Source organism: Mchenga conophoros, linkage group LG20 (genome assembly GCF_057382185.1).
Source record: "Mchenga conophoros isolate Kocher_MC1m ecotype Shallow Benthic linkage group LG20, M_conophoros_male_GT1.1, whole genome shotgun sequence".
Classification (NCBI taxonomy): domain Eukaryota; kingdom Metazoa; phylum Chordata; class Actinopteri; order Cichliformes; family Cichlidae; genus Mchenga; species Mchenga conophoros.
The window spans coordinates 2,731,468-2,852,251 of record NC_140545.1 but is presented as its reverse complement, the minus strand read 5'-3'; the positions used below and the strand labels follow the sequence as shown (position 1 = coordinate 2,852,251).

The 120,784-nt window shown below is 40.9% G+C and overlaps 6 protein-coding genes and 1 pseudogene across 12 annotated transcripts in view; 4 read left to right on the top strand and 3 right to left on the bottom strand.

The window, feature by feature from the left end:
* The window catches only part of LOC146550063 (myosin light polypeptide 6), an 8,546-nt gene extending 6,282 nt beyond the window's left edge, over positions 1-2,264 (bottom strand). For both annotated transcript variants that reach the window (XM_085258805.1, XM_085258806.1), the window contains exon 1: positions 2,079-2,264. In XM_085258805.1, coding sequence (XP_085114931.1) covers positions 2,079-2,249 — 171 coding nt within the window. In that variant the 5' untranslated portion in view covers positions 2,250-2,264. The remainder of the gene's footprint in view (positions 1-2,078) is intronic.
* A 7,475-nt stretch (positions 2,265-9,739) lies between these two features.
* neurod4 (neuronal differentiation 4) lies at positions 9,740-12,624 on the top strand. Its single transcript, XM_085260667.1, has 2 exons — positions 9,740-9,900; positions 10,844-12,624. The coding sequence occupies exon 2, from the start codon at positions 10,850-10,852 to the stop codon at positions 11,906-11,908; it is 1,059 nt and encodes a 352-aa protein (XP_085116793.1). The 5' UTR covers positions 9,740-9,900; positions 10,844-10,849; the 3' UTR covers positions 11,909-12,624.
* A 4,751-nt stretch (positions 12,625-17,375) lies between these two features.
* Positions 17,376-19,717, bottom strand: birc5b (baculoviral IAP repeat containing 5b). The gene is made up of 4 exons (XM_085259434.1): positions 19,562-19,717; positions 18,792-18,901; positions 18,483-18,597; positions 17,376-18,386 (listed from the first exon to the last, which is right to left on the bottom strand). The coding sequence occupies exons 1-4, from the start codon at positions 19,685-19,687 to the stop codon at positions 18,303-18,305; spliced, it is 435 nt and encodes a 144-aa protein (XP_085115560.1). The 5' UTR covers positions 19,688-19,717; the 3' UTR covers positions 17,376-18,302.
* A 1,564-nt stretch (positions 19,718-21,281) lies between these two features.
* On the top strand, positions 21,282-76,964 carry znf385a (zinc finger protein 385A). 4 transcript variants are annotated; one of them, XM_085259702.1, is made up of 8 exons: positions 21,282-21,443; positions 54,660-54,811; positions 60,222-60,332; positions 65,817-65,991; positions 72,159-72,518; positions 75,770-75,954; positions 76,217-76,309; positions 76,619-76,964. In XM_085259702.1, exons 1-8 carry the CDS (start codon positions 21,431-21,433, stop codon positions 76,865-76,867), a joined length of 1,338 nt encoding a protein of 445 aa, XP_085115828.1. In that variant the 5' UTR covers positions 21,282-21,430; the 3' UTR covers positions 76,868-76,964. The 4 variants fall into 4 exon arrangements, with proteins under 4 accessions (XP_085115828.1, XP_085115829.1, XP_085115831.1 ...); XM_085259703.1 differs by lacking the exon at positions 21,282-21,443 and adding an exon at positions 27,161-27,784; XM_085259705.1 differs by lacking the exon at positions 21,282-21,443 and adding an exon at positions 30,900-31,004.
* A 20,947-nt stretch (positions 76,965-97,911) lies between these two features.
* On the top strand, positions 97,912-100,130 carry tac3a (tachykinin precursor 3a). 2 transcript variants are annotated; one of them, XM_085260132.1, is made up of 7 exons: positions 97,912-98,088; positions 98,425-98,540; positions 98,795-98,891; positions 99,153-99,182; positions 99,266-99,319; positions 99,404-99,470; positions 99,736-100,130. In XM_085260132.1, the coding sequence occupies exons 2-7, from the start codon at positions 98,439-98,441 to the stop codon at positions 99,752-99,754; spliced, it is 369 nt and encodes a 122-aa protein (XP_085116258.1). In that variant the 5' UTR covers positions 97,912-98,088; positions 98,425-98,438; the 3' UTR covers positions 99,755-100,130. The 2 variants fall into 2 exon arrangements, with proteins under 2 accessions (XP_085116258.1, XP_085116257.1); XM_085260131.1 differs by having other exon boundaries at positions 97,915-98,088; positions 98,792-98,891.
* A 37-nt stretch (positions 100,131-100,167) lies between these two features.
* c1galt1la (core 1 synthase, glycoprotein-N-acetylgalactosamine 3-beta-galactosyltransferase 1, like a) lies at positions 100,168-107,380 on the bottom strand. 2 transcript variants are annotated; one of them, XM_085260130.1, is made up of 4 exons: positions 107,175-107,380; positions 105,819-106,073; positions 104,740-105,404; positions 100,168-101,072 (listed from the first exon to the last, which is right to left on the bottom strand). In XM_085260130.1, the coding sequence occupies exons 2-4, from the start codon at positions 106,027-106,029 to the stop codon at positions 100,737-100,739; spliced, it is 1,212 nt and encodes a 403-aa protein (XP_085116256.1). In that variant the 5' UTR covers positions 106,030-106,073; positions 107,175-107,380; the 3' UTR covers positions 100,168-100,736. The 2 variants fall into 2 exon arrangements, with proteins under 2 accessions (XP_085116256.1, XP_085116255.1); XM_085260129.1 differs by lacking the exon at positions 107,175-107,380 and adding an exon at positions 106,944-107,168.
* Positions 107,381-117,230: 9,850 nt separating this feature from the next.
* Positions 117,231-118,165, top strand: LOC146550057 (uncharacterized; annotated as a pseudogene).
* Positions 118,166-120,784: the final 2,619 nt, after the last annotated feature.

The following is a 120,784-nucleotide window of genomic DNA, read 5'->3' as shown; positions in this document are numbered from 1 at the left end:
CTTAAAGCATATGAGGATGGCAGCAAAAGCTGGGGCACAAACCAAGCTAAGCTATATTACTGCACATATAAATACATTTTTTAAATTAAGAATGATTGCCTATTCCTGCTTTTAACCTTTTAACATTACAAGCCCACATGATTTTGATTCAAATGTTTTTAACAAGTGGTCGAGGTTAACTAAATTCCTATATCCACTGAGGTTTTTATATCAGCGCGCCCCTGAAAGGACTAAAATCCCCATAAAGCAATGACATTCAAAAGTATTCAAACATCCTGCTGCAATACTGGTTTATATTTGTTTAACACATGCAAACCTTTTTAACATTAATCTTGTAATGCCAGAAGGACACAACTGGTGGCTGGGTATTTTACAGCTGACAGTTAAAGTGTAGTGTTAAACACACACTGCAGCTGGTATACACTCACTGGCCGCTTTATTTGATACATCTTACAAGTCCTGGGTTAGACCCTCCTTTTTCTTCAGAGCAGCCTTAATTCTTTGTGACATAAATTCAGAAATGTGCTGGAAACATTCCTCATTTTGACACGTCAGCAGGCATTTGCTGGAAATTTATCAGCTTCACATCCATGATGCAAATTTTCCATTTTGCTACTTACCAAAGGTACTCTGTTAGAATGATATCTGGTGACAGTGGAGGCCATTTGAGTGCAGTAAACTCACTGCCATGTCATGTCATCACTGTCTGAGATGTTCTGAGCTTTGTGATATAGTGTGTTATTCTGTTGGAATCAGCCATCAGAAGATGGATACCCTAAATAAAGGCATGATCATCTGTAATACTCAGGTAGGCTGTGGGATCCAGATTGCCAAGAAAATATCCCCCACACCATTATACCACCACCACCAGCAGCCTGAACTGTTGCTACAAAGCAGGACGGATCAGTGCTTTCACGTTATTCTGACCCTTACTGTTCAAATGTTGAGGCAGAAATCAAGACTCATCATACCAGGTGTAGTTTTTCCAATCTTGTGTTATCCAATGTTGGTGAGCCTGTGTGAATGGTAACCTCAGTTCCCTGTTCTTCTCTGGTAGGAGTGGCCCTCGGTGCGGTCTTCTGCTGCTGTGGTGATCTACATCAGGGTTCCATAGCTTTTGCATTCAGAGATGCTGTTCTACGTGCCTCGGTTGTAACAAAGGTTTGGGTAACAACCAGTCTTGCCATCCTATTGCCTCAAAGCACATTAAAAGTCTATATACTAATACTAATCACCTTGAAATTCAGCAGGTTGTGCTGACGATGTCTATAAGCCTAAATGCCTTTAGTTGCTGCCATGTGCTTGCTGATTACACATTAGCAAATAATAAATCAATAAAGTGCTCAGTGAGTGTATGCCACTGTGCCAGAATAGTGGATGCAGATAATTGTGAACAATGAAATTAATGCAAAGTAAAATAATGTCACTTTCTAAATGATCTCATGATCTTTTGACAGAAGAACTTATTGCCTTATTTAACTTTTGAGGGTAAGCTATGAAGTAAATGTTTAAAGATCTTTGGATACAATAACTGCAAAACATCAGAGAAGTATGAGAAGGTCTATTCTTTTGTTTTAATCTCATTACTTTATCTAGAAAAAAAATAAGAGTTTGCTCACTTTGAATTTCAATGGTCTTAACTTTCTTTTTGTAGAAATCACTCTTGTGTGGGTTTTGAGATACAGGCAACGAATTTGAATTATCCTTCTGATGACAGAAATAGCACATGCTGTGACAGGAAACTGTCTCTAAGGGGGCCACTCACTGACTGACAACCAGTGCTGCTGTTACTGTCCCATTTCTTTGATTAACTTAGATTCTCTCTTGGTCTTTTTAATTAGCTGCACAATTAAAAGAAGCTACTTTGCAAATAATTAGAGATATTATTTGGAATAAATTTCATAAGAGACCACTATTATGTATCTTTCACTGAGCTTTAATCTGTTTTCTAAGAGGCATTAATGACATACTGGGTGTAAAACTAGACTGGCTAGATGCGACTCATACTTTAGTCATACTTTATGAATGCCCCACATAAGCTCTGTTACAAAAATATGTACTGCAGACGACCCACTCACCTCCAAAGTACTGGGATCAAAAGGTGAATCAGAGGGACGGAGCATCCTAGGCTTTTGCTCCGGTTTTGGAGTTGCAGGAGCTGAAGGCATGCAGGGATACGGAGGACCGAGTCTGGGTTGGGTCACTGATGAGGGAGACTTCTTAATGGAGGGTTCTCTTTTTGGAGACATTCCTGATGTCCTGGTAGAGTTACACTGAGTGTCAGATCTCTGCACTAGCAGCCAGTATGGCGCTGAGAGAAAAAATTTCAAGCTATGAAGTAAGTTGGGTGTATCCTGTTGAGGAGAGGGGGGAGGAGATCAGATTTATGATGCTGATGATGCTCAGGGACTGGCAGGTGGATGAGGCAGAGGTGAATTAGTGAAGCAAAGCGTAGGAGGAGTGGAGATGAAAGTGAGGGTGTAAAATAAAGAAGGGCCAAATATAGAAATCACCATCCTCCTCTGACTTCATTTATTTGGGTCAGAAGAGTGTGTGTGTGTGAGAGGGAGAGAAGAGAGAGAGGATTGGGTGCTAGTTTGTGCTATAAATGCCTAGAAACAGATGCAAAGCATTAAAAAGCTTACATTTCCTGAACCAAGAGTCTAGAATATGCATAGTTCAGTGAATTCTGACAAGTGCATAAGGTACTATGAATAGTCATTGATTGGGCTGTAGGGGTACTGAAGTATCTCCCAGACAGGCTGTACACCAGACAGATCACCAGTGTATCACGGGTCCAGCACAGGAAGACACACACATTCACAGCCACAGCATTGTCTTTGGATTCTGGAGTTCCTGCAGGAAATTCACGCAGGTACAGCGAGAAGATGTAAACTTTACAAAGAAAGGCCCCAGCTGGCAGGTCACCTTCTGGCTGTATCATTGTACCGCTGTGCTGCCCAAGATTGTAACATTCATTCTAATTTTATGCTACGGATCACTCGAGGTTGCTAAATTTATTCTATCTTTTCATTTTAATATACATTTGGGGTTAATTCACAATAATATTCACTTAGTTGTATCTATTTTTAAGTGTAAATACCTTGTCTCGTGTCCAAAAACAGTTTTCTAGTGCAGACTCTGCCTATAAAATAACATTAAAGAATATCTAAAAGCACTCCTAAATCAAACATGCAACATACAACTTGCTTCCCCTTGTGACAAAGAATCAGCTAGAAGTAGCTTTATTTTTACATTCTGATGTTGTGGTTGTAACTCCTATAATATTACATGCACTACTGTATGTGTAAGCCTCTATAGTAAAGTGTTATAGCAAGCCATCATCAAACCTCAGACCACCATGGTCCAGTTTGAAATGTGACAATGTTCAGTAGTCAAGACAACCCTTTAATCACAGCTCTGATCATCACACAAGCAGAAATGTTTTAATTTATTTCCTTTGTGTTTTCTGTGTTTTCATCAATTAATCATCTGCTGATGATTTACTGGTTGAGGCTTATTTTCAGTCAATAGCTTTGTTTTCAGATTAAGTTCCCCCCCCCTAAATAACAAGATATGAGTGTGTTTAGGATCAAAACGAGATCTGTGGTTTCATTAGTTCAGTTTCTTCTTAAAATGAAACTATTTCATTGTCATTTTAAAAAAATTACAGAAGCTGATTTGAAAAAGATTTTAGGATTTGATTTTTGGAACCAACCCCCCAAAATTTTACTTATACAATTAAACCAAATGATTATTATTTGATTCACCACATTTAAGTGCACATTATAAGTTTTTCCCACGGAATAAAGTTGCATAAAAATGTAAAAGATGTGGCCTTTTATCGTAATACACTACTATCTATTCAAATTTAAATTTCAATCTTGAGAGAATTAAGAATTTCAGTTGAGAAACAAATAAGTAAACCCGATGTAAACGACCTCCTGCGGCTGCCCTGCAGTACCTTCACGGCCCACCAGTAGGGCGCAATCCATACATTGGGAATCACTGAACAAACCCATCAGCCGTGAGGCGCTCTCAAAATATTTCACTAGATGTCACAATTGCACCACAGCACCATACGTACTCGACCCCATTAAACATTTGCCCTTAAATGATGATGAATGAATACAATACATCCGCTCACGCGTTTTAATGGACCTTTATGAGTGAAGTTTTTATAATAAATTATCGAACTTTCAGCTGTCAGTGTCGAAATGTTTTACAACTTCTGGTTTCGCTCTTTGCGCTCATCCAACAGTTTTTGCTCTCCGCTAGTCAGTCACATTTGGGGACAATCCATCGCACGCTCAATAGGCCTTGAAATCATCATTTATGTGTCCAGTGCGTCTAAACAATAGCGACATAAGACCCTTGCTGTGCGCCCAACGGCACTTCTGGTGCTTTATAATAGCCGATCGAACATGCAAAACTAGGGTACGAAGGAACAAAATTATCAGCCCATTATCAAAATAAAACGAAACAAGAGAAAATATAAACAAGGGAAATATTCAGATTTTTTTAAATTCACATTTTTTTTTTATATTCATTAGTTTATTTTTCAGCGTTAATCCTATTAATGCTTTCAGGATGCAGACCATTCACTTGCCAGCTGATTGCTGATGAGTCTGCCGAGCAGACAGCTCAGCGTCAAATAGTTTAAGAAGATTACCAGGGCTTCACGTTTTCCTCATCATTTCCAACAATAATCCACCGCAAGAGGCTAATAACTCTGAGAATACCCTATACATCTGCTTTGAAATAGATTATCAACCATATATGCTGTAATTAGCAAATTGAAATATTGTCCTTTTGTGTTTTGCAGGTGTGTATACTTATGAAATTAATTTTCTAAATAAAAAAAAAAAACTACCATCAGCGGTTCCTTTATTTTCCACTTTGTGTTGATTGTTGTGAAAGCAGATTCAATTACTTCAACTTAAAGGAAATGTTTCAACAGATCCTCTGAGCTGCCCCAATTGACTAATGAAATTATGGCACTTCTACCTAATGTCATTCAAAGTCCCCCGCCTGCTACAGCAAATCTCCACACCACCTGATTTATTTTTAATGATATTACACCCCTCGGTCGCCTGTGTCATGGTAATAATCGGGGCTGCCCCAGCTGCCTCTAGATCACATTAGCCAGGCTTAATATTGACAGTGCCGGGCCCACTGAACAATGAAGCTATGGGGATAGAGGGAGCTTAGAGGCTGCCTAGCCAGTGGGTATTCTGCAGGAGGTAGTGGAGATGCAGGCCAGGATGCTCCAGTTCCCTATGCCCCGGAGGACTGGCACCATCATTAGGCAGCATCTTCTATAGTCCTGTGGAGATTTAAACCCACCACTACCAAATCCAGACCCCACCCAGGCCCAAGACATCAAAACCATACTGACAGGGAACAATGAAACTAGTGGCAACTTGATTCCCTGCTATTTCTTCACTGGAAGGAGAGACCTGCCAGGACAGCAGCTCAGCAGCTGCACCTTGTAGGTTCCTGCTGTGACAGAGTATTTGGATAAGGTTCAAGGAGAAGCGATCTGCAGGGCTCACCTTATAACATCATAAAATAGGCTGTTAGAAGTTCACTCTAATGGACATACAAACCTTTTTTTATCTAAAAAAGAAGAAGAAGAAGTATAAATAATTACATAATATCATGGCTAATGCATATATATTATTTTGATTTATTAACTGATTTTTCTCTTTTTTTAACCAAATGTATTATAAGAAAAAGAAAAACCTTTTGCATCCAGATCTGATTAGAAAAGTGCTTTTATCCGTTAGACAAATTTATGTTGTAGGCTCGTCTAGTTGCTGTATTTGCATAATGGTCACACTGGGATTTCAGACTAGGCCACTTGTGGGACACTTGCACCTGATCACAGAGACACTATGGCTCTTTGCCAATCACACCTTCGCAGTTGATTCTCCCAATTAAAAAATCACCTGAATTTGTCATCACGTTTATCAGGTTGTTCAATGTCAGTTGAATGTCTGTATACTCAGATTTTATCGTCTATCCTAAATTGTTGTTTGGATCGAAAGGGGATTTTGTATTGGGGGCCCACAGATTACTGCCGTTGATTAGTGGTTGGGTGTAATCCTTTCAGACCCTCTCTCTCCAAAACACCCCTGGGATATGCCCATCTCCCAGAGGACCGGCAGCATGGCAGATGGACCCCCCCCTCCCTCCCTTCGGCCCCCTCTAACAGCACAACGAAAAACACTGTTGATGTCCTGGGACGGAGGTTGTAAAGTATCCTGAATATGAAACCACAGGCACCTTTGTTTAATGGCTCTCTCCCCACTTAGTGAGAATTGCCCTCAGGCCCGATTCCCATTCTGTAGGCACATTTCTGCTCGATTGGAATGTTTTCCAAATCCATTAGCCCAAAGGAAGAGGAATAAGCTGCAAACAATCTACTCATATTTTGGAGATGAAATGCTGCCTGATCTTATCTAAATGCCCTTTGTGATCCAGGAGACTCTAATTTATTGGCACCATATGGATATAACAAGGGATTTTCCAGAAAAAAAAGGTATCAAGTTGAACATGGAATTATGTTCAGACACAACAGGATAAATAAACCGTACACTTTTCTGTGGAGCATGGCTGCACACACACCTTTATTCAGTCTGCCATGCTGAATGTCAGCAGTAGGACGTTCATGTAAATGGGCCGCAGTTGCAAAAGTGTGAAAACTTACAACTGAGCTCTGAGCTCTTTACATTTAGTTTGCACAATTTAATTTGGGAGAAACACTTCATTTAAAGATCTTTCCAAGTCTACAATAAAAAATTCAGAGAAGTCTGCTTTGTAATTGTATTCAGCCACAATGAACAGCAAATGGAAGGAAGACTAAGACGTCTTAACACGCAACATAAAATAACTTGAAATCAGATGCTGCCAGTCGTAGAGAGAAAACTGCATCATACATAGTACAAATGGGCTCAGGACACTAAACTCTGAACAGTGAAGTTGCATCTCTCTCTAGCCTAACCGCCCTGTGCCACATCACCCCAACTAGCATGCCAGCTCCTCTCACAAATCCAAGCTTGCTGCATCTTTTATGCGTACAAGGGGGCTCAGCTTTCAGGAGCGAGCCAGGGAGCATGTGGAGCTTTAATTCCTATTGTATTCGTGCAGTCTTGGTGTGTGTGAGTGTGTCTGTGTTTTAGCAAAAGAGGGAGCGGGAGATAGAGATGAAGAAAAAGACGGAACAAGGACCCATCTGTCAGCACAGTGCACCAATCCCTCCCATTCCACTCGGAGTCCCAGGGGACTAGAGCGCGAGACAACTCACTTGTGGCAGTGGTTTTTTGTACGGAATGGGGTTGCCCCCATTAATACCAACAACAGCACTTAAAAGGCTAAAGTGGGGCTGGTACTCTTTTAGTCGTGAACATAAACTTGTCTTGGACAGCTCATGCCAAAGCTGACAATGCATTTCTTTTTGGCCAATCAATCAAATCAAAGCATACATTAAAATCTGATTTATGTTCACAAAATCTTCATTATTAAAATGCATCTCTTTGAAACACAGTACGTCAGTTCAGTAGACTGTGTAACTTTACTTGTCTACTTTAACTTTACTTGTTGCAAAGATAAATATGTAGAACTATCCCAAGTTCAAATCATGCAAACTCATCAAAAGTTGGTTCAGATCATCTGTGTTCATCATGACCTCTTCCGGAAGGTTGGCTTTCTATGTTATTGCTTAAATGGGAGCAGGGCAATTCCCTTTCCCTTAGTCAGTCAGTCATTTGGGAAACCGATGGGGATTGTCGGAGACTGCTAGGCTCCAATTCCCCATGCAGGCTGCAGGTGTGGCGTGGCCATACTCACACTCCTGGGACAGAAGGAGAGTGTATGTATTTGGGGGTGTAGAAGTGCATCCACCAGGGGAGCTTTGGGCACATCATATTAGCCACATACACAAAGGACAAGGCTTATCTTCCTGTCCACATACCTTTATGGCCAGTGCACTGACCAGGAGTGATTAGAGAGGTAGATAAATACTGTTTCAAGCACAAGACATCTACTCGCGAGTGACGCCTCAGCATCCAAGCAACAGATGCCCCCACCCCCCAGTTGCTCCCATATTCAGCCATCTGTTAGCTTGTGTCTAATAAATCGTTTGATAAGTGCCTGTTTTCAAGCGCTTCTTGTCAATTAATCGCGTGATTATATCTTTCCCCCCGGAAATACTGCTCTTAAAAACAAGGAAACTTCACCGGATAGTCGAAAAGGTTCAGTCACGAGCACAGCTGTGCGCAATCGCGCGCACAATTGGGATCAATGCGGGGGCACGTGCGACTCGCGAGACCCCGTCTGTCAGTGGCCGGTTGTAACAATAGACCCCCACTGAGATGCGGCTCGCCACGCACGACGACTGGCGGGCGTATCTCGTGCTTTGGCATTTGTAGTTAAAAGTGTGCAAAATGACCAATATTTACATAAGATTTGTGAAGCCTAATAAAAGACGTAAACTCACGTCACGTGGACTACGCGTTTGATTCAAAGAGTCTACTGAAAAGTTAGGTTGTACGTGTTTAAAGTTTAAACAAAAGACAAACAAACAAACAAACAAAAAACGACATAGAAAGCAAAGCATAAAAGCAATTAGTCATAAGCCAAATGTATCATTGATAATCCAGTAACTAGACGGTGTAGCTGATTACATTTCCAAATGGATTCTCATAAGCATAGCTGATCTAAATGTGTCTCGATCGCAGGACCAATCGACTCAGTAATCAGATTGCCAACTCCTTGGGGCCAAATATGACGCTAAAAATTGAAGGAAACAATTGAATGAGTGGTTGAACAGCGCACACACCTGCTCTCCGCACACCACGCTGTCAAAATCACTTAAATACGCACATAAGGAAGAGCGTCTCTTAACTCATTGAAGATCAAGCCCACACTGCGTTTAATGAAGTGGAAAATGTATAATCCAACCGACTAATGAAGAGATAGACAATCGATTACGATGGTTAACACACTCGCGCAGCAGCAAACAGTCCAGTGGATTTTACGATTTCTGTGTTTTCAGATTTGAGGGCAACAACAAGAGATCTTCATTCAAGTCAGATGTGATTGGAAATCTAACAGCAAACTCCTGCGTAATACTGAAATCTGTGATGGGAAATTATTGAGTTTATTATTGAGTTTGAGTTATTCTTTCTTCTTTTATTAAAAATAGCTTTAACATATATTTCAATTTGCGCGCAATCGTGGTACTTGTAGACCTATAGCGGCAATAATTTTGCAACACAACTTAAAATTAGAAAAAAAAGTAGGATAAAGCGGGATTAGCAGAAGATTGGAAAATGATTAGTTTTGTTTTAGACATAAACATATTTTTAGATAGTGGTATAAGCAAAGTCACATTTGGGGAAAGAGTCTTATGAAAGGCTGTAAGATGCTAAATAACACTGCATGTGCTCCTTAAACTGCTACCAAGTGTTTTCAAGTTCCTCTTTGTTGGCCGCTGTGCATTTCTGACGTCCTATACACCCATCCTTTCGTAGTTCACGGACTTCATGATTAAAAAAAATGTTATGCATGTACCCTGTCTCACTCTCTCGCTCGCTGCACATTTGCCAAAACTTCTGGTCACGAGCACGCCACGCGCGTTTGGATAAGTTGACGGTGGGTGGGGCGGCAGAGGGAGGGACTTGCCGGTTAAAGGCAAAAAGAATATCAGCCCGATCGTGTCATTTGGAGATGAAAGTTCCAAGCGTACTCATGGCCATCTGAGGGAGCAGAAGATTAAGGGACACTGGCCGGTGCGCGAAGAAAGAAACACAGCAGTTGTGGACTTATCACTCTTTTATTAGTCTGTTTAACATTTAAAAATCTGTTGTGAACGAAGCGAAAACGGATCCCAAACAGGTGAGTTGACATTTTATGTCCAAGTCTTGTGAAAGAAATAGAAAAAAACCCATATGGCTCACATTAGAGCTAATAAATTTAACACATGAAATTTTTGCAGAAAAAAACTCTTAAGCTTATTTACAGCTGTGAAAACCTTTCAAATCACCCAAGCATCATCCTATTATTTACAGTTCTATCTTTTTTATGTTCAGTGGGATGTACAGTAAAGACAGAATTACGAGCCCAAAGTTCGCTCTACAAGTTACTTTAAATTACTTTAAAAATCACAAAGTAGGACTTTTTTGCACAACAATAACAAATATTCTTCGTTTCGCTTAACATTAAAGTACAAAATAACATTTAAAATGTGATTTTGGGGCGATATAGATTGCTCTGCAAAAAGTATAATAATAATAATAATAATAATAATAATAATAATAATAATAATAATAATAATAATAATAATAATGAAGGTATTCTAACAGAGAAATGTGTGTGTGTGTGTGTGTGTGTGTTGGGGGGTTACATGTTTGTTGATTTGTATGTTGCCTGTTTAATCTTTGAGCTTTATATACTGAGTAAATCCCGTGGTGTCCCAGATTGACAGCGTCTCTGAAAGACTGGAGAATAACAGCAGGGAACCACTCATCCATCTCATTCTGAAAACAGCCATTTATTCATTAATATCCAAATTTCACAGTGAGATTGATTTGAAATAATTACTGGATTTATTTCAGAACTGTTATGCGACAGAGGTGCTTGCACTTCATATAAGTGATCTGTCCATACTGCCCTGCTGAAATGAGAGCGCTCTCAGTCAGTGTGTGCTTCTTCTGGTACCCATCAGTTATAAATAATAATACAATTTTATCACGTTATGGGGAAATAGCCTCAAGGATTTACATTCACAGACACTGAATCCCAAAGTACTGAATTTGTTGTGTGGGCTCTTTTTCTTTAGATCAAAATGATGACCAAATCATTTGGGAAAAGTGGGGATGTGAGTGAGCTGGTGAGCTCCCTCAGCTGGCTCGATGATGACGGCAGCTCACAGGATGGAGATGAAAGCCCAGAATTGACGGGGCGCCATGGCCTGACTGTAGGGGGTCGCCTCCGCTCCTGCACAGAACTGGGTAGTGAGGATATGGAAGAAGAGGAGGAAGAGGAAGAGGATGAAGAGGATGGACCAAATGGAGAAAATGCTCCCAAAAGGAGAGGCCCTAAAAAGAAGAAGATGACCAAAGCTAGACAGGAGAGGTTTCGTGCACGGCGAATAAAGGCCAATGCCAGAGAACGTTCTCGTATGCATGGGCTAAATGATGCTCTGGATACTCTGCGCAGAGTGATGCCTTGCTACTCTAAGACACAAAAGCTGTCGAAGATTGAGACTCTGCGGCTGGCCCGCAATTACATCTGGGCTCTGTCGGAGGTGCTGGAAAGTGGCCAGTCCCCAGAGAGTCATGGATTTGTGGAGATGCTGTGTAAAGGTTTGTCCCAGCCTACCAGCAACCTTGTGGCTGGCTGCCTGCAGCTGGGACCCAGTCCGATGATTCTTAATAAGCTGGAAGACAAGTGTGGAGGTCCAGGAATGGGTAGTATGGTGGCTGGCCATCCCCTCAGCTACCCATCCCCAGGCCTTCCCAGCCCACCCTACGGCTCCCTCGAGGCATCGCACCTCCTCCAAATGAAAGGATTCAAGGGGCCTGTATATGACAACCCCTCCCCTAACGAGTGCAGCAGCAGCACTCCTCCATACGATGGGCCCCTCACTCCCCCACTCAGCATCAGTGGCAACTTTGCCCTGAAGCAGGAGCCATCTCCGCATGAGTCAGAGAGGAACTACACACCCCACCATGCTCACTACCTCTCATCCCACCATTACCCCACGTCCACGACAGGCAGCCTACCAGGGGGGCCTCAGGCCCACCCACTCTTACAGGCTTCTCGCTATGAGTTGCCCCTGGATGTGGCCTTTGACTCCTTTGCTCCCCCTCACCTCATCACCTCTCACATGGGTACCATCTGAAATGTGATAGTACCAGTGAATGAGTGACTGTTATGAATAGCCAGAGTAGAAGCACTGCTCCTGTATAAACTGCTGTAAAAAAAGGATGACTGTGGTACTGAGTGTATAGAGAAAAATGTTTGCTTTTATGTTGTCTAGTACTCTGGGAGAGCACTGAATGCTCAGAGAGAAGACTCATCACCTCAACTCAATCTACCTGAAACATGCACCCATAACATTTATTATTGTATTTATTTCACTTTTGTTTATATGTTAATCTTCTTTTGAACACATTGCTCCGTCAGTTTTTAAAGAGTTGAAGTAAAAATTAGTTTACCAAATCAGATGTCCTTGCTGAAGCATTATTCAGATGCTTATGTTTGAACAAATACTTTATTATTTACACGTCTACGTATAAAAAGAAATTGATCAAAAAGTCCCCCATTGTGCACTGAGGCCTACAGCCAGTTTCCTTCTGAATTTAAGAAAAGCAATGCATTTATTTATACCTGTATTTAATATTTATTTTGATAATGTCTTGTCTGTTTTATATTTTTCTCAGCACAGTTTCTGTTTCACTGTCTTGGGTTGATGCCAGCCACTGGTAGCTGTACTGTATTTAATTTATTTATTTTAAGTCTTTCAGGTACTTGTTCATTTGGTGTCACAATTTTTGTCATACTGTACTGTTAATATTTTGCTGTTTCGCACTTAATTAAATAAATATTCTTATATTATATGCTATTTCCATAGTAACACGTGTGCCATGTCTTTTTGTGATGTTATGCTCTCATCCATTTCTTACATTTTAGTTTAACAGAAAGACAAACGCATGCACTAACTGGCTGTAAACACAAGCTTGGTACAGTGATGTTTTCATTCATTTAGATTTCTTTTTGCGTTTTAGTATTACACTTATATATAAAGCACAGTAGATAATACAGAGATGACTCTTTTTGCTAAGCCCTCACATCAGAGGACAAATTATTTTCATCAACTCGATTACAATTTCAGTTAAATTACAAGTTCTGGTTTTAAAAAATAAATAAATGTGAGTCAGCGACAGCTGTTACATCGCTCTCACTAGCTTTGTGCATCGTTTTAGATGCATCATTTTCAGAATATCCCTGTAATCTGGTCACGATTACCAGCAGGTGCAGTATTGGGCATTTTTCTATACTCATAAATGCATTTTTACATGCAAAATAAATATTACACAAACAACACAGATAGCTAATTAGTATATTTAGATTTCTGTGGCTCTAAATCATTTTACAATAGAAGAGTGTGCCAACTAAAAAAAAAAAGGGGAAATCAGCAAGACTGGATGAAGGAGTACTTTGTGGCTGGGAAATAGAGATCTGTTGCATGATATGAGTGTGTGCATGTGTGTGTGAGAGAGAAAGAGTCTGTGCATGATGTCATTCAAAGGCTTGCTCCGGGGTTTCTATCAGGTCAGGCGGGAGGCTGTTGTGGGCCATGGGAAAACTGCTCCGGGGAACAGGTGAACCTGTCACAGCTCTGAGCCTCTATCGTTGGCTTTCTCTCCCATGTGTCCCATTTTCCCATGTAGCTCATGCCAAAACACTGAAGGGCAAGAACTCATTTTCCAATAATTCATCCAGTTTTACTGAATGGTAAACTAGCCTGGCATTTCTTTGAGACACAGCACATGTGTAAGAAGGATGCTATATAGTAGCTAAGAAGATTAGCTTTTATGAATATTAAAATAATGCAGTCTCTACATACTAATGCCATAAATGGGTAAAAAGTTCAGCAAAGCAGAAATAAGGATACATCAATCCAGAGATAATGTAAAGCTGGCAAAGTTCCTAAAACATTTATATCACTCAACTAATGACCGGAGTATCAGTTTTGACTTTCATGATTGTGCTGAGGGACATGATGACTCTTGAAATAAACAAAGAACAGGGCGGCAGAGTGCAAAGATGAAGTGCATGAGTGTATTTATCCTTGTGGTCTTTTGGCCAATTGTTAAAAAAAAAAAGAAAAGGGGGAAGGTGCTTTTGGATGCTGTTCTCTAAGAGGACTCCCCCTTCGTTTCCTTCAGCTACCCCTCCAGAGATTTGTCATTTCCAGTCCTGGCAACAGTGGAGAAGGGCTGGAAAAGAAAAGGGAATGATTGTTTTAGTGGGCGCCACTGGTCTATTGTGAACGCAGCCTGTTCTTTCTCTTGACCTGTGACCTGTATTGTTGTTGGGCTCCTCGTTTGGGGAGGTCAGACAGCTGGGGGAACGGTGGGGGGCTGATGGACAGCTGGGCCAATTTGGGGAGAAAGAGAGAAAGAGCAGAGAGTGAGAGCATAAAAGAGAGAAATGGGAGAGGCAAAGGGAAGTAAGTGTGTTGTGGAAGAGTGGAGAAGTGGAGAGAGGAGCAGAGGGCAGCAGAGGTGACCGAGGTCCTTGATCCTCAATTGCAAGTTTGTCCCCTCTGCTGCTGTGTGTCAGCCGTGATGAAGGAATGACACATAGCTCTACACACAGGCAGACAGTGTGAGAAAGTACTCGTAGAGTAGCTGATGCATGCTCTTTGTGTCCTTGCTATTCGGCTACAGCAAAAACAGTGTGTGCGTGTGAGAGAGAGAATGTAGTGGTTATTTTTTTTTTGGTGGTGGTGGTGGTGTTGGGGGGGCTGTTACGACTTATCCTCCATAGTCCAAATAATACATGAGTGGGTGGATATGGACATAATCCCTATAAATTGACTTTGGATACAAGATTAGAAAACACAGGACAGTCTTGCGCGAGGAGCATGGCGGAGATTTTCATGCAGCAATTTCAGAAATATATACGTGCCATAAGCTTTTAAAATGTAATTTTTTCTTGCTAATTTGTGCAAAAAACCCAAATTATTTTAAAATGGAAAAAAACCCCAATAATTATTGTAATAAAATACTTAAAAATAGTAGAAAGGTTCATAACTTTACAGTACCATATATCACAGGCGTCACACACACATCAAGTGGCTCTTGTCTATAATAAGGGCATGATGATGAGGGTCTAGTAATGGGAAGGGAACACATGCTCTGTGATGCCATCTTGGCTGAGGCGACAGGCAAGGGAACACAACCTGTAGCTCAATCCCCTGGGAGAGTGAGGTCATGTCAGATATCAGCACACAGGGGTTATGGGTCCCATGCTTCAGCTAATGATTTCTCAACTTTAGTACTTTTTATTGATATATGAATATAGCCCAGTAGTTGCTGACAGCATGAGCCCATGTATAGCTTTATGTCTATATAAAGCACAATTTTTCCTCTAATTCACTTCTCTGCTTATATTTTCTTGTTTTCGTGTACAGCATGCCTAATCCGCTAGCTAAACAAGAGTAGCTCACAGTAAAATGAAAAGGTCCTGATCCATAGGAGGTAGATGGAGGGATAAAGCATTGTGATTAAGACTGTATTAATGGGGCCATAGGACGTTGGAAGGCTTTAATCAGTGTCTGTGTGCCGATAATCCCTCTGCCTTTAAGCTGAGGGTGAACACAGTGATTCTCCCTCCTCTTGGGCCTCAGCGCACATGCATAAACACACATGCTTGCTTCTGTGGGGTGCATAAGGCAATGGGTGGCTTGGTTGAGATGTGGAGCACCCCCAAAACAGAAACACCCTACACTCAGGAGCAGCTAGGATGACCAAGATGATGGCTGGAAAAAAAAGGTATGGGCAAAGACAGAAAGAGAAAATGGAGCACGGTCTGACTGAGTAAAATAATTTTTTAAAAATGTACTGAGCCAGAGGTTTAACTTCATTTATTAACTAAATTCTAAGTAAGGTGTTGTTAAAATGACAGCTTTCAGTCATAAATAGTCAATGATGTTTTTTTCCCTCTGATAAAACACTAAAACATCAACTGAAAGTTTAAATATTTATATTAATGTCAGGAAAAAATAATAAAATAGAATTTAAGGGCTCTTTTTAAAATATGAAACATGAACTCAGAAATGGAGGGGGAGGAGGAGAGGAGGAGGAGAAGAAAGAGGGTAGCTCCCAGGTTCATTACCTATGGAAGTGGGTGTAAAGGTGACATTGTGTGCAAGTGGATGAGGGGTGGACCTTCCCCTCCCAGACTTCTCTCCGAGCATTAGGGTGTTAGAGTTAAAGAGCTTCTAATGGGATCTGGATGCTGTCGTGTTTACCCTGGCCCCCCTGCACACGCCCACTACATTGTGGAAGTTTCTGGGCTTAGGGACACCACAATGGGCTGAGTGTAGGGACAGATGGAGGTCCCTTTGGAACAGGGCACAAAACACAGCCAAGGTAGACGGGCTGCGGTGTCTTAGAGGAGAAGCAGCCAGAAATGAGAGAATATTTGATGAAAAATGAAAATGAAGTGAATGTTTATCTCCCCCCCCTTTGTAATACAATGAACAGTGCAACTCATTGTCCTTAATCTGGCCGTCTATCAGCAAATTCATCATTTAAACACTCACAGACTGTGGTCCACAATCACAATGGCGTCTAAGCTTCTGTGTCAGCTGGCTTCTTTACATGCCAGTCATTTATCCTTTTTATAATATTCCCATCAGAACTTTTCAGACGGAGACAAGAGCGTGAGACTTTAAAAGTTACATTAACATCATCCTGCCTTTCTCAGTGTATCCATTGCGCTCATGACATCTTTTAATTTGCCCTTTGTTTATGAGGGGTTAAACCGGGTCATATGAGGGGGTAAATGCTGATGTCATTCATTTTGGGCACTATGGAGAATGAGAGGAGAAGATTCAGTGATAGATGCTGATGAGAAACGTTGGAGGAGGGTAGAGGGAGGCACTGGTTGCAGGAGCAACAGATGGGGCCGGATTGGAAAGCCCAGGTTGTAAAGTTTCTGTTAGTAACATCTGTCAATTTGTCCATCTGCTACACTTGCCGCTTACAGTTTATTAAAGAGAAACCTATTTCATGACCAATCCTTTCTCACAGTCATTAATAAGCTTAGAATTAGATCTGCATGTGTCATAGTGCTCTGTGGACTCCTGTTATTTTAAAGTGTGATTTGTTAGGTTTATTCAGGTCTTAAATAACAGGATGAGAAAAGGTGAAAGGGCATCTTCCCAGCTTAGTTATGATGCAGTAATTTAAAATATTTTACTCCATTCCCACAGATAAGCTCATCTGTTACATCTGTGCCACTTGAGGACAGAAGTCATACCAAGCTATTCTCTTTGTTCATTTTCTGGAGCACACATAAATAAGTGGATTGACACAGGATGTGGGTATAAGCCCCGATTAGAGTTACATTAGCAATTACTGCACACATCCCCCTTATGATCCATGTATTCACGCAAAACCACACCACTTACCCAAACACCTCATCAGTAAAAAGCTTGGATCTTTCCCCATACTAACTCAACATACACCTTCATATCCTTTAACTTTTTTAAATGAATGCATTTAGCTTAAAGAACAAAATATAGTTTGAGGAAATATTTTACAACAGCACTGCAAGAAAGAGACCAGAGGAAATTATAAAAGCAGAACAGTTTATTAAAAATGTTACATCACCTATGAGCATTTTACTTTAGTTTTGTCTAAAAATATTCTCTTCAATTTGCTCTGCAGTGAGCAGATAAGAGAGAATTAAGCAGCTGATCTGGGCTCAGTGGCCAGAGTGTTACATTAGACATTAATCCAGAACAGTGGAAGGTTGGGGAAGGGATAGCATCTCTTAATCCTTCACGTCATCCAACCAAGCCTTCCACAAAACACAGTGAGAAACAAACAGAGCCCTGCATCAGTTTCTCTTGCATAAAGACAGGAGAAAAATTAAAATGATTTTCAGAGTTAAACCGTTGTTCTTTAAGTGCAAAACAAACCCAGTCAAGTGCTTATCATGCAACCATCGTTCCCACGCCTTCTACTGTCAGCTGCAGCATCTCTTGAATTTCAGTCCCCCTCAGAGTTAAAGTATCCTGGCAAGCCCTCGGTGCACTGTCCCCCTATATGTAACAGATGTTACTGGGGCAACAGTTGGTATTGAAAAGGAGGGGCTTCAGGCCATCTGTCCAGGGTCAAGGTTTGAAAAGGGGTGGTAGGGATGGTGGCACGTTCAGGGAGATGATAAGTAAGTGTTTGAAAAAAAGAGAATATAGCCCGCATTGTAATCCAGCTCAATGTGCGCTTTCATTTCAGAGTGAGGTGCATTTGTTAAGGTTTTGATGAGAGATTGGGAATTTCAGAAAGTGTATCAGCGTTATAGCAAAACTGCAGCTTTAATGCAAAAGCACCATCTTGTGGTCAAAGACGGTACTGTAAAGAAAGTGTCGCATTCGCCTAAGGCTGAATTTTATGAACTGCTATCCAATCCGACCAGTGAGTCAGGCTGCGGGTTCTTGTTTAACACTCAAGACTGGTATTGAAATAAAATAAGATGCAATGAATAAATGCATAGAATCAGTCCAGCTTAGATTTAAGCTCCGCAACTGTATGGTCTATGGCATCCCTCAAAAAAGCCATCTTCTTGTGCCAGACCTTTTTCTAAAGGGAGAATGTTGGAAAAGGGGGAAAAAAAAAAAAAGTAAGAATTGAGGAAGAGTTAGTGTCTTTGCACACAGCCAACTGATGGGCACTTACGTAGTAAATCTTTAGCCTTTTGTTTTCCAGGTGACAGAATTCAGCCATTGTTAGCTTGGTGAAGTCTTTCTCCATGGTTAAGAAGTCACATTTAGAGCGCCTCTCATGTTCAGACCTTGTCAGATGTACATAATAAGCAAAAACACAATTAAAAACAAAAACATAATGCTGATTAGGCAATAATCAGGAGCCATGACTTATCAACTTCATGTAGCAGTCGGTCTTCTGCATATAGGAAACACGTTTGAGTAATGTAGATACAAATTAAATGTTTAACTGCTGCACCCCAGGTAGCATATTTTTTCTTACCAGGGATCATCATCTGGTTCCCAGCCCTCGAGCTCGAGCAGACAGAAGAAGCAGCAGGCAACATCTGGCTCATTCTCACTGGGGCAGTGGACAAACCCAGCTTTGGCCATCTGCAAATGTAAAAAGCAAGCGAGACCATATTGTCTGAACCCTTTTGTTGCCAGGCAGGCCAAGAATTAAGAAGTTTTTTTGCAAAGGAATAAGTTTCATTGAAAATGAAACCTGACGATGGTCTCCTTTTGACTTCAGAGGGTAACATGGCACATGTTGTTGCTCATAAAGCAAGATGTCAGCAGCCTGTTTATCATGACAAGACTAGAAGGTACCGGGACAAACCTGTGCACTGGACACTTGAAACTGAATCTGGCACCTCCCTAACCATAAATTGCACACTGCCAGGCTTTCATAAAAGTATGTAGTGGAATACCAATGATCATCATCAGTTACAATTATGATTCATGGAGATGAGTGTAAATACTCCTGTGTACAGTTTGAACCACCTACACTTAAACTTAATTACATATTACCTTTAAATACTTGGTGTCAATACAAAATGTTAAGTCATATTTAGAAAGCAGTTCAACTATTTAAATAAAAATATTTTCCCAAGAAGTCCCAGTTAAACCAACCTGTTAGAAAATAGATTTGACCAAAGGTAACCGCTGTGTAAATCCATAACATATTGTAGATACAACAAATATGATGGAAACAAGCTAGCTAATCATGTTCCAAAGCATCAAGATTTCAGTTACTTGCAATGGGCGTCATACCTTTTCAGGCGTGCAGTTGCAGTCCTCTCTAAACGGCCAGTCTACAAAACTTTGCTCACGTAAATCATGACTGTACATTTTGCCAAATGAGTAAAACCTTTTTGCCAGCACATCAACGCTCGCCATAATGTCACCAAGGATGGACTCAGCCTGACATGTGCTTAAATCACTGCCATGCACACTTCTGCAGCTGTTTTCACTTTTCACTGATTAAATCCTCCCCAGGTTCAAGGCCGCGAGGATCTGTTTAGACTTGCTTTTGTTCTTATGTTCTACAGTTTTTTGTTGTGAATATCTTTATTATATTAAGATTGAAAGTTGTTATACAAGTAAAACTTTACTAACTTACAACTGTGGGCAAAATTAGGCCCTGCTAGTAAAGAAGAAGAAGAACCACTGCAGATATACATTGAGGGGAAAGCAGTGAATGGGAATGAGTCAAAAGTTCAATTAAAAATCATTTAGGTAAAGAAAACAAACAAACAAAACAAAGCAAAAATTTAACTTGTGAAGTGAGGTTTTCCACACAGACATCTGTTTGTCTTTATTGTTGAAATAAAATTGGCAACCTAACCCGCCTTGCCTTCTCTCCTTCCCTCTGGCTTTGAACCAGCTTACAGTATTAACCACAAATACGATCCAGCATTCTTACTGAGAAATTATTAATACGCTTGAGTTTTTTTCCCCTACATGTGTATGTGTCAGAAACCTAACAGTAAATAGAGACACTATAGCCATTAATGGTTTTTGGTGCTACTTTTAATGGCATGTTTATTGCTGAGAGAGACGGGGGCAGTTTTTTGTCCGCAGTGAGTCTCTGTTACTCTGTAACGCTACCCCGAGGCCCCTGGGTGCTAAAAAATGCTTACATCTATAAACTGCTGTCCTTTCCCCTTCTAACCTTATCTTTCTGCAGAATGCATGGGGAGGTGGGGGTTGCAGTACCTGCTTATTAGGATGTGAGTGTGTGACTCTGTGTATACACACACTCGCACACTAATCACTGGAGGCACTCTAGGAAGTGATGCTGTGTAAGGACATATCAAACAGTAGGCTTTGAATGAGTTGGACATTCACTGTACAGCTGATGTCACATTAAAGCTAGCTCCAGTTGGCCTATGTGGTGGATGACTGCTTACTGCAGAATAGAATTTACCTTTAAATTTCTTCGTGTGTTATGCCGTCACTCTGCTTTTATTTATATCTGAATTTTTGCTTTTTTCATCAGATTTTATTAAACACTGCTGTTGGTTTGAGGTACAGCAGCTGTGCTGTGATCCAGTGGGACCACAGGGTTTATTTAGAGGTTGAAGAATTTGCAGATGTAGAAAGGCTTGTGTGCTTAAGAGTGTTTTGCAAATGTTGGAGAATTCAATCCACATGCTGTACCAAAAATCCTTTCACGGGTGGGTAATTCTCATCTGTTGGTATTGGATCTGACTTCCTCACGCCTTCACTGACATTTGGCTCACCTTTCTGCCCTCTTTGCTGCTGATGAGTCCCCGCTACAGCATTCGGCAAACGGCTCGCTCCTTCCCCTGACACGACTGCTCTCACCAGGTCTGTCAGTAAGAGGGAGGGAGGAGGTATGATGCAGAGAGGTGGAGGGGAGGTGACAGAGGCAACGTGTATGTATGCGGTCTCTATGTCCACATGTCCTTCATATTACTCAAGTATATGCTGTTTCCTTTCACTGATCGTGGGAATCTTTTCAAAATAATGAGAATTTAATTGTTTTTCTTCTACTTGCAAAAAGCCAGATCAGTTTAATTGTACAAGGATTCAACAAAGGAAATAGTTGTTTCTCATTTTACCTAGCTAGTGTTAGAGACTGGACCCGGTCATTAAGAGCAGGAGTAGCTGAAGTCAATGTGGAGCACAGGTAAGAACTGAACCTAATATCATATCATCGTCTTCTGCAATGTGTCTTCTTCCGTATAATGGCAGAGTATGCATGACTTCTATTTTTCTTCAATATTGCAGCTGTGTGGTGCAGTTTTTGGGTTTATAAATATGCCTTGGTTACCTCAAATTAGATTATATTTGACAAATATGTGAACAGGTGTGCTTGAAGGTCACTGCTTGAAGGTCTTTCCTTTTCTCAAGTATACATCTGTGGAGATGAGCGCTGTCCTGACAGCTCCACCTGTTTCCTGCTGCTCTCACATCCAGACTGAGCTCCACACGAGTTTGCTCAAATTTCACACAAACATTATTCAAGGAATACATATTTGAGTGAAACTTGTCCCCGTTAACGAGTACACCACTTGTGTTTAACTGTTAGAAAAAAGCTAAATAAAGAATACTTTGCACACTTTCTTGATGATGATAGATTAGATGCTAGATTTTAGATGTTATCTGGTTGACCCATGTTGAGGTTTAATAATAGAGGACTGGCTGGAGAGATGATAATTAGTCTAAATAAAAATACACTGCTTATAATGTGTTGGCTTAGAGCAGAATAATGCAAATCATCATAGTAAAATTTCAGGAAAAAAGGAGTTGTGATGCAAGTGTGTGATCTGAATATGGCCGGAAAGAGAGGCGCCCTGTGCTCCTGTGGTGCTGGTGTAAAAGTGTCAGGAAAGTGTGAGAGTGTGACAGTCAACAGCGACATTCTCCACCTCCGCAGGCAAGTGTGGATTCACAGGACAGGCACACCCACCTGTGTACACACATCCACATACAGTGTTCTCACAGACTCTCTCTTTCTCTTTCTGTAGGAGACAGTCATTGAAACTTTATTAACTTTCTTTCTGAAAAGAAATCATAACAATCATCTTGATAGTTTGATCAAAACATGTTGCTGAAAGGTAAAGAAATAAAGCTTTTAAAAACATGGCTACACGGTGAATTATTAAAATTAAAACAAGCTTAAAACATTTTTATATTTATAGAAATACTCTAAAACACTTCATAGTTTAATTCAAAATTAAGGGAGAAAATCTGTACACAAGGGCACATTGAGTGCTTCTCTAATAGTGTGTCTCATCAACTGTTGGAGTAATGGGGAAAAAATGGATTTCATGCTGGTAAGTTATTTTTGTCGTACTGTATCTGGAATGACAGGAAAACATTTTTCTGTTCGTCTGTGTTTTCTGAAGTGGGACAAAGAATTCAAGCAACATGTTATATGGCTGGCCACATTTCCTGCACACATCCACACCTGATCAATAGTCTAAATTTAGTGGGATGATTATCCCTCACATTTGGAAAGTGATATGCCTGTCAGACTTGCAGGCTCAGGCCGATTCAAGGGGAAAGCAGAGGTCCTTGTGCTCCTGCTCAGCTCCACTTACTCACCAGACAGATTGGGTCCTATGACAAACTCATTATTTGGTTAAAAAGAGAAAGATTGCTGTTTTCCTTTGACATGGTGACTTATTTGTCACATTCTAAGGCAAAGCCAAAGTACGCTGATGGCACCTGCCTGGCCGGCTCACTTTTGACTTTCATAGCCAGTCTCTAAATTCACCACCACAGTGACGAGAGGCACCCAAAGCCCAATATGTGAGCGAGGTTGGGCCTGTACATCAGCATCACCATGCAAAAAAACAGACTTTAGAAGAAGAAAAGAGAAAACTAACACGTCTGGAGAGTCACATACTGTAGTGCCTGCAGGACTCGGAGATGAACTATGACTTGAATTTATGATCAAAAGAAGCTGCATTTTGACTGCGCTCGAGCTCTTGAAGAGAAGTGAGTTACAGTCACCATTGCAAATTTCAGTGAGCGTAGATTTATTGTGTGTTCCCCCAGTAGGATAGCAAGAGGAAGACTTATCTTGGCATTATTTGAAGGGTTGAGTTAGATGTGCACGCTCTTCCTCGGGTTTGATATACAGTATTTCTCACAGTCTGTTGCTGAACATCATTGGATGAGTATTTATAAGCCTTTCATACTCAGCAGTCATTCCTTTTGTATCTGACACTGGCCTCAACAGCTTTGTCTGTTCAACAAATCTGTTGTATATATTTTTCCACTTGAGTGAGGTGTATCTGTCTCAGTCTGACAGGCTTTAAGGCCATAACCAGTTGTGTCAGCTTTCTCTTTGGTTCCCTTATTTACTTCTATGTGTGGTGATGTGGCTCTGAGAACATATTAGCCTTTCAGTTTACATGAGATCATTTTACATTTTGGAAGTTTTCCAAATGCTTGTCTAGTACCAGAGCAGATATTCTGTTTATGCTCAAACAGAAGCAAGGCACCCTGTATTAACAGGCTTACACCAATAGAGGGTAGCATAGATTAAACATTAGCTGGAATCCAGAATTACTTCTGCATACTTTGGCACCTTCAGACTCACTTAAAAGTGATGATAAAGTTCAGTATTAGTCTGTTCTGTGTTAGCACTTTAAAAAAAGACTTACCACTTAAAAAAAATAGAGATTTATATACAAAAGTCAAAGTTAGCGTAAGCCTACTTTAGATTCAACACAGTGTCCTCAGAGGTAAGTGAAAGCTCGCTGATAGAAACGGCTCAAGAAACAGAGTAAAAGCGAAGTATGTTAAAAATTTTGTAAACAAGTTGCAGGATTGTTGACATCATCCTTCAAAACATGGTATATCAAAGTAAATGTTCAGTAATCATAACAAATATCAAGAGTAATAAAAATAATCTTAAGAAGAATTTCTATATTACATTAACCGTCTTCGAGACTACTTAAATTATTGTACTCTTCTTTAATCCTGCCTTATCTCAGCTATTGCACTGACCTATGGGGTAAATCATACAAAATTCAACATAAGACACATAACATATGTCTTATTATTATTTTGCATTACCTTATTATAAATTATTAGTTTGTACAAAAGGCGGGTGTACGACCTTTTAGTTCCCTTTGACCTATGTGTGAAAGTCATTGTGATTTTATAACTTTTGAAATAAAATCAGAAATAATGATAATTATTTTTTTTAATCATTGAAGGTACAGATGCAGTTTTTACACTTACATTTTACACTTTCTTGCAATACTTGCAATACTCTATGTAGTGTGACCTAAAGGTTTGTAGCAGTAAAGCACAACTTTCAAACTTGGGAAATCTGACAGTCTCAGGGACACATTTGAATGCAAACAAATTCCTTTAAATGCTTGCTAAAGTGACTAAGCACTTTAAAGTTGAAAAACAAAAGCAGTATCTAGCAGTTAATACCCTGCCAATTAAATCTCTATAATTAATTGCTTGTGTAGCGAACAGATGTTTCAGCTGAATGCAACATTGTGTCTGTTTATATACACGGAGCTAATTTTTAGGAAATTCCCCTCCTCTACGATTAGTTTCTGTAATCGGATCACATCGTTCGTGGAAACATTTTTAGAAAATAGTTTTGTAACTATAGACATGCAAATTAAATATGACCATACTTGTTATTTCCTCCACTGATTGTGAAGCAACATTAGAAACACAAGTGGATGGGAGGTGAAATGATGTCAGTTCATTATTCATTATTATCATTCATTATAACAGGTCCCTGGTGGCATAAGTGTCTCTCTCATCGAGAGGTGACAGAGATTAGCTTTAGAAGGCTCTATGAACAAACAGAGGAACCAATCGTAGTAGAGCAGCTTCCTCCCTTCTTGCTCTCTTTACACAGTGTTTCTCTACATCACCTTTCTCCAAACATACCAGTCCAATAATACCATCTGTCCTCTCCCCAGTGGCCTTCACCTTATCCCTGAGCTTCTTACCCCTGTCCCCCTCTCCTGCCGTCTGCTTTGCCCTCCCTTCTTCTTCTTCTTCTTCTTGTCTTTGGACGATACAGGATCTCCATGCTCCAATTTCACCCTCTCATCATGACATCCATTAAAGTGGCGCTGGGCCCTGGGCCCCTGTTGGTCCGACAGCACATTAGCTCTCGGCCCATTGAACAACAACAAGGACCGGCTCTGAATTATTGATACCAACACAACTAATGAGGAAACACTATCTCAGCTCTTTTGCTGACACACAAACACACACACACAAATGTTGACGGAACAACTTGCAAGCACAACTATATTAATAACAACTATTGTTCCAGCTGCTAGTGCCACATTTTCAAAAACGAATATTTTCTGTACTCAGTCCATTTCCTGCAGACGTAATGTATGTCTGCGTGGTTTGTCCAAGGAGCCAGAGGCTAAAATTCTTCTTCTAACCTGTCTGTTCCTTTGCACTTAAAAAAAAAGCTTGTTCCACATCAGTAAAGTCCATTATTTTCTCTGCTGGATGTGTCAGATCTTGCTTGCAGTTGTGAAATTTTCTGTGTGTCTTTAAGAGCTACCATATGTTCCATAATACCATCAGTTTTTAGTCATTGGATTTTATCCAAACGTAAGAGTCTGTAAGAATTTGAGTGGGTGTTTGTGGCACCTAAGACTGCCAGTGTTTACATACAGTAGCCTAAACGTATGCAGTGGAGCTGCTGTAAAGAGAGGTATTGGAGGTGTCAGCCAGCCTCCTTAGTATTCACTCCAACACCCTGTGACTCACAGCCTCAGCCTGAGAGAGTGAGAAGGGTAGTGGTGGAGCTAGAGATAGAAGAGAAAGAGGGAAAGAGAGAGCAGGACAAGAGGAGGCACAATGAACATCAGGCAGCATTTTCTGTAGCCCCAGGCTCACGTGTTTATATCTGTATGTGTTTGCAAGCATGCCCGCCCAAGGGGATTAATTTTTTGACAGCTTTGTTAAGCCTTCTCTTAAGCGCTGAGCTTCTCAATAACATCGTGGCTGTGTGATTTTCCGAATGTCTCTCTGTGATTTCTCTTCACAAGGGAAGCTGGAGAGAGAGACAGAAAGAGAGAGGCAAAGACTAGTGCTCAACATGACAGCAGGCATTCTTTGAGTGGCTCCTCGGTGTGGAGGAAGTGGACCATAAGAAGCTGGCTGTGAAGCTCCTCTTCATTCACTGACTGCATTGCATTGGTCGATAGTTAAATTTTTCCGCAGCCCATTTTCTGCGTCCGACTCTGTCTGTCTTTGTCTCAATATTCAATCCTTCTGGTTGTCTCTTCTTGTCACTCAATGTCTCTTCATTCCTCTGTCAGTTTGTATTTAGTTTAATCTCTGCCCCTCCTTCTTCTGCTTCCTCCGCTCTGTCGCTTTCTATTTCATCTCTCCTTTTTGCTTGCTCCCCCCCAGTCCCACTCCCAGTCTCAAGTCTATCCCCTTTGATGAAACCACAGATGTTGATAAGAATGTGTAACTTTGTCTGGGTAGGTTGAAAAGATGGAGGGAGGAAAGGGAGAGAAGCACAAACGCGCACAGCGTTAAGGTTAATCCCTTTACAAGTCCACACACACATGGAGTCAAAGGGTAGCGAGGCGGAGGTAATAAACAGCGAATGCAACAGACAGAAAACCAGGCTCACTGTGAGGGGGAGATGGGTGAGGAGAGTGTGGCAAATAAAAGTGAGAAATTGGTTTTGGGAGACAGCATTTTCAGTCAAGCTCTGTCTCCCCTTCATGACTTCCACTCTGCATGATGACAAGTGCCTGCTGCTGTTCCCATTGGTCGAACCTGCCACCAATCAGAGCAGAGGCATGTAAGGTGCCTTTAGGTTATATCCAATCCCTAAAAAACAAGGAGCAGAGAGAGGGAGAGAAAGCCAGAATGGGAAAGGGAGTTGTGTGCTTCATAGAGAGAGACCAAAGCAGATGTTGACTTTAAAGTAGATCGAACTGCTTTCCTTTTGAAGTGATACAGTAGACAGGAAACTGATTGTCAGCTGTTTGTTGGAGACCACACCACAATTCCTCCTGGCTGCTGTGGAGAAGAAGATCTTGGCTCTGTAGTCTCCCCCCTGCCAGCGTGATTGGCTGTCACACTTTAGGCTCCCCCTTCTCTCTTTTTCTTCTTCACTCTCTCTCTCTCTCTCTCTCTCTCTCTCTCTGTCTCCTCTGTGCTGTCCTGAGGCTTACCTGAGCCACCACTGCAGAAACAGAGGACCCCCCTCCTCACACACACACACACACACACACACTCGTGCTGTTTCTTTCTCACACTCAGTTTTTCACCTGGATAGGGCAGGCGCAAGGGACGGCATGTGCAGCAGCAGCAGCAGTCTCTCCTCACATCTAGCGCTACCTCTCTGAGTTGCCTCTTTCTGGAGAGTGGAGAGCAACTCTGAAAAAGACATTTTGGAGCCATTGTACACTTGGAGAAAACAGGAGAGACGGGGGGCAGTGAGGGAACACTTGTCAACCCAGGGACACCAAAGGCAACGCACAGCAATGATTTTGGGTGAGTTGTTGCTTTTTGGTGCATCGGATTTTAGAAGACATCAGTCAGGCTGTTGAATCACTAATCCCTACTTAAACTTGGCCACCAGCAGCTCTGTTTTATTTATTTTTTTAGTAGTCTGCTTGGTTTTGATTGCACAGAGACATCTGTCAATACCAAGCGCCTGGGTCAACCTCTAAATTACAGATAGTGTTTGTAATTACGCTAATAGTGTGCCATTTATGTGGCAGGTGTGAGTGATGACATAGAAGGTCAAAGCATTTGCGCTGGACTGTATCATTATGGTCTGTTTGGTCACATGACCAGACTCCACCACTCTCATGTTCTGTCAGAAGGGGCTAAGTGACAAAGATGGTTTCAGCTGAACTTGGTGATAACTGATGTCATGCGGTTTTATACAAACAGTCAGTGCAGAATTCGTGACTTTCTTCTGATGATTTGTTACTGTGGCACTCAATTTCTCCTCAACCTTGCATTGCTGCCATCCTGATTAATGATAAGCGTCCAAGTCATCAAACACATTTTAAAAAGAAGATTCATTCCTTAGCATGCAGGAGAGTATAGATTCCAGTTACTAGACATTGTTGTGAGTCAGCCAGCACTTTCTTCTTTAGTATGCTGGTCTCATAGTGGCCATGTCTAGGAGAGGGGATTCTGTGTGGTCTGTGTGCGCTTTGCATTCGGCTTGTAGATTCATACAGAGGTTTTAAAAGGAAATTCGCTTGTAAAAATGTTCTAGAGTCTTCTTATTTGCACATGGCCATGACTGTGAAGCCGTGTGTGCTTACTGCCCATGTATTACTTCGAAATGTGTGTGTGCGTTGATGCACGCTCTCCCGGAGAGGCCACTTTGTTTTAACGCATGCCTGGGCTGATTCAGGCGCAGTTCTGCTTCTCTGCTCTCCCGGCAGGCATGTTTTTCAAGCAGATAACTTTAATGATTATGGGGAGTCATGCAGTCTGAGGTGTGGGAGCTCAAAGTGTGTGTGTACCTGTGAGCTAAAGGTTTTCAACCAGTCACTAAACTTTTTTAGAACAGCCATCAAAGAGATAACTTTTTCACTTTGGGAAGGTTTTTAATTTTTGTTAAATAACATTAAAATGTATCTCTATTTTAAGGGTTATATTTTGCACTTCTGAAGCTGGTTAAAAATGAACAATTCCTCGACTTGAGCCTCATGTAACAGACAAGTACTGTCTTGATCAGGTTGCAGGTGGTAGCAGCTCCCGTAAATGATATTTGGGTAGGATATCTTAACACCAACACCCCCCCCCCCCCCCCCCCCCCCAACTACAACTCTGCTGGTTGAGGTTAAACTTTAGCGTAGTCATTGGAGTGTGTGTATTTGAATTTTGATGGAAGCAATATCACACGGAACGTAACTTCTGTTGTGCAGTAACATAAATTTGGCCTCTGCATAAAGACTGATGTCAGTGTTAACTGGTTACGCCACAGATCTTTTTTCTATTTTACAGAAACGGTGATAATGAACTGTGGCTCTAACGTTCAAAATCTGTGTGTTTCTCATTGCATCTAATGATTTGTCAAACCTTTCCACTTCACACCTGCCGAAAAAGCTGACCCAAGGCTTCTGCTTATTAAGTTGTCACTCAGATAGGCATCTTTCATTATTTCTGTCTGAACACTGAGATTTTCTCGTGCCTAACATTCTGCTCCATTTGCATGATGATGTGGCTACTGAGTGATTTGACATTTCTAGCTTTCTTCTTCTGAAAAGGGTAATGTCATTGTAATGACCTTTACAATTCTGGCACTGGTTGATGTCGACCTCCAATCAGCAAATTTCCTGATTAAGCTCCCTGATATAAATCTGCAACGTTGTGATAACATATCTCAATTGGAAATGTGTGTCGTTATAAAAATGCAGTTAAAGAAAGAAATGTGTTTTTGAGTATGCCTGCGAGAACCACATGCTCCAGCGATTGTGTCTGCATGGCTACTGGTGTTTTTCTCTTTCCACTGTTTTCTGTGACCTTGAGCAAACAACCTTTACCAGTGCGGCTCTGTCCCTGATGCTGTACACAATTCTATTGTCATTAGCTTTGTCGGCATTCTGGAGGCCTGACAGAGGCTTTTGGCTGCTGTAATAGTAATGACAATTCTGAAGTTGATCATTGCAATGGCAGTGTGCTTATATACAAAGCTGCAGGCAGCCAGCATAGCTGTCTGTCTGCTGTCTGTCTGTCTGTCTGGCATGGGCTCTGCACCGAGGTATTGGTATGAGACTGCTGCTGGTCAGTACATGCGTGTGCGCGCATGTGTGTGCGCGTGCGTGTGTGCATGTCTGTGCACGTGTGCATGTGTGTGTTTGTGGATAAAAAAGAGAGAGAAACAGCAAGAGAACAATGGCGACCTAATAACGAACATGATCGCTGGGCTCCTGTTAGTGTAGAGCTTCTCAGTTGACTGTGGAGTCATGGTGATCAGCCGCCATGATGTCTAGCACAAACCATCTACGCCTGCAGTGAGTTCCTGGTGTGGAGTCCACATTTAGACAGGAACTGTCTGTATTGCCCTCTTACTGTCACCAGATATTGCATGGTGACTATCTGACAAGCATTCCTGGTAAAATCTACTTTGTTAGCATCATTGCAAAGTTTTTGGGGAAGGACCTGTCATGTCATGAGCAGTTCATGTTTAAACGTTGCTTCATGTCTCATCTGTCTTGTCTGTTTGAGTCAGATCTGACCTCCCGAGCTCAGGGCCATGCAGCCGATCTGTCTCTTTGTTTTTGTGTTTGAGCGTCCACTCCTACCTCATCTGTCTCCATAAAGTTTATCTTTCTGTTCCTGTCTGCATAGCTATTGCTTATTCCATTCACCGAGCTCTGCAACCCCCTTCTTTTAATTGACTGCACACACCTGGTTCCAGAGGTCAAGTCAAAGACATCATAAAAAAATGTGTTTGAGCAGATCAGCAATGCCCCCCATCCCCATTTTCTTCATGACTGTGCTGCTCTCTTTGTTTATGTCAAAGTGACATAGTAATTATAACTCATTAATGAGCCAGATATTTGGTATTCATGCCCCAGTATTTTTCCTCTATGCTTCTTTGCATATCCAAGACATAAGGGGAATACTTGAGAGCTGCTGGAACTGCAGGAATTCTGCAACCCCATTTTCTACCTTTCTGCAAAGTGGACCTCTGGTTTCACCAGTTTGTGTTGTAGAATATCATGATGCCATTCAGCAGGAAGAGGTAAGACTATGGCATTGTGCTGTGTGATCTGTGTGATGAGTAGCTCAGTGTGCTTGACCCACTTCACCTTTATAGCTGCTCTGCATACCAAGGCACAGAATAAAAAAGACTTATTCCCATGACAGTAATTACAATATGCCACAAAGGTCAGGGCTGACCTGGCATGTAAGATAAATGTGGCACTCATTTGTAGGGGGACTGTATAATGTGTGTGCAAGGGATATTAGGTGGATATATGTGTGAGCAGGAGCAAGTAGCAGGCTTGCCACTTCTTTCTTTAAGTCTAGCTCACCCCTGGTTTGTGGAGATCCCTCTTCCATCAAAAAGCTGCTAGGTCTCATCCCCTCCCTGCCTGGCTTTTCTCTGTTGCTCCATTTGTTTATGCTGGAGTGACTGTGTGTCAGCAGGTTGTCAATACTGTCTGTAAGAGACTCTAATGAATAGGCCTGTTATTGGACTGGTGGGATGGAAACCCATTGTGTTTGTTTGTGTGTGCGTGTGTGTGTGTGCACGTGTGTGTGTGGCACACTGCGGAGCAGCAAAAGGTAAAGGTGTGTGATTTCCTGACTCCCATGTTTCCACTGGTCTCCCCGCAGTGCCCTGTATTAAAGGTTTTTTTTAGTGAAAATTAGAATGATCCTGGAGTAAACATAGTATTTTTTTGTGAGTTATAGTCATAAAGTAAAAAAGCAAACAGTGAAAATAAAACCGATTTGTGCCGTTTATGAAGCACCCACTAGGGCCCACGGCACCTGCCACCACCACCAAAAAAACCTGGCGCTTTGCTGCTGCGCTGTGAAGCACAGAAATGCACCTGTGCGTGATTATGGTGTCACATTAGTGCATTCACCAAGGCAAGCTGGCTGACTACTTACTGGGAATCCTGGGGCTACAAGACACCTGGGAGTTGAAGCCTGGAAAATGTTCTGTATGCTTCAACAGTCTGTCTGATCACAAAGTGGAAAGAGGCACAGATGATTCTTCACACTGCAGCTCTCTAGTGTTTTCAAAGAGACAGTGTTGCCTTTATCATGTAGAGGTGTAATATTTTTTGTCATCTATTTTCCTGATGTCTTTGCTTAATTGTGCTCTTTTTTTTTCATGACAAAGCTTACTAATAACTTGATTGCCTTTTATTTTATGTTCATGAACTGTGACTTTCTTTTCTTTAGGGTTTCCTGTGTGCAACAAAAAATTGTTAATATGTTTATTTACATTCCCTATGCAAGGTGGCTTAACATTGCACAGGTGTTCTCTTTTGCCCATACTGGTATTGAATCACCTTGTGTCATACAGCTGCTTTGATGAAAGACTGGAGATCAAAAGCTTTGCTTCCTTTTTAACACTGCACTGCCACTGGTTAAATATTTAAGTAATCAGTGTTTTTACATTACATGAAAATATAAAAAATCACATTTCAGCTCTCTCTTCAGTACTCTCTCTCTCACTATAAGGGTTAGTGAATCATAACTGAGTTCAGAACAACTCCTGTGAAAATGCTGAGCACTTACATGGCATTCTGTTATGCAATGGTTTATTTTATTCATCTCTAACATAATTTGAAATACTTGGACTATTAGGACAGTGCAGTGACATAAATCTATAATAAGACCATTTTTATATTCACTGCTTGTTGAATTTTTGATTTAATTGCACACAAATTCTGCAAATTAAATTGAAGAGATTTGAGTATTCAGTGTATACTGTTATTATCTGATTCAGCAGTTTGTATGTCATATATGAAATCGTGAAATAATTCCTATACTCAAATGTTTATTTGATCTCTTATTCCTTTTGTTATCTCCTTACTGATCACACTCATGTATAGAAAGAATCAAGCATTTGTGATGATGTAATGATCTGATAATTCACTTGCAGTTTTGTAAGGTTCAAACGGCAGCCAAGTGTAAAAAGGTTGAGCAAAGCTAACGTTTGGCTGCGAAAGATGTTGCATTAATCATGCCTGTTCTATTTCTGTGTGCTCAAACGAGAAGAGAGTAGAAGTGGAGGGGGAAGAGAACGAGGAAAGCAGATAGATAAAATGGAGTGAAAAGTGTCCTCATGAAAGAGAATTAGCTCTTTCCAGCTCTGGGGGGGAAGAGGAAATTCCTCTGAGTGCTGTTGAGATAGGGTTTCACACAAAGACAGAAGAGAAATCAATTGAGTTGCAGCAAGGTCATTTCATAGGAGCATGGCTAGCAAGGAGGAAGCTAAAGGGTAGAAGGAGGATCTCCATGAAGCACAGAATGAGAAGCGGGATTGAGTGAGTAGTGTAGGAGGACTGGGACCTAAGCGATAAAGAAGGAAATGAGAAAACAGTGAGATGAGGAACGCTGGATGTGGGGTGGAGTGACAATTCTTTGGTTACAGCTAGGCTAAAGGGTGAAATCCATGCTTCCTTGTGACAGCAAACATGGAGCACTTCTGTCTCTGTATCATCTGACTCATACCAAGAGGAAATATGAGCAGTATATCTAACATACTGCTGTCCTAAAGCTCTGGCTGAACTTCACTTATAACCACAAGGACATGTCCTCACTATGGTACCTCAGTCATCTAAACAAATCTCACTTTGCTCAACTACATACTGCTGGGCACACAGACTGAATGAATGCTACCAGCGTTTGGTTCCAAGAAGCCTTAAGCTAGCTTTTAATCCTTAATGTTACATGAACAGCTCAAAATAGCTTAAATCTCCACCCCTAACGCCTTCCCTCTGCCAACTAAATCTCTTCCAGCATGTTTAAATGTATGTATGATGCTTGATCATGAGTAGCAGAAAGGCTGGGTGACAAAAAGGCGTCAGTAGGTTGAGCTCCGACCTGCCCTCTGTGGAGTCTTGCCCATTGACAGCTAGTGTAGCTAGAGCTATCAGAAGGGTTTAGCGCAGTCTTGGATGAGTGCCGGGGAAGCCTCACTAGCAGGTAGTTATGGAAACCGCATGGCGTAGGTCTTAACACAGGCGTCTGGTATGCACACCTGTCTTTGAACAAGTTCTCCCCTGAACATGCGGCCCTACCCCTAAGTAGGAAAGCGGGAGGGATGATAAGGGACTCTGCCGGGACCTGCACCACAGCTCCCTGCCTTGGGGGTGCACAGGGAAGGTAAAGAGAGGTGTGGATTAGAAGGCTGTAAGGGACGCAGGGGTGAAGAGGTACCTGAGGTCATTCATGTGAGTCGTGTATCTCATTGAAAAAAACACCTTTTTGCATTTATGCATGTAAAGATTTTCCACTGGGCAGCTTTGCCTAATGCAGCAGCAGCAGCAGCAGACACTGTTGTGGGACGCACAGATGGAGGAATGGTTGCTTATATATTTAACATAACTTTCAGCTAACATGCAGTGGCAGTAAATGTAGTTCAAAAGAGAATTGATAAAATGTAACAAATGGAACCGAAGAGGAAGGATGGAAACAAACATTTCCATAAAATTAGCATAGTCAGGATTGGTGCACTTGTCCCAGTGAGACAGGAATTACCGCATGAACATAAGCGACTTCACATTACATTTGTCAAATCTGAATAATGGTGGTTAATGTTTGGGCTTGTAGTGGTTTTGCTTATTAACTGTAGCATGAGACGTTTGACAGCACAGCAAAGCAAAACATTTGCCAGCCCATACGCTATAAAAGTAACATTTCTGCCTCCAGCCTAAGTTTTCTCATTTTCACCTGCAACCGTTTGTGTAAATGCGAGGTTTTATTTACAGTAGCGAGAAGATGGCTTTTGTGTTTGTTCTAGGCCAATAATCACCAAGCAGCCACTGCCACAAATCTTCATTAGAAGATTAGCCTGCAGAGAGACAGCTTGTGTGTATTGTTTATTTATTTTGGGGAGTTTTGCTGTTATTAGTGCTGCTGCATACACCAACATCAGCCTTGGTTTCAGACTGCTGCCAGTTAGAATTTGTGAATATGAGCAAAATTCACCTGAGACTCGCAGTCTTCAAAACACATGCACACCAACAGTCTGTCCTTGTGGTGTTTTATTTTTCAAATCCTTACCCCCCTCCTCTGTCTGTCTGCATCTTTCCCATGCATATGCTCAAAACAATATATATATATATATATATATATATATATATATATATATATATATATATATATATACATATAATGCTGTCAGCTTGCTCTCTTAAGGTGCATCAGCTGCCCAGCAGGTACTCATACTCAAGACAGAACAAATTAAGGTCACAGCAGGGAGAGGACAATGCCATGTGTGTCTGTGTGTGGGTATATATGTATATTTTTTATATATATATTTTTTTCCTTTTCTGACCTCCAAACAGTGGCATGACTCCAGAGAGTGGTGTTGTCAAATGGCTCCTGTCCCACTCAGAGGACACTGACCCTCACTGCACCATTTTGCAGGATAAAAGGTGCCATCCCCCACATTTGACTTCAAACTAGGAAACAGAGTGACGACTGAAGACCGTGGTATTAAATTTCCCTTTTGTGCCTGCGATTGTTGTTTCTCATCCTCAGCTTTTAGTTTCATTGTACCTCTACTAAGAAAACCTATTGTGTTTAATGTTTAAATTTAATAACACTTTCAAAGCGGTGCCAGTTTCAGCAGCACCTGCTAAAAACAGAAAAATAAAATCTTTTCTTGAAATTGCCTTTTTTTTCTTAATTCACACACCATACTAGATAAATAAAAAAGGTAAGAAAGAAGTAACAGAAGGACAAGCTGGAAACTGAAGCATCTTCTATCATCTGCAATCAGCAGTGTTGGGAAGGTTACTTTTAAAATGTATTCCACTACAGATTACAGATTACATGCCCCAAAATGTATTTTGTAACGTATTCTGTTACGTTACTCAATGAGGGTAACGTATTCTGAATACTTTGGATTATATAATCATGCTTTTTACAACTACATGAATGTACTATTGCTGTGTGAATTATTACTTTTACTGAAGGTTACTCGCCATAAGCTCGTCAGGCACTCTTTTTGGCTGCAGTGGTTATTATTATATTTACATGCTTCCAGCTCCCGTTTCTGCTCGGTGACAAATCGTACTTTTCCACTCTCCTTTCCCCCCCTCCCTCGCTCACAGAGTTGCAGTCCATTCTCCCTGCAGCACGGACTACACTGCCCATGAGGCTACATGCTATGCCTGTAACACTCTGCCTATTGCCTTCATATTAAATCATTTTTGTGAATATTTTTTTTAAATATTGCTTCACATCATTATGGGCGGCGAGATTGAGACACGGGCATTAGAGCCTCCTAATGCGTGTTTTGTTTGGGGCGTGGAAACCAGAAATAGAGAGGGCATAGCTGAACATATGAAACAGGAAAATACCGCCGTGTAATCCATTTATTTCAGCAAAGTAACTGTATTCTGAATACCACCTTTTTAAACAGTAACTGTAACGGAATACAGTTACTCATATTTTGTATTTTAAATACGTAACGGCGGTACATGTATTCCATTAGTCCCCAACACTGACAATCAGTTTTATTCTCCTTCACTAAAAAAATTTGTCATATTGTCCATATATGTGTGGGTCCTAACTACCACATTGTGGACCTTGACCCGTAGCTGCTAACTGGCTTAGTTTAAGTGTTTTCACATCACACAGCTGAACGCTAAAATTATGACACTTTAACAACTAAGTTCCTCTCTAAAAATATTTTTAAAAACCCTTTTGATTCCACTGTTTTATCCTTTATCCACTGGCAGTTTTTCACCCGGCCCTAAGCATGAAATACTTGACCCATTTCACTAGAAACCAAAGATGACTATTGATTTTAATCCTTTTAGACCAGCCTTGTATTCTTCAGAGCGCTGAAACAGGGCTGGTCAAAGTAACTAATGACCTTAACAACAGCCAACTGTTCGCTGCTAATTTTCCTCAATTTTCGCCCAGTCTTCAGTCAGTCGGAATCATGCAGATTTATTGGACAGTCTTTTTTTTATTTATCATTTATCATTTGTTAATGATAAATGTTTTTTTCTTCACCTATGCCGCCCACGTGATATGTTCCAAAAGCCTCTATCCATAGCCATTTCCCCCCCTCTGTCTATATGCTTCCACTGGAGCATATTATTAGAAAGCACAGTATTGATTTTTCTTTTCTATTTATATTTGCTGCATCTTCTACTGTAGCTTCCATTTAAAATGACTATACAAAGCAACCAAAAACACCAAATCTGTCATCTTGTCTCTCTGATTACTGCCGTTCTGCACACTAGCTGGACTATTCAGCTTTATTGCTCCATTGTTCTTCTTCATGCTGATCTTCAAAAGGTCTTAGTTGCTTCTTTAAATTGTCACATCTAGAATATTGCAACTCATTATATTGGATTGTAAGATTTTGATTTTGTTTGTAAAGCTGCAGCTTTACAACCATGTGTGAATCCTGAACTCCTCAGCTAGGGGTTTTATTTCTATCCATACCTGTTTGCTTCTTTTCTTATTAATATTTTAAGTAGCTTCTATTCTTTTGTGTAATGGTGAGTTTAATGCAAAATCATTATTATTCCTACAGTATTTGTATATATAGTTGTATATTTATTTAATTCTTTCCCACCTCTGAATGGATGAATGTATGAAGTGATAGATTTCTTGTGGTTTTATTCTATTTATTTTGCTCCTTTCCATCCACCTACCAACTCTTGACATGAGGTTGCTTGGTTATCACACTGGCTGGTCCTGGTGGGTCCATAAGTTCCAGAGGCCTTGTCTCTGCCAACCAAAGCCTCAGACCTCTCCTCAAGGGCAGTATCGTATTCTGCCTGACTGTGCGTGCCTGTGTAATCCATAGCTGCAGGGAGAGTGACCTTCACAGCAGGCAGCCTCGCAGCAGGTTGCGTCGCATGGGCTCAGGAAAGAGGACAGGCTGGACAAAAATGGTGCTGAGGGCAGGACACAGCAGTTCTTAGATAATTAGTCTTTCTTGTTACATTTTTCTACATGTTGGTTCTTCTTTTCCTAAAGGAGCAGATATATATTTTAGAACATTACATTTCTGTGGGACATGTTTCGGTGTTTCCTTTAAATACATTCCCTTTAATTGCTCTAAATTACAGTGAGTGCCACTTGCTTTCGGCCCTTTAAAAAAACTTTTGTATCATTCACTTTGTGCCGCAGATATTAGGTCCCATGGCTTTAAATGGTGGAATGCCCAATCTTGAACATTATGAGGAAATAGATTCATCACCACCTAGTCTGTCTTAAAACTTTCTGCAGTTTGCTGTCTCTAGGACAAAATGCTATTTATGATGTAAATTTGCTGTCTGCGTCCAGTGCACACTCCTGAAGTAAAGGTGAAGCCACAGCCGGGAAAAAGTTATTGACAGTTATGGGAGGAGATGACGCAGCCAAATAAGTCTTTGCTCATGAATGATGCATGTCCTCACTGGCCTGACGGAGAAAGAGAGTGAAGCTGGATGACAGCTGGGGTGCTGTGTGTGCATGGTGCAGAACAAGGTGAGACTCTTTACTGTACAGCCCAGCGCCCTCCCTTCCTGTCTGTTCCCTCTTTCCTTCCTTTAGTTTCTCTTATCCAACTACACACAAATATACACAAAATTGGGAGGCGGAGCTGTTACTCTCCACAGTCTTCGGTGTTCCTGTATAACCAAACACTGACCTTTACAATGCTCTGATTTCCTGCGTTCTCCTACCCTTTGCTCTGTCACTCTTAGAGACCCGCTCTCTTTTCTCTCCCTCTCACGGAGCCCCTCTTGTTCATCAGAAACAATCATTGTGTTTTTCATCTCACTGCCCTGCTCTGCCGCAGTCTGAGCCTCCAATAGCAGGATGGAGAGAGATGAGAGTAAAGGGGGTGGGTGTGGGAGGTATGCAGCATGCAGGGCACAAACGGGAAAGTCTACATAATGGTTTGTTGTCGTCATCACTGTAGCGTCACAGCTGTCTATCCCTTTAGCAGCAGCTAGAACACAAACGCGCAGTCTGCATCATCGGCGTGCCATGGAAACTCAGTATAAGAACAGAAACAGACATGATTTAAGAACTGTGGTCAAACCTTTAGAAACTACAATAGCAGCCTTCGATAGACACATGATTTTTGGTCAGAGCACGTTTGCATAAAATGGGGAATCAAATAGAACTGAAGAGAGTTGTGTCATCTGGTTCTCTTGGTCTCCTTCTTTAGATAAATGCACCTGCATACATATGTCAGCATTGACCTTAGGGGAATCTGAAAATCTCACGTGTCCTGTTTGCTATGTTTGAGATAGTTGAGAAAGGGTATAACTTGGAGGATAATTGCTGGTGACAAACTACCTCTTCAGACATGGCTACATTGACTTGGATAGAGTATTTGTCCAAGGGAACCTAACAGTGATAGATCTAAATACTTTACGAACGGACCCAGCGAGCATCTGAATAAAACATTGTGCACGGGAACCACATCACTGGGGAAAGCCATTAATTCTCAGATTAGTAGCAAGTGGCTAATGTAGTCCATCACTGTGTAAAGCCGCGTAGCCCTGCACCACCCAAACAAACACATCAATCTGACTAACAGTGTGTGTCAACATGCTCCTTGATTACCATGCTAAACCCAGAGCAACCCACAGGAGCCCAAAGGAGATCATTAAAATCTAACATGCACACTTGAATATAGCTTCAACTCAAAATTCATTTTTTACACACACACACACACACACACACACACACACACACACACACACACACACACACACACACACACACACACACACACACACACACACTTTCTCTAATATTCGAAGTTTACAGGCCAGTGGTGTGCAACGCTCCTGTTGTGCGTTGCTATTGCACAGATTCCTCCGTACACAGAAACAAATGATGCATCTCAACAGTTGATATTCAGGCACAGATTTTATAGCACTTCAGCAGTAATGTCATGTAAATGTGTTGTGAGTGTCAGAGATTTCGTGTTGTGTTAGTGGAGCAGAGTATGCCTGGAGGGTGCAGCAGGATGAGGGTGTGCGAATGTGTGCGCACGATTGAGTGTCTCTGTAGAGTGCTTAGTCTTTAGGTGTTCTGTGTTTTAGGCTCGAGTTAAGATCATTTAGAAAATGTAAAGTTTTAGGATAATAAATAGCCGAAATGTTGGTTTCATATATAACAAGAAAAAGGGAGGCACGTATAGGTATTTGACCTGGTTCAAAATACTATTTAATATCAAACCACAGTGTTCCTGTGAAATAATGTTGCAACTTAGCTTTCCTACCTGATAAAAAAACACGTTCTGTCAAGAGCAATGTGTTTTTATTGGAGGAATGCAGACCCTGTCTGTGCTCTGTATTCCCTGTCTCCTAAAAAGTTTTCATATAACTAAAGAAACTAAAGTTCTCAATTAACTTGGAAGAAACACTATTTTTATCTAGACCTACATTTGTAATCAACACATCTTTTCCATTTATGGTCTTGTTTTCCTGCAGCTGCTGCTGCTCCTTTTTTATACGACTAAACATACGTCAAATGGAGCTGCATTCTTGTCTCACATAACTCAGAAAATGGAGGAAAAGCTTCAAATGTGAGTAGCTTTATAAATAGCTCCATTTTATTATCTTTTACTAAGCTAACCCAACTAGTTTCCGTGCCTAAGTCTAACCGAAGAGTGTGTGAAAATAAAACTTGAAAGTATTTATGAGGACCCAAAAGGATTGGTGAAATAGATTATTGTTATCTATAGTAAATATACCAGAATCGCAATGGGATGTGATGAGGAAAGCAATGTTGCAATGTTGTGCACTTTTGTGTTGTGCATCCTCCTTTGCTTGTGAGACATCTTTCATTGTCACCTCGCTTCCTTAGGATGTGCCACTGCACATGGTAATCTCACACATACACACACATGCACACTCGCTCACCATGGTACCATTGGGCTGTCTTCCAACGTTAATACACAGGGCTGACGATGTTGTGGGACTGCGTGCACGTCACACTGTCACAGCATAGCAAAGGAATAGAGAGCGAGGGAGAAATGGAAGGAGGAGGATTAATTTTGGATGCATGGCATGTGGAGTTAAGATAACCATCTTTTTCTGCGGCTCTTCTCCACCACATGGTTTGTTCAATTACCATTTACTGCAGAGACAGAGAAGGGCAGATAGAAAGAGAGGGAGAGAGGGGAACAGTGAAAGGGAATAGCGGGAGCCATGGAGGAGGTGGAGGGGAGGCGCTCAGTGATGGAGGGGATGAGGAAGTAGACGTGAAAGAGTTGGAGAGAAGGGAGTGAGTGCAAAAATAGAGGAAGACAATAAAACCATTCTGTAAAGGGGTAAGGAGAGAGCATAGGACACGGAGAGGGACGTGTGGTGCGCACAAACGCGTCAGAGTGTCACGTCCTTACCTGACACGACAGCGACAAACATAACATTTCTGGTTTGATTGTGTAACAGCTTCGTAAAAGCAGGGCTTCTGTTACGAAACGCTGCCACTGTTTTTGCTTTGATAAGTGTCAAAAGCTGCGAGTGTAGCTTAAAAAAAATTACTTATTCAAACAGACTATTCCCACTTCTCTGCATGGGGTACCAACTGTACCAAATTGAGATATTCTGAGATGGAGCTCGATCCACCAGCCCCTCTCATCTCCCCCTTCTTTCCAGCATCCCCACTTTTAAATCCTAATCCCTCCCTCCTTATGTTTCTTCAACCCTCCCCCCCACAACTATTTTCTCCCTCTCTGTCTCTCTTTCTCTCTGTGTCTCTGGCTTTCTCTGGGTCCAGTATATGGAGCAATTACAGAGATGATATCCACTGTCAGTCAGCGGCTCACAGATGAAGCTGGGCCTCTTTAACATGCTAATGGAACGCCAGATTCAATCAGGGCTTTGTGTGGCAGAGGGGAGGGCAGTGCCGCTCATTAAAAAATAAATCATAATAACAAAGAGGCCCGGGCAGCACAGGCAAGCAGCACCTACACTGCAGCATCGGACTTGGTTTTCCTCTCTGCTTTCTCAGAGCCCTCTCCTTGACTACTGTCCCTCTCTTTATGAGATTATGTCAAATCAGCACTTTGTCCTATCAGGCTTTGTTAATCTTTCCCCCGCTCTTGTCACTGTCGGATATGTAAATTTTGGAAAATTTTACAGAGAGAAGCTGACATCTCTTCCTCCCGTTTCCAGTCTTTGTGATAAGATGAGCAAAACTGGAGCTTCTCCATATGGAAAAGAAATTGAAAGAAGAAGAAAGTAGTTTATTATTTATATGTATTTTATCTCTGAATATCTCTTTGGCTATATACCACAGTTAGCTCAGGAATGTGGCTCCTTTTGTCATTTTGCACATACAACATTAACTTTGGTTTCTTTTTTAGTTAAACCTTTTGGATGAGTTGGACTCCCATTTGCCTTCAGAACTGCCTAAATTCTTTGTGGCTTAGATTCAACAAAGTGCTGGAAACATTTCCCAGAGATTTTGGTCCATATCGACATGAAAGCATCACACAGTTACTGCAGAGTTGTAGACTGCACATCCATGATTTAAATTATCCACACACATTTTAAAGGCGCTCGAAATCCAATGACTGTGGAGGCCATTTGTGTGCAGCCAACTCATTGTCATGTCCGCAAAATCAGTTTGAGATGATTTAAGCTTTGTGACATGATGTGTTATCCTGCTGGAAGCAGCTGTCAGAAGACGGGTACACTGTGATCATAAAGGAATAGACACGGTCAGCAACAATACTTAGGTAAGCTGTGGCATTTAAATGATGCTCAGTTGGCTGACGGGCTCAAATGGTTAACATTTCATCTAATGTTCTGTTTTAACTTTAGTGAGCCTGTGCAGACTGTGCCTAAATGGACAGTTAGTGTCATGTGATTTCCTGATTAGAGTAAATATATGCATCAATGAGCAGTTGAACAGGTGTACCTAATGATGTGGTTAGTGAATGTATTGATAAGCATGAGCTTAAAATAAATAACTTGAAAAAAGAAGGAGGGGCCACATGTATAAGTCATACCGGACATGCAAGCCTTACATGAAACATAAGCATTTACTGTTAGACAGCATGATAAATGCTTTTTATTTCTATTTCTTTTGCATATTGATAAAGACCTTTATTTATTGACCTTTTTGGATAGCTCTCTCCTGAAAAGCAAAAAGGTGAACTTTTCTGCTTGATAAATTGATGTGTATGTTGACAAAAATACAATTCTACCAAACTGAAGGTAAAACCTCTTAAGCGCCTCACAAAGGCAAAGAGGATATTGTACAACTGATGAGCAAATTGATTCAGATACATATGCCTTGCCAGGTTACCCTTTAATCTTATGGCTCTCCAATTGGAAGCCAGTGTTGCTCATCTCCAGGTGTCCCTGCTACCCTGTTGTAGATTATGATTGAACACAGCTACAGTAAGGTGTCGTCACATGTCAGCGTGAATGTTTGCTTCACAAGTCTTTTGCTTCACAGGGACGAAGCTCTGATGTAATTCAGCTGTCACATTTAACAAGCATATTGCACCACATTCAGTGTCTGATATCCTCATTACTCTCATTACCATACTGCTTTGGATTGCTTCTCAAAAGCCAAGCGCTCCTTTTATCCATAATGCGCTTTGTTTAAGATCTCTCCATGGAGGTGTGATTCATGGATGCTCAGTTCCTCTTTATTCATCATGCATCAACACTAAAAGAAGAGAGGCAAGTTTGTGTGTGTGCCTTTTGTGCTTCACATTTCTATAGACCAAAGATTTATTATAGCTAAGATCAACCTGAGCTCACTGAATAATGCATCACCTGCTATCATGGAAAAATATGCTGAATATGTCTCAGCTGAGCTTAAAGGTGTGGAAGTGGGTATGAGAAGTGTAAAGCTCGCTCTCGACTTAGCTCGTAAGTACGAGACAACCAAAGGAAAGCATTCCTCTCAGCTTTGACAAACGAGCTGGGGTCTGGTTCACAGAGGTTTCCCTTTTTCATAAAGTGAGCACTGCCATGGGAATTAGCATCCATGCGGGGTGTTTTTGTGTGGCCAAATTTATATTAAAAATCTCTTCAAGAACTTTTTCAGCTCAGCTTTTTGAATTTCAGAATTTCAATTTTATGCCTAAAATTGCTTTGTGGCTTGCCTTCCATATCTGACTGTAGTTGTGGGGTGATGAGTTCTGATTTAAACAAAATTGTCATTTCTCGACCTCAATGACAAATGACATTACAGCAGAGACCCCAGAGCACTTAAAGAGATTGAGCCGTGGTAGGATTGCTCAGAACTGGACAGAGAGCCGCGTGTTAGAGGACATGCTCGTTAGTTATCATATTCATAGAAATGACACTGCAGGCCTGAAATGAAAGCAGCGCTTGTCAACCTCATAAAGTATCCTCCCCCTCTCTATTAGGCTGATAGCATATTGCCCTCCATCCTCCTTGGGGAATGGAAGTCGTTGAAATAGAGTGGCAAACACAAGCAGGGGCACATTATGGTTGCTGCTCCTCAAACACTGCGGCTATATAGTGTTTAACTCCCAGCCTCCTCCTTCCTCCAAGCCATCATGCCTCCTTCCTTTCTCTTCCTTTGGGGTGGGGGTCTAATCTCAGAGAGAATCTCGTGCTTTTGTCGATCTCCTCCGAAGTGTATTTGGGTTGATCCACCTGTTTATTGTTGAGTGATAGAATTCCATACCTGAGGGCACTAGTCTCTGAGCGGTGCATGGGAATGAAGTCACAGGCTATTGTTCCACCTGGGTGTGTGACTTGAGCCCTGAACAAGGGAAGAAAGGGAGGAGATGGGGTGGGGGTTGGGTGGGGGCTGGGTGCCATGGAATAAATGGGAAAATGGGAGCAAGGAGGAAAACAACAAACAGCCAAAGACAGGTGGAGAGAAGGGAGATAGAGGAGGTTCATGCTCCAGTGTGCTTCCTTCCCAGAAGAACGCCATCTTGTCATCCTGCCTTCTGTCCCTCCTCTCCCCTTTCTGCATAGGTGTAAGCGGCTGTTAAAACAGTAAATTAGTCTTTTTCAAGAGACACAACAAAGCAATGCCCCCCTCTCCCCCTCATCATCCAGCATTCCAACAGTCCATCCATCACTGACTCAGACTCTGCCTGCAGCTAGTGATACTCAGATGCATCTCTTCTGGACAGCAACTGTGATCATCTTACTAGCCTGACTTTTGGCAAGGGAGGAGCATTCATTACAAAAGAAAACTATATGAAAAAGATAGAAACCTGAGAAAGAATGAGAACAGACAGCAGAGAACTTGAAGGGAAGCATGGAGGAATATAGAATCTCAGAATGTTCTCTTAGCTTTTATAAAAGTGTTGAACCTGTTAAGGTTTGATCTAATTGCTCACATTCATGTCACAGTTGTCAGTTACAACTGACCAAATACAAAATGCAACTGTACAGTATTTTTCTTTGTCTAATATCTTTTGATGATCAAACATGACTCTGAAAGGATTGTCACCAGCTTCAAACGATGGCAGCTTATAACATCAGTATAAATTCACAACAGCTGCAGTGTATAATGGAGGGTTCTCAAATAGTGAAAACCCCTTAGAAGCTTCATATAGTCCATATAAAACAGCATCTTTGTAAAGCTAATGTTCATGTATACAGGCAGAAATTATTTAAGACTGACATTTGGTGGCTTTTTATGAGAGATCCAGCAACATAAAATATTTTTGGCTTATTTGTAGAAGCCTAAGTTCTACAAAAAAGACTGAAATTAATGGAAGCAAACTGCTGTGCTTTGCATTTGCCATTAAAGGTGCTTAAGCATTTAGAGTTTAGTTTAACTGCCCTTATTTGCATCAACACAGGTGATTTTATACTTTTATACAAACTTCCCAATCATTACTCACAATTAAGTGATGATACTTTCATTTTAAGTGAGGCTGCAAAATATTGCACCAAGCATGTATTGTATGTTTTTGTGCCCTTGTTGAACTGGGCCTATGGCTTAAAGTTAGAAAATAAATTCAAACTGATTCCCTGACGAGGGCAGCCACACAGAGTGTGTGTTTGCACATAGAGTGTTTGTGTGTTTGCTTTATGCTCCCATTTTGACCCTGTGTGCCTTGTCTCTAGCTTCTGCCTGTGTTGAATTGCACAGCAGTGTTCGCTCTGTGTTCTCATCATCCCTGGCTGTCCCCTCCCATTAACCCTGACAGCTATTCGTCTGTCATTATTGACCTCAAAACAGCACAAACCCTCACTGTCATCGCAGACACTCGCATACACGCACACATAGACAGACATGCACAGACTACACACTTGCTATGCCTTGCCCTGAAAAATCATTTTACGCTTGTGCTATAGTTCAAGTTAAATTACATAGCCCTTTTTATGACTGTTGAGATAAATATCACACTGGAATGCAATGAGTCTCAGGCCAATTCAGACTTATTTTCATTAAATCAGTTCCTCCTCCTGCCCTGAATGGTTTGGTGCAGGTTGTAACATGAGAACCAGCAAGTGGCTACCCCACCAAAGTGTTTCATTTTAAGTGCCATCATTGATTTAAGGTGGAACCACACAAAAACTGTATATTAATCATGTCAAGTAACAGAGAAACATTTTATTGGACCACCTTTACTGGGAAATGTTTTGGGAGATTTGACTTTCTAAAGCTGATGAAAGCCCTAAAATATATACACTTAAAGTCCGTGTAGATAGATAGACCATCCCACTTGATATTTGTTCACGCATGTCTATATCAGTGTGTGAGTGCCTCTATCTACACATACCCTGCAAATAAACAAAACCCAGTAGCCTCCAAAAGTTCAGTTTCCAGCAGGAGATTTATCTGAAGCTGGCAACTGTCCTCCTCATTGCCCAGAGGGAACAGAGACATAAGAACTTATATATAAGATCAAACAAGGGTGTTGTTACACCCCGGCCTAGGCAACCGGCGTGCAACGTATGAAAATAAAAATAAGAAAAAAAAAAAAAAAAAACACACGAGAAACAAACTAAAGCTCTCCACCAAAATCCCAAAATGAAGGTGTCTCAAACGAAAATATTAACAAACCCATTCACAGCTATTTACAACAGACTATTTATTTACAACAAAACACCAAACTATTTACAACACAGGGGGAGATCACGACCATGACCAACTGACACACAGGGCTTAAATACATAGAAGGAGCAATCAGGGAATGGACCACAGGAGGGAAACACAGCTGGGGCAAATTAGACCTGACGAGACAAGGAAACGTAAACTGAACACACTAAGATAACAACAGACCTTCAAAATAAAACAGGAAACACATGACAGTCACGCAAAAACAAAACACTGACAACACCGAAACGTAACAGGTGTGCATCTGCTTCTGTGGATCAAGCACGTGCACTGGCCCTTGTACGCATTCTGGGCAATTCTGGACACTGGGTAACACTGAGTTGTAGATTGGTAGCTAGAGGTAGGTAGGGATCTCAGATGCAGGCTGTCTTCACCTCATTCCATGCCATTATTTTTGCATTATACCTCCTCCCCTAGTGCCCATCTTTCTTCTCTCCATGACTCTTGGAATCCCCAGTCAGCTCCTCTGCGTCTAACGAAGAGACAGACTAGCAATTAAATCCTCCCAGCCTTGATTCAGCTACTTAGAAGAGATCAACGTGGGATCTTTTGGGGGGCTTTTTAAGGCCTGCCACTGTCATATTATCTCAATAGGGTGTCATTACCGTCCCATCCAGGCTATCATTAAGCACAATATTCCCCTCTGGGAGAGCCGGAAGGTTTACCTAGCTGTATATCAAGTATGTCTAGTGCATGTGGGATTTTTTTTTCTGAGGAGAAAATATGTGCCCGATTTTATTTGTAATATTTTAAAGGAAAGCTTGGCTTTCAATAGATCTTGAGTTCAGTTCCCTGATCAGATTGGAAAAGACAAGGCTTTCTGTGTGCATTTGTGTGCTCAGGATGTGGATGATGATTTCCTGTTTGTTTGTACAGTGACCTAAAACTGCATGTAAAGCATGGATCACTCAGTGGAAGCTAGTTTAACTTTGTTTGACCTTCAAGTTGCTGGCATTTTTTTTTATTTGAGCCACTCAAAATAAAACCATGCATGCTGCAGCATGTACTTTTCTTGTACTTTGCAGTGCAATTACAGTAAAAATGTGAAACAGCTCTTCTCCAAATTGGTAGGTTTGGTTAAAAAAATCTAACAGACCTACAATTAGCAGAGAAAATTTAAGCTTCTGCCACCAATGCAGAAAAATGTACACAAATATGCTTGAGTGACTGTTTGTGTGTGTGTGTGTGTGTGTGTGTGTGTGTGTGTGTGTGTGCGTGCTCATAACTCTCTTTCCAGTGTATTTTGTATTCAAGACTGAGGCATGTCCTAACTGATACCTAACATTAAAGACTTGGAGAGCAACCACTGTATCCCTTTTGCAGAAACTAATGACTCAAATTGTTTTTTTACGACCTAACAGGGAACACATCTCTCTTGTCAAAGACAAACACACACAAACATACCTTACATGCAACGTGAACACAAACAGAGAAACCTACTCTTATTTGTGGCAGTGAAACAAGTTTCAGCTTCCCCCGCTTTCCCCCTGCATAATCCTCCTATTAAAGCGTAGCATAACACCAGCAGTTCCAGGCAGCAAATCAAACAGATCTTAATCTCCGTCCACCTATCTTGTGTGAATGTATTAACCTTCACAGGAAGCTAGAAATTAGCAGAGGCTTGATGTGACTTTGAAATATTCCGATGCACTCAGCAGCACACTCTGGTGGTTGCTTGCTATCAAAACTGCTTGTGTTTTCCAAGATTTTGCATTGTGACATGCGGACCCCTATACGAGCCTTGCTGCATTCGGTGCAGTGTCCAATGAACCACATTGCTACCTGTCATTCACACTGTGCGAATCCATAATTCATTCCTAGCGCCAGCTGTGGCAGCTATCTGAAGGACGGATTCTGCTGGCACAGCTGTCTGTGAAGAGAGCATCGACAGGTAGACAGAACAGGATACAGTCTGTAGCAAGTCTCTTGGGGCTAATGAACTGTACAGTGCTGCAAAGATTTTGAGGTGACAGTTGACATATCAGGACAAACCTGTGTTACAGGTTGCAGAAACATTGCCTGTTTGTGTGTGTATGTGGACATAAAGGTTTCCTTCTCTATGAAGGACACCGCTTTAAACTCATGGACACAGGTGACTCAAGGGGAATTATGCCCTTCATGAACCAAACAGGACATTCTTGTGTAAAAGTGGGTGTTAGACAAAAACTACATTCAGTCTTTTAGAAAACTGTATGTGCGCATGTACTTGTTTCTTTGATGTGCATTGGTTTGTCTCCTGTGTGTGTATGAATCAGCCATCTGTAGAGTGCGAGTGACTTTTTTTTTCTTTGCATTTGTTCAGGGCTTTTGGCCAAGCCTGTGATCCTGTTGATTGCGCTTATGGTCAAGTGAAAGCCAGCCACAGTGTCCTGTTGGGACTGAAACTGGAACAGGAATGGATAAGGGTCAAAATTTCATTCTTTCTCCCCTTCTTATACCCCGTGCCCACTCTCTATCATGCTCCCTCCATGGCCTGTAATGAATTGGCTATTCTTCCAGACCTGGGCTCAGCTGTGTACAGCACAAAATTCACACTGAGCTGATCATAAGGCAAACAAGGAAGGAATAAGAGTAAGAAATTTAGAAAACAAATGGAGACAGATGAGCAGCTGCTGGTTGCACGCTTTAGCCCGTATGGGATATGGAATTGTAAACTAGCCTTGATCCCACATTAGCTTCACAAATAGTTAAATAATAATAAGATTGTTATTAAGGTCACTACACTCTCCTCTTTACTGGTTGTGAAGACAGTTGTCCATCTGCAGTAAATAAATCTGCTGTGAATTTGTCCATTTTCAGGCAGAAATCATCTTCTGATTCAGTCAGACTGGACTGACGAGCATTTATGGTCTGTGGTAAACTCAGAATCAGAATGTTTTATTAATCCCTGATGAAATTTTGTGGCCACAGTTGCTCCAAGACAATAAGAACAGTTACTGACCAAACTTAATCGAATAATACAGTATATTACAAGGTTACAAAATATAATAAAATAGCTCAATTATAAATATCCCAGTATATAGCACAAATTAAATATATATGGTTGAAGCCGAGTTGCCCCTCTTATCAAACTTTTGGAGCTCTGGTCTCTTGTATTCATGTCGCTGAATCAGAGTTCTTTAATCTGAGAGCTTAATGCGCTACATGCATACGATAGGTAAATAAAATCACAGTTCATTACTGAATTTACTTTTTCACATAAAATGTTGAAATCCCAAATTATTTTTCGTAGTTGTCATGGCATGACATTGATTTCAGGCAGCTGCTATGCATCCAGACTTACCAACACATCTGTTGGTTATATTCCTGCATCAAACATATCTGCGGCACTGATTATAATCAGTGCCGCAGATATGTTTGATCTTATATATAAGTTCTTATGTCTCTGTTCCCTCAGGGCAATGAGGAGGACAGGTGCCAGCTTCAGATCCCCGCAGAAGGGCAAGTTGGCATCCTCACTGTTTCCACCTCCTTCTCCCTGCCCCCACTGCCAACAACCCTGGCACATCTGTGGCCGTCCAGCATGGCTGTTGCCAACTACCCTGTGCCCATTGTTCTCCCCTGAATGCATCCAACGCCCATGGGAAAGAAGGCTGAACACAGCGTGGCGCAATCTACACGGCCTGTTAGATAATCTCAAGACATGAAAAGATTCTCTTAGCCTAGATTCTAGAAACAGCTCTTTGTCTAGCAGAACGGGGGAAGGAAAACACACGATGGTGTTTTCTCCAAAGATTCTTACCAAATCAGCTCTATTTCTTTTCTCTTTTTTTCACATGCGTTGGAGTAAACAAAGCTTTGTATGAGCTTAGTATCACATTTTATGTTCGCATTTTACTTTTATTATATGTAAAACGCTGGTTATCGTATGAAAATCATCACCCTTAAGCATGTTTTCCTTTTTGATTCACCGATTGCTCGAACTGATTTTGAAATAGCTTCTGTTCTTTTCACTATCTTTACATTAGTGTACGGTATCATCATTTTGGGTGGGGGAGGCAGGATCAGGAAATACAAAAGAAAGGCAGTAACCACATTAATTTGCTCTGATCAACCATCAGTTATGTGTACTTGTATTTTCAGTTTTGCCTCCACTTGTTCAACCCCAAACAGAAACAGCTTTAGGGATTAAATGTGTCACATGGTGAAGCAGGAATGAGGGTCATTTATTAGTGCGTATGCATAAACAGACTGGTATTTACATAGCACCTTTCTGCTCTAACTGAGCACTCAAAGCATTTTCTTTTGCTACAAGCCACATTGACCCATTCATACAAACATTCATCTAATGCTTTTTTCTATGCATTTAAGCATTTCTCTAACTAGCATGCATAAACTCACATCTGATGTATGAATGGGGGGCAGTTCAATATCTTGCCCAAGAACACTGCCATTCAGCTACAGGAGGAGTCGGCGTTACCTGCTGTTGTATTTATACAGTGTAAGCATGGGTTTGTGGCCATTTTTAGTATTGGCACATATAACTACTTGGAGTGGTGCTTATTTTCGTGCTGTCTCTTGCCCTCAGTACTGTTCATAACCTAGACCTAACTCGACATTCTAATCAAGGTACAAAACTCGTGATGGTCCTCACAACAAGTGAATAATAAAGGCTCATATGAAGACAAACTCTTCAAAAAAGCCTGCAAATCCAAGCCTTCTGGCAGCGTCCCACAGGCTGTTTATGAGCTCTGATTATGGCCCCTGTTAGCCTGGTAGGATTCCTGGCATGTCAGAGGGTTTAACAACATCCAAATCACTGTCTGAGTTCTCTCAGCTCTTCCAGGCAGCCCTGTCTGTCAATTTCTACCACACATACACTCACACAGAACAGGCTCCAACAGCCACAAGGGAGTACTGAGGAAGGGAATATCAGACTACAGTGAGCAAAGATCCTGTTTTGTCATCACTTACTTTTGCATGCTGTAATTAGTTTTACTAATAACAGTACACATAACAGTTCTTTGATGAACTGTGAAGGCCTTTTGCGATTTAAAGTAAATTGATTTGTTTTTCTTTTAGTCATTTAAAGGGTAGAAAACGCTGTAAAATGCCAGTCACAGACAGCCAAGTTGCTTACTCTGTTTGTCCTCCTGTCTACAACAAAAAAAAATTATATATGTGTAGTATTTGCATAGAAGCCATTAGAGGAGACTTCTTGTTATTACTCATTTACAATTTATTGTTTTATCAGCTCTGACTTCATTGAAGTCTGGTCCGTAAAAGCCAAGTGGGAGCACTTAAACACATGCACTTGTTTACACACTGCACATAAAATGCCCATATGTTTGCGAAAATGCATTTGTGCACTTGCCATACTCCTGCACCATATAACAATTTGTTCAGTTAACATTGTAAGGAGATCCCCAGAGAGAGATTAAATTAATGGGATAAATATATGGTGCAGCCACATTTATGCACGCTGACAAAACACACATATGTCTTGGGCTCAAGGGCCAACTGCTCTTCTTGCTCATGTCTGGTCCACAGCTCCATTCACTTCCTTGGATTTCAGCTCCTTGTGCTGCTGCAGAGACGCGTTTTGCCCTCCACTCAGCCAATCTCTCTGTAAGCCTGCCAGACACTGCCTGACCCGCTGCCAGTAACGGTCTCAGTGTTCAAGGACAGACTCGCTGGGGAGCTGCAAACATTACTGCTGTGCAATTTCAGCTAACAGAGTCTCACTCCATACAAGCAAAACACACATTCACACATGAACTTGTACAAAGATGCTAAAGGAGACGATGTATTGAGACACGGCACGACGCCATGATAAATGCAGTGAAGAATCATTGTATTAGTGATGCAGCCCTGATAGGGGACAAACTGGCTTCATCAGTTACTTCTAATCCTCTTTCATCAGAAGAAGCTACATTCACGAGGAGTTTAGATTAAAGGGTGAACTCTGCATGTTTGCAAGTGTACATATTTAATTAGGAAAACTAAAAAACCTGTCAGTTTTTTTAAACCTAATGTAAAATGAAAGAGTTTAAGATTGCTGAGTCAGACTGCACCAGCTGGAAAACCAGCAGGCAAGAAGCCTCAAACTTGTTTCACATGTTGTAAGAATAATTGTGTGGTTTTGTGCTTTCATACACGTGTTTGCATGTGTATATGTTTGGTTTGTTTAGACTAGAAAATTTAAATGCTTAACTAGAGGTAATGATGCAGTCCTCTGCACCTCGAGGCCTACAGATGCGTAGCAGAAGGCAGCTGAGACAGCACTTTCACTCCAGCCCGACAAAGTCAATCCCCCCCGCTCTCTCTTTCTTATCCCTTTCTCTCCCACTCACTCTAATCCAAACTTCAGCGACTCCATCTGGTAACATAGTCTTCAAAGCAGCAGTCATAATATTTTCTCTGTTTACATTCAGTTGACATAAAGCTTGATGAAATCGCAGAGGTGTCAAATAATGCCCAAATTAGCATGTGGAAGTGTGGAGGAAGGTAGAAAAGCACTGCTGTGGAAACCACGGTGAGGGATGGCAAGTAACAGAGCAAAAAAAGTAGCTTAGAGCAATCCCGAAAAGGAGAGCGGCAGAGCTTTAAGTCTCGGAGGAATTTGAAAGCCATAGAAATCCAGTTGCGGATATTAAGAGGCTTAATCTAAGAGCTTGCTGAGGCTGAGTTTTGCTGTTTGGGCCCCATCACTATCATCCTTGACAGAGGTTAGAGAGGAGACGAGAGGGAATAAGGAGGAAAAGGAAGAGAAGCCAGATGGGAGCAATGGGGAGAATAGGAAACTGCATATCATTAAGGCAGCCTCACATGTTTCTTATAGGCGAATTAAATATTGCGTGTGTGTGTGTGTGCGCGTGTGCATGTGTATCTCTCTGTGTGCAAGGGTACCCTTGCAGTAGTTTTCTTAAGTGACTGCGTTTTTCGATTTCTTTAGAAATCCAGCCAAATGAAGTATGTGGTACTTCTTCTTTCATTCATACTATAATTAGACTCAACTAAGTGATCCAGCTGTAGTGCACAACACAGGATGACATAAAGCAGCGCTGCCTGAGATGGAACTCATTATCATCTAGCTGCAGATGTCTCCCAGGAGAGGAGAGAAGAAGAGAGCACACTGGCAGACAGGTGGATAAGAGGAATCCCCTCTGCCTCTGTGGCATCCTTTTCTTCCTTATGGCATTCCTGTTTCGGGGATGTGAATCATTCAGTCCACAAAACCCTCAACATCATTCCATATGTATTAAAGCAATGTCACACTTTGTAGATTCAGTCTTGCCAACACGTCTGGAAAACCAGAAGATCTGTGCAGCAATCAATGAAAAGCCCTTAACTGACCAAATGCATCTTTTTTCCTCACTGTGTAGAAACTGTATGCTTCTATGGGGCGTCACATAGCTTTGTTCTGTCCACAGAGAGATAATTGCTTTTGCAGTGAAATTATACATTATTGTGCATTTTGGAATTCACCTGCACCTTCCAGGAAACAACTGTACACAGCCTGTTATAAAAAGCACATGTTTTTGTTGTTTTTTCCCTTCCTCTCTCTGTCTCTTGCTTTAATTTGTATTCTTTATATCACCTAAAGACACTGTTTAAATTCTCTGTCACACATTTGAGTAAACACACCCCGGAGCCTGGGCTCATGAATGCTGGAAAATACCGTGCATACTTATGTATCTCTGTCTCTTTCTGTGTTTAGGAGGCATCAATCGAGCTGGGGCAGCAGTGCCGACATTCTTACGGACCCCCACAGTGATCCAACCCCACTTGGACATGAAGCCCTTCCTGCAGTTCCCAGTGGAGACCCCCCCTCCTCCACACAGCATGAGCCTCTTCCACAACTTCAATACGGTAAGAGTTGCTGCAGACAACAAGCACAAACACTGCAGCCTTTTAAGTCATCGACTCCAGCGAGAAAAACGCGCGACGCAAAATTGTAAATGTTGTGCTGGGTGCTGGAGGTTACCGCCGTTATGCTTTAACTTGCACTCTTCTCTACGTACAGTTTTGAATGCAATAGTCAGCTTTAAGATATGCTGGAAACAGGACTATTTTCAAAGCCGTAAAATCGTAGCCATATAATTAAAGAACAGTTTTAAGGCCATCCCTATAACTAACAACATCAAACGCCGCAGTTTGTTTGATGTAATATTTTTTTTCTTTTAAAGGAGAGGAGGCTTCCTGTTCCTTCTACCTCAGGCATTTAGATTAGACCATAGAGACATTTACCATTTCACCAACTCAGCATAATGTGGCACCTGCTCCTCCAGACTCCGCTGAAAAATGTCAACACATTTCTCATCAGCAATATGCAAATTCACTGAACTGTATATGTACTCTACTGGGGCAATGCTATTTGCGGACCATGGCTTCAACAGGGTTAAGTGTCACCCTGGTATATTTAGCTGCAGTCTGCAACAAGACAACATAATAACCTTTCACTAATTGGAAATATCTGGCATGAGCTTTGACTATGCATGGCCCTACAGGGATTGTAACAGGAGTCCAGACACTCTTAAACACATTTTAACAATATAGTCATTTTAATAGGCCTCACCATGACATAAGTGGAAGCATTTTCACTACCAAACTGCACTACACCCAGCAGACATGCATTAATTGAGATACTGAGATTATGCAGGCACTCGGTTTCCATTCTGGCCTCTGTTAGCGTAGCCCTAAAATCATTCTTGCTTGATTTTATTTCCTGTCTTGCTGCCTCTGCAACACTCCCTCTGGACTTCCTCTCACCTATTCTGTAACGTCCATCCGCTCACCATCCTCCTTATCAACGAGTCAACTAGGTAGGAAGGCCCACAGGGACACTGTGAATGTTAATAGGTGTTCCTGCTGATGACTGCGAGGTAACCGTTAGTGCTGTTTTACAGCTCTGTGGCCAGGAGATGGGGCCATAAGAGAAGCTGTAAGGGCATTCTGACCTTACAGCGTACTCATAGTACATTCAAAAGCATGAAGAAATGACTCACTAATATATCACTGTTGGTGTTTGCAAGGAGAGCTTCTGTTGCCTGAAGTGTATGACATAATCTCACATTTTATTAGATATGCGGCATGTATGTGGTGTAAATATGCTGCAGATATGAAAACCGCTTTGTTTGCCCCTATATGAGGCTCTGTTTTAACGTTTTGCTGGGATATCCTAGCTTTACACTTTCCCAGAGTTTATTATGTTCAATGTAGTGCTGTGAAGATGAGTAAATTTATACAGGAAGATCTAGAATAAGAGAGTAAGTGTCCACAGCTCCATTTAGATCTTATACTGTTTTGTTTTGGAGGTTTTTATATGGATTGTTAGGCTGAACTGGGGCTATTTCACATAACATTTCAAGTGCTTTTGATGTTTCCTGGCGCTTTTCTGCACCATTGCACAGTAACACATTATGATCCACAAAATATCTCAATGAAGGTACAGCACTGCAGTGAGCTGACAGCTAGTTGTTCCATCATTCTGCCTTAATAAGTGATCTGTACTTCACATTGAGGGTTATTAGCCCCATAGCGGAGGAATGGCCTCTCCTAAAGCCATATACAGCTTTTAATAGTCCTTTAATGTGATTTGTCCTCCACCTGCCTGTCTCGTGCAATATGCCTGTAGACAATGATGAGGCTGAATTATTTATCTGCATCAGCTGGTACTGATACAGACATAAAACTGCTCATAAAACTCTGAGTAAAACTCAGAGTTGTGTTGCCTGCACTGTTTGCTGAAGCTACACAATCACAAGACTTCTTGGTCCAGTATAATCATGTGCAGTTGTTGAATCTTAACTACTATATATATCTTTTCTCACTCTCCCCCTAACAAAAATAATTGTAGTACAGCAAGACATGACTAATAGCTCATTATCTAAACAGTACACATTTATGTTTTGTCCAGCACCACATGTGGCCCTGTCATCACTTTGGTGTGAATATGTCACATCCAATAAATATTTGTCTAGCTAGAGTTTCATGCAAGTGTGAGTTCTGGGTTTGTGGGGGAGATGCCGGCTACAGTGGTGGATGACGACATTCGATGGATGGTGTGAATTAAAGATGGGAATTGCTCTGCCTCCTCCAGTTCATCAGGACTGTAGGCCTTCCACTTTATCATTTCCTTTTATCAGTGCTCGCATGTTTTTCTAGCAGCTTGAAAGGACACGGCTGTGGCGCTCTTGTACACCTGAGTCACATGTGAACCTCAGCTCTGGCTCATAGGTAGTAAAAACAAAACTGAACTTACACTGAAAACCTAAAGGAAGCCTAAACAGCAAAGTCAGGAATCAAGAAGTTGATTAGCTAAGAACCTGACCTATGAGCATAATTGATAAAAAAAACTGTTATCAGTAAATTATTATCAATATCCATACCAAGGCTATTCAGCACTCCTAGAAGAGTGAGAGTTTGGCAGGAGGAGAGTAGGATACATAATCCTGGGTGCACATGGGCAGACTGACAGACCATGGGGAAGAGAGGGAGAGGGAGAGAGGGAGGAGAAAACTGGAAAGCAGAGAAGGAAGTGCATTAAAGTGGAGTGTGAGGCAGAGAGGGAATGTAGTTAAGAATAGAGGAGGAGGAGACTGAAAAAAGGGACAGGCACTTGTTAGGTCATGTGTTGAAAAAAGAAGTAAGGGAGAGATTTCTCTTAAAGCATCTCAAAAGAGAAGCAGACGGTGTGCTGAAAGGAAATAAAGATATCGCAGCTACCAATGCTTCACTAGGCATAAGCTCAGTTTTTGTGAGCTAGTCTGTATTCAGCGTTGACCACCTACCAAACAGGCTGAATGAGTAAGGATAGTGCACCACAAGCTCTGAGCCTTGCACATGCTGAGACCCAAACACATACCTCGGCCAGCAGTACACACACAGGAGGACCAATGCAGCTCCAAGCTTCTACAGACAAAGAGGAGATGAAGGTAAGTACCTAAAATTCAAAGAGCTTGTCACATTTTTGTCGGTCCAACTGTGTCTTAAACTGGGCCAGCTTAAACGTAATGCTGAATTTGTGCTTCAAAGGCTGTTTTCGTCTGGCACAGTGTGGACCTTACTGTGACTGTCACAATGGCTCTACTGAGAGTCATGCTGTAGTGCACTCTCCCCTGGTGGGTTTTAGCTGATCAAACGAACTAAAGAAAGACTAACTAAGACCGAATGGAAACACAGTAAAGAATGGGAAGAAAATCAGAACTGTAGAAAATGAAAGATGAAAAGAAACTCTAGAACAGAGGATGTTGGTGAGTTAGGACGTGTGTCATTGTGCAGTGTTGGATGATGCTTGGGTGATATTTGAGTGTTTGGAGTTTTAAGGCTGCATGGAGCTGTTGACATGACTGCCGAGTGATGCTAAAGTCAGCGGTCTGCGGTCTGTGTGCTTTGCTTACCTCACCACATTCACACAGCTCCACAATAACATGAAGTTTCCATTATTTTCCCAGATAAATGTAAACTTTGTAATATGTTTGATTTCTATTTTTTTATGAGAATGTACAGTTACAGTTATGGATGTTCACAAAATTATACGAGCGAGTTTTGGAAAATCCCTCTGCAGTTACATCATAGTGCTCTCCTCCTATTTCATGAGAACATGTTTTGGAGAGCGTTTGGAGAAGAGGCCATGCGAGCAACATTCCAAAGACATTTGCTGGCAGCTGGACTGTGTTTTCAACAGCTGAATTAACTGGATGGGTCATAACTGACCCACACCCAGACTGGTGGAATGACTGCGGAGAAGCCCATGATTCATGCGGTTACGCCACCAGGCAGGTTCAAATTCTTGCTAAACTCTATCTAGTCTGGGTCACATTATGGACACTGAGAGAAAGAAATTTTTCTACACTTTGGAAAGATTTGATAAAACACAGTGTCACTTTTTAAAAATTAATAGGAAGCTTAATGCAGTCCTGGTGTGGAAGTTTGTGCTGGCTAAAGCTTAGTTCTTGTTGTTTAGATGTTCACACAGTAAACATTTGTAATTGTTCAATATATCTTCCACCCCCACCCCAGCCCTCCCCATTAATCTGTCCTCACAGCCAGAGCAGCAGAGCTTTCTTTATACAGTTTCTTGGGAGAGAAACAGAGACAGTGTTGGAACGTGGAAAAGAGATAAGCATGCTTGATGTGAGGATGTCCAACTTGGGCCTCTTTCTCTTTCCCTCCAACTCTCTACTCTTCTTTTTTTCATTCGCTCACTCATTCTCTCCTCCAGATGGTATGTTTCTGTGCCTTCCGGCCACAGCTGGGTGGCTGAAATGTCTTGAGGCTCCTCCCCTTGATCTTTTATTTTTCTTTATTTTTGCTTCTTTTTGTTGGGAGTTGCCAAGCAACGAGCACTGTGCAAAAAAAACCAAACTTATTTGAGTCTAAGTAACAACAATATTTGTTTAAGCCCCTTCTATCCTGTCCTTCACTCCTCGGGATGTTGGATGAGACTGTGCCTCTCAGTGTAACAAGGCTTAAAGAAAAGCTTAGTAAATAGTCCAAAATACAGTAATGAATCAAAAGTGAGTTATTTTGCATCTGCCTGGCACTGCATTATGCTTTCATTACTCTTGGTGGACACACTTGAACGTTTCCTCGCTGTCTTTTGAATTCAAAATACAAAGTTTTGTATCCTTTTGTTCTTCAGGCCACGGATTTTTTTGCTTCATTCTTCTTGCATACCCGCGCCGCGCACTGCTACATCAGTCTTTGTTTATGATTGTTGCTTACTTTAGCTGTAGACAGTTGTCTGAGGCTGAAATATAAGCCAGCCACTGAATCCAGAGTAATGCTAAGGTCAACCAACAGTGATTGCTTGATAAATTCGGCTTCAAACACAAACAGTCCAGTACGGGCCGGGTCTTTTGTGTCTGGGACAGAATTTATACGGGCAGCTTAACTACTGAGGGCTGCTAAGCAAGTTAGTTAAATTTATACAAGGTGCTTAACACCACAGAGATGATGGATGTCCCAGCTGAAGCAATTAGCACAGGGACAGTATTATACTACAATGTAGTGAGGATCCAGAACCATCAGATTCCTAATCGTGGGGATGCAACAGGTGTCTCGGTTGTAGCAACAAACTGTCAACACTGCTGACCACTGTTTGCTGAAGTGAATTACAGATATCATCGAACAGACTCTGTAACCGCTCTTTAACTGTGAACCTTATGCATTCTGCATGTGGTCATTTTGGTTTAGTCTATTGCACGTTATGACAGCTTGGCCCATTGAGCTGTGGCACCAGTGTGAATTATAGCTGCTCTCTGTCTTTCACTCGCAGATGGACCCGGTGCAAAAGGCTGTGATCAACCACACATTTGGAGTTCCTCTGATCAAGACCAAGCGACCAGTCATCTCCTGTAACGTCTGCCAGATCCGCTTCAACTCAGAGGTAAATAAATAAATGACGACACACACACACACAACATCACTGCCTCTCATCTTGTTTTCATTTTCTTTATGGCACTGAAAATATTTTATTTTTCTCCAAGTAAGAATCAACCTTTTATTTGTTTCGGAGGACTGTTTGTCCTGGTTTGCTCCCCCTGGAAGCTGGAACTAACAAAGCGGATGTGGTGCGTTTGTTTGGGTTATGTGTTGGCCGTTGCGACCTGACTGGAATTTAATTTGTTTTAAGGCAGCAGTAGTGCACTGCAGCACAGAGGCTTAAGCGGTCCTGACGAATGTGTGAACGAGGAATAAAATTCTGTTGTTCATCAGTACTGATAAGTTTGATCTTAAAGTTGTAGATTTCCATTTCTCTCTATAGAAAATATTAAACTTTAAAAAGCTTAATTAATTGGGAACTCCTAATTGGAATTTATTTGCACGTTATACCCTCGGGCAATTCGCAGACACAACTGATGACAAATTAATGAAAGCAAAAAATCATATGGAAGTATTTTATGAGTTGTGATGCCAAATATTTTTTCTGTTTTTTCCTTTTTTGTGTCAACAAATAGGATAGACTCATGACAAAACCAGTACCAAATGTCATATGTGTAGTGTATAATTTGGCTGCAATACTCCCTATTCAGTGTTGCAGACTTCAGGGCCAGGGCGTTCAACCATCCACAATACACAACATTAAGGAGTGGGTCAGGGCTATATATACACATCAGATCTACAATCATGGTTTCCGTGTGGTCAGGGAGCTGCAAGGCTGTAATCATGAAGCTTCTCTTAGCCAGGATCTGTCCTGTATATCTTCACAAGAAACAGGAAACAGTTAACTCGAGATGTTTATATAATGGAATACTTTAAGACCCAAGGATTGAGAGCCAATACTGACTTTTAGTTAAGATGTGTTCTTTTGTATGAAGTTACAATCAATAAAGAATCTGAAGACTTTGAATATTAGATTTTATATTTAAAATATTGCCTAAAGAACAAGAAGGTACTTGCTGTGAAGAACCTAACCTGCTGTCCCCTGAAATCATATGAAGGTTAAAATTTAACCAAAGCAAGCGCAATTATTTAGAAGTATGCAGGGAGCATTTCTGCTTGGAAGCCATGTTCATGTGTGAATGATCTTTACACCAGCACCCTGCAGAGATTAATTTCTTCTCTTTGTCATTCACTGACGTCAGCTTGAGAGTGGTATCTGGCGTGATCTTCTCTGCTCAGGGAAAGGTGACTCTTTTTCCCTTAGTACTATATCAGTGTTTAGTGCAGTGGTGTGCGTTGCAAAGTTTGGGAGATATCAGGCTGTAGAGATGTCTGCTTTCTCTTGAATCTAATAAAACAGATGAGCATTTGGTGGTCAGAGAATCAAAGAAATACTTTTCTTTTCAAATCCAGCATCAGTATTTTTCTCATTCTGGGTAGGTGGATGCAGGGCCTGTGTGGTGGCTGTAGTTTGGAAAAACACAACAAAGTTTATTTGATGGCTACTAGAAAAAGATGTTGTTACTGTCAAAAATATGCAAAGCAACTAACATTGCCAAAACTCAGCCGCTCACCCCAAAATAACGTAAATGGATAAACAACACTACAAGCCAAGTAAAATATGTGTTACGACCGATTCAAAAGCCACAACATAAAGTAAAAACTGACAGAGATTGTAGAGCTATTGTTTAAAAATGACATAAAAATCTCAGCTAAAGCTTACAGCCCACAATGAGAAAAAAAAAGTCTAGTCCAAGTGGACCTTGGGGATGCCTATGTCCACACCTCATCAAATATACAATAAGCAATAAGCAATTAAGCCCTCTGGCAGTATTACTGCAAGGAGAGTAGATAGCAGGGGGATATATCATGTAAATTTAATTCGGCTATATACTGTCCCTTTAATCGAGTAAAAGTCTTGTTAATAAGTTAGTGTTTTTCCAGATCAGCTTTAACTCCCATTACCTGGACAGGTAAAAACATACTGCAGTACATCATCAATGTCAGACTTGCAGTCTTGCCCTAGGTGTGACTCCCCATCCACACTTTTTGCATCTCAGGCGTACAAGGCTGATGGGGTGGGTGGGCGAGTGGGCAGCGTGGACAAGTTATTGAATGCGATCACTTGAGAATGAGGCAATGTAGGAGCTTTAAATTGAAAGCATAGGTGTATCTACTAAAATCTCAGGCGAGTTTGAATCACAGCGATCTCGTCCCCAAGGTCAAAGTTTCCTTAAATTCTTGTGAATGGGATAAGTCCAGAATGTGGCTATTTAGAACTTTTAAATTGATACCATTTATGTATCTACTGGGAGAATGAGAGGAATACAGGCAGATGCCAGTATTTTTGTTTTTATTTGGAGATTATGTATTCTCCAAACACGCTCCTTCCGGTTGTCATCTATATAGGTTCCTCCAGTTCTGCAAGCTGTTCATTCTCGTTTACGTGCCCCACCCTTCCTCCCTCCTTGTTCTCAATTCTTTGACTTCTTCATTTCTATTTAGTGCGTGGGGATCTGCCGGGCCCGGGAGCCATTGCCAGTCCCCTTCGAGGCCTTTCACCAAACCGCAGCTCGATTCATGTCAAAGCATTCACTTACCTACTAAAACGCTGTCAAACCTAAAATGAGGACGTGGGCCTCTGAGCTAGTGAAATCAAATTCAAATGAATATATGATGGATGAAGATAATGCAGTGAGAAATACTTCAGGAGAATCTGATGTTGCATTCTCAGCTTCATTTTCAAGCTCGGGCACTGTCCTTGATGTAGACATTCTTTTCCTTTATCTGCCACATGTGAGCTGAAAACATTTTGGGTCAAAGAAGAAAGCGAGTGGGCTTTTTATGGAATGTCATGGCTACTGTATTTGTCTTGCTTTACCTCCTGTCTCCCACCCACGTTCTCTTCATTTCCCACATCATTTTGCCATCATTTCTTTCATCCCATATGATCATTCTCTACTGTCTCTCTCTCTTCTTTTGCCTGTCTCTCTCTCTCCAAAGAACCTTTTCCCCTTCTTGCTGGCTGTCTCCCTCTCTCATGCTGCATTATTTACTGTGTGGAAATGCCCAAAATTGCCTGCCACTACTTATTATAAGATGCATTCGTCAAGGGCATGGATTAGTGTCTGGCTCTGACAGCCCCAGTGCATGTTGGGAAAGTGGTAGAGAGGAGACTTGAAGGGGAGGGGCAGGAGGAAAGGATAAGGGGGGAGACAGTTTGTGCCCCATTGTCTCTGCATTGTGTGTGTCCGTGTAAAGAACTTAATGGTGGTTTATGCAGAATAACCTTGATGCCACGCTGCATTAGTGACATCACAGGCTCTGTGGAGCTGCATTGACCAGCGTCACAACTGCTGCAGTATGCTGATATGCATCTCTTATTTTCATCCGCTTCCTCCCTGCTCACGTCACGTTTATCTTTTCTCCTCCAACCATATTCACTTCGCTTCTTGCTTGCTTTTTGTCTCTCTTTTCTTTTTCTCCCTCTCTTCCTATTTCTTCCTTTAGAAATGCAGCTCTGCAGTAGCTCTGCTTTAATAACACAACTCCCCCCTCAGAGTGATGATCATGTAGGAAAGCAGTTGTTCACTTCAAACTCTCTGCATAATGAAACACATGCATCACAAACTGGCGTGGTGCAGTTTTTATTCTCTCTGAGATTTGTGTCTCTTTATATCCTTTCCATTCTGAGAGCAGCTTTTTTTGCGTTTACCTTCTCTGACTTTCAGTTTCCTGTGCTTCCTTTTCCCTTCATTCTCCCTCCCTCCTCTCCGCCCAGGACCTCATAGTGACACTCAGCTGCTTGGTAGTTGATCCCTTTGACTTGCTGGGAGAAGTCAAGAAAACCTCTGTGCCCGCTTTGCCACGCACTGCCATATACCTTTTAATCTTCCCACATTCCCCTCTTCATCATGAGAGATTACTTCTCTTTCAGCAGTCTACACCTCCACCCCTTTCTGCCTGCATGCAGCTCTCTCCACCTTGATCTGTAGGCTTTGCAAGTGCAGGTCCTTAAGACCCCTTTGACAGGGTACAGTTACAGCCTGATGTGTCATCCTGGTTTAAAAGAAACATGTGATCTTCTTACTTGCTTCAACCAGTGCTCAGTGTTTGCCATGCCAGCTCGTTTGATAGATGCTGCCAGGCACAGGCACACACTCCCACAGACACACACAAAGCAAATATAGACAACAGGGTTCGGTAACATTACTCATCACCCCCTGCCTGTTTTGCCGAGCCAGTCTATCGCCACACTTGAGCCTCTGGTCAGCACGATGTCCTAAGTGTCAGTCAAATTCCTGAGGCAGCTGTCAATGACTCATCCCTGGTAACCAACTGTAATCCTGCTACTTAATAAATATCTTCATCATTGGTCCCTTGATGCAATCGTTTGGCCGACACAGCACGTGCCATGGCACATCAGTTCACTTCACTTACAAGTGCAGTACTGACTGAATATGTCTGTATCAGCAAGTAGCTACTTATTTTTTCATAGTTGGACACATACTGTGAGAGAGGGGTGATGAAAAAATAATCCTATATTTGTGTGAGTGTGAGTGTGAGTGTGTGAGAGGGAGTCAGTGAGCCAATGAAATAACGTGTGTTTCTGTTTTATAGTCACCATACTGTGAAGCCAGACAGCTATGTATAGCAACCCCGCATCACATACGCCGCATTTTACCCGACTTCCAAACATCTGTGCAGTAACACAGAGGCTAGAAACAGACTCCCATAATGTCCCATATTCTCTTCACAAATAACTCGGTTGTTTACTCAGTGAGCAAACACATTAGGCAGTAGAGAGCATGTCATCAGGAGATTGGACACAGTGACTTCCATAATAAATCTCTGCAGCATTTTTTGTCTTTGCTGGAATGCCGGCTGAGCGTGCAGATCCTTATTTTATATTTCCTGCCAGATATTAAAGACAACAGCATTGATGCCGTGTAGTAAGATGATGTATATTAAGATAAGATAAGATAAGATAACCTTTATTAGTCCCACACGTGGGAAATTTGTTTTGTTTTTTTTCTCCAAGACTGTGCAAATTCTATAAGAAAGGGAAGAAAGGGAAGGCTTAGAAATGGACTAATGCGCCCTCTGGGCTTATATGGCAGTTTCCTGATCCTTTAGTTAGCAGGCATGGCAACTTCAGCCAATCCTCCACATAACCTATACTGTTAATGTTTCAACACACACCTTCATAATTTGTTCTTAATTCAAATAAGGGGACAAAGAGGGCAGGCAGTCACTTCATCATTGCATCTCTCTTAATATCTTGCATGTAATCTATCTCTCTGTTCACTGCCTGCTGCTCATCATGACTTTAGTCCCCAGAGTATATTAAATATCGTGCTGTCATAATGGCATGCATGCATGCCAGGTGCCACACCGAGTCTAATTCCACCCTGTTATATACCTGGGCATCTTGGCATCGGTGTTCACTGATGAAATAACTTGTTTTCCTTTCCATGCTCTTCTTTAGAGCCAGGCAGAAGCCCACTACAAAGGGAACCGCCATGCCAGGAGAGTCAAAGGCATCGAGACCTCTAAGAGTCGTCCTCAAGAAGGAGACAAACCTCACACCCTGCCCCCCACCTCCTCCCCATCTCCGCCTGGAGCTCCTGGCGCAGCCCCAGACAGTGAGCCCAGCAAAGCAGGTGAGAGAACAGAAAACTACTGCCACAAGCAAAAACTGGGAAAAGGCTCGGGAGGAACCTTGTTGAAATAATCATTTCAGTCCACGCAGGATGTTCGGCAGCTTATGGTCTTTGTCAGAAAATGAATGGAAAAATATGCAAGAATAACAAAAGTGTCTAATCACAGTGGCTCCGCAGCGTATTGCTGTTTTTATGAGCATCTCGTCTCTATTTGTCGTCGGATTTAGCCGCAGCACATCTTATAGTAGACAGTGCGGTTCCACAAACTGCTGAGACTGATAATGACTGTCCCACCTAAAATCTAAAAAATAAACATTTAATTTGGAAGATTAATAGCTGAACACATTTTTTAGTTGCCAGTATTGGGGGAGTCTTTTAAGTATAATTGTAATGAGAGTTCAGATGAAAATGTTGAAATTCAGAATATCGGGAAAGTTGCTTTGACCTTTAGGAGTTGGAAATAGCTGAAGCAATAAGTTCAAATTGCCTTTACTGCCTAGTCACAAAAACATATATTATTAAACCTAATTGAGCCTTCAAGCTCAAGTAGGCAGAATTATACAAAAGGAAAACAACCCCAACAAAATTTGAAAATAGACTGCCCTCCTCCTGCAGCTCTCCACTCTCTTTCTCAATACCCCGCCTAATAAAAGTATGTCCAGTCTGATAAAAGACAGACTTTTGGCTTCATGTGGGATTCAAGCTCTGCTTTTCCTCACCTGATCAGGTCTGAATTTAATTGGCCAGAGTCTTTCATAATGGATTAGTTTTTTCAGACAAGAGGATATTCAGGAGTCTATTTCCCATTCAAAACAATTACAATATGCCACAAAGTTTGTATGAATTTTCTTTTTTCCACTGACATCCAGACTATTTTGGCTTTTCCCAACTATGCTTCAAAACTTTTGGTCATTTAAAAAAATCCTTTTCAGTCACAGTAGGGTGTAGTAGAAGTAGACCTCTTACACTGAAATCAAACATGACATGAAAGGCTGATCGAATCATCATTACTGTGCCAGAGTTAATCTTCTGTGTTAGTCAAGATAAACAGCAAGACTTTATTTAGTTGTTCAATCTAAATCTGGTTTGTGTCAGTCCATTTAGTCTATGAGCAGGAGAACATGGTATGGCAACATGGCAGTTTCTCTGCATCAACCGCTCTGTGGTGTGTGGTGTGTCTTTGTACAGTAGTAAGCTACTGGGAGGTACCACACCATGTATACCACATTCAACATAGACTACGTTGCCTGACCATCCACTTGTCAGTAAAGAGTCCTAAGACTGATTAAGACAAATGAATAAACGAAAATCTCATCCAGCCTTTAAAAGGACAGAAACAGCAGCTGATCTGACTTTAATGAAAAGTAATTAACTGTAAGCAGATTAATTTATTAGTTAATATGATGCAAGGCGTGATCAAAGCAGTGCAAGATCTTTCTTTAGCAAAGGATCTTTAACTTTGTTCCCGTTGTCTTAGTCTTTCCTTTATCCCTCTGGTTCATCTTTGCATTTCACAGTATAATTTAGAGGCTGGGTTCTGTGCGCGTCTGCCATTCTTCTCTGTGCACCAAACATTTCCATTCCCTTAGTGCCACCACTCTGGTCTCGGATCAAACGCCAGCCAATGAACAGACCAGTCGTGTTTTGGTGACATTTACAAAGGTTTCTGTAGCCTACTGTTTACCAGACATTTCCACCTTATTGATGGGAGGGCACAGAGCAAACACGATAAATTAAAAGATGAAACTCAGGTCCAGAAAAAGCCTCAATACAGCATGCCAGAGCGAAGAAGCAAAGGTTTTCACATTTCAGTGTCTCTTTCTGTCCATGAACATAACACTTAAGGTTTTCTTATAGTTAGTCTCAGGCAAGTACCAAGGCCAGTCCTTTGTGCTGTCTTCCCTCATAGGGGATCTAAGGTCAGCTAAGATAAGTCCTCATTAGTGAAGCTTCCTGCAGTGAACTCCTAGATCATGAGAAGCCGAACAAGCTTGCAATGATCGAGCTCTGAAAGTAGCAACATGTGAAAAATGCCTTTTTCCAACCAAGGGTCTTTCTTGTGACCTTGGAACCTTGCCTCTTCCTGATTTTTTTGCATGCTTGTTTGTGTGTATATATGTTCGTGTATGCATGCCCTGAGTGTGATCTCAGTGGTTGGGTGGGGGGGGGGGGGGGGGGGGGGGGGTCTCTCGGAGGAGAGCCAGATGTCCATTTCAAAACTGGGAAACTACTGTCTGGGGAACAGACATTTTTTTGGGCTGTGGAGTTTTGGTGGAATTCACCTCATAACATAGAGCAGTATTTGTCTTTGATGCTGAGCAACATTTCTTATCAACAGCTTCTTTGTTGCTCTCAGATTTCATACAATATCAATGTCATTTTAGACATTCAGATAGTCTGGGCTACTATCAGATATATCGTTTGTGAAAAAGAATTCACCATAATTTGTGATTAACATATCAAAAACAGAGTACATATACAAACTTGCTGAGGGCCGAAACAGTGATAGGTTATTCAATATTGTTTAAAGAGTGCTTCTTGAACCTTACAGATTTTCAGAGCAGGTCGTGAGTTTTACACCAGTCAAAGGATATGTGGTTAGCGTTGTCCCCAAAAAAGGAGGCACTTGGCTCTGAGAAATTTGGACTGGTGAGCTGAGGTTTGGCTGAGCCTGCAAGTGATGGAGAGCCAGCTGTTGTACTGGAGAGAAACTCTGGTCTTCCCTCCTTCCTTCCTTTCCTCTTTCTCCCTCTGCCGTCTGACACTCCCATCCTAATGAGGGGCTCTGTTAAAACCACCCTGATATTATAGCACTCTTTGGTCCACACAAACATTCACAGGCGCACACACCCAAGGTCAATTAAACAGATGACTTTCATGTGAGGGTTCAAATTGCATGGCTATGAGGTGACTGTAGTATTGAGTTACACTGAGCTAATGTTTGCTCCATCCTCTGTCTGTTTATTGTTAGCATTTGAGTCTAATTGAGGAAATCTGGGAATTCACAAGCTTTTTACCTCCTTTGTGAATTATTTGATGAAACTGCCTGAAATAACAGTACCTGATATGGGATGACTGTGTGGGTGTGTTTATGTGTGTGTCCGTGTGTGTATGACTCAGGGTTCGGATGCAGGCCAGACAGGGAAAAGGCACCCAAATGCATTATGAATGTGGCTCAACTCTTGTAAGGCCAGCATTGAGTTTCGTAGCTCGTTAATCATTGAGAATGGGCATGATGGGGGCAGTGGTGACACTCAGAGTCATCCTGCTTATGGCACACATGTAACACACACACAAAGAGACAAACCGCTCACACTTAAAGTCAGTACACTAGTCCTGCCGTAAACCTCCTGGCAGTTTTGCCTGACAAGTAAGATGATGACTTATAACTCTAAATACTGCAAGCATCTTTTTATGGGGGTGGGGGAACATTGGATCCATGAGGGGGGAGGGTGGGGATTATATTACATTAGTTTCTTTTGGCATTTAAAGTAAACAAAGCAAAAGTATCCCTGTGTAATTTTCCACCTACACACAACAGAATCATACCAACAATAACTCTCTTGTTTCAGTAAATAGACTGGTTTTTATATAACGCTTTTCTACTCTAAGTCAAACACTTTTTTACAGCTTGGCTCATTTACCCATTCACACCCATTTAAACAAGCACTTTTTCCTCTGCTTTTCCTATGCAAGTGCTATCTATCATTAACACATATTCATATGGGTTAGTTTCATGCCCAAAGATACAGTCTGGAGACTGTGCCAGGGCTCGAACCACAGACCACCAACCACCAACCTTCCGATTAGTAGGTGACCTGCACTACCTCCCAAGCCACAGCCACATACATGCAGTTTATGTGCTTTATATATGGTGTGTAAACATCACGCTGTATCAAATAATATTATATCAGACAAAATAAATGTTCACACTTCAGGAATAGGGATTAAGGATATGGATTGAAGAAAACACTGTATTAAATCCTGCAGCTTAAACAACAAAACTTTTCCACATGGACAGCATACCATACCAGCTTTAATTTCCTGAAGTGGATCAAGGCAATACAGGCATAGCAGGCCATAGTGTAAAGCATCTGGATTGAGTTATCCTTCTGTTGACCTCTCCCCATGAATAACACTGTCTTCTGTTGTAATTTGAGGTCAGCTAGCAGAGAGAATGGTCAGTTAGCCAATAGAGAGCCAAGTCTCATTAGAGAGTATCCTGTACTCTTAAACAATGGAGTAACTGACAGTGGGAATCTTGGGGTAAGAAAAAATAGCGCTTTGTATTGCTACCCTGAGAGGATGTTTCATGATTTAAATTTTAGTCAGTAAAAATGACATAAAAATATTTAATATAATGAAATATGATTTTCAGTGGATTGTGAATTGTTTTGGCCTGGAAGCCTAAAGGGGGAAAAGTGCATGACACATTTACCGTAGTGCTGTGTAAGGTGCAATAGTGACTGGATGTTGGTTTGGTGTGGCAGAACTCCAGGCCATCATGGATCATGAAGTCCCTCATTACTATTTGGCCAGCCAACACCATTCCCACTTGATTTTAACCAAAACCAAATGTTATAGATGTGGATTTGGGGTTTGTTTCTTAACATTTCTTTGCACAGACACGTGCCTAAGTGTGCATAAAGCTCATAACAGTGCGGATAACTACTTTGGTTTTTCTGTTATGCTGCCTTTTTGCACTTACAGGTACAAGCTCTTAACTCAGCTTAACATGTTCAGTCAGTGCTGTGAAAAAGTGGGCATATTATGAGTCATAAACCTCAAACAGCACTTTGATCCAGGACTGCTTTATGGGATCCTCAATGCCACATAGAGCTAGAGATAGTCCTTTTTTTCTTCTTTTTAACGGAACATCTGTTTGAGAAATGCTCTGTGCAGCCAGCAGCTCTGCAGCTGGAAACTTCCAATCTGGAAAGAGAGGGAATTCTAATCTTGGAAAGTAGTGGAATGGAAAGCACTTACAATGGCATCTTCATGAGAGATGATGCAATGGGGTAGCCAGGCCAGAATATACCAAACAATATAAAGTCATAAGACTAAAAGTGGAACAATAGATAAACATATCATGGTCTCTGTCATGTGAAAAAATCACATGCTCTGTGAACGCATGATAGAATCTATAAAAGGAAGTTAAGCAATTAGAGTGAATTTTTGTTTTCTTCCCAGAAAATATCATATATCATCCCTTTAGTACCCTAATCCATAGAGACCTGGTTTTGACGCTGTATCCTGTGGAGTGGAGTTTGGAGAAAGACCTTATAGTCCCTGCTAATGAGGGTAGCTCTGAATACTCCATCCAAATTTAGATGTCTTTCTTCAGCTAACACTGAGTGCTTAGTGAATGCCGAAAGCTCAAAGGTATGTGGGTGGCTAGTCCGAAACGTATACTGTATATAAACATGAACATGTGCAGTGAGGAAGCTATAGAAAGAAAATCAGAGGGCATGGAAAAGAAAAAGTGAGAGGAGCGCTCACTTAAAGATATTTTCTTTGGATTGCATGTATTGCTCGTTGACAAAGCAAATGCCATTATTACTTCTATCCCAGCCAAAAATAACGGGGGTGGGACAGAGGGGAAAAGCCAAAACATGCTCAGGTTCAATTATCTGCTTCCTTGGAAACATTTCAATAAGATGAGCCCACAGCACTGACAAATTGACTTGAAAACTTCAAAAAGCTTGGAAACATTAAACGCTTGCCCATCCGTTCTTATATTTGGGTCATATGGTTTCCTCCTCTGATCTACTTTATGTGTAACTCAAATTAAAAGGAACTCTTTTGACCAATTATGGGTTGCAGTATAGGAAATAAAAAGCACTTCTAAATGTGCTTTATGCGCTTTATGTTGGTTGTTCTGATCTATAGAGCAGACTTTGGCTTCCATATTTAATTGGGAGTGGTAGGGATGTGGTTACACAGAGTTTCCATGTTTTTTTTATTGCTGTTTGACTTGTGAACTCTTTGTTCTTCGTAATCATCTTTATTTAGTTATTTAGTTTTACATTTAATGTGTTACTTTCAAGCTGGGGTAGGCTCCAGCTATGGTAAGGATTAGCAGAAGACAATGGATGGATGGATGTGACTTTCATTATAATTTCCTTTGTTTTTCTGTTTTGTTTTTGTTTGGGTTTTTTTTTTTTTAGATGAAACACGACCTATGTCACGGATAAATGGACCCTTACTGGCACCGGGGCCCCTTCCACCTCTTCAAACCCCACCTACCCCACCCATGGACTCCCCTGTGCCATCAGTGTGCCCTCTCATTCCCACCCCTACTCCTCCACTGGTCCCCCCGACCTCTTCTTCCCCAGGCTGCGGGAGCAGCTTCACCAACTCAGAGCAGGTTGGATCAGGAACCCCGGTTTCAGGAGCCGTTGGCATTTCGGCTTCAAACAGCCCATCCAACCCAGAGACCGAGGAGGACAAGGCCAAGAAGCTGTTGTACTGCGCACTGTGCAAGGTGGCTGTGAATTCCTTGTCACAACTGGAGGCGCACAACAAAGGTCAGTAATCTCTGAGCAATGATATGCTGAAATAGTTGAGCTTTCCTGAATTTAGCGGGAAATACAGTCATCTGGAATTAACTGTGGCGCCTTTCTTGTTCTGATGAAGTTTGGCTTGGATTCCTCTCTGTTTGCACAAGCCACAGTGTTTTTGATGGAAACAAAATGTATCACATCCTGCCTGGACTTTAGCCAAGAAATACACATGCAAACACTTGCAGAGATGTTGTTTGGAATTCCTAAGGAAGAAATTAAAAATCACAAAAAGTAGCAAGTCTAAACAATTTGTTTTTATTTTTCTTTTTTTTTGCATTTCCAGATAATCAACTGAAAGAATTGCTCAGTTTGTTGAAAGCCCAGTTTGAATTTCACTGAGGCTGTTGTGCACTTGAATTGGCAGCTATAGTTTTGTATATTTTACAGTGTGTAAGAGTTGTCTTTTAAACAACTCCCAAAGTATCTACTGAGTTCCTGGAATTATCGCAGTAGCCCTAATGCAAATTCAGTAATAATGAGAATGATGATTAAAAACACATTACTGAGTTGTTGTAGCATCTCATAGGTACTAAAACAGAAGGTGTTATGTGAAAAAAATTTAATTTTTGAAGACTTTATGTTATAAATTTACACTCGGTTTTATCAAACCTTAACATATTTAGTGTATTTAAAAATGGCACTGGTAAGTTTCTTTGCTTTTGTTAATTTAGTAGAGAGCATTAAAAGTATACTAATTAGCAGATGAATCACTTTAATATTGACATGCAAGGATTGCTTGTTTTCAAGGGTCATCTGTACCTCACCTGTGTCAGTCCAGTCTTTAATACTGGAATCCCAGCCATTGTCAAGCCTACGTTCTTATTTTACTCTTGGCACAATTAGTGTAAATATACCTTCCCCGCTGAAAGATTCGATTTTAGCAGCGGGGAGCATCCAGAAGAAATGTGATGTTTAAGGTGTTAAAACCACAGCATGAATGAGAAAATAAAAGGAAATGTTGGTTATTGTGTGGGTGAGCTCACCATAATATGGGTTTAAATATTCTGTCAGACGGCTTTCACACGACAACACTTTCATGGTTACATATACCTCGAGGAACTGGCTGCATCCTATAATCCTTTCTGCACTGCATACTTGGATAGCTGCTGCATGTCTCACAGGACAATATGTATGTGCTGGGCTTTCTATCTGTCTTATGGGAGTATAGTATATGCACATGCACATGCATGAAGTACACTTAAACTTCACCACAGACAGAGGCCCCAAATAAACCTTATAAAGGACTGACTCCTCTCTGCTTAGAGTACTCTCAGCCTGAGCCGGCTGAGTCAGACATGAAAGCAGGTGATAAATGCTGCACTTATAATATTGCCATAGCATTCACTAATATGTATATATTACCTTTTGTATATTTTGGAAATTCATATTTTTTGACCCTCTGATTACTAGTTTATCAATTTCCCAAAAACACATCAGTATTTTTGTGTTGTATCTGTCTGCAAGAAAACATTTGCACATTTACTGTGTTTATAGTATTAAAAAAGATCATAGACAGCTTAAACATGATCCTGGGTCAAAGCCTGCTGGCACCCAGTGGGCTCCAGAGTTCAAACCCTGAATGACTAAAAGTTGAAATAGCTAAAACTGCATGAGGAAAGCCATCTGGAAACAATCAAGTTCACTCATTCTAAAAATCAGAGCTGTGTGTATTAGCAGGGTTCAAAAATGGAAGCATATGTCACACAGACACCCAGACATGAACAGTGTGCGTGGCACACCATGACCTGCCCAAAACCATGAAAACAGGAATAAAGATTTGTAAGTCATGTTACTTCATGTAACATTCATGCAACAATGTTGTCCCCTTTTGTTTGGTTTACACCCTGAGTCAACTTTGCAAAGACAAAAAAAAATTCCACTGGGCCAGCCATTGCCAGACCAAAATAGAACAAAAGCAAAAACAGGCACCCAAGAGCACATTTTTGGCCACAAGCAAACCTTTCTCCACACTGAAGCCCACAGCCTCCATGCTCCCCACTTCCACCCCACCCAGATGACTTGTCCAACTTCTGTAACCTTAACACTGTTCAAAGGGAATTTAGGGAGTGGGGCAAATTAGTATTTCAAAGTCAGAGCCAAAGACAGTTGAATGCTGTTTTTCAGTGTAGTGGAGCATTGCAGTAAAATGGAGTGGGAGGTTTCATCCAAGTACAAAATGTGTGATTATTTAATGAGAGACTATTTTAGCACACACAATAATATGCAGTATGCAAAAACATATTTCTCTATGATGTCCTTTTTGCAGCTGCAGCTAGTCGAGGACTTGTCCAAATGAAGAACATATTGTTAATAGGAAATTAGCTTTTTATTTATTCATTTTCATTTTTTGACTCATGACTGAGTAGATAACGTCATGCCAAATGGGCTCTGTCGAGCAAACATCTAAAGGGGCTAATCTGTTTTTATGTCAAACGGCTTCATTTCCGAGAAACGGCTCTAGGAGCTTCAGTAATATATGTCTGGTTGCTACAATCTGCTATGTAACCTGCCCTGTTTCTTTGCTCAGCAGTGTTAATGTTTGGAATAATACTGATCTCTTCAAACGGTACAAAGCAGGGTGCCATGCTCTTACAGCATAACGAATGCCTGATTGAAGAGCCATTTAAAGAGCAGACCAAGCCTGCATCTCATAAAAATGTGCTCCTAAATTTCCAAACACTGACATTTATTGTCAGTATTTTTTAATGTTCTATTAAAGGCTCAGTGATTCACGTTTTCATTGATAATGCCAGATGTGGATCATGGATAATGGATGTAATATTGTACAGTACACACTATTTGGCCTTATCCTACGCGCTCCACTGAGTTAAACATCATGAATCACTTATATTATTAGGTTATTATTAGAAAGGCTTTGAGTTGACCTTCCCGATCACTAACTGCACAGATGGGTGACTGCTGCCCTCCTGTGGGGAAAGCTTTGCTCTACAACTTCAGGCAGAATTCATTCTTTCTGTTGTGCTGTGCTATGTGGTTATTCAAGCCAGTGGATTGTAGTTGTGGTTGTTTCTTTTTTTCTGCCATGATGTGACACTTTTCACTGTCTTTGTTCTGCAATGTTAACTACAGAGAAATTCTGTCCAGTCTCATTTTACTTCAGACAGGTGGAAGCAGTATGTTACAATTAATGTTTCGCTGGCACCTTATTATTTCATTTTATTATATTAGCTTTTAAATTCTTTCTTTCTGTGCAGGTACGAAACACAAAACTATCCTGGAGGCACGGAGCGGGCTGGGCCCTATAAAGGCATATCCTCGCCTGGGCCCCAAGCCCAGTGGAGAGCAGGGAGGAGGGCCGGTGGACCCCAACACTCAGGAACGAACCTTCCACTGTGAGATCTGCAATGTGCGGGTCAACTCTGAACTGCAACTAAAACAGGTAAGGTAGCAGTGGATATATTTCTGTACCTAAAATCTAAAGATTAGACAGGCATTTAGATTTGATTTTTTTTGTTAAGCACAAGATCAATTCAGTGGTCAATATTCTAAATTTTACATTATGTTGTTTTATTCATGTTTATTCAAGTTAAACAATTGTGTAATTACATAGCTGTATTTTTTCATTATGTTTTCTCCAGTCAGTGTCCATGGTGTAAGGCAATAGGAAAAGTAATGCAGTTTGCTGTGATCTTTATTTTTAGCACATATCAAGTCGAAGGCACCGGGATGGTATGGCGGGCAAGCCTAACCCTCTCCTCAGCCGACACAAGAAGCACAGGGGAGCTGATCTAACGGTAACATTTTACTGCTGATTTTTAGCTCCTATGACAAAGCACACCTGAACTCCAGAGATCAGATAGCCAGTGATACTTAAGGACATTAAGGTTGTGAAGCTTTGGAGTTGGTTTGATCTCCACAAAAGCCCATCAGGTGTTCTGTCTTCATCCTCCTACCTCAACCTAACTGAACTTTCTGAATTACAAAAGTGCATGGTGTACAGTTGTTTCACTTGCATGTGTTGACCTTCTGAAACTAATCAATGTTACCCCCCCCCCCCCCCTCCTTTCTCTCTTGTCTTGTACTGTTATTGATTCTGTTTTTAGTCTTCTTTGACCTTCTCCAAGGATCTCACCAAAGCTTTGGGTGCCGGGCTGCTGCCCAACCCTTTGGCGGTTGCGGCAGCAATGGCCGCCGCAGCGTCCTCAAACCCACTGGCTCTCCGCGCGGCTGCTCCCGCACACCATCCACCTCATCACATTTTGCAAGGCCCGCCTCTCAGCCACGCAATCCTGAGACCTGCCCCGGGGCCCATCCGCACCACTCACGGGCCAATCCTCTTCTCTCCTTACTGACACATAACCATCTGACTTCAGCCAGTCAGGAACATCCACTCCAAAAGCACACTGTGAAGCTACAAACATGATCAACTAACAGCAATTGATAAGGGGGGAGGGGGGGGGGAATCTGATAATATAAATATCTGACTGAGAGAATAGCAAGGGAACAGTGGAAAGGAGTACAAGTCTCTATTTTTCCCTTTACCTGAAACTCTCCATTCACTCTCCCTCCATTTCAAAAGACTTTTTGAGTGATCTGCAGATGGAATTATCAGAGATTGATAGTCATTATGCATCAAACTCCCTTGTACATTTCTCACCTCCTGGTCCCTCCCTTGCACTGTGGCCCTCTTGTGGCCACCTCAATAGCTACAGAAGAAACACATGCAGACCTTTCTAGAAACGTTCAACCACGTGTAGTGTTACATAATTATTCCGGGACAGGTTGTTTTTTCCACCTGTCACCATGGCTAAATGTGTTCTTCTCATCCTATGCACCTCAAAAACAAAGACAATAATGTTATGTCAGTAGGGTAGCTGCTTCCATCAGTCTTTGCTGTGTGCGCCACATGTAGCTGTACAGGCTTCAACGGCACTGTACATGTCCTGCTCCGTGCCGGAGGTCAGCAGCTCTCCAATTTGTGACATTAGGTCTCCGCTAGATACAACATGACTTTGGCTGACAGGCAGGTGGTAGCCACATCCGAACACGTCTGATGGTTGGGGGGATGAGTGGAGCAGAAAAGTGACTGTGGGGGGTTGTTCTTTGCTGTCATTTCCTGAGAGGGTGAGGTGAGAGGAAGGCTGGCACGGGTCACTGGATGGATTCACCACAGGCAACTTGCAGACATACACAGGCCTGGACAAATATGTTTTAAAATAGATTGTACCAACAAAAATTGCTACAGGCCACATCTGCCAACCTCCATAACAGTCAGAGAATAGGCTCACCAAAGGGGAGAGGAGATGAAAGAAGCAGCAGAAATCACACATTAATACATATTGTACTGCCGGGTTTAAATACTCGATCACCATCTTTAGCTTTGATTGCATTTTATGGAAAGAATTCTGCAGTTTTACAAACAGCAGTTTGAAATAAAGTACTTGGGAGAGAGAAAGAGAGAATAGGTGTTATGCTTCAGCTTGGATTATTTCAAAGCCAATCATCATCCTCACATCTCCCTGGTCTTCATTCGCAGGCTGACTGTGTAGGTGGGCAAGTATGACTTGTGTACCACCCTTTGTCCTAATTTCTTCTCCATGCCACCTCACAACAGGATGCTACACAGCGTTCTGCATCACTGGGTTGACCTCTCCCAATTCCTGCACTATCCTTCTCCTCAGCTCCCTATTATCCAAAGGTTCATATGAGTCTATTGTGGGAGACACATCAACACTGGCAACCACGATGCTGAAAGGCAACAAATTAAATAGAGGAAGTTGAAAGCCAAATACATTCTTTGACAAATGATCTTGAGCTGAAGCGACAACCAAGCCAGAAGCCCAGAGAAGCCGCCCGGAGCAGGAGCCGAGACGTCCAGCCCAAGGCATCTATTGATACTTCCTGTCTTACAACTGAAAGCCATGAAACACACCATGATTTGTTTTCTTTTACAAAGACTGGTGAGCACTTTGTTTTTCTTGTTTGGTTTGGACTGTTGGTTTACATTTATATCACACATTTTAAAAAAAGAGCAAAATAGAAAACATGATAAAAAAAATATTTTTGTAGGTAGGAAATGTTATTAACGTCATCAAGGGAAACAAGGAAAAGGGTGAAATTATCAGAGAGTGAATTATATAAGGGACTCAGCCAGAATGATATAAACAGGCAGATCGACTGACTCGGTGGGGAGCCACAAACACTAGCTAAGCAGCAGCAGACTTATCTTGCCTGACAGCTTGAAACTAACACCCTTTTCTGAACGAGATGTACACTGTGCCCTTTCATTGAGAAGCAATGAGCTCTAATGTCTTACCTTTGTCTGAATATTGCAATGCAATGAGCAATTTTTATCAGAGTGACTTGTTATCATTGTGACATGTTGTGACATATTGTCTGGAGTCATGTGTAAAGTGGGAGCACGCCAGCTGACTGACTTTTCTGTTCTTCCATGGGGAGTGCAACTTCTTGAGGGGATTGAGGTGGGGACGGAGAGACAGAGGTGTAGCTAGAGATAGGGACTGACCCTTCATATTAAAGGGCCTTTTTACTATGGTAATCTCTGCTTGGGGAACAGGGTACAACACCAGGTATCAAGGGATTAAAGCTAGATCTGTTCAACGGGTTTTTTGTTTTATTTGGACTTAACGAATTGCATTTTGTTGTTGTTTTTGTTTTTTGTTTTCTGTGTGTGAGAAATATGTCTAAGTGAAAACCTAAAGGAACATTATCAATGCCATTACTTAAAAAGAGAAGCTGGCTCTGTGTCAGCTTCCACCATTGTGTTCTTTTTGTTGCTGAACTTAATCTTCAAGTTCATTTTGTGAGTGAAATGCTATTCCAGCATCCTTGCTTTTCTTCCTGTTGGTGTGTGTACTATAAGTATTCTAGTGTGTGTTGGGACCTGCTCTGTCCCCACTCCCCACCAATCAGAGACAGAGGCAGCCTGGATCTATAGAGTGGCCTAACACAACTATGGGGACAAAAACCTGCGTGTGTTTGGTACAGTGAGATTCATCAGTCGTTCTGGATTCAAGTCACAGAGTTGACCAATAACCGAGCCTTATCAAAGTACTGCAAAGATGTCCCTGGTAGGTCAGTCAAGTAGCACCACTTGTCCTTGATATGTTCATAAAGTGGTAAACACCAGAGAGTCATTTTCATCATTCACATGTGGGAAATAAATGGTATTCCTATTTTCTGGGCAGGTATTTCATGTTAGCTGTGTTTAGGCTACTAGCCTTAGCCTTATTCTGCCCTCGGTCTTTCTCAGAGCAGAGAGAGAGAGATGGAGAGGCTATGGTGTAATTTTGTCTTGCCAATAAATTTATTTTTGAATTTCATTATTAGAGGGACAAAGACTTTGTATGGCGAATTGTAGCAATACCTGACTCATTCTGGCTACTCTTGTTTATTGCAATAAGAAAATTAAACAATAAATGTGTATGTGAGTAAAACATTATAAATGTAATTTAAATGAAAAAGAAACTTTATGGTAAGTACTACTGGTATCAAGAGAAACCATGGTGGAAAAAAGTAAATGTCAATAAATCATTAAATGATACTGTCTGTGGAGTTTTTATGAATCAAACAGTGTGGTGCTTTCTAATGCCAGCCATCCAACTGCATGACCCTAGCTGGGAGTGTCCAGTCACAGAGCTGGAATTAAAATGAGTGAACTGCTTTAAATCATGGGTGGAGACTCCAGGCCTTAACGGCCAGTGTCCTGCAGGTTTCAGATATCACCCTATCAACAAACCTGAATCAAATGATTAGCTCATTACCAGGACTCTTACTCTGGAGAACTTTAAGACAAGTCGAGGAGGTAATTTAGCCATTGTTGGATCAAGGACATCTAAAACTTGCAGGACACCAGCCCTTGAGGCCTGGAGTTCCCCGTCCTCTAATCAGTCAATCACACTTAATATATTTAGGCATGTACACATGGTCAAGCCAACCTTCTGAAGTTCAAACCAGGCATCAGAATGTCGAAGAAAAGCAATTTAACAGACTTGAAACGTGGCATGGTTGTTGGTGCCAGCTGGGCTGGTCTAAGAAGCTGCTGAACTACTGGGATTTTTCCACACAACCACGTCTAGGGTTGAATATAACTATCCAAATTAAAGATTGCATCCTGTTTGCAGCAGTTCTCTGGGTGAAAATGTGCTGTTTTCAGAGGTCAAAGGAAAATACCCAATTGCTTCAGGCTGAAAGGAAAGCATCAGTAAACTGAACAGCCACTTGATACAACCAAAGTATGCAGAAGAGTACTTCTGCAGGTACAACAGCAGAGGGGCCGTAGCAGCAGAAGACCACACGAGGTACCACTCCAGTAAGCTATGAGGAAAACTGAGGCTACAATTTGTACCCACTCACCTAAACTGGACGACAGAAAATAACATAGCAACATAGAAAATAACTGTTCCAACAGTCACAAGAACACAAAGAGAACAGTAAAGACAATAAATGGCTCTGTGACACAAATTCTGTTTGTCTTTCTTTTCTATTAGGAAAGGTGATTATTATGAAACATATGAATCTATTAAAAAAGAGCTCATGTCTCACTGTTATGTCGAACCTGTCAGAAAAATCACAAAGTGACTTATTTTAAATAGGTCACAAGTAAAAATGGCTGCAAATCCCTGCATGAAGGTGTAATTTAGCTAGACAAATAAAACAGTTTTTAAAAAATAGCCCACCAACTCTATGAGCTCAGTGGTCAAATATATATTAAAAGATAGCTGAGGTCATGAAATGAACATTTTAGTCATAGGAAAACTAGACAGTGGGAGGACAGTTGGTGGCACTGGTGTTTGTTAAAGCTTTGGGACCTTAATAAAAAAAATCTAAGGGTTGAAGATGTGTTCCACAAGAGCATATAGAAGAACAATATCTTTTGTGACAGCAGATGCAACTATGAGAAGGAGTAGCTGACTGGTCCTGCATTGCATCTTCAAATGAAAAGCAGCATTGTACTGCCTGGAGACTATTGCTGATTTCTTGTGATACACAGCCCTCAAGCTGTTCCCACGAGACTTCTTTTGAGCATTACCAAACAGATCGACTGCTTGGCAGTAGCTGTGTGATTCTTATATCAATACACAATTTGGCCACTAGATGGTCCTGCTGTGATTACCGAGAAGCAAGTCTCACAATGCAAGCACGTCAGACTTGTGTAACACTGCAGTTCTTCAGTTAAAATTATGAAGACTGATAATCACGTACATTCAGTATTGAATGTACACCACGTATAAATATCTATTGTTTGACTGCCTGTCGGCAACGTACAGATGCAATGCATTGCCATATGGCAGAGACAGGATAGGGAAATTGTACAGATGGCCTCTATGCTACTGTCTTTAGTTTCAAAGGAGAATTTTACAAGTTTGGGTCCTTCCATGTTGTTATTTTATGTGCTGAAGCCTCGTAAGAAGTACCAGTGTGGGAATAAAAAACACTAATAAAAATAAAAGTTTTTTAAGATATTTATTTGATTATTGCATTTTAAGGAAAATATATTGGTTTAAAATTAGAGTGCCACGACTTCTTCTTTTTGTTTTTTTTTTGCCTATAAGAGGCAGACATGACAAGTTCTTTCTCGAGAGGTCCATGCATTGAGACGTGGAAATAAAACAGTGAGGTGGTCAGAAAGAGGTTTTCAAATGGAATCTGAAGAGGCAGAGATGCACTTTTCTCTTAATGGAAGTCTGCTTTTGAGTGGAGAGGGTGTGTTTCAGGTCTACTTTTCTTTCTTCCTGACACTCTTCTTATTTCTAAGAGGGTTTTTTCTTTTAATAGTTTTGTATCATACATGTTGCAGGAAAAAGAAAGATATGTAGGGAGCCCTCCTGGTGGCATAGTTGGAAAAAGTATAAGATATTGTTGCATCCCATGAGACGGGATGATGGGACGATGTATACCCATCAGTAACTCATAGTTTCAAGTTATCAATATGCTATTAGTTAAAAATACAGACTGTGACAATGTGATAAATGCATTACAGTCATATTGGCACACTAAGTGGGGGTATTATCACTTATAAAGCAGGTTTATATTGATTCTAACATTTCACCTTATCATACCATCCCAAATAAGATATGTTGATATAACTCACATCCTGTCTGTGTAAATAAGGAGGCATACAACATACAGAGTTTGCTGTTTCAGTTTATGTGTTCATGAAGTCACGCAATGCAATAAAGTGCAGAGTACCTGGAGCACTTTGGGCAATGGGTGCAGCTGTTCAAGCAGCAACAACCAAAATCTACCATCAAAAACAAAAGCGTTCAAATAAATATTCACAAAAGTCACTCAACAAAAATATTGCATATAAAGAGCTCCTTCTATGTAATTGTAGATGGAGCCGTTTTACATTTGTGCTAACGGGGGGAAAAAAAAAAAAATCAGAGAAAGGTGATTTCTACACCTGTTTTTAGTCCTAAACATACACGCATGAGACACACATCTTCTCTTTAGCAGGTTTCGCTGCATAATTTGCCATACAGGTGTCTACTTCAGCACTTCAGCAGGTTTAAACTCTATAAAGTCATCTGGGCCAGTTTAGTGCATGACAAATAAATAATCGTTGCATGCCGTGCGATCTTCTTCCAACTTAAACATCTTTTTAAGTTGGAATTTAAAAAAGAAAAAATAGAAGAAAGGCATTTTGTGGAAGAACCTTTTCAAAATCTGTAGAAATACAAAGAAATTTTTACACAGTGACTCTAAAAGTGTTATACAGTAGAGAAAATATGAAGTCTAAATATATCACCAATGGAAAATTCTTGGAGGAAAAACAAATTGTAACATGCACAAAAAAAGTCATCAATTTGACATATTCTGAGTATTAATCCACTTTCTGTATGCAAGAAATGAAAGCAGATATTAGTATAAACTGTAAAGGTTTCTGAATTATTGAAAGTCATGGGAGCCCACTGAGATATTTTTTGAGCAAATAGTTGCCAGTGCAGCGACTCGGTGTGTTACAAAGCCCGTTGTTGCATTTCAACTAGAGAATGACCAAGCTGAGTCGCAAATCAAATCGTAATTACAATTCAAACCCCACGGATAATTAATATCATATCAGACACAGAGCTAATGGATCACCAGCATGAAAAGACATCCCTCTCTCACTCTTACGGCTAAGGTTAATTTAACTGCATGCTGCCTCCACCAACATGACATGGCAGGGTCAGGTACATCAGAACAGATAATTAGAGCAGACTCTGCAGATAGCCTGGAAGGAGACAGAGAAGACGCAATGGAGCAAATGATTCCATAATGCAATTTCTTTAACTAGTTGCAATATTGTGTTGATGCCAAATGTAGCTCTTTCTTTTTTCAGTTCAACTTGTCATCTTCTTTTTTCAAATGTTGAATGTCTTTCTGTTCTGTGCAGTGTTTGTGCAACTTCGTTTACCAGAATTACAGTATAGCATAGGCTCCTCATTTCAGATAAAACGACTTCCTTCCTTCATTTGAAACATGTCTCTCATTTGTTTCATTCATGTTCTTTCTATTTTTCTTAACTACAAAGAACAATCTTAATAAAAATTAAGAAACCTTTAGACACCCAACAGGCATCCGAGGAAAACGTGAAATTAAGCGATCAATCCTCTGACTAATATGTTGTTCTCCTTTGGGAAATTAAGTCAGTCCTCAACAATAGCCAAACTGCAGCTCGGGGTCACTCACAAGAAAACGGTCCCAGAGGAAATGTGTGGATACAAAGAGCCCATGTAATATAACAATAATGTAAGTGCATTGCAGCAGACCTTGAGTCTACTATGCTGGTCATTATGAACTCTTGAGAGACAGTTGCCAAATATGCTTTCATGTAGCATCTCTGCAGTTTCAAGGCTGCGCTGTTGGTGTCGGGATCTCATAACACAAATGTGAAAGAATGATCTTCAGTCCTTCGTGCAGGAGTAGGCGGGCCAGTCGAATTGGCCTTCTGCTCTATCACAGCATGGGTCACGGAAGGAGTGAATTGAATTAACTATTACGAAGAAGTGATTTGAAACCCATGAATAAAATCCACTTTTTGTCCTTGTGACAAATGTGATAGAAAAAAAATGCACAGTGCATTTAAATAAAATATATTAAATATCTTTTAAATGCTTGAGAATTTGAGGCCTCTGCCTATTTATTTTCCCACAATGCACTGAGCATTTCTTCTTCACTCACCTCTTTTTGCCCTCTACAGTGCATCTGGAAAGTATTCACAGCACTTCACTTGTTTCAGATTATGTCATGTTACAGCTTGTTAGCAAAATACATTTTCACCTGTAAATTCTACACACAATACCCCAAAATGACAAAGTTTGTTCACAGCCTTTGCTCAATACTTTGTTGAAAAATCTTTGGCAGCAATTACAGCCTCAAGTCTTTTTAAGTATTAAGTTACAAGCTAGAAACACCTATTTTTCTTTGCGGAACCTCTCGAGCTCCATCGGGTTGGATGGGAAGCATTGATGCACGGGTATTTTAAGATCTCTCCAGAGTTGTTCAATCAGGTTCAAGTCTGGGCTCTGGCTGGCCCACTCAAGTATATTCACAGAGTGGGCGCAAAGCCACTTCTTTCTTATCCTGGCTGTGTGCTTAGGGTTATTGTGCTGTTAAAAGATGAACCTTTGCCTCTTGTCTCCAAGCATATCTCATTGCTGCATTCAGCAGTTTCCCTTAACCCTGGACAGCCTTCCAGTTCTTGCTGCAGAAAAAAATCCCCATAGCATGATGTTTCCACCACCGTGCTTCACTGTTGGCAAAGGTATGGTATGGGCCAGGTGATGTGTGGTCCCTGGTTTCTTGCAGACATGATGCTTGACTTCAGGCCAAAGAGTTCAATCTTCCATCAAGTTTCATCAGACTAGAGAATTTTGTTTCTCATGATCTGCAGTTTCATCTTTTGAAAAACTACAGCAGGGGTGTCATGTGCCTTTTATTGAGGAGTGACGTCTGTCTAGCCACTCTACTATAAAGGCCTGAATGGTTGACTGCTGCAGAGATCCTTCTGGACGGTTCTCTGCTCTCAGAGTGACCATCAGGTCCTTGGTCACCTCTTTGACTAAGGCCCTTCTTCCTCAATCACATAGAATTTCCCAGTCGACCAGCTCCAGAAAGAGTTCTGGTGGTAACAAACCATCCATTTAGAGATGATGGAGGTGCTCATTGGGACCCCCAATGCTGCAGATGTTTTTCTGAACCTTTTCCCAGATCTGTGGCTCGATATTTAGTCTTCCGGCAATGACAGAAGTTCATGCACCATATAGCAGCATATGGACATCTACACTGAAATAAAAAATTTAAAAAGCAGAATTTGTAACAGAACCTTAATTTTCTTAAGTGCATCCATTACAGCACTGTGTAGAAAACATAACAGAGAAGCAGCTGCAACTCCAAAAGTAACTTTACTAGTATTCATTTTTAAAATATTTGTGATTACTTCTTCAAGGTTAAAAAGACAATATGACCGTAATAGTATCATTTTAACATACTGCCCCTGGAGTATTTAGCAGCAAATATACTACTGTCAGTACTGTACACCTTGCTGTTGTGATTAGCCAAAAGCCACAGGGAGACACAGATGTTTTTCCAAGAATTTTCTATTTAAAGCTTCCATAATGCATGAGCGTACACCCTGAAGCGTTTCAGGAAATGATGGTGATGAAAACTATGGTGGGGAGAGCAGCGGATGAGAGAAATGGTGACACTGAAGCTTGATGGTCAGACACTGGATGCAATGTGAAAGATAGGGTGCCACTTTTAATTAGAAGATGAGTTACTGACGAGAGGAAACAAATAATGTTGTCATTCAGCTGTATCCTGTTGTGACAGCCACTCACTAATTATCTTTCTGTCCTGTCATGCATCTGTTTTCCTTTTCTTAGCTGTTAAAGCCAAATATCATTAATGTGTCTTGGTGTTTAGTGTAGCATCTAAATAAAGAACCGGATGATTAATAAATGATGATTAATAAATCCTGCTAAAAACTGTCAGAGGAAAAATGTATAGCTTTTTGATATAAAGCCACAACAGCTGCAACCTAAACATCTAGAAGTTAGTTTCCTGATTGTTCACATGAATTGCTACATCCTGTATAATCCACTGTATATTACAGACTGACATGACTCTGAAAAGTGCCATAAATGTGGATTCTTTCAATTTGACAACTGCCAGCAAGGGGCAACTCCTACTGTGAAGTTTCTGGAAATGCCCACCTCTGACGAATGACCATTGAGCAGTTAGGCTACAATGACTGCAGGCAGATGTAAGATATGGTGCAAACCTACTTTTGTTATTTTTTATTTATCAACCATTTATTTAAAACTGCACCTCTGGTGAGCACTTGTGGCCTCTACAAGCAGCAACCCCTGATTGCGTGGGCAGCTACTGATGAGCTACACTTAGCTCTGAGGTGTCAGCAGGGTTCCCATGCTTCCCAAAAGGCAAATGAGCCATGTAACAATTTTTGTATATTATAGCCTTTAATAAAAACTATCACCAACAGCACCCACAAATACTTTATTATTACATTACATTAAAAATGACCTAAAACCCCCAATCAGCTTCCCTACTTTAATCTCAGTCTTGATTTCTTTGTGAATCTTTAAATTATGCTCAAACTCGTGGAGAAGCTTTGCCTGAACAACATGGAGAGAACAAACAGTTGACTGAAATCAGCACTGGTAGCACTGTTTACAATAATTACACAAATACATGGGCTCAGATAGTGATCAGTTAAATTTGGGGCTAATATTATCTTTTTATCTTGCAGCATCTTATCATACGCAAAGTAGCTGCTCAAGAGCCTTGAAGCCAGAATCACAAAAATCATCAAAAATATTTAAGAGTTCTCATTTGCAGGTTGTAAATGTTTTTCCTAAATTGCAGAGTACTAGAAAATTTTCCACTATTACCTGAAACAGCCTTGAGACAACAGTGGTTGTGATTTGGCACTATTTTAGTAAAACTGAATTGAATGAAGTTGCTCTGAACCAGTAACTTGACTAATAACATCAATAAAAGCTCAGTTTCAAGTTTAATTTAGGATAACATAATGATTTTCTAAATTATATCCATATTTATATAAAATTAAGGATAAATCGTGGTTGTCTCATGATTCAAAAGTCAACACCATGAGTGCACAGAGTTTCTCAGTCAGAACCAAAACCTAACATCAAAGAATTGAAGCTGACTTCACTAAATCAACATGTCAGTTAAATAAATCACAAATTCCACATTAAAGGCAGATGTCGTCCTTCTTTCCATTTTGTTCCAGCATCCTTCCCACACGGGTGTTTAAAGTTATTCTGGATGACTGGGCCACTTTTCAGACTGGTTGGCCAATGTTTTCATTGAAAATACTTTTTCACAGCAATTTGATATTTGATGGAAAATGATGTTTAACACATTAAAATATACATCTGTGTCATGACTTCGTATTTATCTCTCACACTCATGAATGTGGTGGGTGGGGGGGGGGGGGGGGGGGGGGTTGGTTGCCTCAGGACTGGATACAGACGCCCCAGGCGGGAATTGATCTGGCAACCCTCCTCTCCACTACGCTACCCAGCTGCTAGAAACTTGACCAATACCAAGGGCTCAGAGAAGAGCAGGTGAAGGTAACAGTGGTCCCAGGGGTGATCGGAGCACTCGGTGCGGTGACTGCCAAGCTAGGCGAGTGGCTCCAGCAGATCCCAGGAACAACATCGGAGATCTCTGTCCAGAATAGCGCCGTCCTAGGAACAGCTAAGAAACTGTGCAGGACCCTCAAGTTCCCAGGCCTCTGGTAGAGGACCTGAGCTTGAAGGATAGACCGCCCTCAGGGGCAAGACAATCAGAATCAGAAAGATTCTGATTCTATTTATCCCCAAGGGGCAATTAAGATATATATATATAGAGAGAGAGAGATAGATAGATATATAGATATATTCCATTAACTGTCCCACATACTGACAATGGGTGTACCAGGATTTAGGATTTATTTGTATACTTCATAACTTTTATCTAGTGCTGCATAACAGTGAAATCAAACAAACAAATAAAAAAGATTTAAGAACAAAGAATATTGACCTGACAACAGCAAAGAAACTTTATATTCGGGTTCTTATACGTCAACAACCAATAAATAAATATATATCTACAAATTACAATTTAAAATACATGTTTACATGTTTCCTTTGACTAATTTCCCAATGAATATTAATATGCAATTTAAAATATAACCTTATCAGCTGTTGTTTTGTTTTTTTGTGCTTGTGGTTTGAGCATTTAGTATTTGAATGAAAACAATCAGCTATCAGATTCTTTAATGTCTTTTTATTTCAGGAAATAAAGATTTGGAAAAACATTTTTGTCATTTGCTTTATCATGTTGGCTCTTTTAGATCGCTTATGGATCTGTTTCACTTGTGAAGTGTTATATTACACCAATAATATTTATTTCCCTTTTTTATATGTTGCAAAATTGCTAACTAGCATTTAAGTGTTGCTTTGTTCACTTGCCTTTGACCATGTATTTATGGACAGTGTATTATCATAAGCAAACCACACTACAATCATTCTAATCAGAAGATGAAACTGACAGATAAAAGTCACATTATGTAGTGCTGCCATATTTAATGCATGTGAGTATCAGATAGTGATGCCTAATGAGTTTTTAATGTGCACTCCATGCTCACGATAGACTCGAAGTCTCCTCCTCCTAGCATATTATCAGGTTTTATCATACTTGGCTGTCTCTGACATCCTCTCGTTTAAACAGTCAGCTTCTCCAGTAAGTGAGGTGGAATAAAGGTGTAGTCCATCTGCCATGTCAATGACAACCCTCTCTTAAGACGAACCTAAAACACAATCAGTAATTCTACATGGACTGAGCGATTTGCTCTCATGTCTAGCCTGACAGACGTGGTGCCAGCTGTGTTTACCAGGACATTGTGTGTTATGAACATAATCACTTTACCAACCCCTGCCTACCCGTTATGGATGGCACTTGTCATTTACAGAGGAGAGCCCTGGGCCATCAGTCATCGCTATGTGTGAGTGTGTTCCTGCACAAGTGTTTCATTGTGTTTCGTGAGGGTGGGGCTGGTTGGGCTTTTTTGTACATTCTGTCCGTCTGTGGAAAGCAACAAAACAAGATTTACTCAAATACAATCACTGAACAGAAACATTTAAATGCAGTACTGTGAGCATTCAACAATTACACTTGCAAGCTCACATAGCTAATCGGCCATTACATTCAGAGCAGACACTGGGCATTTATAACTCAGTCCTGCTGCCAGAATATTAGTCACCATGTAACAGCCATGCCATTTTGTAAACTGTGGTATGACTTTATTTAGAACTCCACTTGCCCACCAGCTGTTTTGATTCTCTTCATTGCAACGACATTAAAAGTCTATTCACTTGTATTCACTTTTTTTAAAGATATTAAAAATAACATTAGAACACACACATTGTACATATGTTTTAGACACGTTTGAAGGAGGAAAGCAACATAATACTGTGAATAATTCAGTTATTCAAAGTATAAACAAAATTTAGAAATGAGTGGACTAAAAGCAAAAGGCGCCCTTTCGATGTACACAGAGGTCAAACGTGCTGTGTGCTCTAAACTGGCAGTTTCAGTTCTAATCTTTATACAAAGTGCCAACCTAATTATATTACAATTATTTTCCAGTACCAGTACAGCATAAGCTAATACTTCATACTGCAGCAATTTGATTGTAGAGATGCTGATTTGACGATCAAAAACACAGACTGTTTTTTGGGGGTTGCCAAAAGGATTACATTTATACTACTGATACTGGGTGATGAGCTCACAAGTGAGTCGAGCCACAATAGCATCTACCCAGCAATCTTAAAACTTACTTTATTGAGTTTTAATCTGCAGGTTTCTATCCAGCATTCTGAAATTGGTCGATTTAGAGTAAATTTAGAGTAAAATCGACAATATTGTTTTCACTAATCAGATGATAAGAGCACATTTTTATTATTGAGCTTATGTAAGGAAATATATAAGGAAGAAGAGATGATTCACTGAGAGTGTCAGGTCAGCATTTGCAATATGGCATCCAGATAAATAGGAAAAGTTTTATGTAAAACTTTTTATATATCCAGAATTTGGTCCCACAGTGCTATTATTATTAGTAGTAGTAGTAATAATAATAATAATAATAATAATAATAATAATAATAATGATGATGATGATGATGATACATTATATTACATATTATTTATAGGTGCCTTTCAAGGTACTCAAGAACACCTTAAATACCAAAATCACTGTATGTATATGCAAAGAATTTAATAGTTCAACACAAAGAATTAAATAGTTCAACCAATACAGAATCAAACAGAACAAAGAAGCTTGAACAGATGTGTTTTAAGACTGGCATTAAAATAGAGAGGGAATCAATATTGCAAGTGCGGTGCAGGAAAGAGTTGGAAAGAAGAAGGACAACTTAGATGAAAGCCCTAATATCCATGGTGGTCAGTCGATCAGGTGGTATAATGAAAGTAACAGCGCAGGATGATCTCAGAGTATGGGAAGGAGTGGCAATGTGCAGAATATCAAAGAAATGTGGAGCTTTATAGGGATACTTGAAAGTAAGATGCCGAAACTTAAAATTGATGTGATATTTTACAGTCAGCCAATAAGGCTATTGGAGGACAGGAGTAATATCTTCTACAGATGGGGTTCTTGTAATGACAAGAACAGCCCCATTATGAACCAGTTGAAGGCTGTGGAAAATTTTGTTTGATAAGTCAGAGAGGATAGTATTACAATAATCAATACGAGATGGAACCAGAGCATGTACAAGTATAGCAGTACTGTTAGCTGTAAAGGCTTCTGGAATTACGTAGAGACAGCTGCTGATGAGTATTACTAACCTTAGTATTGAAAAAGGCCAGAAAAGTATTACACTGCTCATTGCAGTAAAACTGTATTCCATATTCTTTGATTGCAGTTTTAAGTTGGTGTGATTCCAGGGTGAAACAGGGAGCAGAGTGAATGAGAAAGTCTGAGTTCTCAAAGCAACAAAAGTATTCAGAAAACTGTGTAGTGCATAATTGTATAAAAAAAACACTTGTTCATCAGGAGAAGATAAGATGTTCTACGGTTCTGCGGAACAACACCAACAGATAATATCAAGAATATAGCCCTCAGAGTGAGTTGGAAAATCAATAAATTAGTAGTTACAAAAAGACCAAATGAGAAGGCACTTATAAGAGGATTAGTGACGGTGTTCATATGTATATTATAATCACCGGATAAAATAGCATTAGAGGATATGAAACAAACTAAATTTGCAAAGTAATTTACAAAGACCTCATTTAGCTTGGGCGTTCAGTACACTGTAGTAAGTGTATACTGGGAGTAGGCCCGCTGATTTGTAAGACAATAGCCTCAAATGAGGGATAATGAGGAATAGTTTTAGAGGATACTTTCCACTTCTTGTTGTAGAATGAGATCCCAGGAGAAATACCTCGATTTAGCTGTCCAAAATTATTGTCAAGTAAAACTCACAGCACTCAGCAAATCACAAAATAGAGGAGATGGTGAGTGACTGAATGTTAAATAGCCAGAACGACAGTTTGTTCATCTCAACTGTGGCATTAGTCAACCTTGACAGGTTAGCCAGCAAGCTGTGGTCAACAGTCCATCCAGATCGCTGTGGAGGTAGAGTGTAGACTAGAATGATAACACTTGATTTTGATCATGACAGTTGAAGTTCTGTTAAGAGCCACAATTTCTTTTGTATTTTTGATGAAAATGACAGAAAATATCCAGGTGATGATACAGTGGTGGCTCAGAAGAATGAAGTCAAAGCTGAAGAAGCTCGGCTTTAATGAAATGCATCACAGCGGTGTTTTTAGTTTGCAGGTCATCAGTCATCTGACCTGCAGATGACCATAGATGGTACAAAATAACATTATCAAAGTCAGAGTTGTTCCTGACCTAGTTTGTCACTACAACATTCACATTAGTTGATCAATTGTTAATATTAAATTAAATTAAATTAAATTAAATTAAATTAAATTAAATTAAATTAAATTAAATTAAATTAAATTAAATATTAATTAGTGCATCTTAAATCATCATAAGTGCATCATAAATGTATCTAATCTATATTTTATTGTTAGTTATTATTACTTTATAAAATAAATAGCAATTACTACCACCTTATATCAATCCAACAGAGCCAGGAGAATTCTCTTTGGGTTCACAACATGAGCAAACACAAAAAATTGCCAATAGCTGCTACAGGTTTCCTTTCAAGTGAAACACCGCTATCCTGCTGTGTCAGTTTGATCAATAGCTGACCCTCACACCATAAAAGCAATAACAGCTGTTTCTTGCAGATAACACAGGAGCAACATATTAAGAGTGTTCCATGAATAATGTGTTTCATTGACTTGGTCTCCTGTGAAGAGACCACATGAAACAAACAATTGCCAGAGGTTTGTTCATAGGCAAGTGATTTTATTGTCTGAAGTTACTGCTGTGCAGGATTCATGTTTGGTCTAGACTTGTCATTCCTTGACTTTTGAATTTCAGGTGAATTTCAGATTTTGAATTTTGGCAAGCATGGTCAAAGCAGCCATCGGTCTGCAGAGGATCACACACCTCAAAGCTTTTTATGCATCTTATTTGGAAGCAGCTGACCCCATAAGCAAATTAAGAACAAAGGACTAATTCGGGAAATGACTGTGGTGATTGCTGTGGTGATTGCTACAGAAAAGAGCTGAGATCAATGAGTCCAGATTATTTCCGACACTCTCCTGGGAAATTTCCCAGTGTCTCATGAGTTTCTGTCAAATCCCAAGTGAAAAAAAAGGGCAGTTTATTTGCTAATTGTGCATTCATACATTTAAACATTTATGCTGCCATTACTCCAAATATGGACATAAAACTTTGCTCAAATAGATAAACAAACATCCACCATCAATAAAACACTTAATAACAAAATTTCTGAATCAGAGGGTGAATAATGCATGAACTGCTTCATGATTTCCAATTTCTGCCTCAGTCAGTATGTTGCTCGCTTGATCTTGTATTTCCGTAATTGCTCTTGACACAATTTTATGAGCAGGCCACGGACAAAATAAAATAAGCTCCAGAGAGAGGCCACATCAAAACACACTCACTCACTTTTATACGCAGGTGTGATGGAAGCTCTGTTGCATTGTGGGTGCTCAGAGACATCATGGTAATGACCTGTGAACTATATTTTACATCACCATCATCTACCCACATGCCCAAAAAGACACACCTCCCAGTCCAAAATAGTGGTTTAAGAGCCTGTTCTCTTAACCTCTTCATTGGTTGGTTTGGCCGGTCTGAACACTGAATAGAGGCTGCATGGAGTGAGATACAGATGAAAACAGAAAAAACAGAATGGTAAAACAGAGGTGGGCATTAAAAGTTGTGTTTCAATCAAATTGTTTGGTTCAGCTTAAAGATTTTAATAAAAAAGATGATCTTTAGCACATGACATTACTTCAAGTTATTGCTTCTTCAACCTGGTTTCAAGCTTATATACGGTAATAGGTATAAAGTCAGCTTTAAAGTTAAGGTTAACAGAATGAATGGTGACTTCAGTCACCACTGGGTGGGTGTTGTATGCGTAAAGTGCTCAGATCTTCAGAGACAGTTCTGTCTTTGTGTCAAACAATACACATGTAATTGAGGTCTAAGTGAATATTCAGTCAGCTAGGTTTCTTACTTGTTGTAGCTCTTTGCTGTTATTACAGTAAATATAGCCTCGCTCTTTTGCACTTTCTTTACCCAATAACACAAAAGCCAAATGTAAAAAAAAAGGGGGGGGGAAGAAAAGAGAATTTGTGAGTGGTAACAGGAGCAGTTAAAAGGTTTGGGAAGTTGGCAGCGGTACAATTCATAAAGCAAAAACATCTAACCCTAACAGAGGAAGAGAGGCATTCATCACGGCGCTGAAAATGAAAAATCATCCTAGTTTTGATAAGACTGTGCTTGATAATACACTGTAAGTTTAAAAAGTAAACCCCCTTTGGCAAAAAACAAACTGCATCATCAATAACAAACTTTCTATGTTCCCGGTGTGTTTGATTTAAAACTTCTGATGTCACACATTTTATTAACTAAAAAAAAGGTGGTAGGCATGAGACGTGAGAGACGGCGATTGTGTCTGTGATGAACAGGATGTGAATGTGTCTTTGAGACTATTCTCACTCCATGATCAATACAAAATACTGTTTTGAGTCAGAAGGAAAAGTTCACCAATCTGAAAAAGAGTGATTCAAGAGGCTCAACAGCACCAGAGCATCTTATTTTCTCCCGAAGGCCAGTGCCAACCGCTGTCACTGAAAGAAGATTAAAGAGGACAAAGAGAAAAAACCTGTTGACAAGTAGACAGCAGAAAAACACTTTTGGAAAACACTGAGAAAAACAAAAAGGATTTTGGTTTCGAGACACCGCAGCTCACAATCTCACATACCCAGTATGGTCTTATGCTAATAGTATTTCAAGACATATCAACATCCATGTCAGTTTTAAAGAAGCAGCCTTCAAATTAACATTTAGATGGAAGTGACACTTCAGGACCTCGCGAGTCAGAGATCAGGAAAGAGTGGGTTCAAAAAAAACGGGTCCATCAAAATCATTTTACACGCCTCAAGGAGATGTATAAAGTGGAGTCTGAGTTAAAATCACCCACTGGATTAAAAGCCTATTAAGTCAATTACTGACAGGTGTGTCTTATGATCTACCGTGGAGAAGAGACTAGATCTGCTTATTTTCGTCTATACGTCGCCACAAGCAACAGTGATCAGCAGGAACTGCCGCTGAGTGTGTGAAGGCGTTCACACTTGTAGAATACCCTTTGGACTCAATGGACGGAGACTCTCATCTGTAAGTCCGGCAGCATACACGCAGTCATTTGTAGCTAAATGTACACCATGCAATTTCTCACACTTACAGTCTCACTCCTTCTTCTCAGCCTCACACAATAAGCTCCTCTGTACCCATCTGATCCTGTATTTCTTCATACCATCACTCCCATATAAGGACTGTGGCGTCACTGTGAACCTCTTCCCTCCTTCCCACAAACAGATGATTGGCAGCTCCATTAAAGAGAAAGGCGAGCAAAAGGATTATGACTGTACTCCATGCTCTGTCCTCTGCCAAGTACGCAGCTACACAGATGTATGAATCTCTATCCTCATGTCCTTACGTGGACCTCCAAATAAACTGAGCTGCCAAACATGTTGGAAATTTGAACCAAAGAAACCCACACAAAGTAACACACACGGAAATTATTATCCTTTCTCTGTCTGCGCATGTTTTAAACATTTTTCCTTCTCTCATTCTCTTTTTCTATGGGTTCCACAGCAAGGTTACCTCTATCTATTCAGCCTGTTAATTCAATAAGCATTGCAGAAAAAGCAGGATCAATTGGCAATTTTTTTTTAAATTATCAAACAGGTTGAAACCCGAGGATATTTTATGTGGACAAGGATGTCCCACTCTTTATACTCAGATGAATATCTGTGAGATATAGAAGAACGTGATTACATGAGAGGTTTAAACTTTAACAACACTTAACTGCTGCAAACAAAGATTGAGATTAATTTAGTTGGCCAAAGGATTAGTCACTATAATAAAAACAGAAATTTGGCTTGCATGGAAACACTGTTTCAAATTCATTCGCATAGAATGATCTCATCATGGTGTTGGTCTGTGTTTTTGTTTTTGTTTTATATACTGCTTCACCTATAGCCACCATGGTCTACCTGCTGTTACTGAGCCAGCTGTGAAGGTCCAGCTGACCTGTCAGGACTAGAGATTATCCAGCTGTCTGCAGCTCTGAGGGAAGCGCATACATAATGACAGTTCAACAGGTTTGGTACTGAGTAGGATGGCAGGATTGGATGACTTCCAAATGTTGTAAAGCAGAAAGATACAAGACATTATTGTTCAGCACTATGCAAGATATGTGCCTGTAATGTCGTCTGTAGCAGGATGTCAATGTTGGCTAACATAATCGATACAATATATCTACTCACCTTGTCATTAAATGAGAAGCTTTCCCTGCAATTGCATGCTGTGGAAAAACAGCCACTGGCACTCTTTCCTTGTGTTACTGGGTTGCTTTGATTACCAGGGGAGATAAGAAAGAAACACTCATCAATAATGCAAAAACGCAATTAATGACTTCCCCACTTCTGACGGATCTCCCATCCCGGACCCCTGCACTGCTGCAATCCCCACCCTGACCCATCCCCGCACGATTACAGACAGGAACAAGACAAATATGGAAATGGGAAGCCATTTCTTAACATGTGAAAGGCACAATTTGGATTCCGGCTTAATGCTTTGTTGTCAGTGTCACACCCTCTCACATCGGTCCTAAATCTCCAGACCACAGTAATTGATGTGCATTACTTCCCTTTGCCTGCACTACAATTTGAATCTCAAACTTTGCTTTACTGAAGAATTATGCTTGTTTGCATTCTGAATGCGTAAACAAACACCAACACAACTCTAATTGCTTGTGTAATTGCAAGAAAAATTATAGGTTTGGTACTTGCACTAAATTTGAGCCATTTTCAGAGGCTGGTGAAAACATGTTTAAACACGTTTAAACACGTTTCAGGATTTCTGTGAATACTGACAGTATATACTAAATTTCCAGGCTATGCTGAATTAATTTGAAAAAGTAGCAGTTCTTGAGCATTTTACCCATGCAGTTTTTCACTCACAAAAAATGTATAAAAAGTCCCTCAGTGGTTGACAGGTGATGACATTTCATCTCACCACCTGTCGCACACCATTTAACAGAGAATTTAGCAAGCATGAAAACAATTTCAAATGATGTCTGAATAACATGTTACTCATTGTGTCAGGACTGGTATGAAGATGTGTCTATCCAAGCTCAGCTCACCGCGTATAGGCTCTAAAAATGGTTGTGCTGATAATATTTCTACCCAGTGATATTAAACATATTTAAATCTTGCTTTCAAACCAGCAGAGATCAATTATATATGGTATATTTTATATTCTGTCTCCTAAAAAAATTCCATGTTGATGTAAAATTAAAAGCCATTAAAATGGTCAGATTAATTGACTTCTATATCCTTTCTTCCCCAAACTAACTGCAGATATAGCCTTATCTTTTTCCAAATATGTTCAGTGGTGTGCTTCAGTCCACGAAAACAAACATGTATCCTCGTCACGAATCCTAAACTTTTCTCTATTTTCTTTTCTTTTTAAAAGGGTGTGTGCGTGTTTTGTGTGCAGTGAGGAGTTGCGGGGGGAGGGGAGGGGCAGACGCTCTCATCATCATCATCATCATGACCATCAATGAGTAGGCTCTGTAGCCTTCAGTGCAACGTGATAAAAGAGTACTCCACCTACGCTGCTGATTGGCGTTACGCAGGTATCCAGCTATTATTTATTACCCCAAAGCCCAGACGCTTCATTCATCCGGACTGGCTCTCACAGCGGGATCTAGCCGATTCCACTCTACTTTGCACTTGGGCGCACTCAGCTGACTTGCCAACCGCATTATCTGCTCGACAGAAAACAGGTAAAAGCTAAAAAAAATGTCTTAATGCTTAAAAATGATCTTTAAAATAACATTTAAACTGTTATCTTGTTGTGAAAGAAGATAGTTTAAGGTTTACTTTAACTCTTTGGTAACGGAACAGAAAGAAACACTGCGTAAAACTACTGTCTTTGATCAATATGAATCTGTTATTTACTGATTTTGAAAAATTCTCTTCAATCTAACTTTGCGAACAGTAAATTGTGCGTTTTTACGCACCGATTGCATCGTCCCTTGTGCGCAGTGGGTTTCTTAATGAAAATGCAATGAATTTCCCCATTACGAAAACACCTTATAAAACGAATTGTTTTTGCACAGGCGACACCAACAAGATGAGAAGAGGTTTGCTACTGGTGACTTTTTTCCTCGTCATGGAATTTCGCTACAGCCGGTGCAGATGCGACGAGCCCGGATCGCGCAGATCAACTTCAGATGTAGGTTCCCGGGCACGTAATAATAATAATAATAATGATTGCATTTATATGGCGCTTTTCGGGGCCCTCAAGGCGCTGTACAATTCCACTATTCATTCACTCTCACATTCACACTTTGGTGGAGGCAGCTACAGTTGTAGCCGCAGCTGCCCTGGGGCATACTGACAGAAGCGAGGCTGCCACATCGCGCCAGAGTCTGAGAACATATTTTAGAATAATCAGATTTTGTTTTATTCTTCTCATTATTGCAGCAGACCATAGGCTTAGAGAACTTTAAGCGGAACATCCTGAAGAGATATAATGACTTGGATTATGACAGCTTTGTGGGTCTGATGGGCAGAAGAAGTGCAGGTTAGTGTTTTCGACGGGCGAACATGACCAGTTTAAAAAAAAAAAAAAAAAAAATATATATATATATATATATATATATATATATATATATGTGTGTGTGTGTGTGTGTGTGTGTGTGTGTGTGTGTGTGTGTGTGTGTGTGTGTGTGTGTGATGTATGATGACAGTAATGCTGAAGCTATAAACTGAAGAATAAAATATTTGCTGCAATGTTTCTGAAAATCTCGCCGGTCTTCTGTTTTTGTTTTATTTTCTTCATCAGAGGCTGACGCTGAACAACCATCCCAAAAAAGTAAGATTTTGTAATTTACTTATGGCGTAAAACGACCGTTTAAAATTGTCATGAAATATTGCATTTTGCTTTTTATATATAAGGGGAGATGGATGACATTTTTATTGGACTTATGGGACGGAGAAACGCAGAGACTGGTGAGTGTATGGCAGGTGTCTAATATCCATGTCCTTTTAGCTTTGTCGCCTTTCATATTCATGTTTTCTATGTATATGTTACAGATAATGGTGCCTGGAGGAGAGAGTATCCAGAGAGGAGAGGCATTTTTCTCAACAAGTGCAGGCTGAGGTGAGTGCTTCTTCCTTATTCTTAAACAGACATCACCAAATGTCAGCTGTTTAGAAAAAATAAGTTAATGATCATCCTGCATAATTAAGGATAAAACCGATTTCAGACATAGAACTTCGGAAGATTTGGGGTGTTTTAAAAGGGACTGGTTTATGCAAACCATCTGCATGCTTTTCATTTCTTAAAGTAAATCTCTACTTGTAGTTCTCACAGTGGATTTTTAGGGTACTTATGTCCATGTATGTGTTTTGTTTTTTTCCTGCAGGTTACTTCAGGGACTGTAGACACTGAGAGTTACTTTCATTTGGCTACAATGACAGAATGTCACCGAGAGCATCAACAGCAAACCAAATGTCTGATAGAAACAAAAAAAAAAAACATGATTCCCACTGTACCTGGCTTATGAAAGTGACAATGTACCAAGCATAATGTACGGTTTTATTTGGAGACAAAGCATAATTAGAAGTAATAAATTCTATTTCTTTATCATGTCATTCTTTTTCTTAAAGTTCAAAATAAATGTAATTTTTATACATAATTCATTCATTTAAATGTCGGTGCAGTTTCCCTTGTTGTTTAAGTGATTCTTCAAGCTGTTGTCTCATGTTGAGACAATACTGTTCAATCACAGTGTTGGGTTAAATAAAATCAGGTGCTCAAACGGTTCAACGGGGGGTTTCAAATATACTCTGAAAGGTGAAAAGAAAACACTTTATTTTGCATTTCTGAAACAAACATCATATCAAACATCCTGGCTCTGGTTTTAAAGCGTGTGTTAATTAGATTGAGTTACAAACGAAATTTAAACAAAATTAATTTATTAACTTGAAGCATTTTATGCCAAATTACTTAATTACTCACAATTAATAATAAATGTCATACATCTATTGCTTTTTCCTACATAACTCCAAGCACATTGGCTGTGACAATAAATTCAAACACTGATGATGTCAAATATAATTAAGGCTAAACCAGATGTTCATATTGTTTGAACACAGCTGAGACACATGTAGCCTCCACTCAAACATCTCTTATCTTTAACAACTCACTCATGTTGTCATACTCAGCAGAAAAGAGTTGTTAGTGCGCAGTAAAAGGGTTATCTGAAAAAGTCATACTTTTCACCACAGTTCTTCTTGACTAATCACAGAAGGAAAGTAGCCACAGGTGCTCCTGATGTAGTTTCTGATGGCGATCAGACACACTGCAGTTAAAACACATTCAGTACCATCTAAAAACACAACACAGCTAATACAATACAGCGTTTTATTCGACTGCAGTCCTGTTCACAGTGAGATGGGAGTTTAAATTCTCAGTCTCCTTTTCCTCTGTCACCGTATCCTCTTTGGTTTGGTTTCCATTGAGAGAAAAGGCAACAGTTGTGCGATTCTTTCCGTCCTTCACCCCTCGAACTGCTTTAAGTCCCGCTGTTACAGCCGTCTGCGAGTGTGGGCTGACATTCAAACCATGACGTAAAGAGGGCTGGTAGCGTGGAATATAACCATACGCTCTTAGGTGGTAGGTGTAGTACTCCATCACGTACATCAGCTCTGCTTCGATATAATGAAACGATACAGCCAGGTCTGAGCAGCACTGCGGACCCTAAGGAAGAATAACACGTAGGTTAAAAACATAAACCACACACAGAACAATAAAAAGCAACTCACTCAAAATATGTTAACACTGAAGTATTCATATTTTTACTACATGAGTAGCAGTCACCGTCCATAATCACATTGATAGTCATTGCTATTGTAAACCACTGAGTTTTGCTTTAATGCCCACACCTGAGAACATGATCAGTAATCGTCCTTGTACAAAGTGTACACTGCTCTCTGCTTTCAATCTCTGAACTGAAATGTAATTTTCAACAAAATATTGGATTTAATAAAGACAAATAACCACATACGGTCCAAAGAAAAGAGAGTGCTGCACATTAGGGCTGCCACTAACGATTATTTTGATAGTCGACTATCAGATCATCATCCATTGGACGTAAAACGTACAGCTTACTGCACCAGCAGCATCTGCTCTTATATAACTATCATTAGCTTACAGCTTTAAGTGTTTAAGGTCTGTGCTAACTAAAAATAAAGACAAGATGATAGTTTATTAAATTTTAATGAAATTTGCAGATTGTTTCAGTGAAGTTTAATAAACTCCTTGCTATCTAAACTATAACAGGACACCGGAGTATATTCTCCAGCATCTCATACTTCTGATGATCAGCTGTCTGGTTGACGTTTATTCAGCTGTGTAAAAACTATAACTTTAATCTCAGCCAAAGCGATTTACTCAGGAACAAATAAAATACTAAAAAAAGCCAAACAATAACATTTTTAAGTTATCTAAGTGACTCATATATATTTAACCTGAGTAGCGAAAGACGGTGGTGGGTTTGAACACGATTTGCCGGGAGTCCGGTGTTCTCACGGCTCTAGTGAGCCTTGTCCCTGGGTAGCTATCGAGCTAGTGGGTAACAGACGTCTCCGAAAACGTGGAGCGCTTTTGAAAATATGTGGTGTCCTGATAAACTGAGCAGATATTTGAGGTTTACACAGCTACATTCTCACCTGAAAATATGTTAAATGTTTATTTTGTGACCCAGAAAGAATAATAAGAGTAATATTAAAACTAACTACTGTTTCATAAACGGACACATGTTGTCACAGTTTTTCCTTTTCATTGTCTGAGGAAAAAATAATAATAATTGTGGCTTAAAAATATTAAAAGTACATTTATGTTCTTATTACCCTTTAAAAAATAAAAATAAAGCAGCTCCATACTCAGGCAGACAGCACTTGACAGCATCAGTAATGAACCTGCCTCATTTTAATTGCAAAGTACAATAGATTAGTTGCATCATCAGCAACAAATTGACCAATTTTCCCCTCATTCGACAGCACATTGTCTGTGCTGCAATCGTCTACTTTAAAATGAACACTTTCTTTTTTCCAATTCAATTATTGTTTGCAAGGGTCAGGCACACAACTTGAATGTGTTAGATACTCACATATTCATTTATTTTAGTCAGTACTCTTCTGATGATTCATTTAAATCAATGCCTATGTTTCTAATTCAAAGTAAAATATACAAAACATCAGGCAACAGTTTTTAAATGTGATTCTAAATAATTAAATAAATAAAGAGATATAAATTGGTCAGAATTATTGATTATTCCTTCACATGTTCAGAGACCCTGCTCGGTGCGATTAAATCTGTTACTTGGTTAACTGACTAATCCTGCTTCGGGTGATAACCGTAGATGAACTGTAGGTTTGGAAAGGCTTACGTTTCACTCAGACATTTGGTCTGGAAATCAAAGCAAACGTTCCACTGAATAGCTGGATAATTTATTTACTTATTTATCAGTTTATTTAAGTATCACTTATGAACAAGTGGTCACGTTTTGCAACACTCTTTGAGCCAAGTAGTTTTAACCACTTTATCCTTTAATTTATCATATTAGATTTGTGTCAAGCATACCTTTTCTTTATTCAACCTTTTGAAGCATGGTGTCACCTGTAATTTGTAAAACTGTGCTTTCAAAGAAGTTTCCTCAACCCTTGATTACTTGGATTACTGTGAAGGTAGCATTAATGCTCAACAATATACATCCATTAGCCACTTCATTAGATTTTCCTTGCTAGTGGCATTTAGATCTGCCTTAATACTGGCATATATTCAACGAGGTGCTGGAAACATTCCTCAGAGATTTTTCTCAATATGAACCTGACAGCATCATGCATTTGCTGCAGATTCATGGGCTCCGCATCCATGATTCTCATGTTTCACCACAGTGTTCTGTTGATTTGACAGATGGCTGCTAGAAGCAGCCATCAGAAGATAAATACACTGTGGTGATAAAGGGATGCAAATGGTCAAAAATAATAGTAATGTAGGCTCTGGCATTTAAACAATGCTCAGTTGGTGCTGTGCCAAGTGTGCCAGGAGAATATTCCTGCGATACAGGCAGGATGGGACCATACCTTCATGTTGCTATGGCAATTTCTGACCGGCCCATCCGATTGTCTTAATGAGCCTGTGCGAGACTGTTTTCTGTTCTTAGCTGACAGTAGTGGCAACCAGTGTGGTTTTCTACTGCTCTGGTACATCTGCTTCAAGGCTCAAGATGTTGTGCGCTGAGAGATGTTCTTCTCCATATCTTGGTTATAACAAGTGCTATTTGAGTTACTATCTGGCTATTCTCCGTTGACTTCTGCATCAACAAGGCATTTTCACCCAGTGAACTGCCTCCCACTAGATATTTTCTCCTTTCTATGTGAACTGTACAGATGTTTATGAAGGAAAATTCCAGTAGGGCAACAGTTTCTGAAACACTTAGGCCAGCCCATCTGAAACTGTCTTCCCCATTCTGATAGTCAGTTTGAAAGTCTCTAGGTCATCATGATCAGGTCCTCATACCTACATTCACTGAGTTTCTGCCATGTGATTGGCTAATTGACTGCTACAGTATGTGTGGCCAAACATATTTTGGAGCAAATTATGTTGCCATCCAAAGGAAGGCCTTTTTTGGTTTTTAAAGAAAACACCTTCCTGGTTTCAGTCAGAATATTGTCAAACCAAATTTGCCAATATTCTGATTGCATGTCTCCATATTTAAAATGTTAAACTGGCTAGCTTACAAGTCCAGATACGCCATCGATTGAAAAAGTTTGGCATGGTGTGACACTAAAATTCAAAGAAGGGCTTGAACTGTTGAAAAGTTTTCTATATAAGCTGGCCTCCTTAGTTCTAAAGCAGTTTTGTTAAATGAAAACATGACACCACACAGCAGTAAACATGTTCTTGATCCAACTTTTTTTGAAAGTTTGTATGTGCCTGACATTAAATTCAAAATTTGATTATTTTTCTAAATTAGGAACTTTTTAGTGTTAGCACTAAATATACAGTCTTTGAAGTACTTTCAGTTAAAGACTGTAAACATTATTGCCTATATGACAGTAAGTGTAACTTTCACTAAGAAAAAAGTGTGTACACTTTTTTAAATGAAAGACCTCTGTCACTTGAATGGAAGACATAAGCTAATGACATTAAAGGATTTCTAATTTAAGGTTCAGTCCGTCATCAGCATGACGGCCTAACCTAACTTGCCCCTTTCTAACAAGGTTAATCTACGCGCTATCTGTGAACTGGATTTTAGAAATGGCCTTTGTATGAAAAGATTTCTTTGTTTTTTACCACCACAATGTGTAAGCCCATTTCACTATTACTCGCTCAAAAATAAAACTAATGTGAGGGGACTTGCCTCAACAATTGGGTAGTAGCAATAGCTCCAGTACCAGAAGCTCTTGGAGAACTTGCCAGTAAGATGGTGCTCTGGCACAAATGGGTGAAAAGTTTCTCGTTGCAAAGTGTCTCTGGAATCTCCTGCCAGAACACCCATCTTCTCCAAACACTGACCGAGAGCTAGGTCTTCCACAGGGGTCGTGTGTGTGCAAACTTTGGTTCGAAAGCCTTCCACAAATCTTTTGAGGGCTTCTTTACTGAGTACATAACCTGCTCCCCCACTCATGTAGCCTTGTTTGGTATAAGGTTTGAAGCGCTTGCCAAAATAGATTGGTTCTTCGGAGGAGTGGTTGGACAGAATCCAGCGCAGGTTTTCCACTACCACATAGGTGTCATCATCCGCTTTTAAGAACCAGTCTGCTTCATTCCCGTGGTGTTCGTAGACATAATGGAACGCTCGAATGGTCTTCCAGTAGAGCTGGTCACGGCCCTCCTTTGTCCCCAGGCCCACAGTGGGGAAGTCAGGGTCGTCCACAGAGCTCATGAACACGACGATGTTGCAGTGCCGACTCCAGGTAGCCCTGACATGTTGGGCCCTGCTCTGCAGGTTATACGGCCCCGTCATCACCCAACAGAGAACACGTACTTTCTGATACAACATATCTGCCACCTGGCTGTCTTCATCTGGAGGGACACACGACAGTATATAGCAGTGTTAACTGGTATGCAGTTGACCTGTTGCATTTGTCATTCTACAAGCCACACCACACTCTGCTTAACACATTTGGATACATATGCAGTTAGTTCCCTTCCACATCCTTTCAGCTGTCATTATTTTGGCCATGCCAATTGGAAGTAGCATGAAAGCAATAGTGGAAAAAATCCATATATGCATCACAGTCCAAAGCAGAATAGGTATTATCATCATTATACAGTCTAAAGTAGACTTGGTGCTATTTCAAGTCCGTTGTGTCTGTAAACCAATCTCTAAACTTTAAGGCAAAGTTCAGTCACGGGCTTAGAATGTTTCCTGCACTGTAAATATGTGAAAGCTATTATTAAATTAGAAAAAAAAAATGTATTCACAACATAACACACCTGTACGGTGAGGAAGGTGCAGATTCTTAACAGCAGCTCCCTCCTTCCTCCAGCTGGTCGGCCTCTCCCTTACAGCAGTGACTTTTTCCTGAGCTCCTGACAGAACAGGGTAACTTCTCTCAAACCACACCTGGTGAAGGAAGAAGTACGTACTGCAGGCCCCTAAAATGAAGCCCAGCGAAAAGCCCAATCTGGAGCTGAAGCCTTTCATGGCGATAATGTCTCCACAGCTGCGAGGTCCAAGTTATTGCATGTCTACATGAAACAGCACCACACTCAGTCAATTTGATGCACAGCCAAACCACAAAGGCCAACAAATATCAGTCATTAAACGTCTTGATAGCAGACTGACTGCATGTAGTTGTACAATTAATTTTGCTATCATTGTTTTCTTTTTTTAATTGCAATAATTTTAAAATTATAATACTTTGCCTCATGATTTTAGTCTTTGAAAAATGTCATTAAAAAACTATTTGAATGTCTATGAAGTCATAGCGCGCTGACACAGCAGTAGACATGCGTTTAATGTATAATGTGCACAAATGACGACATAGTGATTAACTTCGCTGCTCGTGCCTAGAGAAGCCGTTTGATTTATTATGGTGACGTCACGTCAAGACCTCCTCCTTTTGTTTAGTTTAAAGACGGGATGATTAAAACTAATATTAGCAACACTTAAATTCAGTTTGTCGCTGGAGCAAAAAAGACTAGAGAAGTGCTTTTGACACGCACTTCATAACTAACTGTCAGCGGGCCGCTGGCAGTGTTTTTCATTGCGTCTGATGAGGTTAAAGACCCCAAATCCGAGACAGATGTTAACGATTAACGTGACGAGAAATGTTTATGGCAAAGCAGCTTCTCTCCTGTATGCTGCTCTTCTACTTTATCCAGACGATAAATAAAATGACATGACAATCTGGTTACAATAATCAGGGATTCGTCCGTTGAGACAATAAATGAATAAACACGACAGAAACTGCTTGGCAGCAAAACGAGGCCAAAGGGAACCCAGATCGCTTTCCAAATGAAATAAATCAATACCAAAAGTTTCGTGTATGTCCACTGAGTAAATAAATGAGAAATACAAGCCTTTAAGAGACTCCCTCCCTCCTGTATGTTATTTACCTTTGCTGGGGATCAGTCATTTGTGAGCACGATGTGCTTGTCACCCCAAGGAGCAGCTAAAGTATTTCGTGAAAAACAGCACAAGGACGCTACACCTGTCGAGCACACGGCTACATGCAGGTCTCATTCATCCGAAATACTGTTTCTCAGTGAAGTCCTCCCTGCACTGTGTCGCCAAATAAGATGATTACCAGCAAAGAAAAGCTTCTGAGTAGAATTACATTCTTCTACCTCGCGGTGGGTAAGCTCTGAAAATGAACGCTGCCATTGGTCGCCTGTCGGTGACGTATGAGGAAGCGCTCGTCCGAGTCCTGAGAAATAATAATTGTTTCAGATGATCAAGATTTGTTTGTCACAAGTGACACTGGTTTTTCGGAGACGCCGGTGAGACAGTTAAAGGGTAACGCTAAATGATGGCGACGACTTGTCGTCTGCAAATAATCGCCACTAGGTGTCACCCTTACAACGGCTCCAAAAGGCTTCAAGCCAGCTCCAGCAATCATAAGCACTTTACGTTAATGCAAGCTACCTAACCAGAGCTACTGACTCCACTTTCAAACAGAACTCGGAAATTAAAGTACATTCCGAGTCACCTGTTGCCCTGGATCCCCATTTCGTCTCTTGCAGTTAAAGGCAACCTGGCTATAACTACCTGCTCAGCTCCCCAGTTAGTAAAGACGTTTTGATGCTACCTTACAAAAGCTTACATACCTTACATAACCAATAAAACCATGGCTATGATCCTGTTTTTATCTCTGTTCTACAGCTGGGTTCTTAGCTTGCTCCAGATAAGCAAATGTAATATATACAACAAATGTGACTCAATGTAAAGCTTAAAAAATTTAATGTATTTAAATTTACAACATATACAAAAGTGCTAACAAAGCACTTTTGAAGGGGACTAAATTTCTAGAGTTTTGATGTTCTTGAACCTCTAAACACACACAGTTCAATTCATTTGTAGGTCATTTTCACCTCTTGTAAACAGTCATTTGGTATTGTGGTGGAAATCCAAAGTCAAACTGTGAGAGTAATAGGTGTTTTCTCTTTCATTTAGTAACGTCTGCAAAGACAGCAACACTGTAATGCAAATGTATCACTTCTTTTTTTTTTTTTTTTTTTTTTTTTTTTTTTAAATGACATCAGAAACAGCAGTATGCGACATTACGTGATGGCAGAGCTTCAGTTCATCCTTTGTCATTTTTTTTTTTTTTTTTTTTTTTTTTTTTTAATAAATAGGACAGGGGGAATGAATGAGAGAGAGAGGGGGAGAGAAAGAAAGAAAACCCAAGGGGAGAAGAGACGGTGAGAAGGGGGGGGAAGAGAGACAAAAAAAAAAAAAAAAACTCCTGGGTCACCTGTATGGAGAAAAAACAAACAAACAAACAAACAAACAAACAGAGGAGACAGCAAACAACAAAGAGCAACATAATAATAGAGAAAGCAAAGCACCATCACAATAAACTAGCTAGTCATAGATATCAGTATTTACTAAGTAATAAACGATATTGTGCAGCACGCAAGATAGACAGCGCACAGTGTGCTTTGAGGCAGCAGCCAAGAAAGCTTTAGTCCGCGTCTGTGAATACCCATGTGTGCATACCTGTGTGGATCAGCATGCTTGCATTCCAAAGGTTTCTCCATGTAATGATCTGCTAGGGAGTGTGGGGGGGCCACAGCCCCGTCCTCCAGGGTGTGAAGCGGGTATGGAGGAGATCAAAACTCCAGACATCCAGAGGCCCCCAGAACACAAGAGACCATGGAAGACCAACAGAGGGGCAGCCGCGCCACTGTCCCAGTAAGAGCTGAGGAGAGTCCCAGATGAGGGCTCACTCAGCAGCCGCGGAGCTGTATCACTTCTGAGGAGGAAGTGCTTTTTTTGTCTTGTGCAAAAAGAATGTGTTAACAGAGTACGAGCAAATTTCATATATGATAAAGCTACACTTTTTATACTGTATGTACAATCTCTGTTTGTACTTTGTCTATTTAGAGTATACTGTGCACTAAGAAAGAGCTTTAACAGCTGCACAGAGCAAGACTGGTTAATGTGCATCAGCTTATATTTTTATACTGCAATATACAAAAACATAGAAAATAAAAACAAGGACATTTGATCAGAACAGATTATGCAAGCAAGTAAGCAATTAATTAAGTAATGAAATGTTAATTATTGATGCAACAAAATTAACCTCTTAAGCACACACGCCTAACCCTAAATGCGATCTCCTCCCTTTTGTCCCTGTATCTGGGGGCGCTGGTGCTTAAGAGGTTAAGCTCTAAACTAACAAGAGATGAATTCTTATAATTGTAAATACAGCAAGTGTTTCACAGCAAAGTAGGTTATTTCATTTGAGGTCCTAAAGAATAACAGAAAGGAAAATACTGTAAATGGTTACATTTTTTCAAAGCACGAATGCATAATTGACTTTTTTTTTTTAATTCAGAGAATCTAAAACTATAGTAGTTATTGAATTTGGGTATAAATAAATTTCCATGTTTTGTCCATTTTTACTAGTCGATAACACTAACATAGTGAGTGATGGGGGAAGTCGACTTTTGCAGATCGTTCAAGCCTGGAATGGTTTGATCACTGTTGTTGTTGGATGGATTTGAAAGGTTTTTCCTAACAAATAAAGGACTCTTTTGGGGGTTTTTTTGTTTTAGTTTTTTTGCCTGCCCTGTTTGGCTCTTCTGCCATCAGAATTATTGTCTAAAGGTGAAGAAAGATGCCCAACGGATTTACTTTACCAAATGGTCCATCCCAGCCTTACCGTAATGGTCTATTTGATTCACCTTTTATTGTTTATTTTCACTTGCTAAATACAGGACAGACTTGACTGAGGAAAAGAAAGGGGAGGAAGACAGAGGGAAAGAAAAACAGCAGAGAAGAGGGACGGGGATAAAGGGCAAAAAAAACAAAAACCAACTGTCAATAGAAAATTGTACTTAGTAGTCAGTATAATATTTTAATGATATAAGTTTGCATATGGTAGAATACTGCATGTAATCATTTGTGTTTAGAAGTATATAGTTGGTGGCATATTGAAAGAATGTCTCATCCTAGGAGGTCTGTAACATTCTTTCAAGGTGCTCTAGCGTCCACCCCCACATCCTGGGAGCATGGGAAGAGGTCGTACCTTGTCTTATTGTTTTACGGTAGGATTAACGTAGCTATATCAGTTTTAGTCTAAGTGCTTTTTGGTTTGATGAACTGCTGGACTTCGAGACCAGCAGGTTTAGGGAAGTCTTTATGGGGTCACACTCTGACCCCACACACACACACACACACACACACACACACACACACACACACACACACACACACACAAGCACCCACTGAAGTATAAATAAAGACCGGGGCAGTCCTCAGCGCGAGCCTCAGTGCTGGAGGCTGCTCTTGCTAGCAAGAAGTTCTGTGTGTTTCTCTTCTCTGACTCTTTACTGAAGAAGTGTTTTAGAGTATATTTCTTGACACCAACAAAATAAGCAGACAAAAAATACATATATCAATCAGCTGGATCACCTGTTGAGAAAGAAAAAAGAAAACGAGCAGAAGAAAAAGAGAGCAACATAATAAACAACATCACGATGATATATGGGAATATAACAGTAAATGCTAAATATTAAACATTATTGTGCAGCACGTAAGATCGACAGCGCACAGTGTGCTTTGAGGTAGGAGCCAAAAAGGGTGTAGTTTGTGTGTGTGAGCACCCGTGTGTACACCTGTGAGCATGGACGCGCTTGTTTTTAAAAGGTTCCTTCATGTAATGATCTGCTAGAGGGTGTGGGGGGGGGCCACAGCCCTGTCCACCAGGGCATGAACAGGTATGGAGGAGATCAAGACTCCAGACATCCAGAGGCCCTCAGAGCACAAGAGACCAAGGAAGACCAACAGAGGGGCAGCCACGCCACTGTCCCAGAAAGAGCTGGCGAGAGTCCCAGATGAGGGCTCACTCAGCAGTCGCGGAGCAGAAGCCAGGGGGGGTTGCAGTGACGCGCCCGTGAGCTCCGCCGGCAGCCAGCTGTGCCTGAGTGACCGAGGCTCCAGGCTCCAGGCCCCAGGCCCCGATAAGCAGCCACCAAGGAGTGAGCCGGTGTGTACCTGGACGCCCATTCCCGGACACAAAGAACTACCAACGCACCGATGTCTGAGGGAGTCCGCCACTGGCAGGGGAAGTGGTGGTAGGGGGAGATAGGCCTCCATACCTTGGAGGGCCTGAGATGTCCCCAGAGAGGTGGCGTCTGATACCCAACCTGACATATAGACACAGACATACAGGCAGACACAGACACAAACATCCATTCCCACCCTCATGCTCTCATATGCAATTACTCAACACTCACCCAACGTGGAGACAGACATACAGGGAGTGTAGAATTAAGATAAGATAAGATAAGATAACCTTTATTAGTCCCACACGTGGGAAATTTGTTTTGCAATTGTTTTGCAATTATTAGGCAAGTTGTATTTTTGAGGAATAATTTTATTATTGAACAACAACCATGTTCTCAATGAACCCAAAAAACTCATTAATATCAAAGCTGAATGTTTTTGGAAGTAGTTTTTAGTTTGTTTTTAGTTTTAGCTATTTTAGGGGGATATCTGTGTGTGCAGGTGACTATTACTGTGCAGAATTATTAGGCAACTTAACAAAAAACAAATATATACCCATTTCAATTATTTGGTTTTACCAGTGAAACCAATATAACATCTCCACATTCACAAATATACATTTCTGACATTCAAAAACAAAACAAAAACAAATCAGCGACCAATATAGCCACCTTTCTTTGCAAGGACACTCAAAAGCCTGCCATCCATGGATTCTGTCAGTGTTTTGATCTGTTCACCATCAACATTGCGTGCAGCAGCAACCACAGCCTCCCAGACACTGTTCAGAGAGGTGTACTGTTTTCCCTCCTTGTAAATCTCACATTTGATGATGGACCACAGGTTCTCAATGGGGTTCAGATCAGGTGAACAAGGTGGCCATGTCATTAGTTTTTCTTCTTTTATACCCTTTCTTGCCAGCCACGCTGTGGAGTACTTGGACGCGTGTGATGGAGCATTGTCCTGCATGAAAATCATGTTTTTCTTGAAGGATGCAGACTTCTTCCTGTACCACTGCTTGAAGAAGGTGTCTTCCAGAAACTGGCAGTAGGACTGGGAGTTGAGCTTGACTCCATCCTCAACCCGAAAAGGCCCCACAAGCTCATCTTTGATGATACCAGCCCAAACCAGTACTCCACCTCCACCTTGCTGGCGTCTGAGTCAGACTGGAGCTCTCTGCCCTTTACCAATCCAGCCACGGGCCCATCCATCTGGCCCATCAAGACTCACTCTCATTTCATCAGTCCATAAAACCTTAGAAAAACCAGTCTTGAGATATTTCTTGGCCCAGTCTTGACGTTTCAGCTTGTGTGTCTTGTTCAGTGGTGGTCGTCTTTCAGCCTTTCTTACCTTGGCCATATCTCTGAGTATTGCACACCTTGTGCTTTTGGGCACTCCAGTGATGTTGCAGCTCTGAAATATGGCCAAACTGGTGGCAAGTGGCATCTTGGCAGCTGCACGCTTGACTTTTCTCAGTTCATGGGCAGTTATTTTGCGCCTTGGTTTTTCCACACGCTTCTTGCGACCCTGTTGACTATTTTGAATGAAACGCTTGATTGTTTGATGATCACGCTTCAGAAGCTTTGCAATTTTGAGACTGCTGCATCCCTCTGCAAGATATCTCACTATTTTTGACTTTTCTGAGCCTGTCAAGTCCTTCTTTTGACCCATTTTGCCAAAGGAAAGGACGTTGCCTAATAATTATGCACACCTGATATAGGGTGTTGATGTCATTAGACCACACCCCTTCTCATTACAGAGATGCACATCACCTAATATGCTTAATTGGTAGTAGGCTTTCGAGCCTATACAGCTTGGAGTAAGACAACATGCATGAAGAGGATGATGTGGACAAAATACTCATTTGCCTAATAATTTTGCACTCCCTGTAGAGAGACACTGTACATACAATCACACTCCCCAAGCGTACTCTAGGTACCCTTGCCCCTGGAAGGGGAAACTGCACCCAGACCCAGGTGGTGTTACCCTTTTCCCTGGGGTGGGGAGAAGCAGACCGCCCCGACGGGGGCTGTGTGAAGACTCCAAACCTCCCTCCGCCCGCTCATATGTAGTGTTGATGCATGTGTGTTCTAAGGTGCATTTAAAACCCAGGAGGGCATGGAGCTACCTGCCAGAGAGCAGCAGGTAAGCGCATAGCCCCTCCTGATAGCCCTCAATGTCTACATGTATTTAAAATTGAGAGGTGGGCAACGACACCAGGGGTGAGGTTGTACACCCTGATGGTCTTTTGGATTTCGTGTAGCGTGCCAACCCCCACGATCCTATATGTATGTGTTATGAGAGTCTTAAATGGAAAGTTTTTGAACATGGACGTTATTTGGAGTTGTGGTTGCTCGTTTTCCTTTTGTTTGCTTTGTTCATTTGTCTTTTTTAATTCTATTTTTTTTATACTTTTTCAACATGTTCAAAATAAAGATTCAATCAAAATCAAAATCAAAGTTTGAGTTATGTTTGAACAGCAGGTGTGTCAACATTATTCCCCTATTCAGCTGCTCAGCGACTCAGTTTGACAGTTGCCAATACACCTTACCCACAATTGTCCATGATCTTATCTGTGTTTGTTGACATAATTCAGTGTTATCACAACAGCATCATCACCATCTGCTCTCTTCAGGTCCTCTTCAGGATTTCATACAAATGTATCTGCTTCATTTATGACTAGAACAAATTCAAAAGCTTCAGGACAGGTGTACTGGGACTCTATTTGGGAAAATTCATCAAGAACTGTGCCGGTCAGATAATTACTTCAGAGGAAATCATTGATTTTCATCACGGTTTATCATTACTAGACTTTTGGTTCATGGCTCTGTGATTTCTAGTCCTTAGGTTTTGTCTCTTTGTTCCCTCTGGTTCCAAGTCCAGGTGTGTTTCCTGGTTTATGTCAGTGTATCCTGCCTAATTAGTCCCAGCTGTGTTTCCTTCCTGTCTCCTGTTCCCTGATAACTCCGCTGCGTATTTTAGTCCTTTGTCATTCTCTGCCTGCTGTCGCGTCATTAACCTAACCTGCATTCTCCTTGTGCTGTGTCTTCTCTCTTCATGTCCTCCGCATCTCCTAGTTTGAGTTTCCGAGTTTCTGGGTTCCAGTTCCAGTTTAGTTTCTAGTTCTGGGTTTTGGTTTGTTGGTTTGTTTGTTTTTGTAAGTCTTAATTTCTAACAAGAGTTTGTCCGGCAATAAAGCTACGCCCTAAGTTCCACCCTCTGTTTCTGAGTCCTGCATATGAGTCCTCCCTCCTGCCTGCCACACAGCACTAGCCAAATAGGCAGCTGGAAAGCTATGTGGTAAAAACGTGCATACATTTCTGTCATTTTGGAATGCTGTGAGCATTTGATCAGAACAGATCACACAAACCTTTTTATAGAACAAGTCAACTCTGATAGACAATGCTCCAAATGTATTCCTACATACCAGCAGGAGCAATTCATAAATGTTTATTTTTAACTTGACCTAAACTATAAAGATATTAAATTGGTGCTTGGCAGTAGACATGTTTTTATATAAATGAGAGACATCTGAAGAGAATTCTTAGTACAAGGGTAACACTTGTTGCAAGACGTACTCTGCCCTGTCATTCTTGGTTGAATTCATTAACAACCAGCGAAAGTGTTCTGGACAGCTCCACTGGTACTGAAGAATGTATGCGAAAAACAGGAAACATGGACTAAGCATTAGCAAACAGGATGTGCGCTTGGCGTTGAAAGAGCTGGATCCCCTTGTTTGAGGCAAGCAAGAAGTTTCACACGAAGGAACTATTTTTCAAAAGGGCCGATCCTCACCTGGCACCTGGAATCATATGATAAACTGAAGCCATATGACATCTGTATCAACGGAAGTGTTGATGGTTTCTCAAGGAAAATAATAATAACATTTTATTAGTAACTATATATTTTTAAATCTAGTGTTAAATCCTACCTTATGTTCTTGATTATTCAGGAAATGTTTAAATCTGATAATGTTTACTTGTTAATTTATCATTTATTAAGGCAGTATAAAAAAATATATAGATCATTTGTATATCACATTATGGGAAAATGCACAGACTTTTTCAAGAGGATAGCTTGTGATGGTAATTTGGTTTTTAACACACACAAAACACACAACTTTTAGACTTTTGTAAACTAGTTCTCATCAACATTAACTTTCAATTACTTTTTCTCAACCAAAAATTGAGATTTGCAAAAGAAAAATTAACCAGGTTTTTACCCCCTAATCAAATGTACATTATGTTGATGTTGGGAGATATTGATTATGAAGTGGTTAGACAGGGGAGGAGCCACACACAGGTAATATCACCTCAACCTCCTAAAAGCATGGAAAGAGTTCACAGGTTACCTGAGCATAAAAGAGAAATTGTTCAGAAGGAATCTGCTAAGCTGATAAAAATGGGAGCAATAGAAGAGTCGCACTATGCATGGTGTATCCCCATAGATCTTGCAGTGAAGAAAGATGGGTCTATACGGTTCTGTGTTGACTACCACAAGTTGAATGAGGTGTAAAAGTTTGAAGTGTACCCCATGCCCCGGCTTGACAAGCTCCTGGACCGGTTAGGCACTGCTTGATTTTCCATAATGCTGGATTTGACCAAGGGCTACCGTTTGTAGAGTCTAAGGGGAAAAAACAGCCTTTCCCACTCCGTACGGTTTGCACCAGTTCACACTTCCGTTCAGCTCGTTTGGAGCCCCAGCCACCTTCCAACGCCTCATGGATTGGGTCCTGTGCCCGCATGCAGTTTATGCCACCACCTACTTGGATGATGCTATCATCCACTGTAACACCTGAGTGGAGCGTGTGCAGCTAATGCTTGGAGTCCCTAAGGCAGGGGGACTGCCTTAGGGACAAGGGAGCCTCGGGGAGTTCAAGGAGAAAAAGCCTACTCTGTAATTAGGAGGTAGCGAACAAGAAGAAATTGTTCAAGTGGCCACTCATTCAATGATGAGGATGTACACATTATGGACAGGTAGGAACTCTGGTTTGAGCAGGGAGTCAAGGAGGGCATTTACGTGAAAAGGAAAAGACCATCTCTAAATCCAGGAGGGGGCCTCCTGGATCACTGGTCTTTGATTAGTGGTTGTTGATCAATGGACATGAGAATTTGCATATTAATGATCAAAAAACTGATTCCACAGCCCATTGTTCATTCACTGGGATAGTTTCAGTCATTGGGGAAAGGTACTGTTTATAAGGTTGGGGAAACCTGCAGTCAGCTGACACTGAAGAAGTCACGTGGATGAGTGACGAAATGTTTCTCCCATTGAAAACGCTATGTTGGGGACGTTGACAGAATTGGGGCCAGTATATGAAACCACCTGCCTTAGACTGATCAATATACTAGATGAATTATCTGAAACTGTTAATACTGTCTGACCATTTTTATTGGTGCACCATGAGTACCAAAATTTTGTGGGCTTAACACTAATTATGAAGACTAGAAAAGCCAGATTAGTGCAATGCTCTGTGCTCAAAAATGGTCTATAGAACAGCAGTGTCATTTTGTGCTGAGTGCGTTAGGAGGAGAACCACTGTGCAAATTCTTATTTTGGAGCAAGTGGAACAGGATACACCAGATAAGATCTTTCTTTAACTTAAAGAACTGTATGGGGATACAACAGCTGTGGGTTCCCTGTGTGCCATGTTTTACGATTGCAGACAAAGACCAAAAGAGCTTATTAAAAAGTTTACTTTATGTTTAAGAGAGCTAGGTCATCGCTTGCAGATAAAAGAGCCACAAGACCCTCGGCGTGCAGACCTGCACATGATCAGTTTGTCTAGGGCCTCAGAGAGAATGAGATCCAATGAGATCTACGGCATCTGTTAAGGCATGATCCTAATCTTTCATTCGAACAGGTGCATAAGATCTCAAAAATACTCTTCAGGAGGAGCTGAGGGAATTTGCTCGACCAGCACCAATTCCACAGATATGCCAAGCTCCCGGAAGGGAGCGAGAAAGGCAGGACTTTAGTCCCTGTTGGTTTCAGGAGATGTGCTGAAGTTTCAGAGCCACTCCAAGAGACAAAGCAAATTTCATTGCCAGTAGAACATCCAGGGCATGAGTGAGATCAACAAGGGCAAGTAAGTGTGGAATCAGTGGACACGTGGCAAGGGAGTGTTGGGGAGCTCCATCCAAGATGGCTTTAAATGATTAATTCCAGTCACTATGGACCAGGTGACTGGGAAGGATGACAATGGTCCAGTCCAGATAAACCACTCTCAATTTTTAGGGGCATTTTTAGAGGTATTTGTTGATGGTAAGGAAGTGATATTTTTGTTAGATACTGGTTTTAATGTAACAATAATGCCTGAAGCCTGTTTTAAGAGGTTGTTTGGAGATCATGAACCAGGAAATGAAAGAGATCTCAACTGGTTAAAGTGGAAAACAGCAAATGGATTAGCAATTCCTTATGTGGGCTATGTTTTAGCCGAAGTACAGATGGGAGATATTACTCTGAAGGATATGGGAATTGTGATGACAATAATAATCCAAATGCACTGCCTATTTTAGGAATGAATGTCATTGTTCCATGCTGGGATATGCTTTTCTCAAAGCCTCAGATACAGATGCTGTTGGATCCAATGTAAACACTCAACAAGTATGGGCAGCAGCTTTTCAGGACTGTCAGAGAATTCTGCCTGCAATAGGACTCTTCGACCAGCTTATCGCCACCCAGTGGTAATCCCTGGACAGAGTGAGCAGGTGATTTGGGTCAGGGCCCCACAAACACTAGGGAAAGAGCAATGTATTTTGGTGGAACCACTTGAGGGGCTTAGTACAGTTGCTGTTGCTCGATCTCTAGGAACTGTCTGTAGAGACAGAGTCCCCATCGAAGTAAGGAATCGCAACCATTTTTTTTATATTATTGTACGAGGTTATGAGGCCTTTGCTATATTCTCTACTGAAAACGTTGACATTCAGGAACCTTTTGAAATTACTTTTGAGCAAAACAGGCCAGGTATTGCTGAAGTTGGTGTCCACCAACTACTAACTGGGCTAGTAATGCACCTGATATTGAAGTTATGACACAAGGGAATTCAAACCTATCTACAGAGGAGCAAGACAAGCTAAGATGCTTGCTTGAATCGAAGAGATCTTGACGGTGCTGACTAAATCAAAATACTATTCTATCTTTGATTTAGCTAGTGGATTTAATATCATGCAATCCCGACACCAGTCAAAATCAAGTAGAATATGCACAGAGCATAGAACAAGACATCTTAGCATCATGCTCATCACTGTCGTCTCTATTCAGCTCAAGCAGCTGCACTGGTAGCATTCACACAAGCATGTGAAATTGCTAAGGTCCAAATAATCACTTTATCTGATTCCAGATATGCGGTGATAAATTATTTTGTCACATTACGGAAACAATAGTTTTTAACTAATTCAGAGAAATCCACTGCACATCATAAACTTGTAGCTCCATTGTTGGAGGCCTCGTTACTCCCAAAGACCTTTCTGTAAATGTGAAGCTCACACTAACTCAGAAGACTCTGTTTCTACAGACAGCTATACACTGGATGCTTCAGCCAACACAGCAGCTAATCAGAATGTGAAACCAGACCACAGCATGACATCAAAACCACACGCTCTCCAAACACTGACTTACAGACTACCCATAGCAAGGTTACCCAGAGGAGAAATGTGTGGAAAACAGCAGGAGTGTACATAACAGGTGAGGTCCTGTATGGCCCTAGTGACAAACCATATCTGCCCCACATTTTTCCCCTCATTATGCTAAATTGACACATAGGAAGTGTCATGGTCCTGGGTCTTTGAATGAAAAGCCTCTTCTACCCAGTCACAGGTGAATCGCGTTACAGTATCCCCTACTCTACAAGTATATATATAATGTAAACCAACAGACAGGATTGGCATGAGGTGCATACTGAATCTACAAAACATGGAACGTCAGCCTTGTGGAAGAGGGGTGAGGATCGGTGGAGGACGAGGACGAGGACAAAACCGGGTAAGAAGAGGCCAACCACATAGACACGTCCCTGACGAAATCAGGGCAACACTTGTGGATCATGTGATAAACCATGGCCTCACAATGGCCGAGGCTGGTCGAAGGGTGCAGCCAAATGTTGGGAGAACTACTGTAAGTTCTATTATTCAGACATTTCGTCAGGAAAACAGGCAAGCATACTGTAATGTAGTTATTCAGCACAAACTAATTTGCTCTGCACTTTCATAGACATACAGGAGACTTGCATTAGGACATGACCTTATAGATCTTTACATATAGACGTAGTGTAACTGAAGCGCAGACTTGGCCCAGGTGTGGCATAGTGTGCTGTGGTACAATACAGTAATGCTGTAAAGAAAGGAGTTTTGAATGATAGTCCTGTAACAATTACTGTAAGCATGTTTGCGCTTATTTATGTTTGTGTTTTTTCATCTGCATCTCAAAAAGGACTGCCAGACAACCTAGAAGAGGTGGAAGAGGTCCACTTTTGACTCCGCAGCAAGAGGAAAGAATTTGTGCAATGGTGGCTGCAAACAACGCTTTGAGACTGAGAGAAATACAAAGAACTGTCGTAGAAGATGACACCATCTTCGGAAATATTCAGTCAATATCAATTTCCACCATAGACAGAGTCCTCAGACGGAATGAAATGTCCATGAAGCAATTGTACAAAGTACCATTTGAACGGAACAGTGATCGAGTGTAGAAGCGCCATCACCAGTATGTACAGGTAAAACATGTTTGCATATGTACCTCTGTTTACTGTAAAAGTTTAGGCCATGTACTGCACTTACATTTATGCATGTTACTGTAATCTTATTTACAGTTCAAACTGTACAATCTGTTGTGCCAAATGCACCATTACAGACTTTTTTATTCTCATCCTTTGGATAGCGTATCCTGGAATTGGAGGCCAGGGAACCCCTGCACATGTTTGTATATCTTGACGAAGCGGGATTCAATCTCGCAAAAGGCAGACGGCGTGGACGAAAGAGCCACCATTGATGTCCCAGGCCAACGAGGAGGAAATATTACAATGTGTGCAGCAATCTCAGAAAATGGCGTTCACACCCATATTCCTCGTATTGGTGCATACAATACACAACACCTGTTGGCTTTTCTGGACGCTCTTTATAGGGACCTAATCCCACAAAATGAAAGGGATGATCCTGGTGACAATCGGACAATGTATGTAGTGGTTTGGGATAATGTTAGCTTCCATCACTCTGCTGTAGTCAGGCAGTTGTTTGCAGCACACGACAGGATGCTTATGGAGTTTCTTCCTCCTTACACTCCATTCCTAAATCCAATTGAGGAGTTTTTCTCTTCCTGGAGGTGGAAGGTATATGACAGGCATCCACATACCCAAATGACCCTGCTAGCAGCTATGGATGCAGCTTGTGATGACATCACAGCAGAGTCCTGCAGAGGGTGGATTCGACACTCCAGAAGATGCTTTCCCCGATGCATCGATAGAGCTGACATTCGCTGTGATGTTGATGCAAATATGTGGGCAGACAGATGGGAGCGTTTAAATATCAGTGATTGATATGCAGCAGTGTCTGGTTTTTTTGTTTGTTTGTTTTTTGTTTCATGACTACTGCAGTAAGGTTTACTGTCTAAGTGAGTTTATGTTTGCTGTAAAATGTTTGATTTACTGTATTTCCCCAGTTGCACAATGCTGTGAACAGTTTCAATTAAATATTATCAAGAGTGCATATGAACTGTCTTGATTTTTCTTTACAAT

Coding starts and splice junctions, on each gene's coding strand:
- neurod4 (XM_085260667.1), top strand. CDS start 10,850: ATGATGACCAAATCATTTGGGAAAAGTGGGGATGTGAGTGAGCTGGTG.
- birc5b (XM_085259434.1), bottom strand. CDS start 19,687: ATGGCGAGCGTTGATGTGCTGGCAAAAAGGTTTTACTCATTTGGCAAA. Junction 18,598..18,791: donor GAACCAGATGATGATCCCTG/GTAAGAAAAAAT, acceptor ACATCTGACAAG/GTCTGAACATGAGAGGCGCT. Junction 18,387..18,482: donor AAAGGCTAAAGATTTACTAC/GTAAGTGCCCAT, acceptor TTCTCCCTTTAG/AAAAAGGTCTGGCACAAGAA.
- znf385a (XM_085259702.1), top strand. Junction 54,812..60,221: donor TCTTCCACAACTTCAATACG/GTAAGAGTTGCT, acceptor TTTCACTCGCAG/ATGGACCCGGTGCAAAAGGC. Junction 60,333..65,816: donor AGATCCGCTTCAACTCAGAG/GTAAATAAATAA, acceptor GCTCTTCTTTAG/AGCCAGGCAGAAGCCCACTA.
- tac3a (XM_085260131.1), top strand. CDS start 98,439: ATGAGAAGAGGTTTGCTACTGGTGACTTTTTTCCTCGTCATGGAATTT. Junction 98,541..98,791: donor CGCGCAGATCAACTTCAGAT/GTAGGTTCCCGG, acceptor TCATTATTGCAG/CAGACCATAGGCTTAGAGAA. Junction 98,892..99,152: donor GATGGGCAGAAGAAGTGCAG/GTTAGTGTTTTC, acceptor TTTCTTCATCAG/AGGCTGACGCTGAACAACCA.
- c1galt1la (XM_085260130.1), bottom strand. CDS start 106,029: ATGAAAGGCTTCAGCTCCAGATTGGGCTTTTCGCTGGGCTTCATTTTA. Junction 105,405..105,818: donor GCACCTTCCTCACCGTACAG/GTGTGTTATGTT, acceptor GTGTCCCTCCAG/ATGAAGACAGCCAGGTGGCA. Junction 101,073..104,739: donor GCTACTACCCAATTGTTGAG/GCAAGTCCCCTC, acceptor ATTCTTCCTTAG/GGTCCGCAGTGCTGCTCAGA.